The 139,563-nt window shown below is 31.1% G+C and overlaps 20 protein-coding genes and 1 long non-coding RNA gene across 25 annotated transcripts; 10 read left to right on the forward strand and 11 right to left on the reverse strand.

Moving 5' to 3' along the window:
• Window positions 1–18,835: 18,835 nt before the first annotated feature.
• Window positions 18,836–21,651, reverse strand: LOC133037403 (uncharacterized). The gene is made up of 7 exons (XM_061114620.1): window positions 20,986–21,651; window positions 20,817–20,901; window positions 20,606–20,701; window positions 20,393–20,491; window positions 20,160–20,303; window positions 19,900–20,076; window positions 18,836–19,741 (listed from the first exon to the last, which is right to left on the reverse strand). Exons 1-7 carry the CDS (start codon window positions 21,462–21,464, stop codon window positions 19,457–19,459), a joined length of 1,365 nt encoding a protein of 454 aa, XP_060970603.1. The 5' UTR covers window positions 21,465–21,651; the 3' UTR covers window positions 18,836–19,456.
• Window positions 21,632–25,505, reverse strand: LOC115710447 (uncharacterized). 2 transcript variants are annotated; one of them, XM_061114621.1, is made up of 5 exons: window positions 24,864–25,505; window positions 22,976–23,079; window positions 22,830–22,884; window positions 21,962–22,741; window positions 21,632–21,872 (listed from the first exon to the last, which is right to left on the reverse strand). In XM_061114621.1, exons 2-5 carry the CDS (start codon window positions 23,068–23,070, stop codon window positions 21,648–21,650), a joined length of 1,155 nt encoding a protein of 384 aa, XP_060970604.1. In that variant the 5' UTR covers window positions 23,071–23,079; window positions 24,864–25,505; the 3' UTR covers window positions 21,632–21,647. The 2 variants fall into 2 exon arrangements, with proteins under 2 accessions (XP_060970604.1, XP_060970605.1); XM_061114622.1 differs by lacking the exon at window positions 24,864–25,505 and having other exon boundaries at window positions 22,976–23,881.
• A 2,914-nt stretch (window positions 25,506–28,419) lies between these two features.
• Window positions 28,420–29,615, forward strand: LOC133036570 (uncharacterized). The gene is made up of 3 exons (XM_061113085.1): window positions 28,420–28,566; window positions 28,705–28,978; window positions 29,472–29,615. The coding sequence occupies exons 1-3, from the start codon at window positions 28,420–28,422 to the stop codon at window positions 29,552–29,554; spliced, it is 504 nt and encodes a 167-aa protein (XP_060969068.1). The 3' UTR covers window positions 29,555–29,615.
• Window positions 29,616–41,069: 11,454 nt separating this feature from the next.
• LOC133037179 (uncharacterized) lies at window positions 41,070–41,960 on the reverse strand. Its single transcript, XM_061114033.1, has 3 exons — window positions 41,846–41,960; window positions 41,506–41,751; window positions 41,070–41,417 (listed from the first exon to the last, which is right to left on the reverse strand). Exons 1-3 carry the CDS (start codon window positions 41,900–41,902, stop codon window positions 41,070–41,072), a joined length of 651 nt encoding a protein of 216 aa, XP_060970016.1. The 5' UTR covers window positions 41,903–41,960.
• Window positions 41,961–52,791: 10,831 nt separating this feature from the next.
• Window positions 52,792–54,493, forward strand: LOC115710967 (uncharacterized). The gene is made up of 4 exons (XM_061114034.1): window positions 52,792–52,936; window positions 53,054–53,624; window positions 53,757–53,952; window positions 54,068–54,493. Exons 1-4 carry the CDS (start codon window positions 52,792–52,794, stop codon window positions 54,491–54,493), a joined length of 1,338 nt encoding a protein of 445 aa, XP_060970017.1.
• A 351-nt stretch (window positions 54,494–54,844) lies between these two features.
• LOC133037404 (uncharacterized) lies at window positions 54,845–56,083 on the reverse strand. The gene is made up of 3 exons (XM_061114623.1): window positions 55,923–56,083; window positions 55,289–55,779; window positions 54,845–55,188 (listed from the first exon to the last, which is right to left on the reverse strand). Exons 1-3 carry the CDS (start codon window positions 55,968–55,970, stop codon window positions 54,993–54,995), a joined length of 735 nt encoding a protein of 244 aa, XP_060970606.1. The 5' UTR covers window positions 55,971–56,083; the 3' UTR covers window positions 54,845–54,992.
• Window positions 56,084–56,956: 873 nt separating this feature from the next.
• LOC133037180 (uncharacterized) lies at window positions 56,957–58,653 on the reverse strand. The gene is made up of 4 exons (XM_061114035.1): window positions 57,907–58,653; window positions 57,746–57,799; window positions 57,462–57,689; window positions 56,957–57,382 (listed from the first exon to the last, which is right to left on the reverse strand). The coding sequence occupies exons 1-4, from the start codon at window positions 58,651–58,653 to the stop codon at window positions 57,140–57,142; spliced, it is 1,272 nt and encodes a 423-aa protein (XP_060970018.1). The 3' UTR covers window positions 56,957–57,139.
• A 6,892-nt stretch (window positions 58,654–65,545) lies between these two features.
• LOC115712822 (uncharacterized) lies at window positions 65,546–73,955 on the reverse strand. Its single transcript, XR_004010949.2, has 4 exons — window positions 73,670–73,955; window positions 71,194–71,865; window positions 70,737–70,843; window positions 65,546–65,738 (listed from the first exon to the last, which is right to left on the reverse strand). It is a non-coding gene; the product is annotated as an uncharacterized LOC115712822 (long non-coding RNA).
• LOC115712821 (uncharacterized) lies at window positions 66,523–69,296 on the forward strand. Its single transcript, XM_030641207.2, has one exon. The coding sequence runs from the start codon at window positions 67,183–67,185 to the stop codon at window positions 69,142–69,144; it is 1,962 nt and encodes a 653-aa protein (XP_030497067.1). The 5' UTR covers window positions 66,523–67,182; the 3' UTR covers window positions 69,145–69,296.
• Window positions 73,956–78,922: 4,967 nt separating the features above from the next.
• LOC115715191 (uncharacterized) lies at window positions 78,923–80,891 on the forward strand. The gene is made up of 4 exons (XM_030644020.2): window positions 78,923–79,130; window positions 79,360–79,467; window positions 80,297–80,464; window positions 80,583–80,891. Exons 1-4 carry the CDS (start codon window positions 79,029–79,031, stop codon window positions 80,703–80,705), a joined length of 501 nt encoding a protein of 166 aa, XP_030499880.1. The 5' UTR covers window positions 78,923–79,028; the 3' UTR covers window positions 80,706–80,891.
• A 717-nt stretch (window positions 80,892–81,608) lies between these two features.
• On the reverse strand, window positions 81,609–84,064 carry LOC115712196 (uncharacterized). Its single transcript, XM_030640446.2, has 6 exons — window positions 83,942–84,064; window positions 83,594–83,836; window positions 83,313–83,514; window positions 83,075–83,143; window positions 82,858–82,990; window positions 81,609–82,657 (listed from the first exon to the last, which is right to left on the reverse strand). Exons 2-6 carry the CDS (start codon window positions 83,793–83,795, stop codon window positions 81,989–81,991), a joined length of 1,275 nt encoding a protein of 424 aa, XP_030496306.2. The 5' UTR covers window positions 83,796–83,836; window positions 83,942–84,064; the 3' UTR covers window positions 81,609–81,988.
• A 6,504-nt stretch (window positions 84,065–90,568) lies between these two features.
• Window positions 90,569–93,950, forward strand: LOC115712319 (uncharacterized). Of its 4 annotated transcripts, XM_030640579.2 has the most exons (3): window positions 90,755–90,894; window positions 91,641–91,686; window positions 93,277–93,950. In XM_030640579.2, the coding sequence occupies exons 2-3, from the start codon at window positions 91,648–91,650 to the stop codon at window positions 93,847–93,849; spliced, it is 612 nt and encodes a 203-aa protein (XP_030496439.2). In that variant the 5' UTR covers window positions 90,755–90,894; window positions 91,641–91,647; the 3' UTR covers window positions 93,850–93,950. The 4 variants fall into 4 exon arrangements, with proteins under 4 accessions (XP_030496440.2, XP_060970609.1, XP_030496439.2 ...); XM_030640580.2 differs by lacking the exon at window positions 91,641–91,686 and having other exon boundaries at window positions 90,569–90,894; XM_061114626.1 differs by lacking the exon at window positions 91,641–91,686 and having other exon boundaries at window positions 90,571–90,894; window positions 93,307–93,950.
• Window positions 93,951–94,369: 419 nt separating this feature from the next.
• On the reverse strand, window positions 94,370–95,079 carry LOC115715159 (uncharacterized). Its single transcript, XM_030643980.2, has one exon. It carries the CDS (start codon window positions 94,835–94,837, stop codon window positions 94,490–94,492), a length of 348 nt encoding a protein of 115 aa, XP_030499840.2. The 5' UTR covers window positions 94,838–95,079; the 3' UTR covers window positions 94,370–94,489.
• Window positions 95,080–95,495: 416 nt separating this feature from the next.
• On the forward strand, window positions 95,496–99,407 carry LOC133037406 (uncharacterized). The gene is made up of 2 exons (XM_061114627.1): window positions 95,496–96,755; window positions 96,878–99,407. The coding sequence occupies exon 1, from the start codon at window positions 95,672–95,674 to the stop codon at window positions 96,716–96,718; it is 1,047 nt and encodes a 348-aa protein (XP_060970610.1). The 5' UTR covers window positions 95,496–95,671; the 3' UTR covers window positions 96,719–96,755; window positions 96,878–99,407.
• An 8,738-nt stretch (window positions 99,408–108,145) lies between these two features.
• LOC133037405 (uncharacterized) lies at window positions 108,146–111,361 on the reverse strand. The gene is made up of 2 exons (XM_061114624.1): window positions 111,255–111,361; window positions 108,146–110,691 (listed from the first exon to the last, which is right to left on the reverse strand). The coding sequence occupies exon 2, from the start codon at window positions 110,596–110,598 to the stop codon at window positions 109,603–109,605; it is 996 nt and encodes a 331-aa protein (XP_060970607.1). The 5' UTR covers window positions 110,599–110,691; window positions 111,255–111,361; the 3' UTR covers window positions 108,146–109,602.
• An 821-nt stretch (window positions 111,362–112,182) lies between these two features.
• On the forward strand, window positions 112,183–115,831 carry LOC115712072 (TPR repeat-containing protein ZIP4). Its single transcript, XM_030640294.2, has 5 exons — window positions 112,183–113,660; window positions 113,879–114,068; window positions 114,184–114,216; window positions 114,298–114,921; window positions 115,094–115,831. The coding sequence occupies exons 1-5, from the start codon at window positions 112,303–112,305 to the stop codon at window positions 115,760–115,762; spliced, it is 2,874 nt and encodes a 957-aa protein (XP_030496154.2). The 5' UTR covers window positions 112,183–112,302; the 3' UTR covers window positions 115,763–115,831.
• Window positions 115,832–125,649: 9,818 nt separating this feature from the next.
• Window positions 125,650–127,402, forward strand: LOC115712595 (rhodanese-like domain-containing protein 4A, chloroplastic). Its single transcript, XM_030640896.2, has 4 exons — window positions 125,650–126,502; window positions 126,634–126,736; window positions 126,872–127,105; window positions 127,205–127,402. Exons 1-4 carry the CDS (start codon window positions 125,754–125,756, stop codon window positions 127,256–127,258), a joined length of 1,140 nt encoding a protein of 379 aa, XP_030496756.2. The 5' UTR covers window positions 125,650–125,753; the 3' UTR covers window positions 127,259–127,402.
• A 132-nt stretch (window positions 127,403–127,534) lies between these two features.
• On the forward strand, window positions 127,535–129,136 carry LOC115712598 (ubiquitin-like-conjugating enzyme ATG10). The gene is made up of 6 exons (XM_030640899.2): window positions 127,535–127,708; window positions 127,789–127,866; window positions 128,331–128,399; window positions 128,473–128,575; window positions 128,660–128,757; window positions 128,826–129,136. The coding sequence occupies exons 1-6, from the start codon at window positions 127,535–127,537 to the stop codon at window positions 129,030–129,032; spliced, it is 729 nt and encodes a 242-aa protein (XP_030496759.2). The 3' UTR covers window positions 129,033–129,136.
• LOC115712596 (uncharacterized) lies at window positions 129,054–131,783 on the reverse strand. Its single transcript, XM_030640897.2, has 9 exons — window positions 131,559–131,783; window positions 131,303–131,375; window positions 130,949–131,028; window positions 130,632–130,734; window positions 130,357–130,513; window positions 130,076–130,204; window positions 129,850–129,936; window positions 129,591–129,635; window positions 129,054–129,334 (listed from the first exon to the last, which is right to left on the reverse strand). Exons 1-9 carry the CDS (start codon window positions 131,653–131,655, stop codon window positions 129,194–129,196), a joined length of 912 nt encoding a protein of 303 aa, XP_030496757.1. The 5' UTR covers window positions 131,656–131,783; the 3' UTR covers window positions 129,054–129,193.
• Window positions 131,784–133,252: 1,469 nt separating this feature from the next.
• On the forward strand, window positions 133,253–135,863 carry LOC115712594 (uncharacterized hydrolase YNR064C). Its single transcript, XM_030640895.2, has 11 exons — window positions 133,253–133,611; window positions 133,696–133,852; window positions 134,019–134,088; window positions 134,267–134,336; window positions 134,435–134,491; window positions 134,576–134,643; window positions 134,723–134,803; window positions 134,999–135,076; window positions 135,167–135,322; window positions 135,399–135,551; window positions 135,640–135,863. The coding sequence occupies exons 1-11, from the start codon at window positions 133,413–133,415 to the stop codon at window positions 135,724–135,726; spliced, it is 1,176 nt and encodes a 391-aa protein (XP_030496755.2). The 5' UTR covers window positions 133,253–133,412; the 3' UTR covers window positions 135,727–135,863.
• On the reverse strand, window positions 135,739–139,352 carry LOC115712597 (uncharacterized). Its single transcript, XM_061114625.1, has 15 exons — window positions 138,664–139,352; window positions 138,410–138,553; window positions 138,243–138,302; window positions 138,078–138,146; window positions 137,841–137,930; window positions 137,664–137,744; window positions 137,457–137,575; window positions 137,266–137,367; window positions 136,988–137,107; window positions 136,825–136,890; window positions 136,665–136,731; window positions 136,527–136,580; window positions 136,243–136,335; window positions 136,098–136,151; window positions 135,739–136,003 (listed from the first exon to the last, which is right to left on the reverse strand). Exons 1-15 carry the CDS (start codon window positions 138,679–138,681, stop codon window positions 135,881–135,883), a joined length of 1,260 nt encoding a protein of 419 aa, XP_060970608.1. The 5' UTR covers window positions 138,682–139,352; the 3' UTR covers window positions 135,739–135,880.
• Between the last annotated feature and the right edge of the window lie 211 nt (window positions 139,353–139,563).

Here is a 139,563-nt window from a genome sequence, read left to right on the forward strand (position 1 = left end):
TATTATTATTAATGAAGAATTATCATTAATCACCAAATAATTTACAAGTCAAATTACGAATTGCTACCAGTTCCACTCTCGGCTACGACACAAGTACTCAAATAACTATACGTAGTTATATGACTATATGAGTACAAATTGCTACAATTTACTAAGCTGGGCTATCCAACCATTACAATTGATCAAAGAGCCTTTTTGCCACCAAATTCGTTTACATATAAATGAATTTAAAATAATTTGTGTTGTGTCCAGTCGAGTTGCAGCATTATCTTGTTGGCTTACTGTGATGAAGAAGAATGCAACAACATCTGTGTGCGAATTTGTTCATTATACACTTGCAAAAAAGAAAAAAAAATGATTTATACGAACTTGAGTAGCAGTCGAACTCTGATTGTGAACAAAAAAAACTAACGCTTAATTACGGTGGTAGAGAATCAATAGGGAGGGAGCAAATGATAATTAGGGTTACCAAATTAAAAACATGAGTTATTTTTTTTTCAACCGTATAAATTTAGGAAGAATATTCTGTAAAATAATGGAATATTCTGTTAAAACTTAACAGAAAAAAAGATTAACAGCGTTAAACCAAGAAATGCCGTTAGATAGCCACTTTTAATATATAAAGATATAATAGGTCATTCCAAAATTCATGTGACTTGGCCCAATAGAATGATGGTCATAGCAAATTGAATTGACATTTTGGACAAAATGAGATTTTTGGGCCTTTTTTGAGTCCATAAACTACAAGATATTCACCACATAATAAGTCCAAATGTCAATTTCAACATTTTACAAAAATACACAACATTGAGATTAACACTTATAAAATGGGAAACTAAATAAAATTGATAAAATATTACAAAATTTATTAAAAATTAATCTAAAAATACTAAAATTAATATTTATGCAAAACTAAATAAAAATTACTAAAATAAACTAAAAATATTTAGGAACAAAGCTAATTTAATGCCAAAAAAATATTAATAACTCTATTTTCATAGAATTATCAATAATAAAAGTATATTTATACATATATAGATCAAAATAAAACTCAATGATATATGATCACCTAAAGTGAATCTTGAGCGAGATTGGATATACTATTATTGCACTTTTTCGAGATTAGAGACTTATTTGTATCAAATTTATTTTTTTGGGGACTTGTATCACAATTTAATATCAGCACGTAATATTTTTGAGAGCAACTAATTTGTTAAAAATAAGGACCAACGAACTTAAGAAAATCTTGAACTTAATAACTATTATTGCTATTTTTTAAAATTAAAAACTTATGTGCATAAATATTACACTCTCACTCCATCCCTAAACTCTAATTAGTTGTCATATATAACTAATAACTAAATGAGTAATTCTCATAATATAAATCCACGTGAACCACAAGTTAAAATTTTCCTCTCTCTTTCTATAAACACGAGTACATATATACAATTATTTCATAAAAAGCACGTGCGGGCTTTTTCTCTTTTTCTTTTTATGGGAATATTTTTAACCAATCTTTGGGAAAAAGTTAAACAGAGAAACTGTATGTATGGTCACAATAACATATGTCTTTATACATATTATGGCCCTTCCTATGTCACTATCATGTCTTTGCCCTAATTTTTGGAAGCATATAGTACTTTTCTGCATTCTGCATTGCCTAATAATAAGATTCCTTTATACCAAATTATGGTCCAACTTATTTTACTTAAAAATAATAACTGAAAAAGAATCTAGAAAGCTTTCTCTCTCATTTCTTATTGCATATATATGCTGTGTTAGTAGTACTAATTAATCATTAATTATAATATCATACCATATTAGGATGGGTAGAGGTGAGGAAGGAAGACTACTAGCTAGCTATCTAATTAATAAAATAAAATAGTTAAGAGTAATTTATGAAGTAAATATTTAAGTTTAATTTTTTGACAGTAATAATACTTAAGTTATATTTCTGCAATATCCGTAAGTACCATGTACTAGCCACATTGTGGTTTGAGGAATATAAACACTTTGCCTTATTACTTTTGACAATCTTTTACTTGGCAAAAGATGAGGAGACCCAAGAAAATGCAATATGCGCTGGTAGTTCTGCGATCATCAAGTTATGAAGTTCAATCAACATCCGTATAATAGCGGAGATGAATGTGAGAATCAAGTTGCAAGAGTAGACCAAGATGGCAATCCCTTTAAAGTCACGTAAAATGCGTTTGGTAGCTTGGAGATGAGTGTCATTTAACAAAACAGAAAATTTAATTAGTAACTTTTATATAATATGATCCAAAATGATATTTATCCTTTAAATAAAGTATTATAGATTATATTATGCCGTGTACTATCGTATATATAAAAGAATATATATATATATATAATTTCTATATGAAGTGACGAAGTACAAATGCTATAAAATTTGTAGGCAGCCGATTTTGTGCCCATATATGCAAAACACGGATTGGAATCCGTTGTACGGCAGGGGGGCCCCACCGTACTTTTAAATGTTTTTTAATTTTTGAAATGTAAGTGGTAACCGGTTGTTGTAGGTGTGGTTACCGGTTGGGAGTTTATTTTTTTAATTATAAAATAATTAGGTACGGAAAAAGTACAAAATTGTACTGTTTGTGTTAGTTAGAGTACAAAAAGGTACATCAGTCTTCACTGTTCCTGGCAGTTGATGGTACGAAAACACTGTAGGCAGTGGGTCCATGTTGTCGGATTAAGGCTATTTTGGTATTTTCCTTCATTCATAAGATCATATGTATTTGTGGGATGGTAATTAAGTACATTATATAGAGTATTGTGTACATTACTTATTTCTGCGTGATGTTTAGTAAAATTAGTGTACATAATATCACGTACCGAGTACAAAATTTCACGTACCGAGTACGTTCATTTACGTTTCGTAGTATATTGTTTAGAAATTTTTTTTTTAGTGATGAAATTATTTGTTGTTATACATTGAGTTTTTAGTTGGTGTAATTTTGTAATTGTAAATATTTCGTATATTAAAAATTACCAGAAAAATATATTTTTTCACCTTATAAGATTCAGTTTTTTTTCCTAGGCATAATTTAGTTGTTCGTCAATAATAATTTTGAGGTTTGGTGAAGATGAGAGAATTACCTTAAACACAGCAAACATAACAAGAAGTATATAAATGTAGAATTTTTGAAGCAATAAGTAGAGTCATAAACGTTAAAACAACAATGGCTATAAGTAGCTAGTTATAAGAATGACCATAGTAAGACTCTTGTGTGGAGGAAGGCGGTTCCGGGAAATACGCGTTGGAGTGGTCATTGAATGAGTCAGATGCTGGTTGATTGTTTGGAGGTTGTTGCCCCTGAGATCCAGTGTTATGTTGACGATTTGGGCACCGTCGATAATCATGGTCTGATGAGCGACAAATGCGACAATGTCTTGAGTTTCTTGGGATCTGCTCCCCGTTTGGTCCTTCCCTTGTATTTCCCGTACCCTTTGTTCTCACAACTTCGGGGTCTTTAATAATGTTGGGGTTGCTACGATATCTTCCAGGTTGTGGCGTCTCTCCTTCCGGATTGGAATTCAAGTCAAATTCTTCCTTGAACATTAGAGTTAGCCGTTCAAGCTCTTCCTTTGCACGGTTGTACGAGTCCTCTGATTTCGCTGCATAGAAAGTGAAGTTATAAGTCAGTGAACTGAGAGATCCAAACCTAGCCATCTCGTAAATGTGCTGTTGTGGTTGTGCTGGCGGGTTAAAATGTAGGTGGAGATTTATCTTTGCGGATTTGCTCCATCGCTTCATGAGAAGAGAATTAGGTATTCTTCTCATGTTTAATCGTTTCATTGTAGCCCATAAATGTCTACAAGGGTACCCTTGACTTTCATAGAGCAAGCAACTACAGTGCAGTGCTCGTCGGCCTTCACAAGAATGAACTCGGTATTGGACGTCGGATGCCGGAACTTTCCAATGGTGAATATCTCGCCACTCTCCTTCTTGCTTCGAGTTAGGACAAAATAGTTATTCTCTAAATCAAGTCGCTCGGCAACCTTGTGGTACATAGTTCTTGTGTAGAATTCGGCACATTGGTTGTAGTAAGTGGTCAAGCATGTAGGATTAGGTGGGTGAGGTCGAGTGCATCTACTTTTGAAGTCATTTGCAGTCTCGTTGTGTCTGAGCTTTGAGATCGTCATATCTATGGTTGTTACAAATTCACGCAAGCAATAATTCTTCTCTAAAAATTTTTTTAGAGCGGAGTTGATGGATTCGCAACGTTGTGTGGTTCTCATTCCTGCAACGAATGAACCCCTTAAATACGTTTTTGCCCATTGTTGTCTTGACTCGAATGTTGTTTGACACCATTCATTATCTGTTAGTTGTTGGGTTTGGATGACGTCTAACCATCTTGCTTCAAATTCTTCCTCCTCGTAGTAGTTGTACATGAGATCCTTAAATGTTTTTAAGAAGATCGGATCTTTAACCTTTTTCGAAGCATTTGTATTGAGATGCCAAGCGCGAGAGACGGTGCGTAACATCGGGCATGTGTTCAACGATAGCTTTGTTTCATGGCCGCATCTTGGTCGGTAGCTACAACACTTGGCTTCTTATCTCCATGGCATTCTAGAAATTTTTGAAGTAGCCAAGAATATGATGGAAGCTTCTCGTGGAGGAGGAGAGCAAATCCGAAGATGCATGTGTTGAAATGGTGGTTGACGCCAATGAGAACAGTGAGGGGCTTATTGTACTCATTCGTCATGTAGGTTGTGTCAAATCCTAGTACATCCCCAAAAGCTACATAGTCCACGCGTGAGTTTCCATCTCGCCCCGAATAAGTTAGCCAAGCGATTCTCGTCGTCAACCCGATAGACAACGAAGAAATTAGGATCCTTCTCTCGCGAGACAATCAAGAAATCCCGCAGCCCCTTCGAGTCCGTCTCTATCTTCTCTTCTCGCTTCGCACCAAAGAACCCCGTTGTACACATCTCGAAGTTGACATGGCATTTTCTCGTAACCTCCACTTTGCAAAGCAACATGAGACATTATGTTGGCAGTTTTAATTCCTACGGAGTTCATCGACCTGACTTGGGCAAGCAACCCATTGGAGACAACTCTATATGATCTCAAAAATTGTACCTCACTTGATGAAGCCAACTCGTGATTGTGCATTGTGCTGAACTCTTTGCATTTCCAAGTGTTAGACGGTTGTGTGAGTAAAATACGCAATGCTGCCTGACATCCGGTTCTAGTGACATCATGAGGTCTTTTTTTTCTTGGTGTGTCCGGTGATGCGATTTTTCGAACCCTCTCGAACAACAAACCCACCTCCGCATTACAATGACCCCATGAGAACGTCGTACATCGTCTTTCCTTGTGCCGAAACCTATCCGTTTCGCATACATTTCGTAGAATGCTTCCCATTTTTCCAGTTTGTCGAGACTCTTGCCTAGCACGTCCTGTATCTCAATCTCATTCTTGGTTTTATGATGTTTAGCTCTCGCCGTGATGGTTTCCCATTCATAAGTGTGTTCGTCATTCATGTTGGCTTGTTATTGATTTGTAAGAATTGTAGATGAGGAGTAAGGTGTAGAGGGTGGTGAGGGGATTGAAATTAGATTTTGTGAGTATAGAAGGCTGAGATAATAGGGTTGTGTGGAGTTGGTGATCACATTTAAAGTTTGTTGGGCTGATATTAATGGGCCTCTTCAATATTACAATCTGAACTCAACTCCTCTCGTACGTCATAACAGTATAATAGTACAAATTGTTTTAATTTCATTCCACATGTAATTGTGAAATAAGGTTATTTGACGAAAAATTTGAAGGGTTGATGTTATTGAGTTGAAAGGTTTGGTGGTGGGATTTAAATAGATTGGGGTTATGTTAATGGGCCTTCACCTAAGTTTTTCAATGAGTTGAACCATATTCGTACGTCCGAAATAAAACATTGTACTTTTATTGTTTTTGGAAAAAAATATGTTAAGAAAAGAAGAAAATTTTAATAAATGGTTAGTTGTTCACATTTAAATCCATTGGGCTTATATTAATGGGCCTATACCAACATCTTTTAATGAATTCAACCATTCCTGTACTTTACAAAGATAACGCAGTACTATTATGAAAACCCCATGCGTGTACACGTGTATTAAAGTGATGTCTTATTTTAGTAGAATGGGTAGTTTTACTGATTTATATATGTTGGGGATTTATTTATGTTGGGCTGATATTAATGGGCCCTTCACCTACATCTTCTTATAAGTTAAACCATCGTCGTACGTTAGAACAGTACCGTAGGACATTAGGTTTTTTGGAAAAACGGCATTGATGAATAATGTTGACATTTGACCATACTACGTACGCCTACACGTGTATTTAATTGTGTAATTCAGAGATTTAAGCACCCCTCTTTTGACACATCACATTTGCCCAATGGAGTACATCCCAATGGAGTACAGCTAACTAAAAAACGTACTATAGGGTTACTCTCCACGACTTATATAAGACACTTGAGACGTTTTCCAATCCAGCATCAAGTTTATAGAGAAATTAATTTGTAACTTAGTTATTAGCATTACAATATATCAAGTATGAGTTCAGGTCCACACTGGGTTATTTTCAATGGACCAAATGAAGGTATCTATAGTACGTACGAAGATGCTGTAAGCAAAAACACTACTTCTGATGCGTCCATAAAAATAATTCGTTATGAATCTTTCATAGAAGCTTTTTCGCTTTATGTCTACATGGAGAGACGGGAGAATGCTTCCTTTGGGCGAAAAGTTAGAGAACTTTGCTTTGTGTTAATGAGTTTCCCCGCATGTGGGATTCGATGATGATAATGATGAAGAGGCTATCCTTAATTCCGTTTGCTCACTGTTTGATGAGGGTGAATGTTCTGGTGCAATTAAATCACCCGAACAGGACAATGTGAAAGATTCGACTGAGAAAGGTGAGGACCGAAATGGAGATGATATAGAAGTTGGAGACAAAGGAGGAGTGGATACTTCTCCCAAAAACAAGTATAAATGATGCACTGTGTTAGTGTCCAAGTTATGTTATTTTATATTTTAAGCTATAATGTTGTACGATCAGTATTTGTTATGAAATATGTACTTTGGTTTATTTTGGAGTATTAATGTCACTTTCCTCATTAATTAATTGTGGAAGTAAAAGTGAAGTGAATCATTGTGAAATCACATATTTACCAAGCAGAGAAAGCAAAAAAACTTAAAATAATATAGTAAAGTTACAAACAAGTAGATATATAATAGAAGTGCTTCAATCTCATTAAATGGCCTAACAAAAAGTTGATTCAATGCCATATGAGATGAGTTGTAACAAAAGTACGATATATATATATATGAAAAATACCACGATCGAAACCGAACGGATGTTCAATCAAGTTCTATAACTTGAGGGAACTTCCTTTGAGACGGAGGGCTATTGTCTCTGAACGGGGACTTTGGTCGTGAAGGGCTTTCTCTTGGAGTAGTGCTTGGTGATTCTTGTTTCACATGAAGTAGGTAGTGGGGAATGGACACCTCGGTGTAGTCGAGAATGTCATCCATGATACCCTCTAATTTTTCTCTTGAACCGTTGGCTTCTTGCATGGCGTGGGGCCGAATGGTACGGATGTTCCGCGAGTTTGTATGACTCTTGCTTGGCCTCCGTGGCTCGTAAATGAGCCTTCTTTATAATTTTTTCGTGTTCGTGGAGAACGTACTCGAGCCTTGCACAGCTTAGGACATCCCGAGATGGACGCCGAACGAGTCTTGGACTCCGTGACGCGTGTACCTACGTGTCTTGTGGAAGAAAAAGGATGCGGTGGGGATTTTTGAGGACTTGTTTCAAAAGGGTTGAAGTTTTGGTAAGGGTCCATTTGATGTAGGTAACAGTAAAACGGGGTTTGATAAAAATGCTTAGTGAATAGACATAACCTTTACTTATATAGTGGGTTGGTGGGTTGATGTACACGTGATTGGGTTGATGTAATAATGTTGGTTTTCTTTTTCCGAATTTAACCATTTCATAGTTAATAAATTTTGACAATGGTAATATTTACCCATTTATTAGTTAACCAATTTTAATAGAAGGAGAAGGTGAATCAAATCCCACAAACAAAATCTAAGCAATATCGGGAAAGTACTAAGTGATGTGACATGTTTATATTAAAAACAAAATTACGTACGTTTTTATGATTTAATTAATAATTTCCAGAATTAAAGTAAAAATAAAATGCTTTTAAGTATTAGTACAGATGGAAGACATAATGAATGATGTGAATTGATTTATTACAGCCGTATAAAAATGTCACATCACCATCTTTAAGTAATAAGTACACGGTTTGAAACATGAAAAATAGTGTTTTTATTTTTCAATCTAAAATTGAAAATAATACCCAGATTTTGTTTTTGAAAATATTTAACTAAATCAAGAATTTGTATGTAGACCCACCTTTTGAGTTTATAAAAACATAAAATTGTTTTCAAATCTTAAATAATAAGAGGAGTCACTCTGAATTTTTCTGGTTTTGTTTTTATTTTTTTTTTAAATTGTTTAAAATAATGATAATATAAAACATACTTTGAAGTTTTAAAAAATTAAAAAATATTTGTTTGATGTAATTTTGTAAAAACAGAAATTATTTATTTATTCTTTCTTTTTTTATTAGAAAATAAACTTCAATAAAAAAATTAATAAATATATTCATAAAAAAGAAATGCATTTTAAAAGTTTTTTCAATAATAATGAGATAAAGTAATTTGGAAAAAAAAAAAATTGATGAAATTAAACTCCGACAAATAACTTTTTGGTGTTCTCAAAATTTTATATTTTTTTTATATTTTTTTTTAAAAAAAAATCTTCTGCAAAATATTGTCAAACACTTATAATTGTAGGCATTATTAAAAAAAAATTCAGTTGTTAAGAATAAAATTTATTTTTTAATTATAGTGCCAAAACACCATCTAAATAATTTGTCAAAATGAGTATTTGCCTTCTTTTTTGTTAAATGTTGTATTAATTTAAATTTACTAGGCTAAATTTAAATAAGAACACAAAATGTTTCTAAATAAAATATTATATATAAAAAAAAAATCAATATTAATTGAACATAAAGATCAAATGTGAGGTCCCATGCACCATATGCATTAAAATTTAGAATTATAAAATTAATTTTCAGAAAAAGAAAAAAAAAATGAAACTGTATTATATGTATTAACATAAAATGTTATAATATATTGATATAAAATCATGGTGCTCTTAATTGTATTAATCCTAATTATTTTATTAGAAATAAAGTAACTATATGTAGGATGTTTGTCTATTTATAGAGATCAAAATATAAGGTACATAGAATAGAACATTCCCTACAATTATAATAAATAATAAAAACAAGTTTTTTTTTATAATATTTGGCACAATACTCGAAGAATTCACGTGACATGTATGACTTGTTTTTTTAATATTTTGGTCGGATCCCACAGAAGGAGTAATTATTTAATGAATACTTTGTCACCTAAATATTTAAATGTTATGGTAATAATAAGTACATGGTTTAAATGGTGAAATTTAAAAAGGTGATGTGACATCTACTCATTTCAGTCGTGAATAATTTATTAAAATTTGACATCATAATCGTTGTTGGTACTACTATCATAATTTATTAAATCTGACCTAATTGATTTGTCCAAATTTTAATAAGAAAAATGTCATATTAGTATATTAGAGGCCAACAAATATTAAATCTCCTTAAGTAATTACTGGTAGGTTTCGTGTTTTGAAATAGTATATTAATTAACTCAAATCAGGGAATCCCATGAGATCTGCATGTCAGAATGTAGTCAGTTTGATTTGATGTTACACTGTGAAATCGCTGACGTACGTTATTTAAAGTGTAGGAAATACTCCATTTAACGTCAGTGAGTACAGTGTGGGACGTACACAGAAAATTAAATATTGATAAGACAACTATTGATTTTTTTAGTTAGTATCTACAAATTAAAGAGGAAATAGTCCATACTTGGTTAAGAAGATTACAATATTTGGACAATTTTTAAATAATTCCCAACAACTTTAAAACGTGGTCCTAAATAGGAAATGGTTCAAAATGTATTAAAATAAGTAATGTACGAATAAATATGTTCGAAATTATAGTTTACATTTGAAAAAAAATCTTATTATCTCATTAAATTCAAATATTGAGTAAACATAATTGCGGCATCGTATTTCCGATTCAAGGTACTCTGCACGTATATTGATGTACGTTATTTTCAAACTTGAACTTATTGAGATATTGGAGATCCACCTTCTGACGTACATTGAAATACGTTCCAAACATATTTTCATATAATTTATTTCGTGATCGTTGAAAATTGATTTTAGGGTTGGAAAGACATACGTAGAAATACGTTATTAGAATAAAGAAATCTTTTATATATGCTAATTAATTTGTAGTAACCACATTACAATTTCTCACTTCTTGATTACAATAAAGTATTAAACATTACAATTTTCAAATAATAAAAGTGAACAACCAACTAATGGATTAACATTTGGATTAACCCAACAAAATGGATTAATTTTTGTCTTTTGTTAATAAAAACTCCTACAGTACATATGATGTGACATATATATTTAAAACTCACCCAAGTACGGTTTTATAATAAAATAATAATTTTACCAAAAAATGTAAAAACGCTGACATTTGCCTCCCGCGTATCATTTTGTTCCAGAGTATGGCGCACCGTAGTGTCAAATATGATAGATAACACTCATCCCTCGGTGGCCTTATTGGAGGTTTAGGTTCGGTTGGATGGCATATTTGGGTGCCATGATTGGAAGTTGTTCGTGCCACCCTACTCCACCCATCCGAAACCTTCGTCAACGTTTCCTGAATATACATATACCACATACATAAAATTTTTAAGAAACAATTCGTAATAATATAATTTTTAAAAAAATAGACGTAAATAGTGGAGATATTACCGAAATTTCTAATGAGATGATTGATTGAATTGCTGAAATTCCCTTGATGCACCTACAACAAACGGTTGTAGTGCATACCAATCCTTTTGTTTACACATCTTCACTTCGGTGCAACAACAATACATAATTTACTATTTTTTTTTATATATATTATCCCTATACATACGTCTACAGATAGGGAGTGAGTTTTCTAGGAAAGAAAACAATACTAAATTGAGAGGTGAAGGAGTAAGGAGAGGTAGAGGGGTATATATAGTACTTGTGGATGTGATTGTTGAGTGTAGTCTTCTCAAATATTACGAAATAATAATTAATATAACCCTAGGTACGGCTGAAGGTGGTATAACCCCAAGACAAATTTGATTTTGTCAATCCCTTGAAAAACGTAATTTGAACAAACCCAACCCCCTATTAACTTTTCCTTGGAAGACGTAATTCCAACCAACGAAATTATCGACTTTGTTGTGGTTTGGTTGATTGTGGTTAGAAAAAATTTCTCCTTCATTAATATTATTATTAAAAAAATGAAATAATGAGCTACTCACATATTCTCACTTTAATAATTTTCAAATATATTAATTCAGCGGTTGTACGTTTTCTTTTTTTTTTTTGCCAATCACTTTTTTAGGCATCCCTACTTTTTTATTTATTATTTGTATATGACTCATGACACATATAGTAAAAATATATTTTTTGTAATAATAATAATAAACTTGTCAAACATTCTCTTTTTTTTAAAAAATATTTTAGTCTTTTTCTTTTTTTATTTTATATAAGAATATTTAAATTTAAATAATATTTAATGTATGGAAACAAGTTACTACTTTTAAATTTTTTATATTTGAAATTAGAAAATTAAATTAAAAATAAACTTATTTTTATAAAACTATTTTATCAGACACATTTAAAACATTATAAGAGTTACATTTAAAAAAAAAAAAAGTTACTTCAGGGTATCTTAAATAATATAATAACATAATATAGCTTAAAAATATAAAAAACTAACAAAAAAATACTTTTAATATTATTCTTCATTTTATGTTTCTCACATATTAAAATGAGTACATACTGTTACGAATACAATAGTAGTTTGAGAGAACAAGTGAGTGTAGTAATAAAGTCTGGAGAATAGTGACTCTGGTACGCTTCATGATTAAATGAGTACATATTGTGTGTCACCGGGCCCGTAAACACCGCAAGTCACAATGTCAGTAGTAGGAATGGTTGAGTGTCACTCAGTACAACCCCAGGTCGAACTGGATTCGGTTAGTTCTTTGGGAGAGTAGTGATTCCGGTACCGCAGAGCGAACTTGAGTACATATTGTGTGTCACCGGGCCCGTAAACACCGCAAGTCACAATGTCGCAGTAGGAATGGTTGAGTGTCACTCGCACAACCCTGGGTCGAACCGGATTCGGTTAGTTCTTTGGGAGGTAGTGATTCGGTACCCCTGTGTCGAACTTGAGTACATATTGTGTGTCACCGGCCCGTAAACACCGCAAGTCACAATGTCGTAGTAGGAATGGTTGAGTTGTCACTCGGTATAACCCTGTGTCGAACTGGATTCGGTTAGTTCTTTGGGAGAGTAGTGATTCCGGTACCCCAGGTCGAACTTGAGTACATATTGTGTGTCACCGGGCCCGTAAACACCGCAAGTCACAATGTCAGTAGTAGGAATGGTTGAGTGTCACTCAGTACAACCCCAGGTCGAACTGGATTCGGTTAGTTCTTTGGGAGAGTAGTGATTCCGGTACCCCAGGTCGAACTTGAGTACATATTGTGTGTCACCGGGCCCGTAAACACCGCAAGTCACAATGTCAGTAGTAGGAATGGTTGAGTGTCACTCGGTACAACCCTGTGTCGAACCGGATTCGGTTAGTTCTTTGGGAGAGTAGTGATTCCGGTACCCTGTGTCGAACTTGAGTACATATTGTGTGTCACCGGGCCCGTAAACACCGCAAGTCACAATGTCAGTAGTAGGAATGGTTGAGTGTCACTCAGTACAACCCCAGGTCGAACTGGATTCGGTTAGTTCTTTGGGAGAGTAGTGATTCCGGTACCGCAGAGCGAACTTGAGTACATATTGTGTGTCACCGGGCCCGTAAACACCGCAAGTCACAATGTCAGTAGTAGGAATGGTTGAGTGTCACTCAGTACAACCCCAGGTCGAACTGGATTCGGTTAGTTCTTTGGGAGAGTAGTGATTCGGTACCCTGTGTCGAACTTGAGTACATATTGTGTGTCACCGGCCCGTAAACACCGCAAGTCACAATGTCAGTAGTAGGAATGGTTGAGTGTCACTCAGTACAACCCCAGGTCGAACTGTATTCGGTTAGTTCTTTGGGAGAGTAGTGATTCCGGTACCCCAGGTCGAACTTGAATACATATTGTGTGTCACCGGGCCCGTAAACACCGCAAGTCACAATGTCAGTAGTAGGAATGGTTGAGTGTCACTCAGTACAACCCCAGGTCGAATCGGATTCGGTTAGTTCTTTGGGAGAGTAGTGATTCGGTACCCAGTGTCGAACTTGAGTACATATTGTGTGTCACCGGGCCCGTAAACACCGCAAGTCACAATGTCAGTAGGAATGGTTGAGTGTCACTCGGTACAACCCTGTGTCGAATCGGATTCGGTTAGTTCTTTGGGAGAGTAGTGATTCGGTACCCTGTGTCGAACTTGAGTACATATTGTGTGTCACCGGCCCGTAAACACCGCAAGTCACAATGTCAGTAGTAGGAATGGTTGAGTGTCACTCAGTACAACCCCAGGTCGAACTGGATTCGGTTAGTTCTTTGGGAGAGTAGTGATTCCGGTACCCCAGGTCGAACTTGAGTACATATTGTGTGTCACCGGGCCCGTAAACACCGCAAGTCACAATGTCAGTAGTAGGAATGGTTGAGTTGTCACTCGGTACAACCCTGTGTCGAACTGGATTCGGTTAGTTCTTTGGGAGAGTAGTGATTCCGGTACCCCAGGTCGAACTTGAGTACATATTGTGTGTCACCGGGCCCGTAAACACCGCAAGTCACAATGTCAGTAGTAGGAATGGTTGAGTGTCACTCAGTACAACCCCAGGTCGAACTGGATTCGGTTAGTTCTTTGGGAGAGTAGTGATTCCGGTACCCCAGGTCGAACTTGAGTACATATTGTGTGTCACCGGGCCCGTAAACACCGCAAGTCACAATGTCAGTAGTAGGAATGGTTGAGTGTCACTCAGTACAACCCCAGGTCGAACTGGATTCGGTTAGTTCTTTGGGAGAGTAGTGATTCCGGTACCGCAGAGCGAACTTGAGTACATATTGTGTGTCACCGGCCCGTAAACACCGCAAGTCACAATGTCAGTAGTAGGAATGGTTGAGTGTCACTCAGTACAACCCTGTGTCGAATCTGGATTCGGTTAGTTCTTTGGGAGAGTAGTGATTCCGGTACTCTGTGTCGAACTTGAGTACATATTGTGTGTCACCGGCCCGTAAACACCGCAAGTCACAATGTCGTAGTAGGAATGGTTGAGTGTCACTCGGTACAACCCTGTGTCGAATCGTATTCGGTTAGTTCTTTGGGAGAGTAGTGATTCCGGTACCCAGTGTCGAACTTGAATACATATTGTGTGTCACCGGCCCGTAAACACCGCAAGTCACAATGTCAGTAGTAGGAATGGTTGAGTGTCACTCAGTACAACCCCAGGTCGAACTGGATTCGGTTAGTTCTTTGGGAGAGTAGTGATTCCGGTACCCCAGGTCGAACTTGAGTACATATTGTGTGTCACCGGGCCCGTAAACACCGCAAGTCACAATGTCAGTAGTAGGAATGGTTGAGTGTCACTCAGTACAACCCCAGGTCGAACTGGATTCGGTTAGTTCTTTGGGAGAGTAGTGATTCCGGTACCCCAGGTCGAACTTGAATACATATTGTGTGTCACCGGGCCCGTAAACACCGCAAGTCACAATGTCAGTAGTAGGAATGGTTGAGTGTCACTCAGTACAACCCCAGGTCGAACTGTATTCGGTTAGTTCTTTGGGAGAGTAGTGATTCCGGTACCCCAGGTCGAACTTGAATACATATTGTGTGTCACCGGGCCCGTAAACACCGCAAGTCACAATGTCAGTAGTAGGAATGGTTGAGTGTCACTCAGTACAACCCTGTGTCGAACTGGATTCGGTTAGTTCTTTGGGAGAGTAGTGATTCCGGTACCCCAGGTCGAACTTGAGTACATATTGTGTGTCACCGGGCCCGTAAACACCGCAAGTCACAATGTCAGTAGTAGGAATGGTTGAGTGTCACTCAGTACAACCCCAGGTCGAACTGTATTCGGTTAGTTCTTTGGGAGAGTAGTGATTCCGGTACCCCAGGTCGAACTGGATTCGGTGTTTTTTGGTTAAGGTGACACACAGTATGTAGTCAAGTTAGCTTTGGTGTACCGGAGTCACTATCCTCCTAAAAAACTCGATGAATCTAGTTCGAGCTAGGGTTGTACGATGCGACAGTCAACCATTCGTAGTACTGACGTTGTCACTCGCGGTGTTTACATGCGCGGTGACACAGTATGTAGTGAAGTTTGCTGTTGGGTACCGGAGTCACTCCTCTTCTAACGAACTCACCGAATCAAGTTTGACCTAGGGTTGTACAGAGTGACACCGATGCAGTATGGGAGAAGTCGCACTATGAATTTAGGTTGTTTGGGCTGAGTGTGTACTCAGTTCATCATGACGCGTACCAGATTCACTATTCTCCTGATTTTATTACTAGAGTCACTTCTTGTCTTAAACTACTATTGTATTCATAATATTAAACAATTTTGTTATTAAATATCTATAATTATATAGTATTCAAAAAATTATTGTAATCTTGATTCCAACGAGTGATACGTTAATGTAATCTTACAAAAATTATTGCAATATTTACTCCAACGAATAATATTTTAATGAAATATTAAAATCGTATTTAAATAAATATTGAGTTTTCATTATTAGTAAACATCCTAATTTAATTTCTTATTCATTTGGCCACACATGTTTATTTGGACATAATATTAGGATATTTGTTGCTACATGTGATAACAATGGGAGCAACATTTACCTTATTTAAATACATAATTTTTGTTTAGCACAGTGAACCAATTCAATGTTGTCACCGAGCATGCATATTGGTTCCAATTACGTCTTCCAAGGAAAAGTTAGTAGGGGGTTGGGTTTGTTGATACTACGTTTTTCAAGGGATTGAAAAAGTCAAATAAATAGCTTTAGGTTATTTGTAGCCGTACCTAGGGTTATATTATTAATTATTATTTTTAAATTTTTGTGAAGACTACACTCAACAATCACATCCACAAGTACTATATATACCCCTCTACCTCTCCTTACTCCTTCACAATTTCGTATTAAACCCTATCCTAGAGAACTCACTCCCTCACTCCCTATATGTAGACGTGTGTATAATATATTAAAAAAATAAATTATGTATTGTTGTTGCACCAAAGTGAAGATGTGTAAACAGAAGGATTGGTATGCACTGCAACCGTGTGTTGTAGGTGCATCAAGGGAATTTCAGCAATTCAATAAATCATCTCATAACAAATTTTGGTAATAACTCAACTCTTTATGTCTATTTATTTCAATATTATATTATTACAAATTGTTTCTTAAAAATTTTATGTATGTGGTACATGTGTATTCAGGAAATGTTGACGAAGGTTTGGGATGGGTGGACTAGGGTGGCGGGAACTACTTCCAAAACGGCCACCCAAATATGTCATCCTACCGAACCTTAACCTCCCGAGTGGACAAGGCGACCGAGGAATGAGTGTTATAATATTTGACACAACGGTGCGCCAGACTCTTGAAGAAAAGATATGCGGGAGGCGAATGTCAGCGTTTTTTACAGTCCTATGTCAAATTGCTTCCTCATGTACAACCTACTGATTTGACCGTATATGGATTGATGGGAAAATATTATTAAAATGTTTATTATTTTAAAATACAAAAAAGGTCTTCCTCATTTATTTAAAATTGTTTTTTAGGGTTTTGAATGATTTGTTGTTTACTTTAAGTGTTGAAATTATTATTTTATTGTAAAAACGTACTTGGCTGAGTTTTACATAGTTATATGTCACATCATATGTACTGTAGCAGATTCTATTAACATAAGACAAAAATTAAGTTTCATTGATATTAACCCACTCAAAATTCAAAATGTATATTTAAATGACACACATTATTTTCATTCATATTGACTTCAAAGGTTTGTATATTTAAATAAGTATTTTTTATTTTATTAAAGAAGGTAATACATCCTACACATGTCAACTGATTATTGGAAATTAGAATTCCAATACATCCTACATAAAATTAAAATATAAGAAAGTTCATACAATTCCATTAAACCAAACTAAACCACATTTGTATATGTGGTTTATTCATGTGGGGAGAAATATTTATGTGTTGTACTTTTAACTGTTCATAGAGTTAACATAAAATATTATTTTAATTTGATTGGACTGCTTGTGATTGATTGACACTACTTTTTTGTATATAAGTATAGTGCACCAAAGACTTTGAAGCAAATCTTTGAGAGGAAGCACGAAATATGCTCCCCAATTTTAATATACTTTCTAACGTTTTGAAAGAAATTCGGTTTCCCCCCTAAATTTATTTGCACAACCTATTTCCACCATAAGGTCAACGGAAACACTCCTTTTCAAGCCTCACTAACACCCTAATTTGGTTTGTTAAAAAAAAAAAAAACATGGTGGTCGGTTCGGGAGAGGACCCCTACGGGTTCGAGAGGGATTTCCCTTCATGGAAAAATTCACTTGGGGGACACCCCCATTGCTACTGTGGTGATCTAGCTTATGTTTGGACTTCTAGCAGTAGAGCAAATCCGGGTCGTCGCTTCTTTGGATGTCCGCACTATGTAAGACTTCGAACGCCTTAATAATATTTTAAACTAGGCTTTGTAAATATGGTGATGTACTTATTTTAAATTCAGGAGAACAACGAAAGTCGAGGATGTGATTACTTTTGTTGGATCGATCAAGCTCATCCTAAAAAACCTGGAGACACTACTCTCGGTTTGCGAAATCAAGTAAGGAGTTTGGAGAAAGAGAAGATGCACCATGAAAACATTATTAAAAAATTATATTTCATTATATTTATTTGCCTCTTCATCATTTGCCAACTTTTATTTCGTTAGAGATATTGTATGTGGTATGATGTTTATTTTATGTTTTTTAAGGACGTAATTCAAAGGAAAGGTAGGCATTTAAGTTGGTTCTATTAAAAATTTCTTAATTACTATTTCGTCATTGATTGTGAATGTCAATATGTGCGTAGTACAGTAATTAATCTAGTGTGAAATACTAGGATTTAAAGATAAATATCGGTAATTTTCACAATATAATCCAAAAAGTGTCATAATAACTTAGTCAACATTGTTGTGTTTCACTAATTTGCATTTTAAAAATACTTCAACTTTTTTTTTCAAAGTTTAATGTTTAATAGATTGCTACCATTTTCAAACGTTGATGTTAAATACATTGCATTTTTTAAAAACACTAACCTTTATTTTTTTTGGTAGCTTTTAATTGCATTATTTAGAAATGGTGAAATTCAGAGTTATTATGTCTCATCACTGTACAGTACTTTAACTATGTGTTTAATGTTGAATAGATTGGTACCATTGTTTTTAATTTTTAATATGTTGGAGGTATCCATATAATTGTTGTAAAGGTTGATGTTCAATACACTGCATTTTTGGAAAACAGTTCTTTTTTATAGCCTTTAATTACATTATTTAGAAGTGGTAAAATTGTTACAAAGGAAATTGTGTGACAGAGTTATTATTATTGCTCATAACTGTACTGTACTTACTCTTTTTGATCCAAATTTATGTCCAAGGCCAGAATTAATGCCTTCGTTGTTGATTGTAGGTATTTTTATTATTTTGGACATAATTGGAGTAAACAATTTCATTTTGAAAATAATGTACTTCACTATCCAAAACCTAATAGTACTGGCAAAATATAACAACAGTAATAATATTCACAATAGTAATGGGAAAGTACATAAGTATAAGTATTATTATTATTTTGGCTATGGACATCATTGGACTAAAACAGATAGTGCGAAAAGGAATGTAAAATTGGTTAGTTTCATTTTCAGAATAATGTACTTGACATATTGTTATGGTAAAAAAAGATCCAAAACCTAATAGTAATGGCAAAGTATAACAACCTAAATAATATTCACAATAATAGTAATAATGACCATACAATAATAATAATCAGTTCCACCAAATTCTAAAAACTACCACAAGTCTCACCCTATAGTAAATTATAAAATCACCAACATTAGTGCAATTCCAAATCACCTAACAGTAGTATGATGCAAGTATATAACATGACTGAGTAAATATAATTTACGACCTAAAACCTAACTTTTGTAACCATTGTACTGAACATAGTAAATATATAAATAAAGTAACTTTTCGAACCATTGTAATATACTACTTGTTACTTATGGCCAGCCTTTTAGAATGACGTGTTTTCGGGGACTTGCTCTTGCCAGTCCACATGTTTTCGGACCTGGCCTTCGCTGTGCTGAATCGGGGGTCTCGAGGAGACCTTGATGGACTACGTAATGCTATAGTTGTAGATGTTGATGGAAGAACTTTGGTTTTGCTCAATCCAAATTGCTTCTTAACTCCCTCCATCACAGCATGTTTAGCCTTGTTACTCTCGTGGGTGACAATTTTCCCAACACAATCCAGTCTCGCTTCAATAGGATCAAACTGCAGTGTACATTAGGAAACCAATTCAGTAATACACATGACAACCAAATCCATAGAAACAAATCCATCAAAAAATAGATTGACAACTCAATTTTCACAATATAAACAGTTAGTTAACAGGATGAAAACTTAAACTAAAGAAATCAACATTACATTACCTCTTCCAATATTTCATTTTCCTCGAACAGTGATTCCATGTACTTCATTACAAACATTCCACAATCGTGGCCATTTTGTTGTTGTGGGTAGTCCTTGCTTGAAGAAATAATTACAAACTCGCTGAAATTCAGGTCTGCTGGCTTGACAGGGGCAAACAATTGGTCCAAAGTCTGGAGCTGCAAAAAAATTAAAACAATCATGAGTTGAGATTAGTGCAATTACACTAATAAAACGGCAAACCGTGTACACACGTGCATACCATCTCTACGCAGGTGCTCCGACGTGACCTCTTATGCATTGCAGAAGACAACGAGTCCCTAATTTCCACTGTTGTATTAACCATGCTCACATTCGCCGCAAACCAGTGCGGAGCACTCTCGGTATCCAGTAGGGGTACCACCATCTGCGACAAAGTAAAACAAACAACGTCATCGGAAAATTGAACTACACACATTTGATTCAACACAAAAGTTTCAAGAAAATGCAAATTACAGTGTGACATAAACTCAAATCTGCATCGTAATAAAGAGTGGACCACTCTTGCTGCTTCGCCATCCTCTCCACAGTCATCGATCTTCCAAGTAACTTGCTCTGCACAATAAGCACACATAATAGATTACATTTTAAATAAAAACATAGATTTAACAGAGTTTACAGCACAAATACAAAAGATTCATGTCCACTTTTAAATATCAAATTTCATACCGAAATTCTGGTGGGCATAAACCAAGTTCTCTTACTTCCAATGCCGTTGCGCTTCTTCTCTCGAAAATTCATGATTTGAGCAAAGCAATCAATGAGCTGACATTTACACAAACAATATCCGTTATGTTGTCATTCATACAATTTGTAAATGGCATTAACTAAAGTAATGAACTAAAAATTTCAAAGCACCCAAAAGCCAACTTCTACGTACACTGTGTGATATATCGGTCTCCGGTTTCATGCATTTGAAATACATCCGCTCGACCTCAACCTTCCCAAAATGGGCTAACACTTCACTGAAATACCAAACAAATAATCAACAACGAAACGAATGTACTAATATCAACTACGTACACAGTAATCATGACACATGAGATTACCTCGGATCATTGGCGCTAGAGAAAATGTAACGGAACAACTCGTACTGTTGATTTGAGTAACCCTTCTTCACAGTGAACGGACCAATCACCTTCCCTCCAGATTCTTTGAATCTTTCGAACGCAGCATCATCAAAATCATCCTTCACTGCCTGCTCAACTTCCTCTTTTACAATAGCGGGGAGATCTTCTCCCCAAAAGTTCATAACCTCAAACGAATCATCAGAAACAACCACCTTAGTTGGAACAACGACCTTCTCTTCTGATAGATTAAGTGAAGGGACACTCTCTACATCATCAACATCCTCTTCCAATTGATCCTTCGTCCCTTCACCATCCTTTTCCTCGACAACCACGTCATCCTTCGTCCCTTCACCATCCTTTTCCTCGACACAGACGTCATCCTTCTTCTCGGTCTCCCCGTTGAACGAAAGCGAGCGCTGAACTTTGCTCGTCTCAGGTATCTCCAACACTTCTTTCATAGTCCCCTTCCCAAGGGAAGTGGAGAGTACCTTCAATAACAGCTCTTTTGCGCTGCTCACCTTCAAATCAAGCCGGAAGACCTCATCTTTCAACTCACACACAGCTTTGTATATTGCGTCATTTGTGGGTTGCCCAAGCTACGGATTCAAAACTTGGCAATAACACATACGTGTTAGTCAACTTCACCTGCTTAGTACACCAAAAAAACTAGTTAGCATATCTCTCAAATAAAATTCTAACGCATTAGAAAATTGAAGTACTAAATGTACCTTTCCACTTGTGTGACCACCCTGGTCTCGAATCCACTTGTACACTGACTTGCAGTGTTTTGTGGTCCAAAAGTCAATTGGAGCCACAGTTCGGTCCACGTGAGTAGCAGTCCAGTCTACGTGCGTCAAATATACAAGCTGCCACCAAACAAAAGTGCATACATATATTACCACACCAGTACAAGAGAGAATAAAATTACTACCATCACAATAATTCGAAAACTTACCTGTAAAAATATCGTGCAACCGGAGACATTTTTGGTGTTCTTCGTCTTGTACCGGTGTAGAGAGCTCATTAGATATCGATATCCGGCAGTCGCCCAATTCTTCTTCTTAATTGACCTTATGTCAACTAAAGAATGCATGTAGCTAGTGCTGACCTCGGTACCATTCTTCGGCAGCAACACAGTTCCAATACAGACAAGGAGAAACTTAATGAGAAACAGGTAGTCACTGTCGCTGGTTTCCCTGAGCTCATTCTCCAGCAAAGTCAGGGAATACCTATAGTCCTTGGCCTTGAAGAGGACGTCAAACTCAACCAGGTCACGCTCACTTTCGGTTGCCACGGGTTCTCCGCCATCCCGGATTCCCATGACATCCTCAAACAGCTTGGCGGATAGTTGGATTGTTCTTCCAAATATCTCCAGCCGAGAAGTGGTTGGATCCACGTGATCGATCAGCCAACTAACTATCTTAGCGTCTATGTACGGGGCATCCTCCCTTAAAAATGTTGAGAAACCGGCATTTCTCACCATTTCCTTTTGAGCCTCGTTCAGCAGTGGGACTATTCTCCCCAAACGCTCGAATGAGCAACGACCAGAAACTTGAACGTCCCCCACACCTTCGTTGTTGTCAATCCCTGGCTCAGCAGATAATGTCTCCTTCACCTTCTTCCCTTTCCCTCTACCACCAACCTTGGAGGGGGAAGCCTCGACTTCGTATGCAGCCCAATTCTCAATCTCTTCATCGGTAAGAAGCTTGAATTGCTCCTTAAAACTACGAAGCACCTGCAATATTAAGACTCGATTATTAACAAAAGTACGCTAAATCAAAGATAAAAAATAAAAGATCCATAACACAGTCCAAGTCACTCACATCTGCTTTAGGTTTCTCTTTGTGTGCATCAGCATAAGCATAGAAATTGGCTTGGCTGCATCAATTAAAGGTTCACATGGAATTATAAATATTATTTTCAAAACCAAAAAATATTACCACTAAAATAACTGCCACAAATAACTCACTAGTACTTCGGCCAAGCTTCCTTCGGATCCTTCTTCTTTATCTCTGCTGCATCCTTTTTGTCTGCAGCAGCCCCCCTCTTCCGTTTAAATACCATTTTATAAACCTATTACACAAGACAAAATAACTTAAATTAACAAACATTCAAAACACTAAAATATTGGAAGACAAAGACTTTGAATAATTCATGCAATCGTCTAACATTTCAGTGTATTCATGACATCCCGACACTTAATTTCCTATATGTGTACAATAACAGGTAAGCATCTCTTCCTATATAACATACTATCATTATATGTACTATAGTCTATTTCTTAAATGTACTACATGGAAACTGTTAAGTACAATGTACCAATATGCCTAAATAATGGATTCTGTAACTTGTTAGTCTCCCTTCGCAACAAGTAAGCATATTTTCCTTACATACTATACTATTACAATAACATCACAGTAAAGTCAGTTATACAGTATTCACTTTTAACATACAATGATGCCAACATATGTAACATAAAATTTATAAAAAATTATTGACCTTCTCAATTAAATCTTGGAACTCTAGATCTTGAGGTTCTTAGGGCCTCAATTAAGCATGAAGTTTGCCAATGGTCAAAAACATTACAACAATTTCTAATTTTTTGGAAAAGAGACAAAAAGGTTCACATGTCCACGGGTCACCTCCTCCCAAATATATTGAGACCTCTCACTCATGGTGGAGGAAATCCGTGGACACAAAACACCAACAAAGTACAGTACCAAACTTATGCAAAATGCAGTAAAGGCACAAAAAAAAGAAGAAGCATAATTAGTACAGAAAACTTCCCCATTCTCTACAAAGATCTAAGAAAGAAAGTTGTCAAAGTATTTTGTTTTATAAATACAAGTAGCAACCTAGAATTTGATCCTCTCAAGCCACTAAACCGAGATTCGAATCACATCTTTCTTACAAGTTGTAAAATATAGTTTCTTGTATGGCCAAAGGATTATACAAAATTTGTAATTGAAAAAGGACAAGCATTTACTAAGGATTTTTGTATGGCCCAAAAGATTATACAAAATTTGTGTTTATAGGCAATGCGAAGGTCAATTGAAGGTGTTTAGGAGTTTGATACGTACACTCATGAAAAAAGAAAAAAATAATTGACAAGGAACTGTAAGACCAGGAACTGGATTACAATACCCTCAAGTATGCACATTAAGCTTTGATGGGGTTGCAAAAATTTTAAACAGATATTTTTTTCAGTTATTGTTATCCGAATTTTTAATAGTATTCCTAATTTATGTGTGTTAAGTTTTTAGTTCAATACACAACTTGTTTTGTTTGATACAAATTGTTTGGTTTCATAATATCTCCTATTTATATTAATCTCCTACTTCTATTACGATCTTTAAATTGTATGAGTATAGTGCCTCTAAAATCGGGTACCATACTTACCAATATTTGATGATTTCATATTTTATCCCAAAAACAACAAATAAAGCCAAATCATTTCCTCAATCAGACCATCCAGCCTAATATTATAGAACTCATGCATTATTTTTTTGTCATATTGCTCAAAAAATCTCCATTTATCATATTCCCAAATATTTAAAGTCCAACCGAATCAACTAACACATTCCAAAAATACATACATCAAAATACCCAAATCAAAACCCCTAAATTATAGTACAGTGCAACTAATTCAATTTAAACAATGCAACTCTTTATTCCAACAAACTCAATCAAAATACCAAATCACATATTCATAAATAACTAAAACAAAAAACTCATAACACACAGTACATTCCACACTAAGAACCACAACACATGCACGGGGGGAGACACAGAAAGAAATGCAAACTCCCTTAAACACAGAACCAGAGACAGAGAGAGAGAGAGAGACAAAGAAATACCTCGACAAAAATATGCAAACTCCCTTCACCACCTCAACCTCCACACCTGAGACAAAATGAAACTATTAAGTACACGAAAATGGAAAAACACCACATTCCCTTCAAAAATATATTTTTTTTTCTGTCAATAAGAAAATGTATGTAAAGTATAACGGAGTAATGTATAACTCACCGTCGACACCCCCCTCTAACAACTCCAACAATGGCACTTCGAGTAATGTACACCACAGTCACCACAATGTACAATATGGTTTTTACTACCTCAAACGAAAATAGAAAATGGAAAAACAAAATGGAAAATGAGAAGAAAATGGAAGAGGAAGAACTTTGCCCTAGCAGAGACGAAAATGGAAAAACGAATGATAAATAGAACAATGAAAGAAAATGAAAGTGAAGAAGTGGAGGAGTGGAGGAGTACGACGGTTGATTGGACAAGATTGATGGATAGATGTCACTTTTCACTTTTCCATTTTTAATAAATTTAAATTTCAAAAAAAGTAACCGGTAGCCATTTTTTGATACCTAATTACCCCTACATAAACCCCTACATGAACCCCAACCGTTGGATCAAATTAACTACCCATCCAACGGTTACAGTACATCACGGATTGAAATCCGTGTCCGTACAGTAACGGGACGAAATCCGGTCCCAAAATTTGTATATATGAAGTGAGTATAATTATTAGAAGCAAAAATGGTGTTCATATTATAAATTTTTCTATAATTTTATGAGGGAATTATTGAAAATTATTTAATAAATTAAATCATGCCAAATTATAAATATTACTCAAAATTAATGGAGAAATGTTAAAAGGGTACAATGGTATCCGCCCCCAATATTGAATTTTCCATTTTTATTATAAAATATAGGAGAATTACCTTATATACTATTTTTTTAATTTTTTTTTTTTCAAATTTACGGTTTTGGGTTTTTAAAGTAGTTGCAGCACTAATTGCAATAAAGTTTCTGTACGAGTTTTTGTTGCAATAGGGGCTTTCTATGTAGAATTCTATAAAAATGTAAAAAAAAAAAAAAATTATTTTAAAGTGTAAAAATAAAAAAGTCCTTAAAATATAATAATAATAATAATAATAATAATAATAATAATAATAATAATAATAATAATAATAATAATAATCGTTTATGAAAACTTCATGATAATATTAAGCAATTCTCATAATTAGAGGTATATGTGCCATATAGCTTTGAGTTTGAGCCGACATTGAACGTAAAAATTTAAGGATAGATTTACAAATACACAAAAATAACAAAAAAATTATAAAAATACGATTTTACGGAATTTTAAACATTTTTACGGTTTTAATTTAATTTACAAAAAATACGGTCTTTTTATATTGTTATCTTGTTAATTTGCGTTGTTGATTTTTTGTTATATGTATGTTATTTTTTGTTATTATTTTGATATTATTTAAATGTTATTTTCATGTTACTTTTATGTAGTTTTCATGTTATTTCTATGAAAAACTGTAAAATTGTAAAAAAAAAAAATTCGTTAAACGTAAAATGTAATTGTTTTTTTACAAAAAATAGTACCTTGTATAATTATCCCAAAAACTTAAGTGGCGTTTAGTTGCAAGAAATGAAAATATAATGAGAATTGAAATTATAATAGGAGTTGAATGGAATAAAATTTAAAATGCAAAAAAAAATTATTAAATTTTTTCAAATCTTGCATTAGAATAGTATTTCATTCTATTTCAAAATAAAATAGTCAGTCTATTAAAATGGTAAGAATATCATTCTATTAAATTGCAACTAAATAAAAAAAATAAAATAAAAATTATTTACTTTCCATTCCATTTCATTTCATTACCTCCAACTAAATGCTACCTAAAATTTAAAATAGGAATGTGGAATCTTCTCTTGTGGCCTTTATATAATATTTATATATATCTGTATATAAATTTATAAATATATATACATATATGTTCACGTTAATTATTATGGTATACATTTATTTTTGGCACCAAAAATTATGATATTGATATATCATATAAATATCTATTCTATATAAAGTGTGCCTATATAACTAAAATTCTTGTTTTATGAGAAATTCATGGGTGACTTTTTAATTTTATTTAATAAAATAATAAAATATTATTTATATATAATAAAATAATAATAAAACAAATTACATTAATATTTGAATTGATATTTGAACTGATATTAAATATTCGAGAATCATAACCCATTTAAAAAGAAAACACAAAGGTTAATTCATTGTTTTTTTTACTTCTTTAAAAAACCTCATGATCTTTGAGATTGATTATTGTCTCAACTCAATCGTACCTCTTTAAAGGTCAATTCATATTATGGTGACAGTGAAGATTTTATTCGGATATATATACAATTAATATAAGGGCAACTCAAATAGTCAAATTAAAATATAGTATCAAAATAATACTAAAAAAAATAAAATTTTAACATTAATTTTTTCTTATATTCTAATCACAATACTAAAATTTACAATAAAAAATATTCTTTATTATTATACTAATTTATTAAATTATCTCACATTATAATATTTATATAAATATAAAAATTTAATCATAAACACAATATTTTATTATTAAAAACTAAAAAAAAATAGTCTATAGTATCTCACTATTCAAATATCATAAAATATTTCACTTATTCAAATCACATTAAAAAAAAAAAAAACTAATATGAATTTTAAATTTTTAAAAAATTCAAGATATTTTCACACTTAATATTTTTCAAATATTTAACCCAAAAAAAAAAATAAAGAACAAAACAATAAAAAAATCTTAATATGCCATAGAATAGAAAGATCAGGTATATATATCAAAACTAACAGCTCGGTTCATATTACGACTTCTATAGATACACGTATAAAAAAAATAAATAAATGGAAGGAAAATCATTAATTTGCTTCTTCTTCTTCGTATTGTTTTCGAAGAGAAAAAGAAAAGGTTATCTAATTTGTATAAATTGTATTGGTATTACAAATATACAATACTTTAAATTGTATTGGTTCTACAAAAATACATTACTTTTTTTTTTTGAAGAAATACATTACCTATAAAACAAAAACTAAATATAACAATACCTTAAATTGTGTTTGCACATTTATTTAGTCTGAGTTCACATTTATTGATTCACTACATATTTTGTTTTATAATTAATTAATTGTCAATCAATTTTTTTTTTTTTTATGTATCTCTATAATTTCTGTTTCTTTTATGAATGTGAAACTTTAGCCTTAATTAGTTTCCTTCTAGCCTAATAAAATTAAGCCAAATCTACTTCTCACTTCCCTTTCATTATATTTTAATTGATGTTTCATTACATGATTCTTTATATATTCTCTATATATTTTTCTAGATATTTAGTCATTGTTATTATTAATGATTTAAAATTGAATTATTGATGTTAGATATTAATTGATAATCAGCATTATTATAATTAATAAGATATTGATTACATTTTATAATTCTTTTTATTGATTACGTAGTCATTACTATATTTTTTTATTTTGTCTATAGATTGTTTTATTTGAAAGCAGGTGAATAAATGGCTGCAATATACACAACAATTAAGGACATCACTCCAACTACAGAAAGTTGGAAGATTGAAATGAGAGTGTTAGAAAAATCTGGAAAGCGGACAAGCAAGAGTTCACCACTCAAATATCAAAAGCTTATGTTAGCAGATAAAAAGGTATACAATTAGTTTATTTACCGTTAAAATTGTCTATACTTTACTAATAAATGCTATATTTTTCGAATTCTGACTATAAACACGCTGCAACAGATTATTATTTCATAAATATATTTTTTTCCTTAAAAATGAACACAGGGTAATGATGTTGAAGCAGTAATATTTGGCACTGAAATTGATGCTAGAGAAAACACTTTGGAAGTGTTCCACACTTACTACATCAGCAACGCCTATGTAAAAAAAACAGCCCCACCTTTCGATAAAAAGCAAGACTACAAATATTCTTGGATAGTGAACTCAAGAACAGAAATCGAAGAAATCCAAACAGAAGACAACCAGGTATCAACACCAAACTATGATTTCATTCCGTTTAGCAACCTACATATACCTAAAGAATTCAGCAAACCAATAGGTATTTACAATTTGATTTTCATAAATATATATTTCTCATTGACTAACTATTTAATATTTCAATTTATTAGATATTTTGGCTATTGCTCTCAAAATGAACCCACCAAAAGAAGTCAACACTCCCTATGAACTACATACAATTCAAGAGATATATTTAATTGATGAAAGGTAAACTATACATTTAATCTACCACTATAAAGACACCCTTGTGTTCATTTTTATTGCGATATATTAAATACTATTTAACAAAATTTATGCTAATACATTTCTTTTTTTCTTTACAAAGTTGTAGCTTCAAACCAGTATGTTTGACGATGTGGGGGCATAAAGTCCACGATGAATGCTTACAAATAGCAGAAGTAATCGAAGACAGACCCATAATATTGGGATCAAAACTAATTGTTCAAACCAAGAGAGATTATTGCATGAATTAAACTACTGATATTTAAAAGCAAAAATTCAAAAATTCAATTAACACATACATTTTGATTTAGGGCTGTCTCTATCGTCATGCGGCACGAGTACCTTCAAAATCAATCCTCAACTCCCAGAGGCAGAAGCACTGAAGGAATGGTAATACTCATAAAATCAAATACACATACTATTATAGCTACACATTTTACAAAAAAATTAAATTTTTGTATACTATATTTATAATAATACTTACTCTATTTTAAGGGCGTAGAGTAACGAAACAGAAATTAAAAACGCAATAGCAAACTGCTTGACATATGAATCTTCTCCAAAATCGTTTGTTGGATTACACGAAATAGTGACTAACATCCAAATTTCAGAGTTGACGAAAAATATGCAACTGAATGAGGTAAAAACTACTATAATATTTACTTTATAAAACTTTCGTTTCAATATCTTACTATTATTAACACCATATGATTTGGATGTAGAAAAAATATTTTTAGATTGAGGCGGCAATAAAAATAACTGATATTCTCCAGAATTTTTATTACATGTCATGTGACGCATGTCATAAAAAAATATATTTATACAATTGCGATGAAAAAATCATATGTGACAAGCCAACATGCGGCCAAGAAGGATTTCCTACACCAGATATATTACAAAAAACATATGATGTTATTGAAATTAAGTTAAAATAAAAAAAATATACTAACAATCTTATTATGCATTTTACAATGCTATAGCATATGTTGAACTTGATGACAATACAAAGAGCCTATCTGCTGTCATGTTCGCAGATATTGTGGAAAAAATATTTTCGTGTAATGATGCTCAACTAATGAAATATACTAATATATTGCAAACACTAAGCTTTCTTAAACACTATAATATTTTTAGTTTATTTTTGGATTAACTTAAGAACATATTTAAATCATTAAACTTTCTTAAACACTCATATATTGCATTCAGTATTTAATAATAATCTCACTTTCAAATAACATAGAAAAAATCTAACATAAAATTTAGTATACGTGCCTCGCGCGTAATTTTTTGCTAGTAAATATATATGTGTGGCTATTATATTCTTTTGTGGCCTGATTTTATCTTATTCCTTTTTAATTTAAGAAATGTTAAAAGATACATTAAGTGTGTATTATTATCTAATATATATATTACTATTAATATAATTAAATATTAAATCTCATATAATTTAATATAATAATTTTTATTAAATATAACTAACCTTCCTCTTTTAATTTTTTGCCGACCTCCCTTATAGTATATAGTATAATGAGAAATTACCTTATATACTATTTTTTTAACTTTTTTTTTTCTTTTAAATTTACAGTTTGAGTTTCTAAAGTGGTTGCAATGCTAGTTACAATATAGGAGTTTCTGTACAATTTTCTGTTACAATTTAAGTTGCAGCGTTAGTTGCAATAAGAATTTCTATGAAGAATTCCATAAAAATACAAAAAAAAAAAAAATTGTTTTAAAATATAAAAATTAAAAAGTCTCTAATATAATTACCACACATGATTTCCATTAATATAGAACGAATATCAAAACTTTTTTTAAATTACAACACACATATAACACTATATATTATATATAATGTAGAATAATAAAGAATATTATACAATATTATATAATATATATAACATGAAGAAAAAGAAGATTATTCAGTACTCACAACCTTGAGTATAAATTAGTAGAGATCATACACTATATGAATTGAAAAATGCATTAATATCACATTAGTCTAAAAGATTATTTCGCCTTCTTCAAAAAAAAAAAAAGATTATTTCGCCTTATCTATAAGCACTTAGAGAATTTTTTAAGAAATATTTTTTCTTTGAGAGAACTAAAAAAATTCTTATGTGAACACATGTGAAATGTACATCTTGAATCCAAGATCCAATCTTTTCTTGATTCTATTTCAGCATGCAACAAGAACATTTGTAGATTTAAATACATCCAGCATCACTTCAATTTCCCTTATCGTTCTAATTCTTGTCCTTGTCCTTGTTGTTCTTGTTTTTCAAGATGTAGCATTCATCATTAAGATGACCTTCATTCTAATAGGTGAACAATTTAAGAGACTTGAACTTAGACTTAGATTTATTTGAGCTATTATTCTTGTTGTTGTGATTCCTATGTTGATTTCTATTGGAGCTATATTTTACCTTTATTCTCTCTCTTATCAGATCAACCTCGAGCCACTAATCCTTTACCATTTGTACCATTCTTATCATTAGATTTCCTTTGAGTTTCCTTAGAATTCAAATTGCTACCTTTACCTCAGATTGTCAAAGTCTCCTTACCATATACCATGGTGTCGACAAAATGTTCATCATAGGATCTTGGCAAAGAACTCAACATAACAATCCCTTGATCCTCTTCTTCAATCTTAACACCAATGTTATTGAGTTCGAGAATGATCTTATTGGACTCATCTAGATGCTTTCTAAGTTCACTAGCTTCATCCATTCTCAAGGTGTACAAACGTTTCTTCAAGTATAACTTGTTTGTCGAGGTTTTCTTCAAAAAAGATTGAAGCTAATTCATTCCATAAATCAATGGTAGTTTCTTCATTAGAGACTTCTCTGAGTACTTCTTCTTCAAGACTCAAGAGTATGGCACCGTGAGCCTTGGTTTGAAGTTTTTTAATCTTTTCTTATCCTCTTTGATGTCTTTAAAATCATCTGGTTCAACAACTTCTGAGGGTCATTTCGATTCATAGGCTGAAATCCTTTTCTCCAGTAAATTTATCAATCTCAAACTTTGTTGAACTCATATTGATTGAGTCTTCATTGACAATTAATCCTTGAAGCATGGGCTTCGATATCACTTCTTGGGTCCCATTCTTCTACCTTATTGAGTTGTCAACTCATCTTAACTCCCATATGATATTGTTTGCGGGCCTAACCCCACTACAAGAAATGTCACTTTTGTCAGCACATTTTTGTGCTGGCAAAAGTTGATATTGCACTGGTAAAATAGAATTTACTTGTGAAGTGTTTGGAAAAGGGGGTTGACAAATCAATGTTGGTATTAGAACTTTTGCCAGCATAAAATAAAAAGCGCTGGCAAAAGTGACTTTTTCCAGCGCGTAAATGCGCTGGTAAAAGTTAGATTTTAGCCACTGCAAATGTACGCTGGTAAAACTTTGACCTCTTTGCCAACGCAGTTTGCAAAATGACTTTTACCAGCGCAGTAGCGAGTTGTGCTGGTAAAAGTGACATTTGTTGTAGTGCCCTTCATAATTTTATTTTTGGCGAAAGGCCTCATACTAATGGAGTATGTGGAACACTTATATTCAAGACAACTCTTACCTATTCTTTCGACATGGGACTTGGATTGATACCCTAACAATCCTCTCCTTAAACTAAGGATCGCATACTCGTGGCCTCTCCTCTAGTGAAACTGCCTTGTAATGCTGCTATCACCAAACAGAACTCATCATCTAACCTTCAACATTGTCAGGAAGACTTTCAATACATGGTACCAAACACAGATCTCCATCTTGTACTGCCGTAATCTCTACCAGGACATGTTGTCTGACCATCACAATATTAGATAGACTTTGCAAGGCACCGTATAGATCTTCTATAACAAGGTCATCACATTGAGGGCTTCTTCTACACATTCTAAATGCAACCCACTATCACAAATTTTGAACTTTTGGCTCTGATACCACTTGTGGTAATTATTACCCCAAAAGACACAAGAATAAAGATGGATTAATGCAATACCAAGATCAAAATAATCAAAGAAACATTAAACATAAATTCAGACAAAGAAACAACCAAGATATTACAAGATTCGATCAATTACTGGCAGTGACAATTGTCTACTCTCCGGAGGAAGAGCCTTTGGCTTTAATTTTTATTAATCAAATTCTTGGAGTTACAATGGTGTAGAAAACCTAGGAACTTACATTGAGGATCGAGTTCTTTGAGAGGCGAATTAGGATTAGTAATTAATGAGATCAACTAGCTAGTTAGTATTGTATATATAAACTTGTACAAGGTTGTTGGAATGACATTATTGTCATAATTAACTTTTTTTAACTGCCTAAGACCAAGCCAAAGCTAGCTGACTAGCTCAGAAGAATAAAAGTTAACTAATTACTTTAACTAACACTATATATGCCTTTTTTTTTCTTTGGCAAACACTAAAAGTAAAATGTTAAAAGAGATTATTAGTATCTAACACTTCTAACATATACCATATTGTTATACAACTAAATATCGGATATGATATAAATATAGATAACCAATTACAAAATATCACCAGTGCCTTATAGCATGCTGACACCAAAACTAATATATATTCATTTTTTTCAGTGGTCTTCGATCCTTATTAATTTTGTGCTCGCAAATATAAGAAAATTTAATTATAACACATAATATATATACATCACACACAAACAAACAGATAACAAATAGCTAGCCCTAAAGCCCCAGAACCATCTATGGTTTGTTCTCCAATCCCCACTAAATATATATATAGGTATGATTTTGTCCCGTGATTGTACTTTCACGGAATGCATTCCGTGATGTACGGCAGCCGTCAAATGAGGGACTTATTTAATCTGACGGCTGAGATTGATCTAAGGATAATTAGGGTTAAAAATTAGAAACGTACCCTGACACTTATTTAATGTACCCCGAGACTCATCTACTCACATAACAAAATCGTATCCATATATACAATACTACAGAATTAAATTAATGCACATTATCATTATATGTCTGCATGCTGGGGTTGTCAACGTCCTTTTTATCTATATATATATATATATATAAAAACAAATATCACATCATATAAAGTAAACAATTTACAAAGAGTGGTCCATTTTCATTGAAGCTTTAAGGTACTAGATCACGTGTATATGTCTACATATAATATAATTCAAGCACAATTCTAGTTTATACTCTTGTGTGGTAAGCAAATCATTAACAATATGAGTACGTACGACAGGGTTTTTATATATATATATATGTTGTCATACACACACACATAATATTTGATATATATATATATATATATATATATATATTGTAAAATTACCATTGGCGTACGTCAAGGGAAACAGCCCAGGCCCCTCAGTTATTTTATATATAGATATTTATATGTATAGATATATAAGAATCTACCTAGCTAATACTTTAAAATTTATACATATTTATATATACCACTTATTATTTTTCGATGATGAATTAATAAATAACTAATATAATTATTTTTTTTATACATTTCTGTTACTACTATAACTAGCTAGTACGTCAAATATAATAGTGATTGACTCATGTACTGCGTGTCACTCTGTTACATTTCACATACTGATAGCAATGCATAAAAAGTAACGTTAGGGTATTTAATCTGTTAAAAATTAAGTGATATAAAACTAAAAATATTAGTTATTTACTGTAATAACCCTAAAAGAATTAATCTTATTGAAATATATAGAAAATAAGTGACCCGTTAAGAATGTTGAAGCGTGTGGTGGCGAGTAAAGTGAGGTGTATAATAAAATATAAGGGTTTTTTTACTTTTACATTTCAACACAGTTTTTTTTTACATTTTTATGGAATTTTACATAAAAACTCCTATTGCAACTAGCGCTGCAATCTAAATTATAACAAAAAAATCGTATAAAAACCCTATTGCAACTAGCGCTGCAACCACTTTAGAAACCCTAACCGTAAATTTAAAAAAAAAAAGGTTAAAAAAATAGTATATGGGGTAATTCCCCTAAAATATATAAGAAGTTATATTAACATTAGTTTAAGAGATAATTACATAAAATATTTTTTTAATTTTTTTTTTATATTTTGACGTTTAAAAATTTTTAGTTACATTTTTACTGTATTTTATAAAAACAATACGAAAATAAAAAGAAACTACCTAAAAATAACATACAGATAATAAAAATAAAGAATAAATTAACAAGAGTACAACATATAAATACATCAAAAGATCATATTTTTTGTAAATAAAATTATAAAAATTGAAAGAAAAAAAAAACTATACTGCATTTTTTTCATATTATATTTTTATATATGTGTATAAAAAACTTAGAAATTGGTTTATTTTCTGTTAAATAATATTTTAATAAAAAATTATTATTTTTGATATAATTTTTAGTGTTGTGATTAAAATGAAAACAAAATATATTATATTTGATGTTGGTGCAAGACTATATTTGTGGTTGGAGATGGTGCGCTTAATAATTTTCTTTTTCTTTTTTACATAGTACGTATGGTGTAACTATAATTTTGAAGATAGTAAATTTTGATAAAATATGTGTGATATTGGTTGAAAAGGTTGTTAGGGTTTTGGATTGTATTATTAATGGTACTTGATGTTTCACTATCAACTATTAACGTTTAGTGTATAAAAATCCATAAGAAGGTTGCTTCGAGGAAACATGTACTCATCCCACTCACTAATAAAAAGCTAATATGTGCACTAAATACACAAACTACTTGCACTTTATATATATATTTATATATATATACATGTATATGTATATATGGTACAACGAAGAACTATAGTAGTACTCATAAAGGGACACCTTGTTAATTATTACTTTTAGTCTTTAGTCTTAATTGTAAATATATACCTATAATTATGTCCCCAATGTGTCATATAGGAACTTTTCATTAAGGATATTAATAAATAAAAAACTAACAAACAAAAAACCGTAAGCAACAAGTTTAATTTACTCAATTATAATATAATGAAGGTCATGATGAAAGAAACATTAATAGTAAAATTAGTATGGGAAAATGTACTATTGTAAATTATGGAAAACAAAATACAAAAAGGGAAGGATATCTATTATATAAAATGTGGTTATGTAATACAATTTTTAGTTTAACGGTATTTTTTTTTATTTTCTACATAATTTTAAGAGAATATTTTTTTTATTAATTTTATAATATTATATTATATATTTAAAAATAAAAATTATGTAGATATTTTATATAAAAAAATTAATTTAATTATATATATTTAAAAATAAAAATTACATCTATATATAATCACATTTATATATAAATCCACGGCAACTTTTTGTTTTAAAAATAATTAAGAATATATATATGTTTCTAATAATTTGTATACTTTATTATAACCACACTCGATCTCTTAATTGAGAATATTATATCTATTAATATTATTATTTTTTTAAAATATATGTTTAATTAAATATAATATATAAAATGTATTTTAAAAGTATTTAATTCTCTAATCAAATTCAAATTTTATCAAAATATTTTCTAATATAATCCTCATATATATCCTATATATAATGCCTTTCTTATTACGTCCAGCTTAAAACAGACTTTAATTACAATCCTATTTTATTTACTTAGCACGATATTATTTTGCACTTGACGTCACAACATCCAAATACAATGCAAAATCTTTTGAAGCTAAAACTAATATTATTTTTCATATTATATTTAGTATGACCAAAGTTAAAAGAGTTATTAATTTGTTAGTAGAATTAAGAAATTACACCATTCTTAAATTAATATGATAGTTTCTATTTTTTTTTTTTTAAGAATCACAAAGTAAAATATTGGTTTTGGCAATGTTAAATTGAGCTACTAATACTTTAAAGTATAGGTAGGATATCTAATTACAACTGAATTGGATGTTAAATGTTATATTCTAATTTGATTGAATTATAGTTATTGAATGTATATCCCAAAATTTAATTAAAAACATCTAATAATTATATTAGATTAGATTTTGAGGTTTAATTAGATTGGATGGATAATATATAATTTTTCAAATTCAATTACTACTCATTTATTTTCTATTTATTAATTATTTGATTCATATTTTCTAAAATATTTTAAAAAATTATTTATAAAAATTATAAATTAATAGCTATGATATTTTCTTCAATGGACATATACTACCCCAAAATAAATTTCAATCACTAAGATTTGTACTTATGTATATGTTACTCAATTAATATTGATCCCCCTACTATCTATAATTTTAACTCTGCCTTTTTTGTAAGATTTTTGAAGATTTTAATATTATGAAATAAAATTATAAATTGCTAAATGTATATTATTATTTTTTATAGTTCATGAAAAAAAAAAAAGAAAAAACCAATCTGATTATATTGTAAAATTATTAATTTCATGTAGATTTTAAGTGAATTGCCCGTGTTCTCTCTTACTAGTTTTTCATAAAGTTATTGTATTATTTCAAATTCTAACATACATAAATTTACATTAAAATAACATTTTAATCGGTTCAAAAAAACATTTTAGCTAATAATTTGTACGTACGTGCAGCCCTAACTAGTAGAAAAAAGAAAGAATAAAAAGAAATGTAATAGAAATAAAAAAGAAAGACAAAAAAATAGATAGTATTGTAAATAACAAATAAGTAACTTTGTCATTTTAATTTCAATTCTATATATAAATCTTATATCACGAGAGGCTTATGCCAAATTAATTGGCGATTTGTCCATATATTGAAATTAGGAAACTCCACACACACACACGTGTATATATACATATCACACAGTAATCATTTCTCTATACAATCCAATAGTGGTCCTTTATTAACTACTTTAATAGTGACTACTCGTGATCAAATGCTTAATTCATTATGAAAGAAGCCAAATATATAGCAACGTACAACACATATGTATATATCAATTAGGTCAAATTAATATATAGATATAATGTTTTGCCACCAAATTTGCTTGGCACTAAATATCATCGTATGTATATATATATATTGATGCACCCATATTTTTTATCAGTTTCAGTATTTGAGAGAATTTTTTAGTTTAATTTATTTTTATAGTTGTTTACGGTATAGTATATTTAGGATATATTGTAAAATTTTGAAAAAATTTAAAAATTTGACATACTGGAAATATGATTTTCAAATAGTGTATTTCACACACGAGTCTCACATGCAACAGTTTATTTGAACTATATTTATAACGTGTTAAATTTTTTTAAATCTCTTAAAATTTTACACGATGTCTTGAAAAATTAAAATAGACTAAAAAATTCTATAAAATACCAAAATAAATAGGAGAGCATACATGTGGATCCCTTTTATTAAAGGGTGCATGGTAAAAGTATCTTTATCTTTTTTATAATTATATATTCATATAATTGATAGCTTGAATAATAACTCGTACACAATCTCAAATTCAACTTGCAAAGCTCTAAAGCTATATAGATTCTATGTATAATTAAGTACGTATCTAATGTATGTGTGTATTTATAGTTTCTGCATGCACATGCAACGTGAGGCTCCAAACTAGAAGATTCGAGAGAATCTCACCAAAACGATCATATATAATATTACCAAACTCAATTATATATATGATTATTTTGTAGGCAATTTATGTATATCCAAATTTTGTGGCTTTCTTTTTCTCTATGGATGATCAAGTACCACTTTCTCATTACTACGTGTATAGCTATAATCTATAATCTATAATCTATAACTATAATAAAAGTGTCAAAAAATTTAGTCCTCTAACAAGTAATAATTTACAAAATAGCCCCTCAACTATTTTGAGAGATCGTTAATGTCTTTCTCTCTCATCATATATATTATTAAAGAGTTTTTTTCTAAATAACATATTTATAAAAAAAAAACACATAATACATAATTCATTTTAACAGCATAAAACAAGTTTATTATATGATTACTTTTTTACTATAATAAATAATTATTACTTAAATAAAAAAATATAATCTTATATTCTCATTCTAATAAATTTATAATAAAAACTAAAAAGTAAACTTATCAAAAAATAAATAAACACAACCCAAAAAATTATGAAAATTAAATATAGATAATCAAAAATAATAATAAAACAACATTATAATTGATTTAGAGAAATTCTATGTTCCATTTCCTAAAATTAAGTGTACCAAACATTCCTTTTGTATTTTTAATATCTAGATAGTTTTAATCTTAATTTTTTTTTATGACAATGTACATTGTAGTTTTTTAAAACATCTTGTAAATTTTTAATAAATTCAGAATAACTTAACACACTACAACATTAAGGACCAATAGCGGCGGGCCCCTCGGTCGCTATTGGTCTAGATTCTGGCCGCTAAAGGGCAATAGCGGCGGACCTCGGCCGCTATTGGTCCGCCGCTATTGCTTGGCCGCTATTAATAGTATTAGCGGCCAAAAACAGGCTCCGCCGCTAATACTATTAATAGCGGCGGAGCAATAGCGGCGGGACCCCGCCGCTATTGCCCTGTGTCAGTTTCGTGTTTCGAGACTGACACAGGGCAATAGCGGCGGGGTCCCGCCGCTATTGCTCCGCCGCTATTACCCATCAGAATAAAAAAAAATTATAAATATTTATAAATAATAAATAATAATAAATATATATTAATCTTATATATAAATAAATAATTAATTAATATACGAATATTTAATAAATAAATCTAATTAATATAATTAAAACAATTTAATAAAATTTATTAATAATTTAAAATTGTCTCAAAGTAATTAACTTTAACATAATAATCCTAATAAAATATTGTCTCAAAATTAAACTAAATTATTACAAAACATAAATAAATTATTCATTAACATCTTCATTCAGGTCTCTAATTATGAAATCTTGATCTGGATTATTTTCGGTACGAGTCCCCGAAGCCCGTGGTGGAGAAGGCACATACGCTTGGTCTGATGATAAACCCAGCGTTAAATTACCGAGCTCAGCTTGGTTGAAAATGGGAGTTGAAAAAAATTGGTTCTCCTGCGATGAACTCCCAAATAATCCAAAATTAGCAAAGTTTGAGCCGAGCGAAGGAGACTCTGACGGTGTTCGGTATAAGAACTGATTTCCCATTGGCGGAGCAGACTGTTGTTGCTGCTGAGGAAACTGCTGAGGAAAAGATTGGGGTTGCTGCTGCAAAAAAATTTCAAATTGCTGCTGTGACAAATTTTGGAATTGTTGTTGCGAGGAAGGCTGAAATTGTGGTTGCGAAGGAGGTTGTTGTTGCTGTTCCGGAGGAGCGGCATGACTCTGAGAAGACGAACCACCAGGCGACTGCGACTGACTATACGTTTGAATGAAATTGTCAAAGCGTGGGTTAAATATTTGGGCACGTTATTCAGGCGTCAAATTACCCCCCCAAGTGGCACGCATAGCTGAGAATATATCTGCCACAGTGCCCATCATTTCAGTAGTTGGTTGGGGAGGCACCGTTGATTGAGTTTGAGGGATTGGTTTCTTTCCTTTGCCCTTGAGCCTTTTACCCACGCCTCTTTGATAGTCAGATCTTTGGCCTAGAACTGTTTCCATAACGTCAAACTGATAACCAGTATCAGATTCAGATTCAGTCCCAGTATCGCTCTGGGATTGTCGTTCCAGTCGCTTCCTATCAAGCTCCTTGATCAGTTCCTCCTATTTAAATCAAAATTATTAGAATATGTAATTAATATAAAATATAAATTTTAATAATAAATCATTTTAATCACTTACATAATCTTTTGCAGCTAATTCATTAACGAAAGTTCCAGACGGTTTTTTCACATGGATCTCCTTCCATGCGTCTACTACATGCTCTCCAGGAGAACCCCCCTATACAAATATAAATAATTAAATTAGTTTATTATAAGAAAAAAAATATTATTAACTATTAAAGAATTAAAGAATTAATACATACCATTCCGTGGCGTATGGACGCCAACGATTTTGTGCCTTGCGTTGTTGGATATTTCATTAGTTGCCGATTCGATTTATTTTTAGTTGAACGATTCAAAAATGCCTCGCTAACGAACAATTCGCAAACCGGTTTCCAAGTCTCGGTATTCAAGTAGTCAGGGGGGAATTTGAGAACTGTGTCCCAATCTTCTGGTTTTTTGTAATGTTGTTTGAAATGCTTGTGTCTGAGTGTCTTTCGCTCACTATACCGCTCCGCCATCACCGAATATAAAGTCCCCATAAGTAGGTCTCGATGGGGATTCCCATCGATATCAAAGTAGTACTATGTAATAAAAGTAATTTAAAGTTATGTTAATTTATAAATGAGGACATAAAATTATTACAACTTTTAATAATTCAAAATCACTCACTCTAATTCGATTGAGCACTTGATCCTTGTATTGTTGGGGTACATCAGAAAAATTAAGATGACCACCCGGGCACAACATGCTTACTTGTTGGCCAAGAAATCGAACATAATTGCTTGCTTCAGCGCCAACAACTTTGCCTGTTTCAAGATCTACCTCCACCGGCAAGGGCTTACCAGCATCTCTCCTTTTTTTTTTCGAGATTAGCGTTTGCGGCAACCCCACGACCCTTTCTGACCGGAGGTGGAACTATATATATTCGAGGGAAAAATAATTTTATTAGTAAATCATACATTCACTATTTATATTCAGAACAATTGTAGATTTGAAAAAATATGAAAACCTGCTTCGCAAGACGACGGTACCCTAGAAGGATCAGGGGGATCCCTGCCATCACCATCCCCACCGTGGTATGTCGCTAACGTAGCTGACATTTTACTTTACTTTGAAGACGGAAAAAAATGTAAGAATTCACAAATGTGAAACACATAATTGAAATATCACACAAATGTTAGAGCGAAAGAAATTAAATAGTCCTTTAATTGTAAAAAATTTTAGTAACAAATGTTTACAAAATAAAAGTTACACTGAAGAATCACTATCATTTCCATCATTCACTATGTTTACATTTTCATCCTCGACATGTTCAACTAGTAAATCATCTACTTCTTCAGCAACATAATTTTCATCAAGGTCATTGTTCTCTATCTCAGAATCCACTAACTGATCGGACGATTCAACAATTACTGGAGGTTCATTCGATTGCATAATCAACTCTCCAAGATCAACCGTCAACACAAAATTGGCAGAGTTAGAATCACTAACAACATCTACATCAGTCTCATCTTCGTTGTCAGTAATGTCCCAAATTTGTCGATGGCTAATATCTTCAACAACCTTCCAATCGCGACCTCTGAGTGGATCGTCAAGATAGAAAACTTGCTTCGCCTGGTTAGCAAGGATGTACGGTTCATCTTGATACCAATATCCACGAGTATTTATACTAGTTATATTATTTTCAGTGATTGTCTTCTTTCTTAATGGATTAGTGTTATACCATTTACATTCAAACAATGACACTGTATATGCACCAGTATAAGATATAGTGATTACATCTTCAAGTGTGCCGTAATAATTAAACCCTTCAGTTCCAGCAACAGTAACACCACTATTTTGTGTCTTCCGCTTTTGGTCCCGCCGCTAATGCTATTCAAAAAAAAAAAGATTGGCCAACTATTAACGGCGGACCCCACCCTCCGCCGCTAATACCCCTCTTATTAGCGGCGGAGAGGGCCCGCCGCTAATAACTCCGCCGCTATTGGGATTATTTGTTGTAGTGACATGCTAAAAATAAGGTTCAAACATGCCTATTTTAATCATTTTTTAAAAAATTAATTTTGTATTATTTATTATTTATTATTAGTAGTATTGAAAATCCAAAAATATTTATAAGAACATTTAAGTTTTTCTTAAAATTTTATGTTTACTTAAACAAAATAGATTCAAACTTCTTCATATTTACAAAATCATCATATCCATGTATTGCTTATCAAATTTCTTTACTTAAGTATAAAAAAACAAAGATACAAGTTGTAACGTCCTGATTTCTCGAGACGTCACACTTGCTAGTCTGTTTAAAACATTTATAATAAAGACAATAAACTAATTTATTGAAAATATCCAAAGCATGAAATCTCATTATTTAATCATTTATAAATTTTTAAACATTAACTTTTACAAAAGTAATCGAGTCATAATCTTAAACAAAATATTTTTTAACCAAAATATTGTGACAATCCCCTAACATGTAATCCATGTCTCGAGCTCGCCATCCTCACTGTTTAGTTTTGCCGAACTTTACCTGCATACAAAGTACCCGTGAGCTAACGCCCAGTAAGAAGAGCAATGTAGGACATAACCCCCCCCCCCCCCCCCCCCCCCCGCGCAACTAGATAACACAGTCATAAACATAATAATATCTGAACATCAAATCAACTCATACCTTGTTTGTATACCCATATCACATATAACATTACACATTATTCCCACATAGGATAAGAAAGAAAATATCAAGCAGTTAATTACCCATACTAAAGAAGATAGCAGGGAGTTAAAATGATACTTCCCTATAAACTGCTTGGAGAGGTCCCCCTCAAATCTTACATCTGGAATCAAAACTCTTAAGGAATAATCATTCTAGACGGTTAAGATTGGGAACAATGAGAGCCAAACGAAAGGAAGATAAAAGCATCGTCCTGAACCATAAGGGTTTAGGACAAAGGAATAAAAATTTTGCCAACATTTCTACTGCGAAGTTAACTTTTTCCAAAGAAGGAAAATGAAAAATCTAGTTTTCACTAGACGCAAAACTTGTTTAATACAATATCCAGAATATCCTAACTCTATCAGAATCCAGTCACATGCATAATTTCTACTCATCAAATGACAAATAAAGCACATGTAATTTCAGAATGAGATATTATACTTCAAATATTAATCAAGACTCAAGAAGTTAAAAAGAGAAAAATCACATGTTGAAGAACTGGGTGAAGATTTTGGACATGCAAAGAAATATGGCCTCGAGGAATAGATGTTGACGCCAAATGATGGTGTCAAACTGAATTCTTCTATAGACGGACACTCGAGACAATCAAGTCTTTCTTGAATAGCATAAGCTTGATCGATTAAAGAATTTATTTCAAAGTTAAGATCCAACGCAAAGGGTTACCTCAAAGATGTGCAAATAATCACTATGAATGCAATAGTCGATATCGTGCACCAGAATTGCTTAATTCATATTAGATATCTTCTCTATAAACTTGAAAGAAGTTTTAAATTTTGGTAAAAGTGGTAAATGGTGGTTTTTCAAGATATTTTTGCTTTAAAGAAGCGATCCACGTGATACCCAGATCAAGGATTCAGATCTAATCTTAAGGAAAAATAAAACAAATCTAATGATCCAGAATGCCATCAGTCAAGCATTAAATGCTATATCTAGAATTGAGAAAATATGATTATATTCCCCTCGAGACTTGCACCAAAGTAAATAGCTGCCGGTTTAATGATTTTGCTCCAAGAACTTCCTCAGAAAACATTTGCTCCATGAACCAATTAATAAAGCGATGTCACATACCGCTTAAATTCGAAAAATAGAAATTTTTCTTCCATTCACATAAGTATCTGGAAACTATAAAGGTTTCACCTTTAGCCTCCACCTGTCTATCATATGCAGCTTGAAGCAAGCTCCTGCAACTCACAGCATTCTAGAATCTTGGGGGTAAATGTTATCAGTATTTTTGACAGGAGACGTGTGGAATCCAAATAATAAATATAGCTCAAATACTTCAGGCCCAATAACAAGCCCATGATTGGCATTGCTGGGCCAAATCCATAAACTGGTTGTCCTTCCCAGTAAATAACTAACAACTCATCCAGGCGAGGTTCTAATCTAGCATGGTCAACATCCGGAAGGCACACAATAGCTAGCATAGCTCAGAGCCAGCCCAAGCATTGGGCAGCTTGGGCCATTGCACAAGGCTCCCATTTTTTTAAGGCCCAATTATTATTTTTTTTAAGAAAAGGCCTATTTTTTTTTCTTTGTTTCTTCCTATTATATATACATAAATAAAAAATTTATAATTGAAAATTTATGAACAAATCTTAAAAAAAAAGCTAGTAATAGAATTGTAGTTTTGATGTACACGATTTTTTTTTAAAAAAAAGTCCAATTTTAAAATTTTGCACAAGGCCCCCAAAATACTTAGGCCGGCCCTGGCATAGCTAGAAGAAGCCTTCAACGTGTACACGGAGTCCAATATAGTTTCATATTTTCTACCTAATCACATAAGATTAGGGATTGACTCCCTAGAATCTCAGACAAAAAATAATATCTTACTAAATAAGGAAACATAATAATTAACAATCAAAGTAATTAATATTTCATTAATTACCACAAAGATAAGATGTAGTTTTGACAACTAGCATTATAATGTGGCATTCACATCACCATATATACACAAGGCGCTCATGAGTGAGTTTCACCATATTAGCCCAAAATTAGTATGTTATTTGAAAACTCTCCATTAGAGAGGAAAAAGTAATTGGTATGACATCTACAAACTATAAATACTACTAAAACCTTACATACAAAGGGTTAAAATTTGTGGCTCCACTGCCCATGCAAAAATAGAGTGCTCATACTTTATTGTATGGCCTTTAGGCTTTTCTAGCCACTGACAATAATATTGGCTCGTGGACTAATATTTATTAATGCTCCAATCACGTAAAATCTTTGAGTGTTCTTATTTTAGTTTCTTTTAATTATTTATTCATTTATTTATTTATTTTAAATTATTTTAAAGTAAAATTATGAGTTGGGCCAATAAGATATCAACATATGGTATTTTTTTAATGCAATTAATGAAATATTGAGTATATACGGCTTAACGAGAATCTTGAGCTTGAGGTCGTTACCACAATTTTTTAAAATTAAGAACTTATCTGCTTCAAAGTAATTTTTTGGAAAACTTATGTCGAAATTTAATATTAATATGTATTTTAGAGCAACTAACAGATTTGTTAAAATGAGTACTAACGGACTTACAAGAATCTCGAATTTAGACACTATTACTGTTATTTTTCGATGTTGGAGACTTATCTGCATCAAAATAAATTTTTTAGAGATATTTACAGCAATTTTCTCTTAATAGGTATAAAGCTGAGTTGATTGCCAAAAAGTTTCATCAACAATGTGGTTTTACTTTATTGAGACTTTCAATCCAATAATCAAACCTCTATATTATTTATTTGAGCACTTAAAAGGTAAGAAAATTGAATTTAACAAAATGATTATATATAGTGATATTTGTTGCTAAAAGATGAACTACATAGATATTTCTGTTGCCAAAAAAAATTATATAGATATTTAAGTGAAATATAATGAGCAATATATAAATTCTTGCCACCAAAAAAATTACATAAAAATTTAAGTGCAATAAGAAAGTGAACAATATACGTGTTTATACCGTGAATATCCCATAATTATATAAGTATCTAATTGTAATGTATGTAATAGTAATATGATGATTAAATTAATTGTAAAAACATTAAAATATTTTCAAAACCAATCAAACAATAAAGTTTTTGTAATAGATCAAATTGTAATGAATTATATTATGGTAAAACAAAAAAATTAAATGACCTAAATTGCCCTACCTTTTATATATATCTAATTGTACATATATGAAAAAAGAAATATGAATGTAAAAGCAATTTAAATGTAAATAATGACCATTCATATAGCTTTATGTCACGTTCTTTGATGTGAAACCTATAATGCAACAATAATATGTTGTTTTTTGTTGTTGTATATATATATATATGTATGTATATAACTGGATTAATGATAGATGTGTATATAAATTGGGGACCATATATATAGAATATGCACTTGTGATACTTAATAAATAGCATTGTTGGAAGATAGCTAGCATTAGCCTTTTTCATTTTTATGATTTTATAATTATAACTCCCTTACTAGCTCTCCATACGTATATAGTGTCACAATTATGTGATCGATTTTGGACTCGTTTGGCACAATTTTTGAAAAAGCTAAAAGCTGTTTTTTGAAAAAGCTGTTATAGAAATGTGTTTGGTAAACAGTCAAAAAACAGCTTTTGGAAGAATTTTTAGAGAAGCTGCAGCTAAAAGCTGAAGCTGCTCCAACCCAACTTTCAAAAAAAGTTATTTTGATTAAAAGACTATAATAATTTTTTTGTACTAAAATCATATTTTCTTATTTATTACATATTAAAAAAAATTAAAAATTAAAATAAACTAATTATAATAAAATAAATAATTATTAAATCTCTTATTTTCTTAAAAAAAAATAATTTATATTTTATTTTAATATTAACAAACAACATCAACTTAGAATTTTTCTTATATACTTGAGTTTATATTTTTTTTTTTACACTTGATAAAACATAATAAACAAATACTATAAATTATTTTTATCAAATGCATATAAATTTATATTTTAAAAAATATAAATATAAAAAAAAATAAAATATTACATAAAATAAGTTTTTACATATTTGTGATTATAATAAACTAAATTATAACATTATCATTATCATATTAATAGATCTTAACAACTCACAGTACTTTAAAATTTATAATTTACCAAACATTCAGCTCAGCTTTTTTCCACAGTTTTGTTACAGCTGCTTTTTCTCACAGCACAGCTACAGCTGCTTTTTCCCACAGCACAGCTGCACATAAACTTTTGTGTAATGCTAGTTTATGTAAGAGCATTGTTAGTTAAAATTTAGGATGTCAAATACTATATTAATATAACCCATTATAAGTAGTTAATAACTTTCAAAGCTATTAATAACAACAAAATACAATCCAAACAATATATAAAACAATCACAGCAATATTTAGGAATATAAAAATTTGGCACCCATCTAACCGCAGTACATGTATTCGCAGAACCTACTTTACTATAGATAAATATTTAAGATAGGCCTTTAAGATATTCAAATTTATCTAATTAACAAGCATATTATTCTACTCATCCGACCGTAGTACAATATATCGCAGACTTACTTCACTATTGAATGAATATTTAAAATATTCAAACTCTTTTAAGTATTCATAATTAATTATCTCGAGCTAGCTAGATTTCGATCAACACTAAATAAGCCAGATCCTTACAAATTGACCTCAGAACCTACAACATAAAGAAATACTGCAAAATTAAAAATGTAATTATTTAACTACTTACTAGTTATATAATTTATGAGTACCTAGTTACTAATGAGTAACTAGTTAGTAATAACACATGAATAGGAATAAAAAATCAGTAACTAGTTACTAATAGTAACTAACTAGTAAAAAAAATACATGAATAGGAATGAAAAAAAAAATAAAAGAGTTAATAATTAATGTTAACTCAAATTTTTATTACCAATAAATGAAGCCTTGTAAATAAAAGTTAACTTTTTATACTTAATAAATATATATATATATGAAACATCATGAGTTTACGTGATTTTGTAGTTAAAATCTACATACTCCACAAGTCACTATTATTTCTGAGTACTTCTTAGTAATGTACTTATATTACAAAAGAATAACTATGAGTATTCACTCAATCTCACAGGATTTTTCCTTCCCAGAATGATCGATCTATTTTTTTTTAGGTTTTGTCCCTATTTATAGGTGTTTTAACTATGACAGTTATTCTTTTCGATCTTATCTATTCATAAAACGTGAACAATTCTCACGTTTCATGCAGAGCCGGGCCTAAGAGATGCAAGCTAGGTGTGTGCCTTGGGCCCCTGACCGCTCAGGACCTCGAAATTGTGAAGAAAAAAAATTATTATTAATATAGATAAAATATTAAATAAGAAGAAAATATAATAAATATTATTTGGTGTAGTGGTAAATAATTTCATTTAAGCGAAGAGTTCAGGATCAATTCCCAATCTCTACTTTTCTATTTTTTAAAAAATTATTTAATATGTAGCTATGAAGGATTGAACTTTCGAGCTCTTAAGAATTTTTAAAAACTTTACCATTACACTAAAGCCTTAGAACTATAATTTTAATAATTATTAATTAAACTATATATAATTTTACCTTAAACCCCATATACCTTAAGATCGACCTTAGTTTCATGTTTACAACATGTGGATAAAATAAAATAACCGTTGATAACTATTTTTTGATCTTATCTGGAAGTATTCTTTTATTGTCAAGGTAAAATATTTCAACAGTGCTCAAGAATAATTGGTCGCATTCTGCGAAATGCTAGTTAAGATATTTGTCCTTCCTATAGCCTTTCACAGAAACTCTTGGACTATGTCTTTTGAGATAATTAGAGAAGTTTTACTTTGATTATTTCTCTTAATCTTTCAACATACTCACAAGTATGTGGGTTAATGAGTTGCAAAGCTCTTAAAGAGCTCATTATCTACTCTTTCTAGCGACACAGTTTCGACCTGTTATATCCGAGAAGACTTCTATCATTATTATCTCGCCATACGTTGCTTATCTCGCTATCTTATTACCAATACATAATGCGAGACCGATATTGCTCGTTCTTAATTATTTCTCTGAGATAATTCATTTATTATCCTGAGTTTTCCATAATTTTTGTGTCCAATTATTCACGTATTATGCCTATATTTATGGCTCGAAATATGGACATAACAGTTAAAATATACAACATTTAACATATTTAATATAAAAAATAATATACCCTATAACTAGAACACCCAATAACTAATATTTACCTCTCTCACCCAAAACCAACCACACCAAATACTATCTGTTTATACCCATTTATATGTGCTTATATGTATGCATATATATACATACCCAAACTTATCCAATTATATATATAAATATAGGTGAGTGTTATTACCATTTCAATATCAAATCTAAAAAAATTATAACAAAACTATTAAAGTTTAGACTTTTATCTTATTATAGAAATTCGGCCACCACACACAATCATAAGAACACAATCTTAACAATCTAGAAAAATCCTAAAAAAAATTACAAAATCAAAAATAAAGCAATTTACATTAATAAAATTATTAGAGATTAAATTTATACATTGATAAGCGTTAATGGTTTTTCCCCCAAAAGCGACGATCGGAGCTACAACCACCACAACCACCATCTCTAAGCTCAATTTATCCTAAAAAAAATAAAACAAAATACGATCAAACTCTGGGAATACATTTTTGGGTATGAAAAATACAAGATAAAAAAAAAGTAAAATCAGATGAAAAATGAAGAAATAGGCGAGGTTTTTGCGAGTTTTGAGGAAGAAAGGGCTCTGGTTTGCGATTTGAGGGAGATGAAATGACAAAGACGAAAGCTGAGATGAGAGTTATATAAACCCTACGGCGTCAGTTATTACAAAATAACTGACGCCATATGTGTTTTTCGTTAAAATTCCTCACTTTATTATGATGTTGGTTATTATGAAATAATTGATGCCATGTATTTTCATTCTAGCCTCACTCTAGGGCATCAGTTAGTTTCCTTTTAAATTAGCTTGTCTGTTTCTAGTAGGTAATTTTTGTTTCAACTCTAACCAAGTTATCAAACTCGTTAGATTTTTTTTTGTTTTTTGTTGTTGCTTTTAGTTTATAATTGAAGTTAATTGGTTAGAAAATAAAATAAGATGATGAAGTGTATGATAAGAAGAATAATTCACAATAATCTTACAAATGGTATTAAAATTTTCACACGTATATTGATGTGCAACTCTTTGACAAATTATTAAATAACAAATAATGCTCACTCCCAATTATTAAAGAGATTTTTTCTATTATAGACTAAAAATAGATGAAATTTACATTTATGATCCCAAAAAAGGAAATAAACAAAAATGGAAATTAAAAAGTTGTTAATTACAAAAATGCCGGCTGAGAAAACGGAAAGGGAAACTCCATCTTCTTCGTGACCAGCCGATCCTTCTTCGTGACCCAGCCGTCCAACCCCAACAACCCAATCTCAACCATTTTTCTTCCAAAAACCAGCAAAATCAAATTCAATTCAAAATGTAGAACTCCTAGGAAACCAGCTGAATCCCGAAAATCCAAAATCAAAAACGAAAAGGAAAAAAAAAACCAGGAAACCTCCATTGATGTACAAAAAAAACTCAAAAACAACAATCATTGAACAAAGAAATCGCGATCAGAGGAGAAGAACCGAGTAGAAGGAGAGCTGGAAATCAAAGAAACTCACCCATGATTGAATCAGAAGGAGAATTGAAGGTAAACAAATTTTTTAATGAACGTGAAAAAAAATTTTAGTGTAGATGAATAGAAATTTGATATTAATTGATGAAAACCGGATTAAATTGAAATAATAATGAAATATTGATGAATCTGAGAAAAAAACAACGACGGTTTGCATGAAAATAAACATTAAGGCATATAAATAGTTGCTACAGTGTTTTATTCTGAAACTGTTGTTTACAAGTTGTTTTACAGTGGAATAATAGTTGTTTGGGATCTACAAACTGGAAAATATGAATCTACTGTTATTAATTAGTGATCAGTTTTGAAATAGTTGTTTGATAGTTGATTTAACCTATATAAATAGTCGGTCAGATGAAAGTGTTAGATGCATAAGTTATTGTTGGAAAGAGTTGTTTATTGGTTGTTTTGACAGATTAAAATAGTTGTTTGCAACTACAAAATCGAACCAAGTAAATAATTTACATTATTTCAGGAAACGGAACCATTACAAATATTGGTGCAGAGCAATGGGCATTGGGATGACAACAAAAACTATGTTGATTATGAATCAAGTGGAGAATTAATTTCGACCAAGTGCACTTTTGAGGAACTAATAAGAATAATGATGGAAGAACTCCAATGCAACCATGAATCAACACAACTACAACTGAAATATCAACTGAAGGAAGGAGGCCAACCACTACAAATCAAGGATGACAAAAGTCTGTTGTTCTACATAAAGCTATTAACGAAGGAGGTTGATTTCACAAGGTACCCATTGTGTGTGAACAAAACCAGTAACACGGCACCACCTAACCAAACAATGGTGTGGAACAATATGATCATGGAATCGTATGAGAACAACGCAGTACAGGAAGACTTGCAGCAACCTGGAAACAACACGGCAACAACTTCCAAGCAACAACTATCTGCGCAGACGATGGGATCTGGTGAAGTTGATGCATTTTTCCTAGAAACAGGTGCAGTGTCATCAGAATCAACCATACAACAACCAGACAACAACAGAGAAAAAACTACAGCAGTAGATGAAGATTTCGACTTCACCGACTATGCAAAGCTTGTGGCTGCAGAAATGGTACAGCAACTAGAAAACAACCAGGAAGAAGAAGAGGAAGTGGACAACACAGAAATGATGATCATCAATGACAAACGACATGAAACAATAGAGAAGGGGCAAATTTACAAGGACAAAGAAACATTGATAAGTACACTATGCTACTTTGCAATCAAGAAGACATTTCAATACAAAGTAGTGAAATCTTGCACAAAAGAATACAACATAGTGTGTTTGGACACAAACTGCAAATGGAGTTTAAAGGCTACAAAAAATGGAAACACAGAAACATTCATAATAAGGAGCTACGAAGAAGAACACACATGTGCAGTTACAATAAGATTTGGAGATCAACGACAAGCTACATCAAAGTTGATAGCAGACTTTGTAAAACCAAAATTCTTGAACCCGAAAACAAAGTGCAAATTTCGTACATAAAGACAAAAAATGAAAGACAAATACGGAATAAAGATGAATTACATGAAAGCATGGCGTAGTAAAGAGCGAGCACAAACCCAGCTACCTGGAAATGCTAAAGAGTCGTACAATCTCTTGCCAAGATACCTGTACATGCTACAGAAAACAAATCCAGGTAAAAAAAAATTTAAAAATTTTACTTTGAAAATATTTGTGAAAAAACAGTTGTTTTTGAGTTGTTATTTCGTTGAGTACATGTTGTTTGACAAAATCCTGTTTGATTAAAATTCAGGAACATTAATAGACATAGAGAAAGATGATGATGACAGTTTCAAATATGCATTTGTTGCATTGAATGCTGCTATAAAAGGTTGGCCAAACTGCAAACCAATCATCGTGGTAGACGGTACATTCCTAAAGGCCGCGTATGGAGGCACGTTGCTCACTGCCAACACACAAGATGCAGAATCTAAAATTTTTCCACTAGCATACTGCATAGTTGATTCTGAGAACGATAAATCGTGGGAGTGGTTCTTAAAAAAAATAAGAGAAGCATTCGGGGTTCGAGAATGTCAATGCCTAATATCAGACAGACATGAAAGCATCATCAAAGCAACTAGGAAAGTGTTCCCTGAAATAACACATGGCTACTGCATCTTCCACCTCTTGTCGAACCTCAAAACAAAATTCAAGAAAAATGCAAAGCATTTCAGAGTGCCATTCTTTGCAGCTGCAAAAGCTTACACAGAAATGGAGTTTGAATTCCATATGAGGGAGCTAGACAACTTGGATAAGCGCATAAGACCGTACCTGGAGAAAATTGGCCATGAAAAATGGTCAAGGTATCATTCAGAAAACAACAGGTGAAAACTAATAAGAAGGATAAAATTAATGATATGTTCACCTATTTATAGCGTTGTATTTGCGTTGTTTTTGCGTTGCGTTTGAGTTTTTTTCCAAAAGTAGAACTATGACAGAAACTGTCCAAATTGTAGGTACTCTACCATGACATCAAACATAGCTGAGGCACTGAACTCAGCAAATTTAGCAACAATGGAAACACCAGTGACAACATTAATGGAGTGCTTGAGGGCACAAATGCAAGAGTGGACATACAATAATAGAAAGGAGGCACAAAAATGCACAACAAGGCTGACACCATCATCTGAGAAAAAACTCATAGGGAACTATGTACAAATTACCGCGACTAACGGTAAGTTCAGATTATCGTTCGCATAAAGTAAAATAAAAACAGTTGTTTTTGAATAGTTTTTTGGTTGTTTTAAAGTTGGTTTAAAACATGCAGGTGAAACCAGCAAACCAGAACCTGTTTGAGGTGATAGATGAAGACAGAACAAGAATAGTAAACTTGAAGGAGAAGACGTGCACATGCAATAGATTTCAAAAAGATGAAATGCCATGTAACCATGCAGTCGCCGTCATGAAGGACTTGAACATAAACACATACAACTACTGTGCACAATACTACACATCAAAAGCATGGCTGCAAACATATGAAGAAACAGTATACCCAGTTGGAAACGTAAGAGAATGGGAACTTCCAGATTTTTTTGAAGAAATCATAGTGTTGCCTCCAAAGGAGAGAATCAAGTCTGGAAGGCCGAGGAAAAGCAGAATGGCAGCAGCTTGGGAAACAAAGAAACAAAACAAGTGTGGCAAGTGTGGACAAAAGGGACATAACAAAAAGACCTGCAGAAGAATTACAGCATAGAAGTGGAAACAACTACACATCAACCAAAAAACAACTATATTAAAACATTTAGAAAACACATACTGCATATTACGATTGGTTGTTACATACATTTTTTTATTGTGATTTTTTATGTGGAGAGATATTGATAATAGGGAATTGGTATTATTATCATTAATATACAAAAGAACATCAAATATTATAGTTAAATAATTAAATGAGTGGAAGAAGGTTGAAATTAATAAGAAGGAAAAATAAACTACATAAAGTGATTACAAATGCAATTTAGTTGTTTGTCAGATGGTTGTAATAAGGTTGTTAATAGTATGCTGTCATGACTAAGAGTAAATATAAAGATTAAAAATCCAAAAATATGAACAAATTAAAAACCAATTCCAATTAAGAAAAAAACATGATAGAAACAACAACTTGTCTATGATTATGAACATAATCTGGTAATAGAAAAAAAAAAAAAGCTACATAAAAAAAAGTAGTATTTCCAACAACAACCAATAGATAACTAAGACAAATTCTTCTTTGGACCCTTTGGAGGAGCCTCATCTTCACTATCAATAAATTCCACTTCTTTCATGCGAGCATACTTATAGAACAACACAGCAAGCCTATCACGGTGTTTCTCAACATCAAATATGGGAGGAATCGGTTTCATATCAATAAAGTATTCGGCGAACGATGCAACGAAACAACCACAGTCACTGCAAAACAACCAAAAAACAACAGCAGAAAAACTTAAAAAAGGAAAATAACATTACAAATTTTAAAAACATTTGAAAATAAAAAATAAAAAATACTTACTTCGAGGTTTGTTGAGGCAAACCATCAACCTTAACAACTTCGAAAGGGTCTAAACAAACCGGTTTGTTTTCCTTTTTGAACTCATCAAACAAAGCAAAAAAGTGGGGCAACAACACCGCAAATGGCTGACAAGCTTTGATAGCAGCACTATCTTTCATAGCAGTCGACAAGGAGTTGTACATGTACACACGCCTTTCCTCAATATTCAATCGACCAAGAATCCAATGTGATTCAGTCTCCATATGGATGATAAAGAAAACATGATCGCACAAATGCCAAGGGGAACCACATAACATTTTTCTACCTCTTATATAATCAGCAATGGCATGCTGGGCAGTTATCAAAGAAAGATTTTTTTTCTGTGCAATAAATTTTTCATACAAAGCATGAATGGTTTTGAAGAATAAGCAATCGGTGGTTGTGAACTTAACCTTTGGCTCCTTTGCATACTTTCCTTTTTTACGTAGATAGTAAAAAATGATGTCCAGATGCTGAACAATAAAAAATGAGAAATGTTCGAAAATCAGAAAATGAATTATATTTCAACAACTAACAAACAACCAACAAACAACATGAAGAAAACTATAGACTGAAATTTTTGAAAAAAATCAAAAGAAAAAATAAATTAACTTACAGAATTAGTCAAACATTGGCCAGGATATGCAAGCTTGTGGAACCACATCTTGGTTGCAACATCTTCCACGCCAAAACGAAAAGGGGGAACAATCTTATCCTTACCCTTCAAGTAAACCTTCTCCTTATCATGCCTAACATTTTAAAAAAATGAAACATAAATAGTAAAGTAAAAAACAAAAAATACAAAAACACAACAAAAATGCCGAAAATAAACACTTACGGATCTTTCTTCGATCTAAGGCCGTCTTCACCAAGCCACAAGTCAAAATCAATCTCGTCTTTATGTTCTACATCTTCACCAATCTTATCATCGAGAGGACACAACCCAGCCACATACTTAACAACTCCATAACCAGAACCATCTTTAGAACTAGAAATGGAAGAGTCATACTCCATAAACGGAGACGTCAGCGCTATGGGTTTCTTAGATTTCCTCTTGTCAACAAGAGGAGTTTCTTCAACGGGAATTGGGTCATCTTCAAGTTCAATGTTAGAATCAACATTGAGACTCGTTGCACCCATCTAATATATTTTTTCCACAAAAATGAAAGAAAATAGACAGTGTTAAACACAAAAAGTATGAAGAAACTAAAAAACAACCAAAAAAAAATATACCTCAAAACAAACAAGACGACGATCCGTAACCTCAACATTTTCAGAAACTGAAATCTGTTTACAAGGATCACCACCAATTCCATCTGAAGACATCTGTTTATATATGGTATTAAAAAGGAATTAGATCATGGTTAAAAAATAACAACCTTTACACAACCAAAAAACAACACAAAAGCAACATTACCATAAGCTCAACTGCTTTTACCCCGGACTGAACAGTAGCCTCAACATCTATTTGAGTAGGGCCGTCATTGAAATCAACGAAATTCTTGATACAGAAAATAAAGGAAAAAGAAAATGGAAAAAAGTGAAGTTATTTTTTGTGAAAGACTTCAACAACTAAAAAAAAACTACATAACAAAATAAAAACAACAAGTAAAATAAGAAGACCAACAATAAATTGCGAACAACATAATCTACAAACACAGCCATATAAATAACATAATAAATACAAATAAATAGTCTGAAAATAGTTGCAAATTTCTGAAAAATAAAACATAACAAGAGACATAACAATAACATAGAATTACAAGAGCACTACCTAAAACGGACTTACAACAAAATAAACCACACAAAGTAACTAAAACCTAGTTACATTGTCTACTTATCTACCTTCTCCTCACTATCAGTGGCATCATCATCACTGCCATTATCATTTTTTTCTTTTGAGTCAGAATCTTCATCGGCTTGACCATCCTTCTCTTCACCTTCACTACCCTCCCCTTCCTCATCACCCATAACATTCTCTTCTTCATTTTCATCAGTTTCTTCAGATTCATTTAAATCAAAATCTGCTTCATCACCACCTCCATCATCATCATTGGAAGAGTCACTGCCTTTTTCCTATATTGAAATTACAAATTAAATTAGTATAAAACAACTTAAAAAAAACCGAAAAACAACTATTGAAAAACTAAAATACCTTGGCATAGGAATCGGCAAAAACAGTAGAAAACTGTGTCTGCATTGAAGCCATCTGAGCACCAAAAGAAACAAACTGTGCAGACACAAACTCTTTCAACTCAACCGAATCAGATGAAATCTTCTGTTGGGAAGTATGCAACGAATCGATCTTGACCTCCAACCCATGAAATTTCTCAGAAAAGGCATCAAGCTTGACAGAAATGTCACTGCGAGCAACAGCTTGGCTCTTCGGGAACAGAAGACTCTTGTAAGAGTTGTAGTCGGTGTCGAACTTGAAATCGCTTTCGCCAAAGCTTTGAACTCACCAGCCGTGGGCCTCATATTTGAAAGTTGCAGCTGATCAAAAAACACCAAAATTAAAATTTCAATTATGAAGATTAATAATAATGAAAAACAACACAAAAACAACTACTGAAAAACCAAATTACAACAAACAGATATACCTTATCTTTGGAAACATCAAAGATAGTAGTCTTCAAAACTTTGAAAGTAGGTTGACTATTGCATGTCCACTGAGTGATCCTTGGAATACGAGAGCTTTCCTTTTGGCAGTACTTACCTTTCATGTACTTACAACACTCGTAGAACCAAACTTGAAGAACATGAGGACAACCAATCAAAGTGTAAAAAACACTCGGCCTCTTTCCCGAACTCCTTGCCTTCCTAACCCCCTCAACCCAACTATCAAGCTTACCCTTCAATGAGGAAATAGTCAATTCAAAAGAACTCCGGCCCCAAGCAAATTCATTGTACCTCCCACTATCTACAACATCTAAAATAGACTTGGGTACATTTTTATGCTTAGTGCCACTAAGCAAGAACCACTCCACGAAATACAAAACTGCCAACTTCACAGCATCCTCATCAGAATCACCCCACCTCTTGGTGGTAAAACATTCCCTAACAGATTCCTTAGTGATAGAGGACGAAGTTGGCCAATATCTTTCACAAAGACTATTAACCTCTTGCTTAAAATCTAAGACACTACAGTCACCTTCACAGTCTAACCCAGTAATCAATGCAAATTCCTCAATGCTAAACCTAAGCCTAACACCGCGTATCATTACCCACAACTCAGCATCATTAGGTTGCTGAACCTCCCGGAGCAACAACCCATGAAACACTTGGGGTTGAACTTTAAAATCGGGAAGGTTAAGGAAATGACCAAAACAAAGAGTTTTTGAAAACATTTCAAGCCGTACATCCGAAAGACAAGACTTAATGTTCTCTATCACCCGGAAAGTAGCAAGGGAAAAGGCTTTAGCAATGAATAGATTCTTCTGGTCATAAATATAATCCCATTCCTGTATCAATATAAACAAAATAAATCAGGACAAAAACAAAAAAAACTAAAAAAAAATAGAAAACAAATAATAAAAATAATATTTTTTTTAAAAAAAAAAGACACCTTAGGGGGATTTTTCTTTGGTAGGTCAAATCCTTCAACCTTCACTGAGGTCCTAGCATGGACCTGCAACAAAAAAGAAAAACAAAAGCAACAAATCTTAGATACAATAACAATGAATATATAAAAATGTAGTAACCAAATTACAGCCAATAAAAAACCTAAAAACAACGTTTATGAAACCCTTACAGTATGATAAATGTAAGAGATAAACAACTTTCAAAAAAATACAGTAACAACACTGTCACAACTTAAAAAAAAACAACTAAAATATTAACAACACTGTACAAACTCGTTGTTATGAAATTTCGAAAATGGTAGTCGATAATAGTAGTGTGACAAACAACCGAGAAAAAACTGACAATAAACATATACAAAACTAAAGAATAAACAACACTGAAAGATCTTGTTGCAATTGAAATTAGTAAAATGCTTCTCAATACCAATAGTGTGTAAAACAACCGAAAACAAATTCACAATAAACATATAACCAACCAATGGGGAAAAGCAATTCAAAACTGTGACAAAATACGAATTGAACTGGGTTTTTTTTCAACAACCAAACAACAACTGAATAAAAACAACAAAACAACATCAACCACAATACATGACAGAAATACATAAAGAACACCAAAAAAACATAAAAACATCCTAATAAACACCTAAACCAGTGACCTAAAAAGCTCATGTAAAAATTAACACAATAAAATGAAACCAAGCAAATTTAAATTACCTTTGATTCAACTTTGGGCTTTTGGTCCTCACCATGCACTTCATCCTCAAAATCAGAATCTGAGGAAACCTAGAACAAAAAATGGGGAAAACTTTAAATCATCAAATGTAACACCAGAAATAAAACAACCAGAAAAAAACTAAAGAAAAATTTAAAAACAACAAAGAGAAACTTACATCGCGTGCAGACTTGGAAATTTTTGCTCTCTTAGTCTTGGGAGCATCTACTTTAACAGGAGGGGCTCTTTTCTTAGTGCCCGATGTCTCTGGAACATCAGCCACTAAATTTTTAGCAATTTTTTTAACCCCATCTTAGGTTCGACTTTGGAAGTAACAGTTGGAGCCTTCTTCGATTTTTTAGAAACTTTCTTCGCCGGAGATGGTGATTTCGAACCACTTCTAGTGGTTGCCATTTATATAGAGAAAATATAGAGGAGGATGACAATGTAGGTTGAGGAAAACGTGGGTGAGGGCTTGGAGAAGGTGATCGTGGGAAGAAGAAATTGGTTAGGGCTTGATAATGGTGATCGTGGGAAGCTCGGTTTGAAGAGTGGAAGAATCAGGTAAATGAAAAATTCAAAAAAAAAAAAAAAAAAGAAAGGATTTATGAGGTGGCGTGCGTGTACGTGTGTAAGGAAGAAAGGAAAAGGTAAAATTGTAATTATTAAACTTTTTGAAAAGTAAAATTGAAAAATGTAAAAGTTAAAAAAGTTTAAAAAACCGTGTAAGGATAAAAATGTAAAAAAGGTGTCAATTTTGACATGAGGTGTAAAAATCTCATTATTAAATGGGTTAATTTTACAATGAGATGTTTAATTGTGTTATCAAATCTATTTCTTTACCCATAATATTATATATATATAATATTTTTTTTAAATAAGTATTACTCATTAGTTATTAAATAAATTTAATTATAAATATTATTTTTAAAAACATTAAATTATTAGATTTTGATCCAATAACAAATAACAAAAAAAATTAATTTTTTATGTTTAATTTAGTTTCTTAATTAAAAAATATCTCTTTACACTAAATTAAAAATATATATATTTAAATATAAAATATTTAAATCAAACTAATTTTTTTTTTTTTTTGCCGAAAAATATTTTTATTTTTCTAATTAGATAAAAAATTAACATAAAAATATAATTTTTTTAATACTATGTACCCATTCATGAACAATATTCATTCAAAGTGCACTAGATGATCAGTTTGATCGATGAGACCATGATAGTAGGAATTAATATTCGGAAAAATACATACAGAAGGTCACAAAACAATGAATTAATTTTATTTGGAACTTTGTGAATGCCAATCGAAAGATAAGAACAATTGATTCATGAGTATTTTAAGTACGTCGTTTCTGAGCACAAATTAATATGGAACAATTACATCTTTAAAAAAAAAAAAAAAAAAAAAAAAAAAAAACAGAGACAAGATGTGTATACATACCATACAAGCATGCATTAATTAATCTCAGTTAGTCATTATTATAAAATTATATATATGTACAAGTTTCAAATAAGATATTTTTATCTAATAAATTTAAAGTAATAAAACAATATCAAAAGCATGCATGCACATATAAATGTTTAATTATATAAAAGACAATAGACAATAACCTTTATTTTAGCAAATTAAAGTGACTTTAATTATTTATGAATTGAGAAATATTAAAATTTGGCTAATTAATAATTTTTCCCCTTGAATTTTGACATGTACTAAATTGTACCCTGTTAAAAATTGCTCCCGAACTATATTGAGATTGTTAAATTTAAAGACTTTTGTCTAATTTCATTTAATTTTACTGTTTCAGTGATTGTTTATGTACTAAACCATACTCCCCAGACTTTGATATCTACCAAATCATGTCCCTCAAAGTTTGATATGTACTCAATCATGTCTCTTAAACTTTCATCTATGTTAGAATTTTTTTACTAAAATTAGACAAAAATCTTTAAATTTAACAATCTTAATAGTTCATGGATAATTTTTAACGACCAAAAATGTTCTGAGGGCATAATTTGATACATGTCATAATTCGAGGAGGAAAATTACTAATTAACTTTAAAATTTTGTATTAGTTTAAAGAATAGATTATATTTATATCTCTCAAACCTATAAATATAAACAAAGTGAGCTCAATGTTCGAGTCAAAAAAACATATTTTTATTAGTTAGGATTGATGGTAAAATTAAGTAGAATAATATATAGTATAAATATTGTTGTAATTAAAATGATAGGTTATATAAACTTGGATGTGGATTTCTTTTTAACTCACAATTATAATGGTCTATTTACTAATTACAATTTACAAGTCTGAAAATTAGTCAACACCACACATCTCCAATTTTAGGGTTTAAGCTTTAAAGAACGTGATCTCCTTCAAAACTATATATTTTTCGAAAGAATATTGATTTGGTCACATATATTATTGGATAATATTATATTATTACATAACAACTATAAAAAAATTTATTTTTAATAATAATAAAATTTGTAACTAAAAGTAAAATTAAAGTTGTAACTAAAATTAAATTAGTCATAATTTATATTTAAGTACTATATATGTTTTAGTCATAAAATTAATAACTTTTTGTTATGATTAAAAATTACATTTAATTACAAAATTATATGTTGCAACTAAAAAAATTATCACTAAAAATAATCAAATAGGATAATAATCAGAAAAATATTGTTAATTAAGCTGAAAACTATAATAATATATATATAAAAAAATTAATATGTCTCTAGCTACAAGAACAAAATAATATCCAATTTGGTTTTGCACTCTCATCTAGAAACTTCAAAAGTAAAAGATCCAAATACAGCATTTATTTATTTATTTTTATTTTACTTTTTTTGGTTTGGGTTAACTTGGCTGCTTTGAGAAACTTCTCAAGAGACGTACAAACTTTGTAACGATATATAATGAATTATAAATATATCACCCTTATATGAATATAATACAATTAACGAAAATCTCCAAAATACTATATATAAATAACCCATCAAAACACCAATATATAGTGCTTAGTGTTTTCAGCAAAATACACAAATAATTAAATAATTTGGATTAATAATCTTTACCAAGAAGAAAAGGAAACACTACGTACGTACTCTCATGTATTATTTATTGCATTAATAAAAGAAATTTATTAATTCTCTAATAAAGAAAAAAAATAAAAATAAAAAGGTTCGTGGTTAGCACCCAGCTTAATTTGCCAGCTAAAATTGTGTTGGTTTTATCATTTTTACATATATAATAACATTCAAAGACAAGATTCCTAATATACCTCAACTAACAATTAATTATTTGGATTTGCCAGCTCTCTCTCAACTACATCAATTCAAAATTTTATTTTATTTTTAATATGATTATTTTCTTTTTATATTTTTGAACAATGTTTGATTTGGAGAAAAACATAAAAAAAAAAAAAAAAAAAAAATGGAAAAGAATCCATATTATTTATTCTATTTTTTACTATTTTGCTAGTATAATGCTTATTCATCTCAAAAATGAAAAGAATAATGCATTATTAAATTTTATTTAGTTATATTTCTATGTTTATAATATAATGATTTCCTCATTATATATGCATTACATCAGAGTCCATTGTTGCTAAGTTATATTATGCTTTTGGTTTTATTATTGTAGATTGTAATAAGACTTTGATGGAGTCTTTGCATTTTGTTAAACAATCTGCTAATCGAATCACACATTTTCTTTGTAGAAATTTTCAATTATTGTGTTTTAGGGGAAACTACGATTTCTTTTGCGATTAATTTATAAATATGATTATTATTTGAAAAAAAAAATATGGGAATTAAATAATTAATGGAAAATGAATTTTTTTTATTGTATAGCACTAAGCAAGCAATTAACTTTGAATTGCTTTCCCTAAAAAAAAGTAAAAGCAATAAGGAAAAATGTGTAGGATCTAGTTTATTGAATTAAACTAGACACTTTAATTATATTCTAATGTCCCAAAAGTTCATTTCTTTTAACTTCAATTGATACTAACTATTCTTTTAACTTTGATTGATACTACTTAATATTTGAGTGCAGTAGTGTAGTGTAGTCACTTCTATTCTTTTAGGGAGGAAATCCAAAATAAGAATTTCTTTGGACCCTGTATCTCTGTAATCAGACATATCTTTTCATAAAGAAAGATAACCCTACAATTCAGTTCTAGTTCATACTAACAATAATTAAATCAATGAACAACGTTAAACACGTTTTAATGTTTTTCTTTATGAAAGGGCACCACTAATTTAAAGTTCATGTCTAATACATTATAATCATATTGGATTTTGGAAGCATTTTGAGTACAAAAAAAGAAAATCATACTTTTCAAATAAAGAGCAAAAGGGACAATATTCCTCTTTGGAATATTATATATAATATCGACTCTTTCTAGTTACCTTTCCAATTTGTATTGGATTATTTTCAAGGGTAAAAGTAATTACATATAATATAACCAGCTTCACTAATCAAGATCAAACACATTAACATTATTACAATAGCACGCAAATAATAAGATAAAATATAATCATGTTCAACTTTTTTTATGATTTCTTCATTAACAAGTTTCTAGATTTTTGGTAATCAAATATTAATATTATAAGAGGCTTAATTACGGTTTTATCCTTTATGGTGGTTTACCTTTAAATTGACTCTTAATTATTCAAAAGAAAGTAATAGACCATTTGGACTTAGAAATAGCAAACAAACATGTGGTAAGGAGTAATAAAGAATTTTCTTTCTTAAGAGAGGGTTCAATTTTCCAAACATGATTATTGGTATTACTACCATTATTTTAAAAGTACGAAATTGACATTCTTATAAAACTATATGAATAGGATATAGATACAAATTAATGCAAACAATAGAAACATAATTAACTCTTCTGCTTTAAAAAAAAGTCAAAAAAGATAATGTCACCATGAGACTTTGATTGCTAGACACTCAAGATAATTAAAAATAAAGCAATCTCTAATCTTTCAGAATAAGTCAAAATTAAAGGATTGAGAAAATAAAAATAGAAAGATTAAAAATAAGAAAATATTATTATCTCATTTAGGGCTTAATTGGTACAGTGTGTTGTATTATATTATATAATATTGTGTTATATTATATTGCATTGTATTAGTATTATTTATTACAAGACTACGTTTAGTATTAATTTGTATTAATAGGTTGTTTACAATTATGCTATCTTTACCATAAACTCGATGCCAACCTCAACCACGACCTAGTCTCGAACCCTGACCCCAACTCTGGACCTAAACCTGGGTTCACGCCCGAGTTTGGGTTTAGGGCTAGAATAGATACATGTTCGGGTTTAAAGTTTGGGTCTCGGGTCGAGTTCAAGATCCGAGGTCAGGTCAGAGGTACGAGGTTAGGTCATGGAACTCAACCCAAAACTTTTCTAAATATTATAATACAAGTCAATTTGAATTATTTGTTATGTATTTAAATAATTCAATTTGCATTGTATTAAAATTTATAGTCGTAATAATTAATATAATACAAAGTTTTATCTAAATATATGTTACTTATTATTTGATAAATAATTGTTATACGGCTCTTACTTTATTATATATTATAGCCCTATTTCCTAATTCGAATTATAAAACCAACTAATTTGAAAATAGTAGAAATTAATACAAAATCTTGTTATTCCTTAATTTACTTTACTATAAAAGTAAGTAGTCAACATTAATGGAGCTCTAAATCATCAAATACTAATCATTAAATATGGCCTATATGAATATATACCACATACGTACACCACATCCTACAACATCAACAATTTCACAAGCTTATATTATGTACTATTTCTATTACCGTCTTTATCTATAAATCCATGAATAAACTGGATTTGGAAGCTATATTTTATGAACACATTATTTTGAAAATGATAAGTAGGTACGGTAGGATCTTTAGACGTATTTATATTATTGATATAATTAATTTTAACAGCAAATTCCAGCCAAAAATAAAACTCCTGCATAAGAGGAAAAAAGAACTTTAATAGAAAAAGATACAAACTTGAATAGTGAACTTACTAGCCAATAAGTAAAGCTTCTGCAACGTAAGCCGATTTCTCAACGTGGGTGGACCACCCATCAAGGCTGGTGGTTAAGAAGTGACACCAATGGGTTAATTTTAACATTATTTTTAAATTTGGGTAAACAAAACTATTTCTTTTCTTTTTTACATCTTAGTAAATTAATTTTACAGAAAAATTTATAGTACATCCACTAAAATGGTTAATATATCAACCAAAGTTCTTTTGGTCAATTCTTTTTATTTATGTTGTAGTTATATAAAATTATAAATTTTCTAAATAATTTACAGTATAAAAATAAAATTCCTATAAACAATAAAATATTTAAACTTTATTTTGAACAAAATAATTGCTTAAAAAATTTAAAATAGACAAGGTAAAATAAACTAAAATCTCTCCTAAATATTGAAATCAAGGGTAATTTATCTTAAAGCACTCCCTTCAGTGTTTTTATAATAGTTAAAAGCAAAAAAAAAAAAATAGCTAAAAAGTTATATTAGTCTTTCCATAGGTGTTTATAACTTAGCTTAAAAATAATTAGGAATTTTTTTATTTTTATATTTAAAAGCAATTTTTCTTTTTTTTTTCCTTTTTTTTTTTTTCCATTTATACAAAAATATATGGAGTAACCTAAATTTAATATGACAACCTACACATCAACCACTAAAGCAACCTAAACTGTATATGAAATAATTCCCTAATTTTTTATTAGCTTTATTACTATGGTTTTAATAACTTTTTATAATTAATTATAATGTATAATATAATATTTTATGAACATATATTATTATTATTATTATTAATGTATTAAAAATATATCATTTTAATGATACAGATACAAATATAAAAAAAATGGTGTATAATATAATATAAAAGTGTGAAGTTAAAGAAAATAAAATTGTAATGAGATATTTTAAAAAATAAAATAGAAAAACTAATGTGGGTAAGAGTCGTGAATTGGAACTTATACTCCTCCCTTTTTCCCATCTTTTCTTTAGCTCAGTGGCTTAGGTACCGAAACAAACCTTATTTGTACTAAAATTACCCATTAATTTTTTTATTTAAGGAGAAATATCAGATATGTGAAAACTGGACGAGAGAGAGTTATATAAATAAACTTATAAAAGGTTGTGTGTTGGAACGCGTTTGACCTTGTAAAACCCGTCGACCCTGACCCTTCTTTTCTTTCTACACACATATTGTTCTCGCTCGCCAGACTGAGTCGCAATTAAAGCACTCAATATCCCACAAAAGAGACCTAAATCCACAATATGACTCTTTTGTATGTATAAATGCCATTACCCAAATTCACATAATAATAATATCCAGCTCACCTCTCTCAACAGACCCACCTGCCTCCATCATCATCTCCGTCTATCACGACCCTAAAAAGATTCCCCCAAAATTCACTTTACTCTTCTCTTCTCTTGATCTGAGACCCCCCCAAAAGAAAAGAAAAAACTCTCTAAACACCAGAACTTGGATTACCTTAGTCCGCCGTGGTAGCCATGGCGGACATAGTGAAACAGATCCTAGCAAAGCCGATCCAATTGGCTGACCAAGTGATTAAATCAGCAGATGAAGCTAGTTCTTTTAAGCAGGAGTGTACGGAGCTCAAGTCTAAGACGGAAAAGCTAGCTGGTCTCTTACGCCAGGCGGCTCGAGCCAGTTCTGACCTGTATGAACGACCCACACGACGGATCATCGATGATACTGAACAAGTCCTCGACAAGGCTCTCTCTTTAGCCATCAAATGTCGAGCCAACGGACTCATGAAGCGAGTTTTCACCATTATTCCAGCTGCGGCATTCCGAAAAATGTCGTCCCAGTTGGAGAACTCTATAGGGGATGTGTCTTGGCTCCTTCGTGTCTCGGCCCCTGCCGATGCTCGAGACGATGGGTATTTAGGATTGCCTCCCATCGCGGCTAACGAGCCAATTCTATGCTTCATATGGGAACAGATAGCAATTCTTTACACGGGTTCGCTTGAAGGCCGATCCGATGCTGCGGCTTCACTGGTTTCGCTTGCTCGGGATAATGATCGGTATGGGAAGCTGATCATAGAGGAAGGTGGGGTTGGACCCTTGTTGAAATTGATCAAAGATGGTCAAGCTGAGGGCCAAGAGAACGCTGCTAGAGCAATTGGACTGCTTGGTCGTGACCCTGAAAGTGTGGAGCATATGATTCATGCTGGTGTTTGTTCTGTGTTTGCGAAAATCCTTAAAGACGGTCCGATGAAGGTTCAGGCCATGGTAGCATGGGCTGTATCTGAGCTAGCCGCTAACTACCCGAAATGCCAAGATCTTTTTGCCCAGAACAATATTATTCGCTTGCTTGTTAGCCATCTAGCTTTCGAAACTGTTCAAGAACATATCAAGTACACCGTTGCTGTTAACAAAACAACATCCATTCATGCCATTGTGGTAGCCAGCAATAATTCCAACACCAACAACGGTAGCAAGGCTAATGGTGGGGATGACAAGCAGAATCAGAATCAAATTGCTCATCCTTTGGGTAATCGAAGCCCGAGTCAGATGTATAATGTTGTTACCAATACCATTGCCTTGAAGACAGGGTCCAAACCTCTCCAACAGATTAATAATAGTGCAAACCAGAACAATCAGGTGAAGAACAACAATGGCAACACAAAGCAAAATCATCAGCAGAATCTATCACTTTCAGGTACTAGCATTAAGGGAAGAGAACTGGAAGACCCTGCAACTAAGGCCAACATGAAAGCTATGGCAGCAAGAGCACTTTTGCATCTTGCCAAGGGGAACTCGCCTATATGTCGGAGTATTACAGAGTCCAGAGCTTTGTTATGTTTTGCAGTTCTACTGGAGAAAGGTCCTGAAGATGTTAAATACACTTCGGCCATGGCGTTGATGGAGATCACAGCAGTGGCAGAGAAGGATCCAGAGTTGAGAAGATCAGCATTCAAGCCAAGTTCTCCCGCTTGCAAAGCTGTAGTTGATCAGTTACTAAACATCATTGAGAAGGAAGAATCAGAACTCCTGATTCCTTGTATCAAAGCTATAGGGAATTTGGCTAGGACATTTCGAGCAACGGAGACAAGAATGATTGGCCCACTGGTGACTTTGCTTGATGAAAGAGAAGCTGAAGTTTCAAGGGAAGCTTCAATTGCTCTAACAAAATTTGCAGCAACCATAAACTACCTCCACCTTGATCATTGCAAAGCCATAATTAATGCTGGAGGGACAAAGCACTTGATTCAGCTTGTGTATTTTGGTGAACAAATTGTTCAAACATCTGCATTGGTTTTACTATGCTACATTGCACTACATGTACCGGATAGCGAAGAACTTGCTCAGGCTGAGGTGCTCACTGTTCTTGAATGGGCAACAAAACAATCTTATGTGACCCAAGATGAAGCAATTGAAACATTGTTACAAGAGGCCAAGAGTAGGTTGGAGCTTTATCAGTCCAGAGGCTCAAGGGGATTCCATTGATTCAAAGCCAAAAAAAAAGGCTTAGTAGTTTCTTGTAATTGGTAAAAAGAAATTTCATTTTTATCTTATGTTTTTTTCATTATCATGGAGTGTAAATACATTAATTTGCCTTCTGTAAGTGTTTAGAAGATTTTCTGCATTTTGAGAAGCTATTTCTTTCTGTGTTCTATTTCTCCCCCAACACATTATTAGCCTCTCAGTTTATCCAAAACTAGGTATAATACTGAAAATTTCATATGCAAAGTACACCACAGATTACTGATAACAAATTTCAGGCTTCCGGTTCTTGATTTTTTTTTCTTTCTAAAATGCTTAATTTGGCTTCTGTTAATAATTGACAAGGGACAACATAACTGGAAAAAGAGATGAGGTGGGGAAACTATGTCGGCAAGAATTATACTATAATGAAGGACATAGTAGAGTGTGTGGAACAAGTACATGAACTTTGTCCCATTACTAATAACTGTAATGAGTTGTTAACATAAAAACATAATCAACTTAATATATCATCAATGTCTTATCAAGAAAAACTTAATATATCAATGACTCTCAGTGAAGAACCCACATTTGGGTGCCTAAAACCTTTGCTCTTGTACTCCACAAGTCCACACCATACCTAATCTAAGCCTGACTGTATTCCATAGTTAGTACCTAAATGCAAACCACTCACGTGTGGCTATACTGACCTAATCTATCAAGAATATGCAACCTATTCTGTTCTAATCAGATAAAAGAAATATCAGTTTTACTGAAAATACTAAAAGTTCTTAGACAACAAAACTCTTACATCCATCTTAGCACTTACTCCAATTAATTATTGAAATTGTTCAACTGTCACCAGGACATCCACCGTCAAGATTCTTATGCAAGTAATAGCTCTGTTTTGGGTAAAGAGACAAGCACTAGCAGACAAGTATTCTTTTGGTCATTACATTAGAACCACCAAATGATCCCCTAATTTTTTAATACAGACAAAATATCATGACGAATAAATAAAGAATTTATGTTCTTAAACTAAAAGGTAGGCACCATACAAATTTTTAAGCAAATGAACTAGTGTAGTGTTACAAAGGATTTTCTCAAATTCGTGCCGCCAACTGAACAAAGTCAATGTCAACTAGATGCCTATCAAGATGTTTTTCTAAGAGAATATAAAATTATAATACCAACCTCAGCATCTACTACAAATATATATTTTAATGAGTCAAAGATATTATAAAACGTTCAATAATAATAATAATATTAAATGTAAAAAAGACAGGCAATAACTCATATATGGAATATAGATGCATGCTCAACATGTCACTCTATCATGCTTGAGCTAGACATTCAGGATTGCAATATACAGTACTTGCTCTAGGAGAATTTAATTGTGAAATAACGATCAAATAAAGAGAAGCCTCAAAAAAAATATTGAAAAAGTTATAAATGTTTGAAAAGTTAACCAAGAAATTAAATATTGATAAGAACTCAACCACTGGATGGATAGGTATTGGACAAGATGTGAGTAGACCATGTAGAAGAGGTCAAGATGCATATAATAACGTGCTTAAAAAAGCTAATCAAGAAATTAAATATTGATAAGAACTCACCCACTGGATGGACAGGTACTGGGAAAGATGTACAAAGACAATGTATAAGAGGTCAAGACGCCCATAATTGATTATACTGTAAAGAAAAGTCCTTTTAGAAGACCCACCTAAGAAAATAAACACTTCATTTAGAGGAAGTCAGCTTAAAAATTATTGTAAGTTCTATAGTTTTATTAGAAGAAAAGTACACAAACCTATAATACAATATGACAAATTGTAATGGCAAGTGGTAAGATTCATGCCAAATTGTAAGTTTAGAAGTATTGACATTAAATCACGGCAAAAATTATTTGAGCACAATAATTTTTATATCATTATATGCATTAGACCACCAGTTGCAGCGATAGCAATTGCAACAGCATAGGCTGCTGCGAGACGATTATAAATTAATACTTAAAAAAAATGTCTTTACATATCTAATATTTAAACTAGAAATTAAATAATGGTCAAAACTCACCAACTGAATGGCTAGGTACTGGATAAGATGTACAAAGACAGCTCAAAGACATCGCACTTCATATAAGTAACTTTGAAACACAATATTGGTTATTGTATAACCAAGTCAATGTCCAAGTAAAGAGGCCAAAGCCACCTGAGAAAACAAACTCTTAACTGAGATAAACTCAATTTTTCACCCTCAGTTATAATCCAAACTAATCAATAAAACTGAAAGCCGAAGTACAAAATAATACCAACTAAAATCAATAACCAATGCAGAAAAGTTAAAGACAAATGGTAATTTTGAGTAGATTGACATAAATACCAACTAAAATCACTAAAAAACTCATTAAATGCAAGCTGATTACTTAATAATTAATATAATGAGTTAAGAATTTGCACTATATAATGGTCTTGCTTCCTGCAATCCACTCCTCCAAGTTATGTAATAGATCACCGAGTGCACTAATGGCACTGCGCTGCATTAAAAGCTGGGATCCATATACAAAACACAAGTAAGACAGAACAACATCACCACATGATCCACCCAATTTGGAATAGATGTACATATCTGTGCGTTTCTTCGGCCAACTCAATAAAGACAGAAATGGGCGCTGCTTTAATCCTCTAAAACTACATGTAGATGTAATAAGATAAGCAAGCAGAGGCTTCCTCTATTTTATCCACTTTTCTGTAAGCAATTGAAAAAAAAATCAATTAAGTAAAAGAAAACAAAAATATTAATAACACTTGTTGGGGGCTCTATACTAACACCGATAAAGTATAAATCTTGAAAGGTAACCCCCAGCGCAATAATGTTACAAACAAGGTAACCCATAATTTGAATATGATTACTACATCTTCTACTACTAAAATATCTTAGGGTCCAGGGAGCCTTGAGTTATTCATTTATAAACAAATGTATTAAATCAAAGTCAGTATAGAACTTTTAAATAACACATTGTATAATGTAAACGTCATCTGGAAGTTGATCAATTTGTTTATGTGCTGCATACCTCCTTTGCATATTGAGCGGATTATAAGGGACAAACGCTGTGTGTCACTGTGACACAGGACTCTGTGTTGACTGAAGTCAAAACTGTGTGAACTACTATATAAAGTATGAAAAGTATGACTAAAAACTTGCATGGGACAATTTGAAATGTCCACAAGTAGTTGCAGACTGCAGTAAAGTGACTACGTAAACTACAAATCCTATTCTTCTTCACTAAAAAATTGATGCAACTACAATTTTTACCTACTGCTGTGCTAGCTATAATAAATTATAAACATAGAAGCTTAAAAGGTAGTGTTAATATATTTTTGTAGTTCTGAACTTCTGAATGTGATTTTGTACATGAATTACATATAAGTAGTGCAATTGCATAGTATACAATTACATGTGAAGCTAGACATAACTTACTGATGGCGTAACATCTTACTTACATTATGCAAATTAGACTATAATTCTGAAATGAGACTAACATATCTGATATCCCAAAGAATTGTATAAGAATAAAACTATAAGTTAGAAAACAAAATAACGACTATTCTATTCTACACACTAGTTTTATTGAAATCACAATCACGTGTAAGCAAAAAAACCAAGTTAGCTTGAAAATTACAGTGAGCCACTTTAGACAACAACAAGAAGACCAGCGAGAACATTATTCATTCCAATTTGTGATTAAAGAAACTTTTAAGAATCAAAAAATCAGACTGAGAGAGTGAACAAATCCTTTTTGAATAACACTAGCAAATTTGACCTATAGCAATCTTATTAAAATAAATTAAACTAACAGGTATTACCATAATCATCTAGATCCATCATTAAATGCCATTGGCATAATCATTTAGATCCATCATTAAATGCCCTTGCCATAATCATCCAATGCATACAAAAAAAAAAAAGAAAACCAAATAAAGTAACAAACACTATTACCATGAACATTTACAAACATACAAAACACAAATTGCTCAATCTATCTTAGCTCATTGACCACACTAACAACAACCAGTATAGATAACATTACAAAATTTATCTTCAAATTTCACATACCATAACACTACTTCTGACATTCTCCATACCAATAATAGTATTCCATATCATTGTGAAACATAAAGATTAAACCTCCACTACTATCCCATTGCAAAATAAATAAAATCGCGCGGGAATTGCAGTAAACACAAATCGCTTAATCTATAATAGCTCATTAACCACACTAACATCCAGTAAAGATACATTACAAAACTGATCTTCAAATTTCACATACCAAAACAAAAACAACTTCTGATACAAACACGCAACAAAACTTCTGACATTCTCCATACTAAGTCGTATTCCAATATCATTGTAAAACATAAACAATAAACCTCCATTACTATTCAATTGCAAAAAAAAAAAATTAAAAAATCGCGCGAGAAATGCATAATCGATAGATAGAACAGTAGATCGAATTGAAATAAGAACAAAAAACGAGGTTTTGAGAACTCACCGAGTGATGAAGAGATGAATGAACCTGATCTGAAACTCCATGAATATGTTTTTGAGTATGGGATTGAAGATAGAAAGATGAGAGTGAAAAATGGAGGGAGAGGGAATTTTGTTTGTGAAAGATAATATTTTAAAAAATAAATAAAAATAAGATGAGTATTTATATTTTATAGAGTGCCGTTTTGAATTTCGACCCAAATAAAGCCGAGTTGTTTGTATTTTTCTTCTATTTTTATGAGGAAGCCAAGCCAAGATTAGGACGAGAGCCACGCTGCCTCACGCGCCGCTTGTGGATCGGTTTTGACCTGTTTAGGAATTAAGCGTGGAATAGCTCTTTTTTTTTTCTTTTTTTTTTTTAATATAATAACTAATTTTATTACTGAGAATTAAACAATACATTAGTTATTAAATAACTCTGTTTTTTATTAATTAACTAAAAATAGTTTCAGAGAAAATTGATTAAATATGTATCTATTCGAATAAAATTAATCGCTTAAACTAATATTGATGTGAACAGATTTTGTGTGACAATTTTTTAGTATACTTTCAAAATATCTTTTTCATTTCAAAAAGTCCAACAAAGAAACTTTCTTTCTATTTTTTCTTTCTTTCTTGCTATTAGGGGTGTTCACAAAGTATCCGATCCAATCCAATCCGCACGATCCAATCCAATCCAATCCGCAAAATGCGGATATCCGCACTTGTGCGGATTGGATTGGATTGAAAAATCTAAAATCCGCACTTGTGCGGATTGGATGTTGTTTGACCTCAAAAAGTAACCGATCCAATCCAATCCGCACTTAATTATATATATTTTTAAAAAATTATAATATGTAATATATATTAATTAAAAAAAGACACAAACTTCTAATTTCTTAATCTTTTTTAGTAATATATTGAGTTGGTGCATTTTATTTATTTTGTAATAAAAAACACAAGAAAAATAATTCTTATTCACATAGACACATACACATAAAGTTTAAATATATATATACTAGCTTATTTATTTTAGTAATTAGATACATATATATTTTAGTGTAAATCTAAAGATAAGTATATACATTGATATATATGTATATTGGTTTAATTTGTATATAAATAGAGATGGAAATAGATTAGTATTGGAGATTAAGAAACAATAGTCTTTTTTTAATTTTTTTTTCTATGAAATATTAAATAATTTATTATTAAAAAAGTAACCGATCCAAAATAACCGATCCAATCCGCACTATTGCGGATTGGATTGGATTGGATTTAAACTCTTATGCGGATCGGATTGGATCTAAAATATGAAATCCGCACCTAGTGCGGATTGGATGTTGTTTGACCAAAAAAGTGCGGATTGGATCGGATGAACACCCCTACTTGCTATGTTAGTTTCCCTCTCATCCAAATATTCACCCATTAAACCACCGCATCACCACCCACGACCCTTCCTCTCTCTAGTTCTCTCTGGTGCGTGGTTGACGACCCACGACTCTCCCTCTCTCTCTTTAGTTCTATTTGGTGAGTGGTCAATAACCCACGACCCATGACCACCATCGTCAAATGGACAGACGAACAATCTGTAGTTTCTTCGTATTTTTTGTTTATTTTTTAGTAAAAAAATTGAGTATGAAATTTGCGTTTTCTGTGATTTTTTTTATATAGTTTGATAGTGGTCTGATAGGATAGGATAGTGGGTACGATAGTAGTGTAATCTAAAAGTTAAAAATAAAGGTTCGATGGTTGATAAAGACACGATATGGTCTGATGGTGCTCCAAGAATAGTCTGATAGGTGCTTAGAATTTATGTCATAGAAGAAAGAGAGAGTGGGTGAGGTTTTTGATATACGATAATTTGAGGAGATATGAAAAATATACCTACATTGCCAATGGTATTTTTATTAGTTTAGATTGTTATTTTTTGCCTAATATAAGTATTAATCCATATTTTCGTTAACCAATAAATGAGCCTTAAAGTAATAGATAAACTCTAGAATTAAATACATAAATAAATAAATAATGGCAAGAGAGCTTTTAACGTGATTTTGAAGTTAATTTCTTATACTTCACGAGTCAATTGAGATTTAATAAATCGTATACAGAATACAATATTGGTATAATTATCTCTTTTCTCAAATTGGTCGCCCTTAGTTCTCTAAATTCCGTCTCTATTTATAGGAGTTTTAGGATGACAATTAATCCCTTGATAACTTATTCTTGTAACCGTTTGAGAAATATGAATATTCCCCACGTTTTATATTTACATCACATGGGATAATTATATATAATTGATATAGCTGCTCTTATCTTTATCTGTAAGTAGTTATACTAATTATACTATTTTCATCTCACAATATAAACAATCCTACTAATAACTTTATTCTGAAAGTGACTTTTTGCGCCAAAGTATATTCTGGATAATCCTTGCATCCTTCTGTGATATCGCAAGAGGCAAATACGAGGCACTATCATAGTGTGACAACGATATAAGTTATAATGTGTGCAGTTCCCTTAGTCTTTCAACATACTCATGAGTATGTAGATCAATAAGCTGCAAGCTCTTAAAGAATTTGTTATCTACTTGTCATTATGCTGTGTATTTTGTGTATCCTTAGATGGATCTTCTTCGTTGGTTATGTACCTCGTTGGTCTCATAAAGTGGTAGTTATTATTCATGGCTTGCCCTTATTCAAGACTTTAATAATGCACTTTTGATAGTGGTCTTCATGATATAAATCTTGAGGGCTATCCATTTACATGGGAGTGTGGTAGGGGGTCTGATCGTTTAGTGGAAGTGCGTATTGATCGTGCAATGAACAATCAAGAATGATTATCACGTTTCTCTATGGCTAAACTTTATAACTTTGAGGTGAGCACTTTTGATCATTGTTCTATTCTTTTAATTCAAGCCCTCCAATTTTTTCTACTTCAAAATGCAAGTGTAGATTTGAAAATTCTTGGTTAAAGGACTCAATGTGTTTCAAAACAGTTCAAGATTGCTGGGAGGTTCAGGATGGTCAAAATTTTAAAGAGAAATTGAGTTTTTGTGATGAGAAATTAGATAATTGGGGTTATGAAATAACTAAAAATTTAAAAAGTCAAATTGATTTGTGTAAAAAAGAAATTAAAAATATAAAGGGAAGAAAGATGCTAATTCTTGCCAGTTGTTTAAAGAGGCTAACGAGAATTTGTCTAAGTTTCTTAGCATGAAAAAGATTTACTGGCGGCAAATATCGAAACAACTTTAGTTGAAATAAGGAGATTAAAATAGCAAGTATTTCCATGCTTCAGCAAGTGCTAGGAGACGTATCATTACAAGCCTTTGTAATAATAATGGGGATCTAGTTAATTGGAATAATAGTTTATTGGAGGTCATGGCTGATTATTTTCACGATCTATTCTCATCTTCAAACGTGGATTGGAAAAGTGTGGTTAAGAGTGTCCATTGCTCGGTCACTAATGTGCAAAATAATTAACTTTTTTTGGAATTCAAAGTTTGCTAAGAAGAGAGGTATTTTTTGGATGATGTGAGATTGAATGGCTAAGAGTAAATTTGTGGGAGGTATGGGTTTTAAGAGGCTGCATGAATTTATTATCGTCATGCTTGGCAAACAAGGATGGAGATTGTTAATGGTACTGACGACTTAATTTATTGTGTATTTAAATCCAGATACTTTCCCATGATAATTTTCTTAATGCTGAGTTAGGAAATAATCCTAGCTTTGTATGGTGGAGCATTTTAAATTTGGTTATCTGCTGGTGTATTAGCTCAGGGTCTCAAGTTAATGTTCTTTCTCAACCTTGGCTTCCTAACATTGCAAATTCTTATATTATTTCACAACATCCTAGTTTGGAAGAAATTACTGTGAACTAGCTTATGATTTGTGGAGAGAGTGCTGGGGATAGAGCTATTTTGGAAGATTATTTTGTGGCAAGAGATATTAATCTTATTTTGTAAGTTTGAGAGATATCCAAATAAATGGTTTTGAAATCGTAAAAAATAAGGGAGATATTATGTCAAAATAACATACTTTGCTGCAGCTTGAGCTTTTTGGTGCTTCTTATAATAATCATAACTATGGATTTTAGAGAAAACTCTAGAATTTGAAGATTCTTCCAAAGTGCAAGAATTTATTATAGTGTGCTTTAGTCAATTGTCTCCCCACAAATTTCATGCTTATCACCAAAAAAAAAAAAGTAAGGGTGGATTTTCTGTCCACTTTGCAAAAAAGCTCCAGAAATAATTTCTCATGTGTTGGTGGATTGTGTTATTGTTCGAAACTGCTGGAATTATCTCAATGAGGGTGTAATACATTGGCAACTTTGGAAAGCATAAAATGAGATAGTTTGGAATCTTTCTACTCTTGTTGCTTTTAACATTGTAAGGTCTTCTGCTACTTTTTTTGATGTTGAATATTGCTCATGAAAATAATAAATCTGCTCCTCAAAGTTATGTTGGTTCAGTTAGGGAGGTTGAGCACGCGATGAAACCATTGGCTAATATGATCAAAATTAACACAGATGTTGTAATTTTTGACAGTGCAAGAAAGTTTGATTTTTCCATAATCATTCGTGATTCTGCTGGTGTGATGGTGGAGGCCCGTGTGTGCTGTGTGGAGGGTGTTGTGCGTACGTATATGGTTGAGGCTCTTGGTGTAAAGAAAGCTCTTTAATTGGTTAAAGAATAACTCAACGGTTCATGCTCAAGTAAAAACCGACTGCATCAACATTGTTACTACTATTTATAATTCTATTGAAATATTTTTTAAGTTCAGTATTATTATTCATGATTGTAAGAACTCTTTGCTTCTCTTAGCAATGTTTTCATTTGTTATGTTAAACTGAATTTATATCTCCTTGACCATATTATTATAGATGATAATTGTCCCTTTGATTTGTTGCCTTTGTTGATTGTCCACTATCTCTATTAATAAAGTTCTAATATTTCCTTTCTAAAAAAAAAAAGTTTATAGAAGCTAAGCTATATGTGTGCTTATTCTTTGAGTATTCTATTAATAAAGTTCTAATATTTCCTTTCTAAAAACAAAGTTTATGGAAGCTAAGCTATATGTGTGCTTATTCTTTGAGTATTATTATGAGACATATATTAAAACGAGGTTACACTTTATAATTTTTTGTTAAGATTTTTTTTAATTTTTATTAAAATAAAATAAATAAAACTTAATATTAAATTATATCAATAGTAATATTACACTAAAAAAAAATAGAGTACATTTTCTTTTTTCAAATATTGGAAAATGATATTCTCAAAAAAAAAAAAAAAAAAAAAAAATATTGGAAAATGATGATAAAAGCTTAAAATAAAATAAAAGTTGTGAGAAAGAGAAGCGTTGGATTGACGCCAAAACCCAAAAATGGTGAACTATATGCTTCAGATCACCGCTGAGCTCGAGAACCTCACCGATCTTCAGCCTCAAGGTGGCTGCGATGACCCCAATTTCTCCTATCTCTTCAAGGTCACTCTCTCTCCAACACTCCAATTTCTCTGTTCTTATGCCATTGCCTCGTATAATGAACTACTATTCTGTTCAAATTAGGGATTCTGCTTACTTCCATCATTCATGTATAATCGTAGTTGTAATCCATTATCATATCTTAACTATTTCCATAAATTTAATTTAGTGTTTATACTGTTATAAATTTAATCTTTAATCTGGGTAATATTTGTCTTTTTGATTGTTGTAGTTGAAATGTGGAAGATGTGGAGAAGAGACACAGAAAGAAACTTCTTTGACATTGAGTGAGACTGTTCCTCTCGCTGTAGGCAAGGGCACAGTTCATCTTTCTCAGAAGGTAATTTCTATGCCTTTCCTTTCCTTTCAAGTAATCCAATTTTTCATGCTTGCTTTATATAGGGATTGGTTTGATGGTAATACATTTATAAACATGTTAGATCAATTTGGTTTCCCATTGAATTGTTTATCTCGGTGTAAAACTTTATGCCATTGAATCTGGTGATTCTGGTCTACAGGTTTGTTTTCGTTTATACTGCAATTTAGTAGCTTATTTGTATAATCACAATGGGATTAGAACCCCTTTCCCTTTTACACACACACACACTCACACAACCAACATTCTATGATGCTTCAGCATTTATGTATAACAAATCAGTAGTTGTATTTTATCAACATTCTATCTGTATCTTTTTAGGGTGGAAAAAAAGATTGTATCTCTTTTTTCTTCAACCTATGCTGCTGTACTGAATTGTGATTGGGTCGACCTTTAAGGTATAGGGATATAAATCTTTTAAGATCAATCAACAAAACTGGCTGAATTTGTCTTAGACTCTTAGTTGTGTGAATAAGTATTGAGTTTCTATGATGCTAGCATAGTCTTAAAGACAAAATTCTGTGATTTGCCGAGTTCTTGCTTGTAACTATAATGCTCGTGCAGTTCATTTGATAAAACATGGCCTTTATTAGATTGAGTTTGTGGAGGCTAAGTAATTGTTTTCAAAGTCTAATTCTCTTGTTCCCATTTCCTTTGTTTTGGTGGCATGGCTCTTCTTCGTCTTGGTTTTTTCAACACAATTTTAATTTCATTTATGGTTTGATAGTGGGGAACTGCACCACTTATAATTGGCATTACTTTACCAAAGTTAGTACTAATATTTGTGTTTCAGTGCAAGTTTTGCGGGAGGGATGGAACAATCACAATGATCCCGGGTCGCGGTAAACCACTGAGCCATGGAGATAGTGAGGCAGGGAAATTCAGCCCATTGATGATGTTTGAATGCAGGGGTTATGAACCTTTGAACTACCTTTTCGTTGATGGGTGGAAGGCTGTATCTGTAAGTTTTTCTTTCTGGATTCGCCTTTTTCGTTATAAGCCAGTTTTTGTTTTCAGTCTTTGTTACTTACGATGATGATGACAATGACAATGACAACGACTTGTGTTATGCTGTGTAGCTTGAGGGTACAAAATTTGATGAGATAGACTTGTCAGATGGAGAGTTTGCTGAGTATGACGAGAAGGGAGAGTGTCCGGTTATGATTTCCAATCTTCGCTCTACTTTTGTTGTGGTCAAGTAAAAGTAAAACTACCATTTGTGTTGGGGGAGTAAATCAAGCACAAAAATTCTCTGTGAAACATACATTTGAGATCTGGTTATAATAATATAGAAATGTTAAAAGGGCACCTTAGTCTTACTATTATATCATACATTACTCATTTTGATTTAATCAATTATTATGAAAAAGCCTTAACTATTCACAAAATATAATACCACGCCCAATAAGCTCATAATTAGGATTATTAGCATAAATGACTTAATTTTTATAAGTTCATTTGGTATGAGCAACTTAAAATAATCCGATTAATTAGAATATTACAGTGGAGAATATGATTGCATAGTTTTTTTTACTCTAGATTTACTTTTGATTGAATCATATTTAAGAATTTGATAAATTGTTGTGAAAAATAAATTTAAAATTATTTATATATAAGTTTATTGTATTAAGATTGAAGAGGATATTTAGAGTTCAAGTTTTTGAAAGGATTGAGAACACCCTATAAGGGTAATGGTATTAATATTTTCAGACTTAAAAACGAAAAAACCTCATAACAAACATTAGAAAAAACAATAATAATCAAGTTATTTTAGCTTAAAAAGAAAAATTATATAACATTCTAAGTTTTTTATGAATAATTTTGATATTTTTCTAAATATAATAGATTTACAAATATACTTTCACATATTGTTAAAAAAAAATACTCAAAAGAACTTTGTTATGTAGAACTCAAAAATTTGATTGTCAGTTTTTTTTCTCGATAACAGTTTGTTATTTCAAGCATTGAATTACCATACAAAGTGGAACTCATGGATATATGCGCTAAAAATCCTAATAACAATAAGAGAAAATTGCAACCAAAGTACCAAACTTTCACTTTAATAGCAGGTGAATACCAAAATTTTGATAACAAAGATAAAAATACAATAATGACTCATATCATAACTCAGGCTCCTCTAGCTTTCAAAAATCCCTGTATGGTACTATTCAATAAAATTATAACACACAACAAAATTGATCAGTTGTACTATCTGCTAGTTTCATGTTTTGTTTTGTCTACATAATATATTATATTAGCACAGCTCCTTCATTTTCTAGGGACAAAATTGTTGAACCTTCAAAGTTAGTAACAGCAAAATTACAAGAGAAGGCAATCAAAGAGTTCTCTCATATCCATTTCTTTGATCTGAAGGATTTCATCTATTGCCTCAGAAAAGCACTCAAGTGACAGATTTGATGAATTTGGTGATGTTTCTCAAACCAATGATTCATTTCTAACTTCTATCTTCTTCCATTGGACTAATTCATTCTGCAATCTCTCCTTCCTCTAATTCTAATTCATCCTCTGCACCTGTCTCTTCCTTGTTAAGTATACCTTCCAAACCGAAAAAATCGCCACTTAAGTTTTTTAAGTCATCAGTCTCTTCTTCTTCCTTGTTAAGTAGACCTTCCAAATCAAGAAAATCGTCCGGATTAATTTCTGCAATCAAATCTGAGTATGCGTCTATTAACCCCTGATCAAAATCAAAATCCAACTCATCAAATTGCTCTCCTTTATTGGTAGGAGATTGGAAGGCACTTCCTGCTGCAGCTCCTGCAGACAAAGCTCCCCTTGATGTGCTATTTGGTACTTTCCCAGACTTACTTTGATTGGTGAACTGTTGTGGGGATGTTGAGTTCACCGAGCTCTCATTTTTCATAAGATCAAAGACTTGAGGAGCCAATGAGCTGTCAGTTTCGGCTATTTCTTCCTCTTTAAAAGGAACACCTCCCATCTTTAATCGATTATTGCTTCCAAAATTTCTGAAGTCCGGTTTGTGAGAAGAGGGATAAACATCTTTAATGACTTCAAAATCAATATTGTGTGAAGGGGTAAACACATATATGGCAGGGTACTCCAAAATCACCCTATTTGTTAATTGTTGTCTCAGAGGAACCTTAACATCTAACTCATAGAAAGGTGAAGTTGACCCCTGAAAATACCCCCAATTCAAGATTGTCTCAATCAAACATACTTATTATGCAAAAAGAATGACTGATAAAATAACAATCAAGTAACACAAGACTATGCACAAAGACAATGCAAACAAACACTTGGTTACATTTACCTTGATCAAGCTCATATATTCTAAAACTATCAAAGTAATCAGTTCTAAGACAAACAATAGCAAACCTTTTGATATTTCCTGATGAAGAACCTAAGATTTTCCAGGTCTTCATCACAAAATCGCTTCAATTGATGATTCCAAGGACCGGGCTTTAAATGGTTCCCAACAATGGAGGAGATATTCAGGTTTTCATCAATTCTGTATCAGCATCAAACTCATTAACCACTAAGAAAGTAAAGACCTTAACACATAACTCAAAATGCTAGAAATCACCAAGCTCACTCATTATCAAGTAACACAACATCTGTTGAATGAAACCGCCACTCGATCGTCCAGTAAATGCATTTCTTCCTAAAGCATATCAATCAAAGAAACTTTAAAAACCAATAAGCAAACTAACATCAAAGCATTATACTAAGTTCTAACTAAACAAGTAAATTCAACCAAGAATACTGAACATTAAAAACTTATGATCCTTCCCATCCATGAATTCGAAAGGAACCATTTAAAAGCCAACTACCTTTGATCATAGTGAGTTTGATTCTTCTCTCTTTTTGCCATGCCACTTGGAAGAAACAAAATTTTTGTTCTCCTACTTGCAGCAGCACTTCTAACACTCCTAAGGTGAAACGGTAGCTTATAATGATTATATCTGCATAGCTTATTTCTCATTCTTTGAGCAGATTCAGAAACCCTTTTCACCTCCTCAAGCAAATTATAATCTACACCCAAAAAAACAACCCAATTCAAATCAAGAAAAGAAAATAAATTTCAAGAAGTCAATAGATTAAAAAAAAGTACCAGAGATGAGTTGATTATCGTCGAACTGAGAAATAGGGACAAAGTGAGTCCGGCTCCTCTTGCCAGTACAACCAGTTCGTTGCTTGTGAGATTTAACGCAGGGAAGGCTACAAGAGCGAAAAGAGCAACCTGGGCATTTGTATTTTGAATGCTTGAATTTGCACTCTTCACATAAATTTAAGTCTTTTCGTTCTTCCTCCATTTTTAGTGTCTGGGGTTTAACCAAGGTTTATACTTTATACACTGTACATAAAAACAAATAGTAATAAACTAATTGTGATGAACTTTATTTGGTGAAAAGATTGTATAGTAACTTGTATATATATGCATAAAAAAAAAAAGAAAGACCTAGTGATGAAGTGTTGGGATTCCTCCAAATGATTATTAATTATGGCAGAGATGAAGGAAACGAGAGCTGATGATGAGGACAAGGAGGAACAGTTCGGCGGCGTTTCAAAATCTTTTCTTTTAGAGAAAATTACACTCAAACACGTAAATTATATTTTATTTATAAGGATACCCATATTAATTTAAATAGATAAAAGTAACGAAAGTCATATACATATATATTCGGCATTCTCTCTCGTCACTAGTGCATTATTCACGATTTTTTTTTTTTCGGATAAAATTCATCATTCTTTCTTTCTTTCATAAACTTTCATTTAAACTTTACACATATATAATTTTTTTATTATTTTTTAAAAATAACTCTCATTTTTTTATTCAACTATCAATCTAACTTCATTTATTTATTTATCTTTTTTCTCTTAGTACATAGCATCTAAATATCTCTTCTTTTTTTTTTTTGAGTGTCATCTAAATATCTCTTTCATTTTATTATTTTTTTAAAAAAACTTTATAATAAATTTCCAACTTCATGTATCTCTCTTTTTTTCTTTTGCAATTTTTTAAAAAAAATTATTTTTTACTACCCAAATAGAGTTAAGAGTTATATCATTGTAATTTTTTTTATGATGATCATTTTAATATGTGAGAAGTATATATCTTTCTCCTTCACCAAAGAAGATTTATAAGATCAAATGAAGCATTTTAGTTTCTTTTATATTTTTTTAACAAATAAATAATTAATCTTTAAACTTAAACAAAATTTAATGTATCAACAACTTAATAGGGTTACTAAAAAGGTTTTTTTTTTATTTATTTTATCAGTTACAAGATTAAATTATAAATAAACATATGTTATAAAACTATTTTCATAGATGTATAAAATAACTTGTAAATAAACCAAATAGTATCTTAAACATCATATAAGTTACACTAAGTCAAACATTAAATTTAATTAGACAAAATTAAATATACTAACCAATTCCATAAGTTACTAAAAAAATTATTTTTTTTAATTACTGAAAGTAACTAAATTGTATTTTTTATATACTTATTTTTATAGAACAATTTTAATAAATTTTAAAATTAATTATAAAAAAAATCATATAGTATCTTAAATTTATATTTTAAAAAATATAAAATAAAAATAAGTTATATTATAATTTATTAATTCTAAATATGTTTGGAGGCACATAAAGTAGCTATATAATATATATATATATATAACATAAATGTATCTTGATCAATAATATAATTTAGTAATAAAATTATAGTTTTAAAAGTAACTAACTAGTAAAAAATATGATTTAAAAGTAATTTATTGGTAGGTAACGAAGATGCATATGAGATACTAAGTATAATTTATTAAAAAAAATTAATTAGTATTGTAGTACCTTATTTTTTGATAACATCTAGTAACTCTTAAATAATATAAAATAAATATTCTCTGGATTAGTCACAATAAAAAGAAAATACTTTTAGTATGGTACATATTTGATTTTATTTGAGTTTAAAAATTTTGTTATTTTATTTGAATAATTTATAAAAGAAACTAAATGATTTTTTTTTTATTTTAAATATCTTATTTGGTGATGGTAAAAATTATACACTATTCACGTATCAAAATGATCAACTTAATAAGTAAATTGTAATAATATTATATTTTAATCAATATGATAAATGATGTAGTTGTTTTTTTTTAATTGTAAAAAATAGAAATGGAGATTGATTCAAAAAATAAAATAAATAAATAAAAAGAAAGATTAATCAGCATAAAGAAAAGTGAAAATGATAAAAAAAAAAAGAAAAACAATGTGCCATTTGAGTTTGACAATAACGACAAAAAATATAGCATATATTTATTTACATATGTAGTACATTATTAGCGCTCAATGTAATATTTATTAATTATTTTATATTTAAGTATATAATTAAAAAATTTCCTTCAAAGTAACCTAATAGTTTCTTTTATATTTTTTTAATAAAAAAAAGTAACCAATTAATTAAACAAAATTCAATATGTCAACTAATTTTATATTACTAAAAATTATTTGTAATTTTATATATAAAAGTTACTGTATGGTATATATTCTTTATAAACTTATTTTATAGAATTATTTCAATAAATATTATACAATGAGTATATATATATATTTTAAAAAATTACGCTTATTTTACTAAGAGAAGCTATTTAGTAATTTTTTGTATTTTATTGTATTTTATTAAATTTTAAATATATTAAAAGGTAACGTGAAAGTTGCTATAAAAATAACAAACAAAAAAATAACATAATGATCAACAATATATAAGTTAATGAAAATAAAATTATAATTTTTAAAGTTAACCAACTAGAATAAGTAACAAAAATATGTATATGAAATATTATTTCACAAACTATTTAGTATTTAATGTCTTATTTTTTTTTTTCATTAATAATATCTCATAATTTTAAATATTTTTTTTTTGATTAACAACATTTAATAAATTAAAAAATTGCTTTGAATTTTAAATATATTTTTCCACTTGTTGAAATGGTTAGATTAAAAAACATATTACAATGGTATTATTCCCAAACCATTAAAGTAATTGGAAAATAAATGATACTTGGAAAAAAAAAAAATTGATGTTAAAAGAAAAAAAAAAAGTACACCAAAAAAAAAACCAAGTCAGCAATAGTGGCGCTGACAACATAATAATAAGAATATAAATAATTAAGTACATAATTTCGGTAGAACCAACCTATTTTTAACAATTAAAATTAATTTCGCTTTTTCCATAAATAGTTATCTTATAACGTATATATATAAAAAATCCCCTTTCTTTTATGTACTCTCCTGTAAAGACAGGGCCCATTGAACCCGAAAAGCACTGACTCGGGCCGACCCGAAAAATTATTCTATTTTTCATTTGATAAAGAAGATTTTCTTTTGTTGCTTTGTTTGCTGTAAATGAAATGAGAATAATTAACGAGAATAAATAGATTTAAAATAAAAAATAATTAAAAATAATATTTTATTTTGTTGTTTACTAAATTGATTAGAAATAAAATCCAAATTATTTTATTTTATTTACATCACTAGAAAAAATAATTAAAACAGTTTAATTTGACTAAATTATTATTGTAAAGGTATTTCTTATAAAAATGAGGAGAGAATTTTTCTTTTTATTTCTTCCTTAATTTGTGAGTGCCCTATTAGTTTTTCTCATGGGATAATTACGTAAGGTATTATTTTTTTTGTAAAAAAAAATTATATTTTTACATTTAAATAATTTTTTTTTATATATTTTTACAGTTTTTCATAAAAATAACACGAAAACTACAAAACAAACTACATAAAAATAACATCTAAATAACACCAAAATAACAACAAAAATAACATACACATAACAAAAACTCAACAACAAATTAACAAGCGTACAACATAAAAATATCATATTTTCTGTAAATAAAATAAAAAAATTGTAAAAATATTTAAAATTCTGTGAAATTGTATTTTTGTAATTTTTTTGTTATTTTTGTGTATTTGTGAAATAATCCCTTTTCCCATTCTAAAATTTAGTAAACAAATTAATGGGAATCAGTCTTATATAATTGATTCTCATTCCCCTTTAGTAAACATGTATCTGAACATGCATTCTAATTGTGCAATTATTTTTAGCGGTGTGGATAAATAGATCCAATCCACTTATAACCGACCAATCTAATTATAACCAATCACTAAATATTAGATATTCAATTGTAATTGGATCAGATAGATTGTTATTTTTGAATATACAATTGGATTCGATCAGATGTTTGATGAGACGTTAAAAAATCCAATACATTCAATATCCAATCGAATTAATTAATATTTTTGTTAGATTGTATGAATCCAATTCAATCCAATTAATATTAAATTTAATACATTAGATATATCTCATTCGATCCAAAAAAAAAATTATATGCTTAAAATATTTGATAAATTTAAACTAATTCAATAAATATACTAATATATATAGGGAAACTTACAAAAATACTGATTTTTAGCTTAATCTTTACAAAAATACTGTTATACGCCAGAAATTACTTTTATACTGGATTGGGCTTTTGTTTTTCTTTTATACTGTAGACACAGAAAATCAATACTAATGACTTCATCTTCGTCCCTCACGCATAGAACCTGCCCAGCAACACCAAAATACCCGGAAGATACCCATTAATTCTGGTGAAATAATAAATGAAACAAAAAATTTAGACACTAAAAACCCACCAGATTATTTTAAAAACGAAAAATAAAAAAAATTAACAAACTTATATCTGAAATTCATAAATCAAAAACAGTCACTAGCATCTAAAATTGTATTAGAATACATCCTATATTGAGAAAAATACAAATTAATATACTTTATTGCACAAGTATTAAAACAAACAATCGATTATTAATTCACGTTGAAGTATTCAACGTTGTTCTAGAGTCGTTCTTGCTTAGTAACCTACATTTTATTGTAAATTGGGGATATGAATAATATGTAGGCAACCAAATCATAACAGGACCACAAAAAACAAAAGAACAAACGACTGGTTGTTTTCTACTATTTTTTTGATGTTGTTGTATGTTAATTAAAATGTTCAATTACTGATATTCTGTAAAAATATTTCAAACAACTGTACTTCGGAGTCCAATCCTATAGAAGAAACATCAAAACTACTAAAAACAACACTAAAACAACACGAAAACAACCCAAAAACAAATGAAGCATAAATAACCAGTAACACAAAAATTAAAAAACAACACACCTCTACAACCTTTTTTACAGTGACATTGTCAAAAATATCATCTGATTCAACATTTTTAACTGGGATTTACCCTTCCTCTACATATAAACAAAACAATAATAAACAACACAAAAACAACTGTTAAACAACAAAATACTACATTCAAGCAAAATAAGCACACAAAGACAAGATAAAAAGAAGAAAAAAGACATATTACATATGAAAGTAATACATCCCATAGAAATATAGGAGTAAGTAAGATAAATTACAAGAAAACCCCTAAAACAACACAAAAACAACTAAAAAATACCTTATCAAGCTTGGACATATGTAAAAATTCATTGTCCAACTCAAAATTTGAGTCTGAATTTCAACCACAAGACAAGGACGTTTGGACATCCTCCTCTTCGAAGTTTCACCAAGAAATTTGCGTTTGCTTGGAACTGGTGAGGTAAGGCTTGGGGTGTTCCTTAAAATTCCTCTTACCCATTGAGGATCGACACAAGTTTTTCTGAGGCATTTTTGGGAGATTTTTTACAACTGGAGAAGAAGACGTTGATAGAGTAATAGCCATAGATAATAAACAAGCAAAGTAGTTAGATAAAAAACCAACAAATAAATAGGAAAAAATATAGAGAGAACATTATAATTTGAAAACAACAACAAAAAAAAAAAATTGTAAAATTTGCCCCTAAGACAATAACTGGATGTGTTTTTTTTTTTTTTTTTTTAAAAAAAGAACATAAGAAGATGATGATGAATAGTTAAATGAGATAGTGGGTATAACTATAAACCACCAAAACGTGGTGCGAAAGAGAGAGTAATTGTATTGAAATGATGATTAAATTGAATTAAAAGAAAAGGAAAAAAAAAAAAGCTGCCACAAATGTGACAATACCCAGTCACATTAACTTTTTATCACTTAAAATACAAAAAACAAATAAATAAATAATAAGTAAATACATGCAAAACTCTAGGCTGACACAAAGAATAGTTTTATTTTTAATCAAATAATATTAGAATACACAAAATAGGAAGACAGTATAAAAATGTACAGTAAAAAAGAAATTACGGCCGTATCACAGTATAATTGAAATAAATGAGGAAAATATAGTATGGGGTGTAAATTTTCGTATATATAATACATAGAACCAATCCAACCTAATATATTAGATGATTGAAATTAATTAGGTCTGATTAGATGATAAAATATAATATTTAATATATAATTGGATTAAATTTAAATAGATCTACAAATGTTGAATATGGTCCAATAAATACTATATTTTCCAAAAAAAAAAAACAATTACCTATAATTACACCAAATTCAATTCTGCCAGTCTTGCAAAGGCGCCTATTGTATATAATTACCTATAATAAAAATATATTGGAAGTGTTTTGTATTTTTTATGTCAGACTAATTTGCCAGCTTCAGAAGCATTTATTTTAGGAAAATTTATATAAAACACTTCCAATTATAATTCTATTCACATTGTTACTGATTTTTTTTTCTTTTCATTTTTATAGACAGTTGTTTTTGTATAGTGAAAACAACATCATATTTACTACGTTTCCACAACATCAAAACAATGTTTTTTAAGAACAAACAAAAAAACAACGATTCTGTAAATTTGTAAAATGTATTTTTGGTATTTTTACGTATAGATGAAACAATTATCCCGGGATCCCTTCAATATTGGTTGGGCTTTAGATTCAGTTTAGGCCCAGCCCCCTAATGCTTTATCAATATTTGGGCTTTGTCGATTTATAAGGCCCAAATCCACTAGGTAGCTTTCAAATGTTCTAACACGACATCGTTTTACTACTTCCGAGTTTCCCTCCCTAACTTCCCTTTCTCTTTCTTTCTTTTTTTTATTGCAGAGAAACAAAAAAAGGAAACAAATGGCGAAAAATCTTAGCCGAATCTTTTCATCAATCTCGAATCTATCGACTCCAAAATTGATTTCCTCTTTCGCCAGATCCGATCCTCCGAACCCGGCGAGTAGACTCATCTGCTCCTCAGCTCAAAAAAGCGTCAATAATGAAAAGAAAGACCTGGAAAACGACGCGAAGAACGAAGTCGATAAAGATAGTGATGAAGAGGATGATGGAGATGAAGTTGACCTGAACACGGAGACTGGTGAGATCGGTGGCCCCAGAGGACCCGAACCAACCCGATATGGAGACTGGGAGAAAAATGGTCGGTGCTATGATTTTTGAACTTTAATTTTTCTTTTATATCAAAAATTCCTCTACAGTAAAATGTGTGCTCCTATGAAAAATTCATGCAATTGATTCTCAGTTGCCATTTTCTTTGGCTCTATCGAAGTGGTTTTTTATTTTTATTTTTATTTTTCTTGAAAAATGGGTTAAGATAGACGGTAATTTCTTTTGTTTTTACTTGTTTATTTATTTATTATTATTATTTTAATGGTATTGATATTTATTGATAGTTTTTTACTATAAGGATTCCTTATTTTTTTTTACGTAATATTACATTGTATAGTGATACTAAGCCATAGGATTTTGGTAATGGATATTTGCTGTAATTTTATAAAAAGAAAATATTATATGATTATATTAAAGTTTAATATTATATAAAAATATGACATATAACTTAATCCAATACCACTTAAATACTAATTAATAACACAATTATTTTTAAATACCCAAATTAAAAACATTTCTAAAATTAGCACCTGTATGGTGTTTTGTATTGGTTAATGAAAATTTTCTTTTCTTTGATAAAAAAAAAAAATAAAATTATCCAGGGAAATAAAATTCAATTTAGGAAAAAAAAATTATTTTGGAAATTTTTATTTAAACTTCTCTGTACCATTGTTTTCACTTTTGTTAAGTGTATAAATAAATGACTTTCAATTCACTTCATTTCAAATCCCTTACCACCAAATATTTTTCTGTAATTTCCTCTGTTTTTCTTGAAAGCATTATCATGGAGGAATTGGGTTCAGCCTTGTCCTTTTATCAAGAGGTGAGTCATTTTCATTTCTTCTTTTCTATATTTGATCATTAAAGCTGTCACTTTTCTTATTTATATCTTTTGTTTTCTCTTCTGGGTATTGTTTTTTTTTTTCTGTACGAAATATTTTGAGTTCTTTCCACTGTTATTAGAATTCTTAACTTTTGCAATTATATATGTATTTTGCAATTATTTGAGGTATATGATAGTCTTGTCAAATATTATTATTAATTAATATTGTTTGGTGTAGTAGTAAATTATCAAAACTTCATACAATTTTAATATTGTTCTAACTTGAAACTACTAACTAATGTAAAATGGAATTAAATTAAAAGTTATTTTATCATAATTATGTAATATTTTATATTTTATCATAGAAAATTCTATAATTTTTATTAAAATTTTGAAGTCCACTGAGTATTAAAATGAGCATGATTATTAGAGTATCTCCAAAATTGGAGTATTAAATAGGAGGTGTATTGTTATTTTTTAGTACTTTTCAATAAAAAGTTTCTCTAATGGTGTGCATTTATTGTTGGCCGACAATAAATGTTATTTTTTAATTATACTTTTACCATTAATTATTAATAATATACTTTAATACATACATTTTATGGGATATGATTTTGTCCCGTTGTTGTACTTTTACGGATTGTAATCCGTGATGTACGACAACCGTCAGATGAAAGAGTTATTTGATCTGATGGCTGAGATTGATTTAGAGGTAATTAGGTTTCAAAAGTAGAAACGTACCCTGACACTCATTTAATGTACCTTGAGATCCATTTAATGTATCACGGAATACATTCTGTGAAAGCACATCACGGGACAAAATCATATCCCTTACATTTTATTTATAATATTACTATTAGTAATTTTTTAAATGTTTAATTTATTATTTGTTATTAATGATATTTTATTTTTTTTAGACCAATTTACTTCTTAAAATGTTATTGTGTCATAACATTTTTTTATTTTTGTGCTAAATTTAGTACAATATTTACATTTTATATTGGAGATGATTTTAGTCATCATAGTGACTAGTGTCACAATGAGGTGTCGCCCTTTGTTAGCGATTTTTTATAATCATTAGGACTTAATATTAAATTGCACTAATAACAATATAATATTATGAATGTACTTTATTTATTTCTAGCTTCATCCCTTTATTTATATATGAGTATTATTATTAGGCAATAATTTCAACACTTTCTATAGTTAACAAAATTTCTTAAAAACTATTCACACCTAAAAGAATGTTAGGCAAGGGTAGTCACTTTTATCATTTCTCTATATATATATAAATAAAATTTATTTATAATTTCTCCATCTACCAAAAAACAAAAGTGATGTTCCAATTTTTGTTAATAGGGTAGGTTTAATGGCGACTATATATGTATATATTTATCAACTTTTATCAATTTCTCTTTTTAATTTTTTTTGTTCATAAAAAAAGAAAAATGGAATATGCATGGCCCCTTGTTGATATTTTATTTGTTATGTTCTTCTTCCTATCCTAACTGATTTTATTTTGATTTTTATTTATGAGTTTATTATTGCTTTTTCTTAACAAAATGTCCTTTTTTTTTGTTCTCATCTCAGCAAAACATAGAGTTAAATTATAAGCTGCAGGTCATTCAAGCTGAGCTAGAATCAACAAAAATGGAAATGGTTAAGAAAGAGGAGTACCTGAAAGACTTACTCGAACTCTTAAAATCAACAATGAAGGAAAGAGATGAAACAATGTATGAGTTGCACTACTTAGAGTCTATGATGCTGAAATGTATTAATGATCAACCTCCTCAACCTCAAAATAACAGTCCTATCTCAACAATGCCTGATGCCAAAACCAACTCAGACTCAAGCATTATATCAGAATCACCAAATCATTTTTCTGCTGATGAGACTTACCTAAATTATTCTCATCAGGGCTCTTATTCTCCACAACTCTCCAACAACATGGCTGAATATTCAAGCCAGATTGATTTGGGTTCTGATGTGATTGAGAATCTTTCCCAAGGAAAACCTCTGCCTCTGCAAGGAAAACTATTGCAGGCTGTTTCGGATGCTGGTACAGTACTTCCTCAAAATCTTCTTCCAACTCGGCGGAACCGCCCGCCTCCCTCGCAGCCCTTCCAAATTCTGCCTGAAGGTGCCGGTGCCGGTGAAGGTTAGTCATAGTATAATAATTAGAGGAATAATGATTGTGAGTTGTGACACACACTGAACAATGAAGTGTAATGTTATTAATTATTATTATTATTTTTCCTTGATTATATTGGTTAGTGGCTTAAAAATGGTCTCAGAATGTATGTTCTTATGCTTCAACAACCAAAAAAAAAAGAGATTTTTTTTTCATTTATACACTCCTAAACATTTTTTTTTTACATTTTTATGGAATTATATATAGAAATCCCTATTGCAACTAGCGCTGCAACTTAAATCGTAACAAAAAATCTTATAAAAATTCCTATTGCAATTAGCGCTGCAATCACTTCAGAAGCCCAAATCGTAAATTTGAAAAAAAAATAAAAAAAAAATAGTATATAGGATAATTCAAAAAAAAAAAAATTATTACAAAACTGATCATACATTTTTATTCAAGAATATTGACTACAGTGATCATTTTAATAGCATTTTCATTTTGGAAAAATGACCAAATACTCATCAAAAGAGAATAATGCTTACATCACTCAACTCAATTAAGTAACCTCGTTTTCTATCTATAAAGCTAAAACTAATAAAAACTGGATATAACAAGTATTTAAAAACTTCAATTCAATTTCTCCTTGAAAACATATCATAATATCAATCTTTAACTACCATATAAGGCGAAAGATCGAACAAAGCAAGCAGAAGCGGTGACAACTAGAGCGGCAAAGACTGTAGGGACAATGAGATCTATTTTGGATCTCTTTACCATATGGGATGGGAAGCATATGACCTCCGTTAATGGATCGCTAAATGGTATTCTTACCGACCCCTTTGAATTACAAGACTTGGAAAACGACGACGATGGTGATATGGCCATAACGAATGCAAACTCCGGTGCAAATGAGGCCACCGCCACCGTTACCGTTAACATAATCGTCCACGTTGTTGCGTAAAGAAGGATTATCCGCCGAGTTATGATTCCTTCCAATACTGATCGTAATGGAGTCATGAAGAATTATTTTTGTTTAGTTTTGAGAATTTAATTTTTGTTTGGTTGGAAAACAGGTAGTGTTTATAAAACAGGGGAAGTTTAAAACAGGGCAAGTGAAATTACGAAAATGCCCCTCTCTATTCTCTTGCTATGATTCAATAATGATTATTGGACACACTTTGTCTGCTGACTCAGTCTATCGTTTAATCCTGAGACTCAGTCTTCAAAAGAAATATATTCTACTTCTTTTCCTAAAAAAAAAAAAAAGAAACATATTCTACTTGGACCAAAAAACATATGGGGATATATAAAATTTTGCAATAGACTGGGTATTTAATATGAGGATCAATAAATGAATGTATGTGTCGTAATTGATTCAATTCACACAAATAAGAGAAAGAGAAATGGTAAAGGACACTAGTGGCACCTAACACATTTTTATGTGTTAATATCGTTATTGGTCCTACTAAATATTGGGTTCCATATAATTTAATAAAATAATTTTTAAGAAATATTGCTAAACAATCACAATGCAAGAAGGTGTCAGACACCACTAGTATTTAATAGCAATACTAAGAAATATCATACAACAAAAATACAAGTGGATATGAAAAGTGAGGATTTATTGAGTAAAAAAGCAATTATAGATTAAATAAACGACAGGTCGTTTTACCTTGATCACTGTAAGAGATAAAAAACGATATGTCGTTTACTAAATGATTCAAATTCTCAAAAATAACCGAAATAACTTCCTTTTCTTTCTCCTTATACTTTCCTTGCCTCTTAAACTCATCCTTCCCTCTCTCTCTCTCTAGAAAGAACGAACCAGTAAAGATTATTCATCTTGTTGCAATGGATGTAGTTGAAGCATGGCTTGTTGTCTCATCAAACATTTCCAAGGCACTAACATATTACTCACAAGAAATTGAAAGCAGCGCCCCGGATTTACAAAAAGAATTCAGCTCTCTAGGTGAGGCTGTACTAACAATTTTTAAGAGTAAAGATCTTAATGCGTTCGAGAAACAATTGAAATTCGTAGAATTGATCAAACAAGCTCTTTCTCTTAAGAAGCGCGTGGATGAATTCGATGACAAATGCTTAAACTACAACCTTCCATTATTTCTTGGTGATGGTGAGCATGAAGATGATCAATCTTTCAAGAATTACTTGAGATATTTACACAAGTTTATGAAGTATTGGAAGAGAGAAGCCGAAAAGAGAAGAGAGAATGGAGGAAAAAGCTTGATTGAAAGGCTTGATGAATCTGAAAAAAAGAATGCATTTGAGTACATAAAGATGTCGTTGATTTTTGTTGGTTCATATTTGTCTGATCTCATCAGTGAATTTATTCTGGTGATTGTGATTTTGGGTGATAGGAATGAAATAATGAAGAATCTTGAAGATTTCAAAGCTATGATAAAACTACTAAGTTTGGATAATGATGAGAAAAATTCAAATTCCATTGTGATCAAGAGTTTGGTATCTGTGATCCAATTGACAAAAACAATGGTGAAAAAGAATAAGCGTTTGGTTTTGCCAAAACCGGGGAAGTTATTAAGTGATGATGGCGACATAGAGTTCGAGTTGCTTCGAATGATACTTAAAGAAGTTTTGTGTGTTGAAGTTGTTTTTTGTTGTCCTAAGATGACTGAGGTTTTGACAGATAATCCATACATATTACATGGATCTTCTCTTCATAAATACTTTACGGACAGATTGATGGCTTTGGATTTGAAGATGAATGAGCTGAGGGCGCAAACATATTTGCTGCCTCCTATAAATGAAGAAACCAAAAAGAAATTGAAAGTTCTTATACAAACAATAGATGATGGGTACCAAAACATATGGAAGAAACTTGATCTTAACTCAACATCAGCAGCAGCAGCATCATCATCCTAATAATTTGTTTTGTGTTCGAGTTTCAAGTATTCTAAGGGTATTCAAAGGATTTGTGTTGTTTTAGTACTTGAAATTATGAGACTCTTCATTTCTAATATTGAGTTTGTCTTTCATTTCTTTTAAATATTGAGTTTGTTTTGTTAATGCCCTTGTTCCCAGATTCTGTTTTGGGGTTGAAATGATCTGCACCAAAGGCCAAGTTACATGGCTGCTGTTAAGTCTATCAAAAGTAATCACTTTTAACAGAAGAAAAAAAAAAACAAAAGTATATACGAAAAATTTAAAGCACAAATTAATGTCATATGGACATAAAAGAAGCTAGCTACAAGTTTTTTATGGAATAAACTTTACTTGACTGCCTTCACTGCTCAATGCTCATTTTTCTGCTCTCTATTAGAATAGATTAGTGTTGTTTAATGAGGATTATTGGTTTGAGAATTATAAACCAAATTTGCACACAGTGTAAGCCATTTCAAAAGCTATATGGGCAGCTCACTAATGATGTCTTTTCACCAATCTTGAATTCTTACATAAAACTCTCTATTTCATGGCTTTCATACTAATAATTAATGTCCTTATTGGTAAAAGAGACACTGATCAAATTGGAAAGAATCTGATATGAAATTTGATGATCAATATTGCTCAGGGATGAAGTTCATGACAATAAGAAATGGCTCTTTGTAAGCCAAATGTTCTTTCTTTTATGCTAAAGTTTCATCACCAATGTATAACAACATGACGGTGTAAGTCTTAATTTGTTAGCTAATGATAAATCTCTAGTTAGTTTTTTTCGAAAATGATCTCACCTGATAGCACATCGCATTCCCAGCCTTACAAGTAAAGGATAATTGCTCTGTAAAAATCGCAACTAAAATGCCTGTGAAAGCAGTTCCTCAACATGCATTTGGAAGTAACAGCCTAACTAAGTGTTAATTTGTTAATTTAAGTGTTAATTTGTTAATTTATAAAGCTCGATCATAGGCTTTTAGTCATCGCATACAGACATCACTTCTCAACTCGATCATAGGCTTTTAGTCATCGCATACAGACATCACTTCTCAACTCGATCATAGGCTTTTAGTCATCATACTATTACTACTGACATCATCTCCATCATTCTCAATAAGATTTGCTTGTGTTTTAGTTTCATTTGAGAGTACCAATGGGGTGAATAATGTTGATGAATACTTATTTCTTGAACTGTCATCAAAAGTTTTGTATCTTTGTGATTGAAAAAGTGCAAACTCTTGTTACTATTAAGACAAAGAAATTGAAAAATCTCCATTGACTCAATGAAATGTTACCACACTAATTTTAGGGCATCAAAAATATAATAAAATATTCTTGAATTAAACAAAAATAATCAAAATTAAGTACCTCACATAAACTCAAAATCATACTAAAGTTTCATAAATAACTCTGGTAATCAACACTAATCTAAAGTCATTAACATATAGGATCTTGTTGAGTCCATAACCCATGAACCCCATCTCCCAAAACTTTTCTCAAACACTTCAACTCCTTAGAAAGATGATCATACTCGAATTGAATAACATACTTGCGCACAACAGTAATTACATCTTCAACTTTCTTCAATTTCTCCTCAAAAACATTATCAACTAGATGCCTTGACATAGAGAATAACACATCATTTGTAAGCATCATAGGAAAATCAGGACTACAAAAGCTCACCTCCAAACGAAGAACTTCAATAATGATATGATGAACTACATAGTCTTCTATTTCATCACTAAGATAAAACACTCTATCACCGCCTTTGTCAACGCTCTTTTCGCTATTCAACAAGGGTCCTTCAAGGTCCAAAGCCTTGATAAAAAATTCCACCATTAATACAACATGACTCATAGCAAGAGAGCTACAAATTTTTCCTTCCAAAGATAAGCATTCGATGACAGTTTTAAGCTCTGAAAGACTAAGGGAAACAATTCTGTGACTTGCATTGGAAGCAACAACGAGTAAAAAGACATAATCAATGAGGAAGGTAGAGATTTTAGTGCCAAGTTTAAAAAGAGAATTCTTTAAAGAAGTGAAAGCAAAAAGACCATCTTTATTACTTGGATTTTTCAAGTCAATCATTCTCATCAATTCAATCAAATTGAAATACCCTTTTGCTCTGTTCATCTTGGTTTGTTTTCTCCAAGTTGATTCAATAAACTCATTCAATCTTTGAACATAGATGTTTAGAGGTTGCTTTGTCTTGTTTTGGTGCCTTTTTGGTATGTTGTACTTTTGAAACCTCTCTTCACACTTATCCAAATACTCAATTTGTCTCTTCATATCAATCTTCAAAGATTCAATATCAGCCACAACACGATTGAGTTGTTTCACATTTGTTATTTTCTTCTTAGAATGAGGTTTGAGACATTCTTCATTCAATTTCGAAAGATTTTCAAACAATCCGCCTTGTAAACGTAAACCCTTCTCTTGAAGTTTCTCAATCTCACCTTCTTTCACTGAACCGCTGCGTTTGTAATTATCAAATTCTTTTAGTCTTGTAATGAGCTTCTTCCATAAATCATGGACCTCCAAATCATCCATAATTTGACAAAAAAGAAAAAAAGAAATCTTAATTTGTTGATCTCATACAAAAGTGTTTAGATTGATGAAAAATAAGTCTACATAGTAATAATATGCTCACGGAACTAAAACTATATTAATCTCATAAAAATACATTAAACTGATAAATATCTATAGATATTAACTTATTTCAAACTAAAATTACTATTTTAAAATACTTTAAATTATTTCAAAATATAAAGTTTTCAAAATATCTACATATATTATTATTGTTATTGTTATTATTGTTTTGTTAGTCATTTTTTTAGGCTAGTCATCGTAACTTATAAGTTGTTTGTAGTATATAATATTCCAATCGTTAGAAAAAAAAAATAAAAATAAAATTATATGAACATTTTTGATGATAGAAGCAGTATGAAGAGTTAATAAATTTCCGTTTAAAAAAATTAAATAAATAAAGAGAAATTAATTAAATGACATGTCATTTTACTTAGTGATTATAAAAGATAAAAACGACATGTCGTTTTATTAAATGATTCAATTAACACAAATAACAGAAAAAACTTCCTTTCCTTTCTATTTTCTGAGTCATTCACTCTTTCTCTCTCTCTCTGTAAAGAAAGAATTATTAGAATATTTTATTTATGGAAATTATTTTCTAATTAAGGAAATGATTTTCTATTTAAGGAAATAAATAAATAATTGATTTTCTGTTAAATGAATATTTTATATTCATTGAATCTGGACAAAATCAATTATGTAATATTCTATATATGGTCAGATTTCTATATTCATTACCTGATTTGATTTCCTGAATTAATTGTCAAAATATTCTGACAATTAATGTGGCGCAGATACTGATGGAGTATCTCACCTATAAATATAAGGTCTCGGTCCCCGAGCTCCTCACTCATTCTGTTCATAACAGCAAAATCCATCTAAAGAGAGTTGAGAGAGCGAGGAAGCCCGATTACCCACATCAACCGAGCTTCCTTGCAGATCAAAGCTTATGTGGGTTTGAAGCTCAAGAATCAATGGCTGGAGGTATTTCGATCCTTAAATTATAGTGCATATATGATTTATTAATTCCGCACTTTATTCATAATCATGTATGTTTTAGTCTATATAAATGTCTAACAGTTGGTATCAGAGCGGTTTTATCTCTGTCTTGATTGTATTTGAGTTTCATATATATATATATACACACGTATATACACTCGATATTCATATATATGTTATATATTTGTTCTTCGTATATACATTCATATATATATATATTCATATTATATATATACATTTTCATACGTATATACTTATATACATTCAGTTTATATATATATTCATATACATTCAGTTTATATATATATATTCATATTCAGTTCATATATATATATTTTCATATACATACATATATATCCATATACATAAAAGTTATTCATATATATACATCTTTCATATATATTTATATATTTATGTATGATTATATATATTTCATATTGAATTGATAATTTTATGTGATATATATTATATATACATAAAGTTTTAAGTTTCGTTCTTCGTTAAGAAAAAAAAAAAATATATATATATACATTTATATATATATTTTGGGTGTATATTTTAAATCTTTATTGCAATATCACATTAATATAAAATTATAGAGTGATTTCGTGCATGAAAAAGATTTGAATAAACATCAAAATCTGGAAATTTTTTTTTTGAAGAACACCTTTGGACCCAACTCATCTTCATTGGAATTAAAATCGACTTTTACGTGTTTTAGATGCATAAAATCCACATAGATCTCTTTATTTTTTCATTTGGATCATTTCGGGATTAAAAACACGTAATTTGGTCGTCAAAATTCTCTTCACCGATCGGGTTTGGGTCGGGTCCGTCGGACCCACGTGCAGAAAAACGGGTCAAAATGACCCGGGTTGGCTGAAGAAGACGACCCAAACGACGTGTCGTTTCTCGAAAACGACATGTCGTTTTTAAGTTTTTTGGCTGCTGTCGTTTACTAAAACGACATGTCGTTTTTCCCTTGTGAAAAACGACGTGTCGTTTTTTCAAGTATTGTTGCTGCTGTCGTTTGTTTAAACGACATGTCGTTTTTCGTCTTCTGAAGCAGTCTTCAGATTCATAAAATGACATGTCGTTTTCCTTCTTGTGGAAAACGACGTGTCGTTTTTTCGTGTGAGCAGCCAGCCTTCATTTTAGTAAAAACGACGTGTCGTTTTTCATATAGCTAAAAACGACGTGTCGTTTTTCAGGGCAGATTTTTCAAAAAAAAAAAAAAGGAAATTAAGAAAAATTTAAGAAAATTCCGAAATTTTATTATTTTGATTTATTTTTGGAATTTTATTTTATTTCCTTATTTTTATTGATTTAGTCAATTAAATTACATTTGTTTAAACTTTCCATTCTTATTTAACATATATCTTCATATATTATATGTTATTTAGTAATAAGTTATTATGGAAAGTTTTTAACTTGGTAAATTAATTACATGCTTTATTTTTACATGTAATTACAATAATTGTGATATTTTAAGAATGTGAATAATTAATTATTTTACAATTAAGTGCGCAATTATTATATTTATTTACCAATTAAGTAATTTATTGATTAAATTAATTGATAATCTGCCATTAAGTATATTTTTTAATTTTGCATTTAATTCATTTCATATAATTAATTGTACTAATTTGTATATTTACCTTATTTATACAAATTAATTATTAGTGCAAATATTTAAGATATTATATGGTCATAAATGCATAATTAATTATATATTATGGAATTAAGCATTTAATTTATTATCATACAATAATTGTATTAATTTGTATTTATTTGGCAAACTTTTTTTTTAATACAATTAATTTTGATTTGTATGATTTAAATGTTATACATAAATTCCTTTTATAGTGCTAGATATATTTAGAAACATTCAAACATTAAGATATGTTGAATATTTTATATAGCACATTAAGTTTCATAAAACTTCATAAAATTATTCATAAAATATTCATAAAACTTCCTAAAATGAATAAAATATGAATAAAATGTAAGTAATTTTGTGGTTTGACATAAGAAAACATGAATTTGGGACAAATGCTCATATCTAGAACGGTTTTTAATGATCTTCGGACGACCACACTAGGAGCATTAATCTCAGTGATTGTCTACTATGTTAATAACGAAATTACTTTTAGGTAGAGCCCAATACCTAATGTCAAAGTGAAAATATAATTTTATATAATTAAGGAGTAGCCACAGCATCCTTATTTGTATAAAATTATATATTAATTAAAATTCACCTTAATGGATACATAACTTGTAATTAATTATATAGGTATAATAATTTTACCCCACAGGGATTTTATTATATTTGTATAATTAATTAGGATAATATGTTAAATTAAGTTCTCTTAATTTACCCCACAGGGAGTTATGGGGATTTAATTTAATAGTGTTATCACAAATTTAATAAAGATAGATAATAAACTTCATTTTCCTAAACTAATTGTTTAATTAAATCTATCATAAAGTTCATATAATTTTTATTAAATTTAAAATTTAGCTCACAGGCAATTTTGGATTTAATAAAATTTTAATCTTCAGTTTATACTTTGGTGTCAAGTGAACCACATAATTTTAAATAATTAGGGAGTAGCCACAGCATCCTTAATTATATAAAATTATATACATTAAGTGGATTAAGATCACATAATGGACATGAATTATGTGAACATAATAATCTTACCCTACAGGGATTTTATTATATTTACATAATTAATATATTAAATTAAATTCTCTTAATTTATCCCACATGGAATTATGTAGATTTAATTTAATAATTTTATAATAAAGTATAAAATTTTGAAACATTTATAAATAATTAAGTGTTTCATACATTTCATTGAGATAGAAATATTAAACTTTAAGTTTTTCATAAATTGTGTAAATCTATCATAATCTACATCTAAATCTAATCTTATTAAATTAAAAATTTAGCCCACAGGCAATTTTTGTTTAATAAGATTTCATATGTAAGCATGTTTATTCATTGGTAAAAACATGATTTATTTAAACTTCAAAACTATATATGTAATTTTATTACATCACTATTCATAAATTTCTTCCATACCAGTAGAAATTTCCAAAAAAAAAAAAAATTTATTCTGATAACTTAATCTAAAATGTACAGTTTTTACTGTATAATTAAGAAAAATAAATCACACTTTATTATCACCAATAAATTTTAAGTTATTGTGTATGAATTCATTCTAATATAGTTAATGTGATTATTAACACATAGTGGATTATTTTAGATTGTTATTCCACATTCATAAATTTCTTGCAAGGTTTACAAATAAACCTAAGAAAGTCAGTAACTGTGAGCAAATCTTATCCACAGACAAGATAAGTTCTCACATTTAGAAGTTTAAGGAACAAGTAATATAGTAGTGGCTTTGTTTTAAAATTGGCAAAGACCTTTATGTTCCAAGATTCTATTGAAACTTGATTTAGACACATTAAAAGGTCTTTACTACAAATGATGTCACTCATAAAGATATGCAAGTTCAATCTGACAATAAGAAATGTGTTATTAATAAAGAATTCTTCTACATTATAGCACCAAAAATTATGGAACATATCTCCATAAATAGAATAAATGTTAGTAAATGGTGGGGATCTTCATTACACTAGATTTTACTAACTTTATTTAGAACTTGTGTGAATTTCATTAAGAATATGTATTCCAACAAGTCAAAATCGGTGCATACTAGAATTCTATCATATTAGAAATCATACAAGTCAATTAATTTTGAAGACATGGACTCAAATTTTGCATCTCTTTTTTAACGATTACTCACATAAATAATTTTTCTACAAAAGTATAGATTTATATGTTTCAAAGACATTTAAATCTTAAGTAGAGAAATGGTGCATTTTGCATATTAAGATAGTGAGATCAAATATAAAATGGAGAATTCTACATTAAAATTCGTGAGTATGGATAAACTCTCAGTCTATTTGCAAAGTTTCTTTAAAAGCATGGGTTCATTGCCCGATACATATGCTTGGTACACCTAAATTATAGTGTGTAACAGATTTAAGAAACTAAGCATTTTTTTGGACATGGGGTGGAGCCTACATAGCAAACTCCAATCTTTCCTAAATCTTTGTCTATTGATACTCAACAATGGGGTGTACATATCGAATCGTGTTCTAACCAAAGTTGTTTCTCAAACTTATTTTGAGTTGTGATAAGGTTGAAAACCGACTTGATGACATGTACACATTTTATAAATACCCATATATAGTTAGAGTACAATTGTCAAAGAAAAGATCTGAATACTAAACCATAAATGAGCATATTTCATTTGAAAAGCTATAAGGTTTAAGTGGTTACATATTTTATTATCCATCTCACAACACTAGAATTGTGGAATTAAGAATTGACTTGATCGGGGAGTGATCAATCTAGGAACCTAGTTTCCGAGAAAGATCATTCATATTTTCTCAAACTTCCACCTCAAGTGTTAGATTAATTATGATTCACAACAACCCTTAAGATTACTGGTTATTGAGAATTCATAACTAATCATTAATAATATACAAGTCATTGGTAAAATTCTAATAAGTTATGTTATTTAGTAATTGCTTACAATTTCTAAAATAACATGCTATTGAACCATTTGCTCTTTTAAGAGTTTGTTGGTCCATCCTTAAGATGACTTATTAGAACAGTAAGATCAATGTATTCTAGTGATCACATTTTGTACAATAAGAGTTCAACTACAATATTAATTTGAGACACAAATTAAATTATAGAATGATAAAGAATTGAAGTTGTAGTACAATATGTCATGAATGAAGAAATGAATATCTTAAATAGCAATAAAGTTTATCTTTAGTAAAGTTGCCTAATGGGGTGGAGAACATTAATTAAGCATAGATTTTTTCACCAATAATATTCATTAGGCAACATTGAGAAACATAAAGATATAAAAGAATATTCATTGCTAAGAAGTTCATTTTGAACTAAGAATCAATAACAAAGGAGATTTACATTCTCAATTGTTTTTATAAAAGATTCTATTATAGACCTTGGCATTTGTTGTTTGTTTTAATTCATTAATCAATTCCAAATAGTGAACTAGAGGAGAAGGTATATAGACTGCCATAAAGATTTTCCTCTAATAGTGGTGAACATATGCAAGCTTAAAGTGTCTACCTATAGATTAAAACAAACATCTCACAAATTGGTATTATATCATCTTTTCCTTTAGGTTTGAAAAGAGAATTATGGAAATAATTATATACCAGAAGGTTAGTGGGAGTAATATTTGTTTTATACGTAGACAATATGTTACTTGCAAATGATGATAAAAGTTTTCTATATAAGTTAAAATAATTCATATCTCAAATTATTATTTTGAGATAAGGAATATAAATAATATATATAATTTTAATTAATTAGAGAGTAGCCACAGCATCTCTGATTAAATAAAATTATGTATTATTCATCTGATATAACTTTTATCTTTAAGTGTGATAAATATAACTCGAACTAGCATCTGAAAAATGATGTGGAGTGAGAATAAATTAAGAACATTCATTGGCTTCTATTTTAGAAGCCTAATGTATGCCTAAGAGTCTGAATAAGACTTTGCATTACATTTGTTTCAGGATCGTTAAGTAGTATCAGAATAACTAAAGTTAAGACCACTTTATTTTTCATACAAAGTGATGAGGTATCTTTAAAATACTAAAAATTATATTCATACATATTTTAAGATGAATTGACCATCTGGAAATATAGTTAACCAATTAGATTCTAACATACTTCACTGGTTGTATTTATTCACGTAAATCAATATTTTATTACGTCCTTAAGATTACCAGTAAGTTATATTGTAGAGAATCTTGATTGTTATTTCCACTATAGAAGTCAGATTCATTTATTGTTTTGAGGATACATCTCGTATGATGTATTATAGAGTTTCATAGTAGGCCTAGAGTTCAGAATTACAGTTTCATTAGGCCATTAAGAAAATTTTGCAATAAATTCAGCTACAATATTTATGGCTAATAACTCTAAGAGTACTGGTCGAAGCTAGCATATCGACATTAAGTATTTAGCCATAAAAAAGGCGTGATAAGTGGTCATTAATCACGCAAACTGAATTGGGTGATCGCATAGATCCTTGACTAAAGGCATGCCGCAACACAAATTCAAGGATCATAAAGTAAATATGGGATTCAGTTAATCCATGTGCAGTTTTTTTTTATTTGTACAACCAAAAATTATTTAATGAAACTCTAATTTCGATATTTTCTCATATTTATGTGCACCTTAATTTCATCTGAGAAATTTATCGTAAGAGGACCTGAATAAACATAAGGGTTAGGGTTTATTCGCTTAAGTACATTGCCACATAAAGTACATTGTTATATAGTAAATGTATTGTAATACATGGAAGATAATACTCGATTCATAATGAGGACATGTCGCTATGATTCGTATGTTTATTATATAATGAGGAACGTTGGGTTTGAATATTTTAGTTTAAATGCTGACCAAGTGGGAGAATATTAGAATATTTTATTTATGGAAATTATTTTCTAATTAAGGAAATGATTTTCTATTTAAGGAAATAAATAAATAATTGATTTTCTGTTAAATGAATATTTTATATTCATTGAATCTGGACAAAATCAATTATGTAATATTCTATATATGGTCAGATTTCTATATTCATTACCTGATTTGATTTCCTGAATTAATTGTCAAAATATTCTGACAATTAATGTGGCGCAGATACTGATGGAGTATCTCACCTATAAATATAAGGTCTCGGTCCCCGAGCTCCTCACTCATTCTGTTCATAACAGCAAAATCCATCTAAAGAGAGTTGAGAGAGCGAGGAAGCCCGATTACCCACATCAACCAGTTTCCCTTGCAGATCAAAGCTTATGTGGGTTTGAAGCTCAAGAATCAATGGCTGGAGGTATTTCGATCCTTAAATTATAGTGCATATATGATTTATTAATTCCGCACTTTATTCATAATCATGTATGTTTTAGTCTATATAAATGTCTAACAAGAATTACAAAAGAAAAGTAAAAGATATCATCTTGTTCCAACACGTATAGAGAGTAAAGATGTTAATGCATTTAAAAAACAATTGAAATTCATAGAATTGATCAAATAAGCTCTGTCTCTTAACAAGCGTGTGGATGAATTCAATAACATATGTTTATTCTTCAAGAAAATGGTACTAAGCTTTTTGAAAGTGAAGATAGTTCGAATTCAAAATTCGAGTAAGAACAACAATGCAATAGAACTCAACACTACAAGGAATCACATAAAGACAGAGAATGAGTTTTTGGACAATAACCCAAAACATTATCAAAATGGTCACAAACAACCCCTTTAAAAAGGCTTATGTAGTGAGATTACAAGAGTTGATCATGAATCCAATTACTGGTTTTCATTTAGTAGAAAGAACAATCAATTATGTCCAAACTTGACTACCTTCACTACTCTTTTTCTGCTCTCTATTAAGTGTCCTTTGATCATGATTATTGGTTAGTACCTAAACTTAAACTGGAATGGTAACAAAATTTAACTTCTTGTACTTTTACTTGCACTTTATTTTAGATTTGATATTTGATGAATTTTGCTTTATATAGTTTGATTGTACTCTTAATTACCAAACTATGAATCAAAAGAGGAACTAGCCTTAGCTCTAAATTGAATTACAAAACAACATTTTTGTGGATGAGTTGGGATTAGCAAAGTTGATTGATTTTTCATACTCCAAATGAATCTGTCTATGTCAGCTGTTGCAGGCTCATATCATATGGCTATATTAATACTTTTTGTGTTCATTCATTAAATCCATTTGCATTAATTAACTACTTTAGCAAGAAAATGACAGTTTTGAGATCATTATTTGCTCTAAAGTCTGACACATGCAACAAAATTATCATGCTTGAACTTTCACTTCTCATTCCATCATTACTAAAGATCACTAATCAAAAAAAAGACAATAGTTTGATTTGATACAGTCATAATCTTAATTAGCATGATTAACCAAAGCTCAAGTTTTTTCCATATCTTTTGAATCCCAAGAGCTATTGTTTCCTTAACAAAATTCACTTTCTTTTCCTCTTTATGGCTTCAGACAACAGGCAACAAGGCAGCTTCCATCCTCAGCTCATTCATCTTCAAGCTCACATCACTCAATTTGGTCTCAAAGAAATTTCTGAGATGAGTTCCCATGGATAAGTACACCTCATCTGTCAACGCCATAGGCAAGTCGGGACAACAAAGAGCGACTTCAAGGCGCAAGACTTCCTTGAGGATCATTCGAAGGAGCTCTAATTCTGTGTCATTATTATCATTCTTTGCTGCTCTGTTCACAATCAAACTCTGCTTGTTTTTTTTCATTTTTCTTTCTACTAATTGAATCACACATAAGAAAGTCTTGATCATAATGGAAACATCATTACTTTTCTCAACACTCAGTAGCTTTATCATAGCCTTGAAATGATCAAGGTTCTTCATTATAAGTTTCCTATCACCCAAAATCACCACCAAAAAATCCAAGACATATTTGTGCCAAGATCAATCACAACTGTCTTCATGGCCTCAAAAGTACTCTTTCTCCGAGATTGATGATCAAGGTGTTGCACTCAATCAAACTCTTTTTGCCTTCTCTTCTTCCCTTTTCGGTTTCTTTAGTCCAAATTGTCATGAACTTTTGCAAATCTTTCAAGTAATCCTTGAAACAGTGATGATCAAGATATGGAATGTTGTACTTGAAGTGTTTGTCTTAAAACTCATCGGCGTGTTTGCTAAGACACTCGGCTTGATTCGTCATGTCTATGAATTCGAGTGTGAATTTCTCATGACCATCTTCATTATTCCCCAAAAGGGCTGATGCAGCAACAAGCAAGGACCTGTATTCATGTGCTATTTCCAAGAAGTATTGAAAATCTTCTGAGTTTTCCAGTTCTTTGAACTTCATGGAAATGTTTTTGTTGACATATCTCCATGCTAAGAGATGTGTGTGAATTGGATCATCAGTTACTACACGACATGTCGTTTATTTCTTACGACACAAAATTTGTCACTTCATGAAATGGTTTGGAAATGATCTGAATATCAAGGATTTGTTGAGGAAAAATATAATTAATTAGTCATTTCAGGAATTACGTGCAACTCTAAAATTCAAGAATAAACATTATGAAAGGATTCAGAGCAAAGATCAAACTCAAAGACAATCTTCATTAAAATTCATACAAACAAACTCTTAATTGCATGATTAGTACTAAAGGTCAAGTTTGTTCCATATGTTCTGAACTTCTATAGCCATTGTTTCCTTAACAAATTCAACTTCATTTTCATCTTTATGACTTTGGACAAAAGACAACAAAGCAACTTCCATCCTCAGCGCATTCATCTTCATATTCACATCATTCAATTTGGTCCCAAAGAAATTTCTGAGATGAATTCCCATAGATAAGTACACCTCATCTGTTAACACCATAACCAAATCAGGACAACAAAGAGCAACTTCAAGTCTCAAAATTTCTTTAAGAATCATTCTCATGATCTCGAGTTCTATCTTGCCCGCAATCTCAGTCTCTTCTCCTCTGTTCCCATTCAAGCCCTTTCTCTTTCCCATTGTTGTTTCTACTAATTGGATCACACCTAAGAAAGCCTTGATCACAATAGAATTGTCCTTATTCTTCTCAACACTTAGTAGTTTTATCATAGCCTTGAAATCATCAAGATTCTTGATTATGTGTTTCCTATCACCCAAAATCACCACCAATAACAGAAAATCAGTGATGATTTTAGAGACATTAATGCCAAGATCAATCACCACATTCTTCATGGCCTCAAAAGTAATCTTTCTCTGAGATTGATCAAGCTCTTGCAGCCACTCAATCAAACTCTTTTCGCCTTTTCTTCTTCCTTTTTCGGTTTCTTCCTTCCACATTGTCATAAACTCTTGTAAATCTTTCAAGTAATCCTTGAAAGATTCAGTCTCACCAAAATGTGGAATGTTGTAGTTTTGGTGTAATTTGTCATGAAAATCATCCACACGCTTGTTGAGACAGTGAGCTTGTTTTATCAACACAATCATTTTCGATTGAATCTCGTCTTTACACCCCAAAATTGTTGATGCAGCCTTGAGAAGAGAGCGATAATCTTTTGCTAATTCCATAATGCTTTTAGGATCTTTTGATTTTTTGACCAGTTCATGTAAATTCTTGAAAATGTTTGCTGACATTTGATTCCATGCTAACTCCAAATCCATTCTTTCACAATTTCTCAAGTTGCAGCTTTTTTTTTTCTTTGAGATGAGAGAGTGATAATAAGACTTGATTAGTGGAAAGAAATACAGTTTTTTCTGTTATTTGTAAATCGGTCGGTTTGGGCGGTTTATCCTATATATTTTCTAACCCAATCTAAAGTTCGGGTTGCTAAAATTTAAGTGCAACCCGCCCAATTTAAAAAAAATATCTATAAACCGACCAACGGTTTGGGCGGTTTGGTCGGGTTAACCCGCCTAAACCGGCCAAACTTTTTTTTTTTTTTTTTAGTTTTAAAGTCAAAATCAACCAAAATTAAAAAAATAAATTAAAAATATCACATTACACTAAAGTACAATACCATATATATGACTTTAAAACTAATAATTAAGTATATAACTTTATATTATTATATATTTACTCATTTATATTATATATAATAAAAAATAAAAAGTTTTTTTTAAAAAAATAAAAGTGCAAAATCGGGTTAGTCGGGTTGGTCGGTTTAATTGGGCGGGTTGGACCTATTTCAACCCGCCCAATTAACAGATTGGGCGGTTTGTAATTTTTTCGAGTTATTTCGGTTTGTAATTTTTATCAGTTTTTTCGGTTCGGTTTGGGCGGGTTATTCGGTTTAGCCGGTTTACAAATTTTTTTGTACAACCCTAATTTATATATAATATGAGAAATGCTAAATCATTTTATATTAATATTGTTACAACTCAATATTAAATCTTAATTGTTTTACTTTAATAAATATTATAATAAATCGTTAACTAATTATAAAGTCACACTTTATTGTGGTATTATAGAAATGTTATATACATGTCTTATAATTGAAGCTTTGAAACCAAAATTAAATTTATATATGTTTTGTTTTATATTTTTACGTTTAAATAATTTTTTTTACATTTTTATAATTTTTAATAAAAACAATACGAAAACAAAAAAATTTATATTAAAGTAACATTTAAATAACATACAAATAATAAAAAATTAACAACAAATTAACGTATAACATAAAAGACTGTATTTTCTGTAAATAAAACTAAAAAAATCGTAAAAATATTTAAAATTCCTTAAAACTATATTTTTGTAATTTTTTTTTGTTTGTTTTGTGTATGGGAAATTTTATTTACACCCCAAAAATTTCTAAGTCCACACCATTTTAATAATTTTAATTTATATAAAATTTATATCTTTAATTTTACTAAGTATTTTTAACTTTTTTCTTTCAATTTATATTCTTAAAAAATATACCTATCAAACAAAATTAAATTACATTTTAAAAATTATGACAAAAAAATTAAAAATAAAAAATTATATGAAATTTTTTTAGAAAAAAATTAAAAAATATATATATACATGAGTTAGAAAAAATTATAAAAATAAAATCAAAATAAGTATTGAAATTAACATAAAGGAAAAAAAATTTTAAAAAAAAAATATTAAGATTAATTTTTAAAAATTATTTAAGTTTATATTTTTTTTAATAATGAAGTGTATTTATAATTTTATGGGGTGCAAATATAACTCTGTATTTGTGAAATAATTCTTTTTGAAAATATCTTTTGTTATAACGACAAAATCAGAAACGTCGTTTAAGCATTTGTTACTTTCCTTCCATGGACGAACACGTTATATAAAGCCTAATCACATTCAAAACGCTTCTCCATTTTCTGTTGTGATTTCCCGCTAAACCGTACGAAATGAGAATCGATGAGATATCCACCCAAGAATTAGGGCAAAATCACTGTGAATCACCATCTCCATCTCCATCATTATCTCAACATCAGATTGTTCTTTCCCAAATCGAAGCCTCAATCAATCAAGCGGAGAATCTCTCGCCGGAGAAGCCATTGTCGATCACAATATCTGACGATCTCAGACGTTTCCTGAATCAGTTGAATCACTCCGCGCCTTTCCCCAACTCCGTAAAGCTCCGGATTTGGAAACTAAGCTTTCGCCTCTGGAACGCTTGCGTTGATCTTTACAATGCTGCTTCAATTCGCTTTCGCTCCACCACTTCGGGGACCGTCCTCGAAGAAGAGCATGCCAAACTTCGTCATATCGCCGCTGATCTTCTCTCTATTGCTTCAGGAGTCGTGGGCGTTCCTTCTCCGGAGATTAAGACCGCTTCCTTTTACCACAAGACCGGCATCATTTGGCATGATCTTCGGAGTTTCGAACTTGCTTCGACCTGTTTTGAGAGAGCTACGGATATTGTATCAAAGGTTGATACCAATTTGATAACGAATGCAGGAGAGAGAAAGCTATTGTTGGATCTTAGTATCGCGAGGTCTAGAACTGCATGGGAAGTCTCGGATCGAAATGTTGCGATTGCGTTGCTAAATCGGGCCAAGACATTGTTGTTCGGATCGCCTGAGCATCACAAAGCTCTTGCGAATCAGTACTCGGAGTTCGGAAAGAGCGTGCTATCTAAGAATGAAACCGGTGCTTTGAACGAAGCCTTGAGGCTTATGAACGAGGCTCTGGATTTGTATGAGAAGGGACTACACGCAGCGAGAACTCGAGAATGCATGCTCGAGCTAAAGGAATTGAAATCGAAGACGCTCCGATTCATCTCAGCTGTTCATCTACAGATGGGTGAGTTTGAGAGTGTTATTAAGTGTGTGAAGGTGTTGAGAGAAGGTGACAATGAGGACCGTCATCCTAGCTTGCCTGTGCTTGCCTTGAAGGCGTGGTTGGGTTTGCGAAGGTTTGCTGAGGCAGAGAAAGAGCTGAGGGGAATGGTGGTGAATAAGGGAATTCCGGAGAGCGTTTGGGTATCTTCTGTGGAGGCTTACTTTCAGGCTGCGGGTACAGCTGGAGCAGAGACGGCAAAGGAAGTGTTCTTGGGACTGTTGGGTAGGTGCAGCATCAGTGCCGGTGCGGCTGTTAGGGTGGCTCATAGAGTGGTTGGAAAGGACGGAAGCAGCGGCGAGGGGTCAAAGGTGAGGGCAAAAGTGGTTTCAGAGCTAGTGTCAGATGAAAGGGTCATAGCACTCTTCTCAGGTGAAGAAGCTGCGAAGCAGAGAACGGCGATGCATGCGGTGCTATGGAATTGGTGAGTTTCTATGTTCATTCACTTAATTCTTTGAAATGGTTCTAAGTTATAACCTTGTAGTTTAGTTGGCATGGAATTCCTTGAATAATGTAAAGAAGTATATTAATTTAGTGTTGGAGTCGAATGTGAACAAAGATAAGATGAAGATTAATATGTTAACATACAAGTGCTTTTAAGCCGATTGATGATTTCCAATTATTTATAATTTGTTTTCGCAGTGGTGCGGATAATTTTCGTTCCAAAGATTATGTAACGAGTGCGGAAATGTTTGAAAAATCAATGCTTTACGTTCCGTATGATATAGAGAATAGAACACTTCGAGCCAAGTGCTATAGAGTTTTGGGCCTCTGCCACCTTGGTCTCTCTCGGCTTGACCAAGCTTTAGAATACATCAACGAATCTGATAAGGTATTTTTAACTAAGCTGCACGTAAGGTCTTGAAGGCTGGCTGTTTCTTGTTAGCAAATGCGGCAATCTAAGTCAGATTATGTTCATTTTCTAATGCTTTTTGGCATTTCTGCAGCTTGAACCCAACGTAGCTTCTGCTTTCCTGAAGGTACACTTTGTCAATGTCTTTTATTTAACAGTTAAACTTGTTTACATTTCAGATCTTTGACATTTCTTCAACCTCATGCAGTTCAAAATCTTTCTGCAAAAGAATGACCAGGCTGGTTCACTAAATCAGATTCAAGTAATGACTACCTGCGTTGATTTTAGTCCAGACTTTCTTTCCCTCGCAGCCCACGAAGCCATTGCTTGCCATGTTTTTCCCGTGGCTGTTGCTGCTTTGTCAAATCTCCTTAACTTCTATGTCTCTGGAAAATCCATGCCAACAACAGAAGTTGTAGTTCTACGCACGCTGGTATCTATTTTAAGTCAAGAATCTAACAACGAGCAGGAAATTCTAAAGTTTGTAAAATGGGCTTGTAATAGGGCATCTGAACTTGGGCCAGATTGCTTCTTTGGAAAAGGGGAAGTTGGAAGACGAGAATGGAATTGGTTTACTGTGAGTTCTTGGAACTTTGGGATAAAAAGTGGAAAGGAGATGAAATTTCAATTATGTGCTGATTTCTTGAGATTAGCATCAGAACTTTTTGGTCTTAAGGTTGATGATGGGAAAGTAGATGAAAATAATACTATGATCTGCAAGTCAATAGTACTGTCTGTATCTGCCATGATAGCTTCGGAGGATCAGAGGAAGATTGCATTGACTGATACAGAAGTCAAACAAATCATGGAGCTGCTAGATAGAGCAGGCAAGGTATCGAACAACAAATTTCTTATTAGATATATGTTTGATTTATCAATACATATATTACATGCAGTAAAACAAGTAGAATTTAAGCTTGTGCTACTATATTTAATTAGTAATTACTCTATTTATGTGGAACATCTCCTTACTCTTTATTATGGTATTCTTACCGTGGCTGCAGTTACTCAAGTCAATTTCATCGGGTCCTCGGCTTATTGATGACCAAGTTAACAGCTTCGAGGTCGACCTTTTCTTCGTATACACTCTCTGTGCCTACGATATACAAGGAAGGCTGAATGATTTAGGATCACAACTACTTGTTGTGAAAAATTTAGCTAATTCAAAGGCTTGCGAACCCAAATACCTCCTTCAGATTGGCCTTAATGCTATGCAGGGTCCCCGGCCTAATCTCGAAGTAGCTGCCTTTGCTCTAAATGAGTGCCTTACGACTTTCCTTTCTTCTCCTTTGCCAGAATATCAAAGTGTGGCTCTTATTGTCCGAAAGCTCATTGCAGTAGCTAATGTTCGCAGAGGAGATGCAGATGATGATGATGCTGTGTATGGCATGTATAAGCAAGCTTATCGAATAATGGTGGGTTTAAAGGACGGCGAGTATCCCATTGAAGAGGGAAAATGGCTGGCTACAACCGCTTGGAACCGAGCAGCATTGCCTGTGAAGCTTGGCCAGATTGATGTGGCCAAAAAATGGATGAGTATTGGTTTGGAACTTGCAATGCATGTCCCAGGAATGGAGAGTTACAAGGCATCCATGGAGGATTTTGTTAGTAGTTTCGAGAGGGAACTTCATGTGGAAAATACTGGTAAGAACATGGCTCAACTCACTGTATAACATAGAATACTCACTAATGATTCATGTTTCATGTATATAAATATATGTTTTTGCCTATACAATACTTAACTTGTGTAGTTGTAGGTAGCCCCCAGCCCAAAACCATATGTTAATTTGTAGTTCCCTGCTGATGCTTCATCTTTTGTCAGGTAGGATATTGCAATTATAAATGTGTTACACTAATACTTCTTTACTCTATCTTTTAAAATACCTTATTAAAATTTCACACCACAGAAAACTTCTCCATATCTTCTTTTACTTTATTTAAATATTGCATTTATAAAGAATATTTATCAATGAAAATTAAAGAAAAAAAATAAAAATAATTTTAAACAAATGCTATTGAGAGAGTGAGACACATAAAGAAAAAATAATAATATTAAAATATAAATAAAGAAGCTTTAAAAGCTTAAGATATAAAGTACTTGATGGAGATGGATTTTAAATTTTTTAGCTATTTTTTTTTTTCTGTATCTTTTAGCTATTATAAAAGAGCTAATGAGAGTGTTGGATTGAATATCTATATTTTAGTGCTTAAAATTGAGTAAGATTTTGTACATCACAAATGATTTTGATCACCTAGAGATCAAAATGGAATGAAAATTTTAATTGAAATCACCTTTCAATATTGCAATGAGTATGAAATAATATTATTTAGATTATACAATAGGATAATACTTAAATAAAAATATTTAAAACAAATTTATGTAGAATTATTTTTTTTAATATGTGTGATTATTTTATTTTATGTCTATATTTAATGTTATTTTTTTATTTATTTATTTTATGTATAATTTTTGTCAAAACTACTATATTCTTCTATCACTTCTCTCTTCTCCTCTCTCTCTCTCTCTCTAAAAATTTTTAAAAGTTGCTCCTCAAAATACCCAAAATTATAACCAAAACTAAAGGCTTGATATTTTTTTTTAAAACAAAAACAAAAATAGAGGCTCAAAAATTCTCAAATGGCAAAGTCAAAGAAAAATGCAAAAACTTTTTTTGGTGGATATGATTTGAGAGGAGACAGATATACAAAAACTTTTTTGCATTGTTCTTTGATTTCACTATTAGAGAACTTTTGAGTCTTAATCTCTATTTTTCTTTTAAAAGAAAATATCAAAACCTTTAGTTTTGATTACAATTTTGGGTCCTAATTTGAGAAGCAACTTTTAAAGAGATAAAGAGAAAAGAAGACAGAAGTGACGAGGAGAAAAATGATAGTGTTTTTGATAAATAATTATATATAAAAAATAAATAAGAAAATAATATTAATATGAAAAAAAAAGTAATGACACATATTAAAAAAAAATAACTCTACATAAAGTTATTTTTAATACTTCTAAGTATTATCCAATACAATAATATCAAAATATAGTATTGTAAGTTTGTATTACTCTTGTTTCCCACATCTCTTAATATTCCATAACAAAGACTTAGGGCCCATTTGGTACAACTTTTGAAAAAATTTAAAGTTATTTTTCAAAAAAAAATTGTGATAAAAATATATTTGGTAAGCAGTTAAAAAACAACTTATTGAAAAATTTATGGAGAAATTACAGTTAAAAGCTAAAACTGGTACAACCAAGCTTTTAGAAAAAGTTGTTTGGTACTAACTTGTATTAATAAATTGTGTAAAGTTATAATATATTTTCAATACACTCAACCCTAATACCAACTACGGGCTCGGGTCTAGGTCCGAGTCCCAGCTCCAAGTTCGGATCGAGATCCCCGGGTCTAGGTTCAGATCTCGGGTCCGAGTTCGGGTCCTGGGTCCGGGGTTCAGGTTCGAGTAGGGTTCAGGTTCAGGTCCGGGCCCTGGTTCCAATCCTGGTCCTGGTCTGGGTCCGGGTTCGGGTTGGAGATTGGTGTTGACCGCGAATCTTTTGTAAATATTATAATACAAGTTAATACGGACCATTTGTTATGTATTAAATAATACAATATACATTGTATTAAAAATTTTGATCGTAATAATTAATACAATATTTTTATTCAAACATAGTGTTATTTATTATTTAATACAATACATTCTTATACGGTGTACCAAAAGAGCCTTTACATTTATTTTATACACCAATTTACTAGTAGCTAGCTGGTATGTCTTCACGTTGCGGGAGCATTGATTCATGAGTTTTACACCTAAAGATATTGTGAAAGTTTTGTAAAAAATTACCTAGGGCCTTAGGCATTTAATATCACATCAGAAAGTTAATGAACTATGAAGGATAAGGAAATAAATTAAAAAAAGTCTTCGATTTGTGTAAATTTGTCAATCTAAATAATGATAGACATTATACTTTTTTTACACTATTTTTCAAATAAAATTTTATATTGTATTAAATAATACGATTATAAATTTTAATACGAATAATTTATAACGGACTTACCCTATTGTATATTTTTTTTAAAACCAAACATAATAGATATGTTGTCCTTGTTACAAAACAATCTGTTTGATAATTAAACGTGTTAATCTGATTAAAATAAACTAATTTTATATATTGTGTGTAGTGGTATTCATCCAATTGAATTCGCATTATTTTACTTATGGTATATCTCAAGGCCGGTTTAAGTATTTTGGGGACCTCGTGCAAAATTTTAAAATTCGTCTTCTTTTTTTTTTTTTAAAAAAAAAACTGTGTACATTAAAACTATAATTTTATTACTAGCTTTTTTTTTTTTAAGATTTATTCATAAATTTTCAATTATAAATTTTTTATTTATGTGTATATAATAGGAAGAAAAATAGGCATTTTCTTTAAAAAAAAAAAAAAAAATTGGGCCTTAAAAAATAGGGGTCTTGTGCAATGGCCCAAGCTGTCCAATGCTTGGGCCGGCCCTGGTATATCTGATCCCCATTAAGTGCGAATTTTATTTTTTTTGGATCCAATCCAATATGCTTAATAGTTCAAATCCAATCCAATCCGCAAAAGTGCGGATTAGATCGGTTATTTTTGATTTGTTACTTTTTAATATTTAATTTAATATTTATGAAAAAAAAATATTTTTTTAAATAACTAGCAACAAAATAAAATAAGTTATTATTATTTTATGTCTTCAACAACATATTAAAACAAATAAAATAAAAAATAACATATTCAAAGGGAAAAAAAATTTATGCATAAAAAAATGTTTAATTTTATTTTAAATTGTATGTAGAAAAAAAATTATATATAAGAATATATATTTAATCTATTAAGTTTGAAATATAATTGTATTATATGTATTAGACTTTTATATTACTATTTTCTTTACATTAAAATTTTATTTGTATATGTATTTTTTAATTTCTTTTTATAAATATGTGTGAATTGGATTGGATCGGTTAATTTTACATGTCAATCAACTTCCAATTCGCATAAGTGCGAATATCTGCACTTTATGAATTAGATTGGAGATCGTGCGGATTGGATTGAATCGACTATTTTATAAACACTCCTAATTGTGTGTGAATTTATTAGTGGTGTTATCATACTCTTACACTATGTTTGGTAAGAGAGAGAAATGGAGGGATGGAGAGGAGAGGAGGTAGAGGTAGGAGGAGATAACAAATCTCTTTGTTTCACAAGAGAAAGTGAAGGAGAGAAAGGAGAGGTGACAAGATAGCGAATCCACTCAAATCTCTAATTTATAATCCCTCCAATAATAGAAAGATTAGAACTCTCTCTCTTCAATTATTGTAAAGTACATAAATGCTCTTAACAAATATTATTAAAAATAATAATATAAGGATAAAATAGTAATTTTATAAATTAATAATTATCTATCCTCCGATCACTCTATCCTTCTTACCAAACAATATAAAAAAGATCATTAATCTCCTTTTTCTCTCTTATATTCTCCATCCTTTATCATCTCTCTGTTCATCTAATTCTCTCTAACCGAGAAGACTCTTGTAACTTATGACTTATGAGCTCATTATTAGAGGGCAAAAGATGTTAACCACTAAAAGTGAATATTTATATTATTAGTCCCACATCACATAAAAAATGAAACTCACACAAGTTGAAGTTTCATAAGTAACTAGTGTTACAAAATTAAGGATATCTTAGGAGCAAAAAGAAAGTGTTGAGGTGATATCCAATTCAAAAACTTTATTTTGTAATGTATAAATAAGAGTTGTCTTTTGTTTGCAACGATTTTCAAACAACAAGAGAAAGGAAAAATGGAAAAGGTCATAGCTGCCACAATGGCAGCTGTATATCACACTACTACCTATGCAATTTCTCTTTCAAAATAATAAATAAAAATCTCTTTTTTACATTTCTTTTTATATAACGAGACACATGTATAAAATTGATGCAAAAACTTAGCTAATACTGTTTTTTGCTAGATTAGCGAAATAAGAGATAAGCAATATAAGTAAAGAGATATAATATATATAGTTGTTCTGTAACGTCCTTGATAATTAGGCACGCTACCCAAGATATTTACGAAACCCTAATCCCCTAAACGGGATTACTAATCAAAATAGCGCAGAATTTAAACTTTTGCAATAAACGGAATGAAAATAAAACTTGTAATAATTTAAACTTTACAACAGTTGGGATCCCAAAAAAATATTTACAAATTTTATTACAAGTCTCTTTCAATTAGCCGGCCTAAGCGGAAAAATAGAGTTTCAAAAAATTCAACACTAGTAGACCCCAACCCGCTTGGTCTAGTGTGGCCCAAACATATACATTCCTCGTCCAGCTCCTACAGTCATGGCTGATCAAACACAGCTTTACCCTTTCCTGCACAGTAGAGCACCCGTGAGCCAAGCCCAGCAAGACAGTATAAATCATAATAAATATAATATACTTATCATGTTATTTAAACAGTAATGCCATTCATATATGTCTGTGTGTCACAGACCTGCATGTCACACTCACATGCCTATTTATGTCTACGTGGCGTAGGCCTATGTGTTGCGCTCACACATCTATTTATATCTACGTGGCGTAGACCTACGAGTTGCTCTCACACGTCTAATTACAATAAGGCCTTAGAATAGTTCATCTCAGTTCTGGTTACCGAGTCCAACTTGATTATGCATTGACGCATAACCCTTAATCTCAATATGTAACACATAATTATTGGTGCCACTGCACTATTTGTCTATTTGCTATAGACTTGCATGTTACGCTCACATGCCTATTTATGTCTACGTGGCGTAGACCTACGTGTTGCTCTCACACGTCTACATACAATAAGGCCTCAGTAGGGTTTACCTCGGTTCTGGTTACCGAGCCTAACCTGGTTATGCCTTGCTTGCATAACCCTATTCATGTATATACGTAATCCATGTATTACGTTCTTTCGGTGGTTTATCAAAGTGATATATACCAGGTCTAACCCAGTTATGCCTTATACACATAACTCTTAACATACATGGGTGTGTTCAGTATTTACTACAGCATATATAATCTTAGGGTAATAACCCTAACTTGCACACTATGTAATCACTCTTATAATACATTTCTATATACTCAGATAACATTTACTAAGAGTGCTAACCCTAACTCATGCTTTCACTGGATTCATAATATTCTAGGGTAATAACCCTAGACCGCATTAAAATTAAACTCAAGGTACTAGCTTACCGAGTCTAGTCTAATTATGCCTTAAGCGCATAATTCATAATCTCAATATATACATATATCCGACATGGCATAGTATTTACACAACATATATCACTAGGGTAATAACCCTAGGCTATTAACCGCTCATATTAGGGTAATAACCCTAATCCCGGTTACAATTACTCACATATATCATATTCAACATAAGCGCCACCGCGCATACTCTACGTGCAAACTACTGTCTTACTTGTTGTCCCGAAATAATAGAGATTCCAAACCCCTGGGTGCTCCTGATCGGGTGCCGGTAGTCCTAGTCACACAACTCGGGATTTCACAAATAGGGTTAATCCCTAATTTCACTTTCACAAAAATATAAAGTTGGCATTCAAAATGCAGATAATCATAAAGAGCTCGGAACGAGCTTTCCAAAGATATAAAGAACGTCCAAAACGGAGTCCCGAGTCAAAAGTTATGGCCAAAACAAAATCGGGAAAAGATGGCTCTCTACTGGGTTTTATGGCCGCGACGACCATAGATCTGGCCGCGGCCACTGGGTTCAAAAAACTCGGAAAACCAGATTTTAAGGTCTAAACATGCCCACTTTACCATATATTCTAACCTTAATCAAATCATACCCAAAATTAACTTCTTACAGATAAAAATCATCACAATAGAGAGCTAACAACATCAATTCCAACATTAATCAACAACATCCAACCAAAGCTCCAAAGCTTAAGCTACATCTCAAGCAAATTTCCATTAACAAGAACTTGAACTCCAACTTCAAACAATAAATTTCAGAGCTCAACAACAGAAAATTACACTAATCAAATCCTCTAATTTCTGTCCAAACCTAACTCATACAAACTTATGAATTTAAAGCTTAAAGCATGCTCAAGACAACCCCAACAACCAAGAACATGCATCACAAATTCAATACCACAGCCACAAAATATTTTCATACTCTTCAACAATTAATTTCAGCAATAAATCTCAGATTAAAACCAGAGAAAATTACCTCAAACTCAATCCAAGAACAAGCTTAAAAATCTACAAACTCAAAGCTTCAATTCAAGGCCAATTCCAAGCAATTTCTTCAAAAAATCAAAATTGAAAAAGAAAAGGGTTTGAGAGAGAGAGAGGGGTCGGCCAAGAGAGAAACACAACCAGAATTTCCTTTTCATTTATCCAAAAATTCAATCTTTTATCATATGTAATTTAAAGGTCAAAAGACCAAATTACCCCTAGGGCCAAATAAAGCCTAAGCATAAACCAAGGGCAAAAATGTCCTCTCACACCCATTAAAACTCAAATAATTTTCAGATTTCTCATTATCAAATAAATTACCAAATATTTCAATCCAATTTGCATTTTGGGCCCGAACCCGGTTCGGCCCGAAATACCCGATTGTGACTATACCGCGCCAACCTGTCAGAACACACCTGAAAAGACAACACAGGCATACTATATAATAATATAGTTCTATTAAGCACGTAATTAAATTAATTTCATCATTTTACCCTTCTCGGGTCAAAATTACTAAAATGCCCCTGGCTCACCAACGGGGTCTTAACATAGTATAAATCAAATAAATTATCATATATTGAACTATATAATAATATAATTCCTAAATTATTCATAATTATCTAATTAGGGTTTTGCTAATCCATTTCTTATTTCTAGGGTATTACATGTTCACTCTCCGTGACTTGACAGTAATGGAGCTACGTCTATTTTGAGTTTTTATTGCTCACGAGAATTATAAGAGAATTGATTAAGGCAAGATTTCAAATTTTTAAAGAGAGAAACTAGAGATGCTTTAACCTTATAAAAACTTAATTAAATGTCAAAAATGAGCTAGTGGAACTCTCCTTTTATAGACAAGGAGGTCCATCAAAATAATGATAAAAAATATTACAAAAAATATAAAAAAAATATTATGAGCTGATCTTAACCATTGATGATGATGATCTAATAGTTGTCAATTTTCGAAGCTTGAATCGCGTTTGTTGAATCGTTTTTAGGTAAGTTGTAGACAAAAATTGCACTTGATGGGGATGAATTTTCAATTTGAAATCTTCAAAATTGGAATGTGAGAGTGAGACATGCATAGAAATATCTTGAAAAGAGATTTTAAATGCACTTGGAATCGCACCAATCGAATTAATATTGAGTGAGTTATGGTCGTTTTACTAAGGATTGTTTAGTAATTGATGCCTAGATTGACATCCAGCGCTCAAGTTAAAAATCTAACGTCAATCTAGATGCTATATGAGTGGAAAAATGTGTCGGGACTGTTTTTTGAAGTCTAATTGATATTACGATATCACTTAGTCAATTTCTTAGCTCTGATGAAGTCGTTCAATAGTTCTCGGAGATGTTACCTTTTTACAAAATTGGGAGACTCGAAACTACCTGATTTGCGGTTAGTTTGTCGATATTTCACTTTACCAAAAAGGTAAAATACCAAAGTGTGAATTTGACTTGTCATAAGTCGTAGCTCTTGTTTACTACAAAAAAAAAAAAATAGTCAGATGCTCGAGACGGAACTTGAATCAGATAAGTAGAACCCAGCGCACTGAGCCATACATCAACCTAGGCAATGGGTGCCTGTTCTCGATGATCTTGTCCCTATGTCACAACAATGGTAAACTAATAAGTATTTATCCCAAAACACTGCTTAATATTCACATAAGATAATTTAGAATTTTCTACCAAACCCCACGGTTTAAATACATTAAAATAAAACTTATATTTTGCTCTAAAACATAAACCATTTTGTAGAGCTCGTCGCAAGCTTCGAAATGGTATATTGAACATCCAAAACGAACACTCGAGTCAAAAATTATGACAAAAATACAATTCTTGATCTCCTAGGAATTTCTAAAAATTATAAAACACAAAAATCTCAATTTTCGTAACAGAAATAGTACCAAAACTTATCTAAATCACTCTAAACTTCACAGGGCACATATATACCATAAATATTACCATCCTTACGTAACAGAAATTAAAATCGAGCGCTTAGATTAAAAACGCTATTAACGTTCGGACTAAGCTTTAAAAAGTTCCAAGCTCGATTTCTAGCCCAAAATCACTTCAATTTCAGCAAGAAAATATTAGAACTAGTCCCATTCTAATTCACAAAAACCTTATGTGAAACCAATTGTTTTTAAACTTAAAAAAAAATTAAATCATACCTTAAGCTTTCCCTCTTCAAGAATTTGCTATCCTGCTACTACCGGATCTTAGATCGCTAGGTTTCAGGTAAAAAATCAAAGAAAATGAATATAAAGGGAGACGATTTTGTCGAAAGAGAGAGAATAAGGGTTCGTTTGTTCGTTTATTTTTATGATTACGGTAACTTATATAATATATATAAACGTTTTTTATATATATATAAATAATATAATAATAGGGATTAATATTAATAATAATATTAATAAAAACTTTATTATTAATAGTTATCTTATTATTTTTTAGTCATTAAGAAATTTTTATTTTTAGGGTATTTAGTGAACTTCGAGTACCCTAAAATACCACAGTATTTCTAAAATCAACTTATTCCAATAATCTCATCAATATTTTTAACTAAAACCGTTGTGATATTTTTGATATCCAATCGGATCACCAAGGTCGCCAAACTTGATAATATTTTTATTTCAGAAATAACTCATATTATATCCACGTATTTCATATAAAGCTTCGTAATTAACAAATTACGCTTATATATTCCTGATCCCCAAACCTGAAAATATTTTTATTCCACATATAGCTCATATTACATTTACAGATACTATATAAATCTCCGTAATTAACAAATTACGCTTATTTACTCACTTATAGCAAAATTTAATTTTATGCTGAAATAAATTAGTAGGATCATAATCTCATTTATTACCTTATTAACTCATAATATAAATATAAACCCTAATTATTTATCAGGATATTACAACCATCCCCTCCTTATAGAAATTTCGTTCTCAAAATTTATTTAAATAATTCGGCATATTACCTTCATATTTATGATTCTAACTCTCAAATTGTTGTTTTTTTTACAACACTTTCTTAACTAGTAGAATTGTATTATGAAATTTGATAGTACCTCCTCTTTCTATTCTAAAACTTAGACAACTCGTTTTTCTCATATAATAAATTTGTCTAAAATTTAACATAATCACAACTCAAAATATGAGTTGATATATATTTTCTCACAGACATGAAACACATTATATACTTTAAACAAGGCAAGAGTTAAACTAGCTAATAAGCTACCTAAGCCTATTTAATTTAGTGAACAGGTATCTAATATTTAATCATTTATTTATTTAGTATTGCAAGAGGTCGTGTTGTTTTCCTATTGGTTGGGGAAGAGAGCCCAACCCACCATTGTCATTCTTTATCCTCTTCCTCTCTCATTGTCATCCATGGAGTCTCTTTCCACTGTGTTCTTCGGTTCTCCTCCTCTCCAAAACCATTCCAAACCCCACAATTCACTTAACTCTAAACCACCCTTATTTCTCCCAACACTCACTCCTTCTTCCTCATCTTCTTCCTCTCACCTTCATCTATCCAATTCTCTTCAAACCCATTTCCCTTCTTCCTCTATTAAAATCCATCAACCAAACACAGACCCCCTTTCAAATCATCTTCAAACCAATCACTCTCTTCTCAAAAGGTCTCCACTTTCTCAAACCTTAGCAAAACCCCACCTCTATTTCGTGCTCACAGAGCTTATTACAACTTACTACACATCTCCATGTTTTGCCTCTGAATCTATAGTCTCCTCCTCAACAGATCAAGTTTCACCAAACAAAATCGACTTGGAAGCAGTCTTGGTCTCAATTGATAATTTTTTTAACAGATACCCTTTTTTTGTTGCTGGGTGTACTTTCATTTGGTTGGTTGTTATACCTTTAACACAAGAATATTTCAGGAAGTACAAGTTCATATACGCCATTGATGCTTTTAGAAAACTGAGAGATGACCCAAATGTGCAACTTTTGGATATTAGAGACCAGAAGAGTTTGAGGTATCTCAAATCCCCAAATTTGAAGATCATAAATAAGAGTGTAGTCCAAGTTCAATTTTCAGAGGATGATACAGTTGGGTTTGTAAATAAGGTTTTGGAAAACTTCAAAGACCCTGAAAATACTGTTATCTGTATTTTGGACAAGTAAGTCTAAACTAAATATATTGCTTTCCTCATTTTATTCTTTATCCTTAGATAAAAATAAAAATTGGTTCTTTTTCTATTATCGTTCTTTTTTATTGGATTGATATGAGAGGTTTTGTTGTGTAAATTAGTCTTGATGGGAATTCCCTGAAAGTGGCTGAATTATTATTCAAGAATGGATTCAAAGCAGCTTATGCAATCAAAGATGGAATTGCAGGCAAAAAGGGCTGGATAGTAAGCTTCCTTTTCAAATTTCATCCTCAGCTTAGGATAGGATTGTCACAAATTTAAGGCCATAAATATATTTACATGTATTCACACAATGCTTTTTGAAAGAATGAATAAGATTTACACTTTGTTGTTATTCAGGAAATACAAGAAACACTTTTGCCACCTTCTACTCATATTTATCCCAAAAAGAGGAAGATTAAACAGTCAGAAGAAGAACCTTTAACCAATGGTGCTGTTGGAAAAAATGAAGATGAAAATAAGGTTACCACTACCAGACCTAGCTCCACAGCTGAGAATCAAGTAGCTAAGATCACAGAATCAATTTTAACAACCAAAAATGGTGCCAAATCATCCTCCTCTCCTTACCCCAATGTATGTTATTCTCTCTCTCTTTCTTTCTCAATCTGTTTGTATATATACATATTTATCTCATTTGTAAATGATTTTTTTTGTCTTGTTGTTTTGGAACAGTATCCAGATTTGAAACCTCCTTCCTCTCCAACTCCATCAAAGCCCTCAAAATGAAATCTTGAAAGACCTTTCAATTTTGACAATACCATTCAGTAGTAGTACTAGTAGAGTCTGTGTAATATTTGTCATCACTGCAGTGACACTCTCTTGTAAATTGCTTTATTTATTTATTTAATCTTAAAATATTTCATCACAAAACGACATGTCGTTTCAACCCTTTAACAGAGGACTATACTACATACAAATACACAAAACGACACGAAAATCCAGACTCATATAAAAAGTAAAGCTTTCCTTTTTTTTTCCTCTCAAACAATCACAATTACGATTATGGATGGAGTAATCTCGTGGAGTGAATTCTACAGAGCTGGTGGTGCTTTTATGGAGAGATGGAATAGATTGAATTCGAGTTTGCCACCATGGTCATGGGTGTCTTCTTCTTCTTCTTCGAAACAACACTTGAATCTGGGTGTTGCTTCGTCCCAGTCTCATCATCAAAATCAAGTTAGTCCTGTCCAGAAACTGGATCAGCCATGGAGATTGGTCCCTTCCCTTGGTTTAAATTGTTTTTTCTTTTGTCTCAGATGAATGGATACTTAGTCCAAGAAAAGCTATGCCTTCCTGTTCATAACTCAACAACACAAAGAGATGGCACTTTTCAGGTAGACATGGATTTTTACTTGAAAACCTATCAACAATTTTGTCTCTCTTGGTAGGATCAAAACGTTCCTACCCATAAAAACAAAACTAGTGATAATAGTCTCGTCTTATAACTAAATATCCAAATATATAATAATTTCCTCACAAAAAATAAAATATTGCTAGAAATATATCTAAATATTAAGTAAGTTGTGCAATTATACAATAAATTGATTAGTATTGCTTATATTAATAAGTTGCAATCCATTAGGAGAAAATTTTACATTAAATAATTAATTTGGGGTAATTTTAAAATAGGTGTCTTAGAGAGAGTGAAGACAAAACATGCTGAGAACACTCATATTTTTTGTAGGGAGCGTTACAAATTATTAAACAAAAAAAGTTATCTTCTTCATTTTTTTTTCCTATTTTAAACACTTGGCAATTTGATTTGATAATTTTGATTTTGTTGCAATTCATAATATAGGAAGACCTTGATATGGAAGAGGAGATCACCTTCACTGAGGAAGAAGAACCTGTTGATAGTGCGACATTGGTACACAAATCTAAAAAAGTATATTTGTTTAAAGCCTAAGGTCTTGAATATAATATAATTTTTATTTTCCAAGGTTGAAAGCAATAATGGTGTTGGAGTACATTACTATGATTTCCATATAGTCTACAGTGCTTCATATCGAGTTCCAGTGTTATACTTTCGTGCTTACTGTATTGGTAATGTTAGAATTTCATCTTTATTTATTGGAAAAGAAAAACTAAGAATCCATTGCTCGAGTTATAATGTGTTAGAATTTTCAGATGGGCAACCTTTGAAACTGGAAGAGATTGAAAAAGACTTACCTTCATCCTCATCCAAGGTTTTGGTGGAATCAAAGTGGACCTTCATAACTCAGGAGGTAACATTTTTTACTCATCAAATTCTATTTTGGGTTTGCTATTGTTCTAATATTTGAATCAAATATAGGAGCATCCATACTTGAACAGACCATGGTACAAGTTACATCCATGTGGGACGAGTGAGTGGATGAAGTTGCTTTTTCAAAGTGACACGTGTGTAGCTAAACATGGTTTATCAATTGAACTATATCTGTTTTCATGGCTATCGGTAGTTGGCCAAGTATTTGGTCTTAGAATCCCACCTGAACTGTTCAATCATCAACATCAATTGTGATTAAAACATTAGAGTGAAATAACCTAAAAATGAATCTATTCTTTCTCATGCTTGTATTGAAGTATCTATTTCTTTAGTGAATTCCAAGATATAATTGCATTGCATTCATATTTTGTAAATAATGTTAAAAACTAAATGTGAAAATACAGTTGTGTTAGAAATCATTCTGCATTTTGCTGAGTTGTTCTAATAAAATGAACCAGAAACTCTGTATTGCCCTCTGCACCTTTAAGAGGAGACTCGATCCACCCTTTGCTGGAAAATCCATTGTTTTCTACTCCTTTGATAATCTTATCAAGAACCTATACAACAATACCCCAAATTTGAGTCAAAATCCATCTGTTTCAACATTTAAAAATAGATAATGAAACAAGAGAAATGTTCCCACCAACAACAAAGTGAGTCCTTAACATGAATTAAATGGGGAAGAAAGAATCTAAGAATAGGTTACAAATTTGAAAATGGCGACGATTTTTATATCTCAAATGCATATAAATAAATGTTACTCTTAAAAAAATATATATAAAAATAGATGCACAATATATAAGAAGTGCATACCTCTTGATGAACAAGTGGATCTTTTACAATCCCACCTTTTCCTACCTACAAAATGTATAGAAATAGTTTGGAATTCAATTAAAATAGAAGTAGTTTTCTCTTTTAGGAGAAGAAACATATTTCTCTTATTCATAAATAACTCATTGCCCTTAAACTTCTTAGTTTTCTTTTTGAAAAAAAATTACAAGCAAAAGAAAAGTGTAAATATTTTGCAGAATAGTTGTAAATTGAAAAGTGGAGTCACAATAAAGTCTCTTGCCTGTGATCTATTGGCTTCAAATTGAGGTTTTACCAAAGTCACTAAACTCGCCTCTTCCTTCATCACATTAAGTACAGCAGGCATAACCTGATTCCAAAATATGAGAAAAAAAAACTCAGACAAGTATAAAAAAGTAATCACAACACAGTTTCAGTGAAAAAAAAAAGTGAGACTTAAATCTACCAACATAAAGAAATCAGACCTTCATCAGTATTTGAAATCTTACCAGGAGAATAGAGATGAATGAGAGGTCTAGAGTCACCAAATCAACCTTCTGGGGAAGTTCAGAAAGGTATCGTAAATTTGTTCTTTCTATTACACAAACACGTTCATCTTTTCGAATTTTATCTGCTACCTAAGGATTTAAGGAAAAGATCATCTGTTTATAAACAACTTGGAAACACTAAATGTAAATAAAGCCATAGTAGATATGTGGATAAACACCATCACTATGTGATGATATCCACAAAATTTATTTTATAAGAGTCAATATCTATACCATATTACCTGTCCATAACCAACATCAACCCCATAGACAAATGACGCACCATACTGAAGTAAACAGTCGGTAAATCCCCCAGTGGACAACCCAGAATCAAGAGCTACTTTACCAGAAACATCAACACCCAGATTTTCAATGGCAGCTTCTAACTTGTGTCCTGCTCTGTAAAATATAAAGACAATAAATTAACATTATTAGATTTGCTGCCAGTCTTGTGTAATTGCAGAAATGGGATTTCAGGTAGCAAAACTATGAGAAGGACGTTACAAGAAGTAATCACCTACATACATATTTGGGCACTTCAGCCTTTATCTCAACAACAGCCTTATCAGGAATAGGTGTTCCAGCTTTATTGACTACCTTCCCATCCACAAATACTTTACCTGCATCACTACAAGTGTCAGCCACAAAGACCCTAAATGCAGAGGAAACTTTCAACTTAATAAAACTAATACTTCTTTACTCATGGATGCAACATAGAAATCCCAAAACGGTGCCAAAAGAGAGATAACAAACTAACAAAGTATCAAAACATAAGGAATTGTGTGTGTGTGTGTGTGGTCTGACTGCATATTTTTGTATACTTTTACGGCTTACCTTGTAATATCCAAGACTGTATGAAGGTTCGGCTGTATTGTTGAAACCTTTCAACACATATCTCATCAAGCCTTTTCCTCCTGAAAAATTTCATTAGCCCACCCAAACTTAGTTATGATAAAAAAGAGTGAGTACAAAGCAATATTATACATAGGCTTAGATGGGTTCACTACCTAATTGCAACATAGGAGACTCAGTAGTCAAAACCAACTTCCCAAAACTCACAAAATATCCAAAACCTTTTAAGAAAGTTACTAATTGTCCATGTTCAACTTCATTATTACCATATTATAACACCCAGAAAAATGCTCTTCACAGTATGAACGAGTTGGACAGAAGAATAAAAAAACTTACTTTTTTGGCGGTTGAATCTTCGCAACAGCAAAGCTTCTTACTGGAATATGCATTTGAGCTCCGACCCATCTCACTGAAAAAAAAAAATCAATCTAATTAATGCAAAAAATAAGAAAACTTACCATACACGACTCCAAAAATCCAAGTTGAAATCAGCTAGAACACAAGGTGTTTGTGAAAATGCTTAAGAGAATATTAGTAAGTAAAAGAGTGTCAACACCAACAACAAGTCATCATTGAAAGGGAGATAATTTACCGGAAAGCTTATGAAGATGGGATTTGGATAGAGAAAAGAAGGTTGAGTTGGGAGTGGTGGTGATGTGACTGGGAAGCTTCAGAAACCGCAGCGCCATATGTGGGCTAAGGCAGAGGATACCTTGATACACAAACTCACAGTAACGTTTCCTGAGTTCCTGGTTTCAAACACAAAATTAGCATGAGCTTGTTGGGTTGGGTTGGGATAAGAATTGGGCTCCTAGTCATCATGGCCCAACCCAATTTACTTATGGAGTTATTTATTGGAAAAGTATCATATAATCCTATAGGGATTATGTCACAAATACACAAACATAAAAAAAAAAAAATAAAATTACAAAGATACGGTTTCACAAAATTTTAAATGTTTTTACGATTTTTTTAAATTTATTATAAAAAAATACGATCTTTTTATATTGTACTCTTGTTAATTTTTTGTTATTTGTATGTTATTTTTTGTTGTTGTTTTGATATTTTTTCCATATTACTTTTATGTAATTTTCTTGTTGTTTTCGTGTTATTTTTATCAAAAATTGTAAAAATGTAAAAAAAAAAATCTTTAAAAGAACAAATGTAATTTTTTTACAAAAATTAATGCGTTATGTAATTATTTCGAAGATATATCCTTTTTTTTCTATTTTATTTTAGAGTTTTTATAAAAATACTAAATCTTAAGTAAAATTTACAATTTTACTGTCACACAAATTTTTTTTATAAAAATACTAAAAAATACTATTTTTAATAAAATAACATTAAAATAACAAAACAAAACAATTAAAATAACAGTGGGACAACTAATAAATAATTATGAAATAATCGTGAAAACTTAACACAATACACAGTATAAAACTTACGCAATATTTTTGAAAAAAAATTCCGCATTCAAAAATGGGTTAATTTCACAAATGCACAAAAACAACAAAAATATGGTTTCACGGAATTTTAAACATTTTTACGATTTTTTTGATTTTATATACATAAAATACGGTCTTTTTATGTTGAAATTTTGTTCATTTGTTGTTAATTTTTTGTTATATGTATGTTATTTTTTGTTGTTTTTTTTTTGTTGTTGTTTTGATGTTATTTTCATGTTACTTTTATGTTGTTTTCTTGTTGATTTTATCCTGTTTTCGTGTTATTTTTTAGAAAACCGTAAAAATTAAAAAAAATATTCTTTGAACGTAATAATATAAATATTTTACAAAAAATACTGTCTTATCTTATGTAATTATTCCTTCAAAACAAAAACCTAACAAATCAGACCAAATAAAAGTGAAATTAAAAAAAAAAAAAAGTGAACCAAAACTAACAACAAATAAAAATCAATTTCATCAGCATATATTCAAAAACGAAGAAGCCGGAACCTAAGGCTGAACAGAGATGCACGCTCGGCCTGAGATGAGAGTAGTTGCCGAAGAAGCCTTTAATCACATTATCTAAGTTATCTCATTAAATATCATCCTAAGATATATATATCATTCATTCAAAAATATATATAATATTATATTTTATTTATATTTAACATATATATAACACCCAATACTCAATATCAACTTTGGCCTCATAATCCCATGCAAAAAAAATAAATAATAAATAAATATAAAACAACCTTTTAAGCCCTTTCTTCTTTATGTTTTACAGTACAAATGTTTGTATACATATTTTACTGGAGGAGAAGAACATGTACAAGAAAAAAAAAAATGGTTCTTTTTTTGGTGGGGCGGATTAAGGACCATAAAATTTCTATCCGAAGCACTAAGAAAGCTGACCCACAAGCTGTTAATCAAGTATAAATAACCACAAGTTAAAAATTGCCTATTTGGCTTGCTTTGTTTTCCTTTCTCCAGGTCCAGTTATGGCAATGACTATTCCTTCTTCTCATCACTACAATCTTCTTCTTCCAACTCCCATTCCAGCTTTCTTGTCAACATCTCGAAAGACCATCAAATACCCTCTAAAATTTAGTTGCAGAGCTTCAAATAGCAAAGATGATCAGCAAGATTATCTGATAGATGCTCCTGTATCAGTAGGTGATGGTTTCTCTTTCAGTGGAGGTACTTCAATTCTACTCACTTCTCATACAAACAAAAATCGACCCTTTGCTTTATTTTTTGTGAAAAAATGTAAGCTTTTGACAGGAAAATATTCGGATGGACAAAGCCCTTCAGATGAATGGTTCAAGCAAGGCAAAATAGTGAAAGCTCACCCTGTTGGTGGCTCTGGTGGGAAGGCTAAAGATCCAATTTTTGGACTTGAAATGAGTTCCACTTCTCAAGTTTCAGCTGATGTTTTCAGGTTATGATTAATTATTACAAGTTTAGATTTAGAATGTAGAGTTGGGCATTGAAAATTTTGAGGTTTAGAGGCTTAGAGTGGTCTATAAATATGTGGCATCAAATGCAGGGCTTATCGATTGAAACATCCTCTCTGTCTCTCTCTATCTATGATTTTGTTCCAATAGATGGTTTTGCGTTGAATCTGGAAGTGCTGATAATCCTTCGGTTATATTAGTTCACGGTTTCCCTTCTCAGGTTAGTCTTCATTATCTAGTTTATGGGAATCAAATCCGTTGAAAAAATGAGTACAAAATTTGCTACTCAAATCCATTTTCTTAGTACCATATTTTATTTAAGATTCACTTAAAATTTTGATTTGGATTTCAATCTAGTATTGAATTGATTAGTTAATATACTTGAAATTGTTTAACAGGCCTACTCTTATAGAAAAGTTCTTCCCATACTTTCTAAAGACTTTCATCCAATTGCTTTTGATTGGCTTGGTGAGATAGTAATCTCAACCTCTTATATTGAATTTGGATATTCATTGCTTGCATTATATACATAATATCTCTTGTCATTCTTTACATTTCCCTTTCAGGATTTGGATTTTCTGATAAGCCTCAACGTGGATATGGATTTGACTACACTCTTGATGGTAATATTTTTTACTGGTCTTGATTTTCTTTTCATTTAGTGTTGCTTAATACAAATTTCTGTTGAAACTTGTAATGAATTGCAGAATATGTATCATCCTTGGAATCTTTTATCAATGAAGTTGCAGATAATAAAGTGTCCATAGTTGTTCAGGTATATGCCTTGTTATCTTTATTTATTTTTCCATTTTGCTTATCATATTTAACCATATTGTTCTTTGTGTGCTTCACAGGGATACTTTGCACCAGTAGTTGTGAAGTATGCTAGAAATCATCAAGAAAAAATCAATGACATAATACTTCTCAATCCGCCGGTATGATTTCTCTGAGAATATTTTGTTTATTAGTCACTTATAAATACCATTATGGACCCGTATTTTGTAAAAGTTACCGATTAAGCTCAAGGATACTATTTTGTACCTTTTTGGAAAATATAAGGTCCTAAATCGTATTTAGCCTTTATTTTATTAGAATGATAAGTTATATGGTTTTTGTTCTGTTTTATGTAGCTAACAGAAAAGCATGCCAATCTTCCATCAACATTGTCCATATTCAGCAATTTTTTATTAGGAGAAATATTTTCTCAGGTATGTTTGTCTAAATTTTTATCATGTATTTATACACTTTCTGCCTGGTTATTCAATCATTTCATAGACATGATAATTTGTTGTTACTAGGATCCTTTACGGGCTAGTGACAAAGCCTTGAAAAGCAGTGGTCCATACAAAATTAAAGAAGATGATCTTATGGTTTATAGAGGACCTTACCTCACATCTGGTTCCTCAGGCTTTGCATTAAATGCAATTAGCAGGACCATGAAGAAAGAACTGAAGGTAAATAAAGATGGCTGTTAATCTTAATTAGAACTGTGAAAGAATTCCTTATCTTATATAGCTTTATACTTTGCAGAAAAATGTTGAAGAAATGAGGAAAATACTACTTGACAAGAGTTGGAAAGTTCAAACAACTGTATGCTGGGGAGAAAGAGATCGTTGGTTAAACTTCGATGGAGTTGAAGATTTCTGCAAAGAGTCACAACAGAAGCTTATCCAGATTCCAAATGTGACAACTCTATCATCTCATATACAAAATGGATTGATTTGTTTTGTTCTTCATTGTAATTCAGTGTATACATTTTCGGGTTTTGCAGGCAGGACACCATGTACAGGAAGATTGTGGGGAAGAACTCGGGAAAATCATTTCAGGGATTATTCGGAAAAAGAGCTCAATCTTATAATTTTTCATGTAATGATAAACTCATTAGCTATAAATTATTATTGCATTGCCAGAAAGAATGTATCAAAGAATTACAAGTTTGTATGTGTGTATCTGCAGTTTTTGCTTGTCATTTTCATTTCAATGTTTTTCTAAAAAGTACTCTTAAAAGTTATCTACTTTCTATGTGATGTTTGTGGTGGATCCTGATGTGCTCTATTCCAAGCCTCATCCTCAGCAACTGCCTTTCTCCATCTGTTTTTGAATATATCCAATTCAGCAAATGAGAGCTTTCTCACCTGTCCAACAATGAATTCGTCACTATGGTTGCTACCCCAAATTCGAAAAACAAGTAATTACTTTCATTGGCAGAATAACTTCATAGAGGCTTACCTCATATCGAATATCATGCTGTTCTGGAGATGGTGCTTTTGCTTTTGCTTCCACCTGAAAACTCGAAGAATTTACGAGCTCAGCTCGTAGACAGAACAAGGATTTGATAAAGCTAATGTTTCGGTTTTCTTAAAGACTAACTAACCTTGTGTGGTGCTGCTGCGTCCCCTAGTGTAGGGAGACCATAATGAATCAAGTACTCAGAATCTATAACTCCTACCTTTTTGGTTCGATCACCCTGTCAAAAAACTTGCGTTTTGGTTGGAGGAAATGAAATAAAATGAAACGAAAAAAGAATCAAATTTCGCTAGAATAGCTATATTCAATACAAGCTGTTAAATTTTATTCATATTCTCATTCTTATTCGTATATTTTTATTATCGACTAGAGAGTGATAGACGGAGAAAAAGTAATGAATGAAATTCTTGCCTGTGCGCAGTTACCAAGCTCAAAGTCCATTCCCCATCCATAAATCAAGTCATTCTTTCAAATCATAACAAGTAAAATTAAAAATTAGTAACTAAACTCATTCAAAACTTAAGAACATTTTAACAGATTTAAACATACCTGAATTAAATGCCAAACACAACGCCAAGAGGCAATTGTGAAAACAGGAGCCATCATCTCTACCCACCTATCATAGAATCATATATTTTAATTAAACTATTGTAATTAAAATTCAGAAAAAAAAAACAACAATTCATAATTTTGTATTTAAAAAAATTACCCTGTACATGGAGGCTTTGTACTATTTTCGTCACACTTCCATTGTCCAATTGTTTTATACACTTTTCTGTAAAAACATAATATCAAAAATACATAATTTACTATTTAATCTTACACACATTTTTTTTTGTTTTTTTGATAAAAATTCAAAAGAAAGAACATACCTGTGTACTCTTTGTTCCTTGACTCTTTCTGTGATTTGATGATGAATTTCAGTAGATTTTGTAGGATCAAGGGCTGGTTGTGATATTTCCAATCCTTCTTCTCTAACTATTGACAAATATCTAAATCCATACAAAAATACCAAACATCTCACTAAATTATTTATACATAATCAAAGTCAAAAGTAAATTCTCATACCTAATTTTTGTAAATAGTGTCACATATTAATACAGATGAACTCAAATATTAAGTGAATGGATACTAATAACTAATAAGTTACCTTTTAACATTGAAATGTTTAACTCCAAGATCTTCATCCCAAAGAAATATATAAGCATAGTCTGAAAGAATGTCTGGATGCATGAAACGTTTTGCAAACCACCTAATAAAAACAATATCAAACTATTATATAACACAATTTTAATTTCTATTATATGTATATCTATACATATATATAATTAATTAATATACCATTTAGTTTGATGTAAAGCAGAGACATGTATAGCTTGATCACACCATTCAAAGTTTCTCCATTGATTTACATTTCCATCATAATGAAATAGCATCACAACAAAATTACTCTTCAAAAACTGTAAAACAACGAGTAAGAAAAATAACATTATTAATTATTTAAAAAATTTATTAAAAAATGAATTTTGAACAAGAAAGAACGCTTACCTTATTCACAATTGTATTAACATTTTTCTTTAATTTAATCCCCACAGCCATTGCCAGCAAGTTTTTTTGCACTTTGGGGTTCTGTACATATTAACAAAAATTCACTGTAATTTCAATATTTCACTATATTATGTAGAAATATACACAAAAATGAAAAAGAAACTAAAGAAATGTAACCTTTTTAATTCTTGGACCCCACAATGGTTGCATTTGCAAGTCAGAAGTCTTGCTGACTATTCCTCTAGGCAAATCAACTTCATTTCTTTTCTAAAATACATATAATATTTAAACAATACCATAAGTCTTGATTTGAATAAAAATCACATTATAATTTATATATATACATATAGATACAGATATTCATTTCATTCTTGAGTAATATACACATTACTAATAGATGAATTAGGGACAAACCTCATAAGAATTGGGAATTGTTGTAGCATTGAGATTGCACTCTGAAAGGTTCTGTTTAAGATTGTAAACCTGAAAATAATATTGTATTAATTATTTATAAACAAAAAAAATTATAATGTGAAATTTATTTATAGGGAGAGACAATAGATAGAATAGGGAACAAACCTGAGAAGAATTGTGATAACTTGTAATTGTAGCATTGAGATTATTCAACTCTAAAAGACTCTGTTTAAAGATTGTAAACATAAAAAATATATTGTATTAATTATTTATAAACAAAAAATTATAATATGAAATTTATAAACATAAAAAATGTTTATATATATACTGACCAATTTACAATCAGAGGCAGATTTTGCATTCCAAACTAGAAGAAGGGAAGAAATCACCGCAGCCAAAATGATAACATAATAATAAAATGGTCTATATCGTTTATTGTTATAATTATTATTATGAATATCCATTCTTCTAGATTTCTTTGGGAAAATCAAACAACAATGGTGTTATTAGTATATATCAAAACCCAGAGAAATAAAGAACAAGAAGAAAAGAAAATAATAATAATAAAAAAAAAAGAGTGACTTACAAAAGTTGACTTGTTCATATCTTTCAAGAAAATATATATATGTACACTTTGTTTCTTTCTTCTTCTGTTTCCTGTTTTTGATTGTCTGATTGAAAAAAAGAAAATAAATATAGAAAGAGATGTGTAATATATATATAGTTATATATATATATATGTGTGTATATTGGGGTGGTGGACTATATAGATATATAGGGCAAGAAATAAAGCATTAAAAAGCAGAGCACGTGAAGAAGCAAAGGTTAAGTTGAGTAAGAGCTAGAAAAGGTAGAAGTACCAAGATTACGTCTTAAATATTTTAGGAGAAAAAAAAAGAGATTGGAGGAAAATATATAGTCAATTATAAGTAAGAAAAAATGTCTTAATTTGTTATCAATCAATATTTATTATTACCAATTATACATAGTTATTATATGAAAATATATCAAGAAGATACGAAAATGGGAGAGAAAGAGAATGTTAAGGAATGTATAGTACCTAATAACAAAATCAAATACCATAGAATTAAAATGGAAAGATATATATGATTCATGAATCAACATTAAAGTTTTATTTTCATATTTGAATTGCCATTTACCATTACAATGTTATAGTAGATATGGTTTCTTTCATTTAGGCAGTGAAGCATTGTGCTCTTTTCAAGACAAAAAAAAACTATATCAATATAATTAGGCATAATGTTTACAGCCTACTTTTTTTTCATTTATTTATTTATCTAATTAATTTTATTTTTTTTTGAGTATATTAATTAAATTTATTGGTGAGAGTTAAATAATACATTGGACATTAAATTTGGTCATTAAATAAGGAGGATTTTATTTGGTATTTAACAATAAAAAACTAAGGGAACCTTAAAAAGCAAAACAAAATTAAAAGTTGGTGGATTTTGCCTAAAAAAATTGT

This window comes from Cannabis sativa, chromosome 4 (genome assembly GCF_029168945.1).
Source record: "Cannabis sativa cultivar Pink pepper isolate KNU-18-1 chromosome 4, ASM2916894v1, whole genome shotgun sequence".
NCBI lineage: Eukaryota > Viridiplantae > Streptophyta > Magnoliopsida > Rosales > Cannabaceae > Cannabis > Cannabis sativa.

Excerpts from the sequence above, each read along its gene's own strand:
- LOC133037403 (XM_061114620.1), bottom strand. The coding sequence starts at position 21,464 with ATGAAAGAAGTGTTGGAGATACCTGAGACGAGCAAAGTTCAGCGCTCG. Across the intron at positions 20,492-20,605 it reads TTATGCCCACCAGAATTTCG|AGCAAGTTACTTGGAAGATC; the intron begins GTATGAAATTTG and ends CTTATTGTGCAG. Across the intron at positions 19,742-19,899 it reads AAAATGAAATATTGGAAGAG|TTTGATCCTATTGAAGCGAG; the intron begins GTAATGTAATGT and ends TGTACACTGCAG.
- LOC115710447 (XM_061114621.1), bottom strand. The coding sequence starts at position 23,070 with ATGGTATTTAAACGGAAGAGGGGGGCTGCTGCAGACAAAAAGGATGCA. Across the intron at positions 22,885-22,975 it reads GAAGCTTGGCCGAAGTACTA|CCAAGCCAATTTCTATGCTT; the intron begins GTGAGTTATTTG and ends TAATTGATGCAG. Across the intron at positions 22,742-22,829 it reads AAGAGAAACCTAAAGCAGAT|GTGCTTCGTAGTTTTAAGGA; the intron begins GTGAGTGACTTG and ends TTAATATTGCAG.
- LOC133036570 (XM_061113085.1), top strand. The coding sequence starts at position 28,420 with ATGGCTGCAATATACACAACAATTAAGGACATCACTCCAACTACAGAA. Across the intron at positions 28,567-28,704 it reads TTATGTTAGCAGATAAAAAG|GGTAATGATGTTGAAGCAGT; the intron begins GTATACAATTAG and ends AAATGAACACAG. Across the intron at positions 28,979-29,471 it reads AGAATTCAGCAAACCAATAG|GGCTGTCTCTATCGTCATGC; the intron begins GTATTTACAATT and ends ATTTTGATTTAG.
- LOC133037179 (XM_061114033.1), bottom strand. The coding sequence starts at position 41,902 with ATGGTGATGGCAGGGATCCCCCTGATCCTTCTAGGGTACCGTCGTCTT. Across the intron at positions 41,752-41,845 it reads ACCGTCGTCTTGCGAAGCAG|TTCCACCTCCGGTCAGAAAG; the intron begins GTTTTCATATTT and ends GAATATATATAG. Across the intron at positions 41,418-41,505 it reads AAGTGCTCAATCGAATTAGA|TACTACTTTGATATCGATGG; the intron begins GTGAGTGATTTT and ends TTTATTACATAG.
- LOC115710967 (XM_061114034.1), top strand. The coding sequence starts at position 52,792 with ATGAAAGACAAATACGGAATAAAGATGAATTACATGAAAGCATGGCGT. Across the intron at positions 53,625-53,756 it reads TATCATTCAGAAAACAACAG|GTACTCTACCATGACATCAA; the intron begins GTGAAAACTAAT and ends TCCAAATTGTAG. Across the intron at positions 53,953-54,067 it reads AAAAACTCATAGGGAACTAT|GTGAAACCAGCAAACCAGAA; the intron begins GTACAAATTACC and ends TAAAACATGCAG.
- LOC133037404 (XM_061114623.1), bottom strand. The coding sequence starts at position 55,970 with ATGTGGTTCCACAAGCTTGCATATCCTGGCCAATGTTTGACTAATTCT. Across the intron at positions 55,780-55,922 it reads GCCAATGTTTGACTAATTCT|CATCTGGACATCATTTTTTA; the intron begins GTAAGTTAATTT and ends TTTATTGTTCAG. Across the intron at positions 55,189-55,288 it reads TTGCCTCAACAAACCTCGAA|TGACTGTGGTTGTTTCGTTG; the intron begins GTAAGTATTTTT and ends GTTGTTTTGCAG.
- LOC133037180 (XM_061114035.1), bottom strand. The coding sequence starts at position 58,653 with ATGTTTTCAAAAACTCTTTGTTTTGGTCATTTCCTTAACCTTCCCGAT. Across the intron at positions 57,800-57,906 it reads TTGATGTTTCCAAAGATAAG|CTGCAACTTTCAAATATGAG; the intron begins GTATATCTGTTT and ends TTTTTTGATCAG. Across the intron at positions 57,690-57,745 it reads AGTTCAAAGCTTTGGCGAAA|AGCCAAGCTGTTGCTCGCAG; the intron begins GCGATTTCAAGT and ends CTGTTCCCGAAG.
- LOC115712821 (XM_030641207.2), top strand. The coding sequence starts at position 67,183 with ATGGCGGACATAGTGAAACAGATCCTAGCAAAGCCGATCCAATTGGCT.
- LOC115715191 (XM_030644020.2), top strand. The coding sequence starts at position 79,029 with ATGGTGAACTATATGCTTCAGATCACCGCTGAGCTCGAGAACCTCACC. Across the intron at positions 79,468-80,296 it reads CAGTTCATCTTTCTCAGAAG|TGCAAGTTTTGCGGGAGGGA; the intron begins GTAATTTCTATG and ends TTTGTGTTTCAG. Across the intron at positions 80,465-80,582 it reads ATGGGTGGAAGGCTGTATCT|CTTGAGGGTACAAAATTTGA; the intron begins GTAAGTTTTTCT and ends TATGCTGTGTAG.
- LOC115712196 (XM_030640446.2), bottom strand. The coding sequence starts at position 83,795 with ATGGAGGAAGAACGAAAAGACTTAAATTTATGTGAAGAGTGCAAATTC. Across the intron at positions 82,991-83,074 it reads GTTGTGTTACTTGATAATGA|AATTGATGAAAACCTGAATA; the intron begins GTGAGCTTGGTG and ends ATGCTGATACAG. Across the intron at positions 82,658-82,857 it reads TCATCAGGAAATATCAAAAG|GGGTCAACTTCACCTTTCTA; the intron begins GTTTGCTATTGT and ends GGGTATTTTCAG.
- LOC115712319 (XM_030640578.2), top strand. The coding sequence starts at position 91,564 with ATGACTTTCAATTCACTTCATTTCAAATCCCTTACCACCAAATATTTT. Across the intron at positions 91,687-93,276 it reads CCTTGTCCTTTTATCAAGAG|CAAAACATAGAGTTAAATTA; the intron begins GTGAGTCATTTT and ends TTCTCATCTCAG.
- LOC115715159 (XM_030643980.2), bottom strand. The coding sequence starts at position 94,837 with ATGACTCCATTACGATCAGTATTGGAAGGAATCATAACTCGGCGGATA.
- LOC133037406 (XM_061114627.1), top strand. The coding sequence starts at position 95,672 with ATGGATGTAGTTGAAGCATGGCTTGTTGTCTCATCAAACATTTCCAAG.
- LOC133037405 (XM_061114624.1), bottom strand. The coding sequence starts at position 110,598 with ATGGATTTGGAGTTAGCATGGAATCAAATGTCAGCAAACATTTTCAAG.
- LOC115712072 (XM_030640294.2), top strand. The coding sequence starts at position 112,303 with ATGAGAATCGATGAGATATCCACCCAAGAATTAGGGCAAAATCACTGT. Across the intron at positions 113,661-113,878 it reads CATGCGGTGCTATGGAATTG|TGGTGCGGATAATTTTCGTT; the intron begins GTGAGTTTCTAT and ends TTGTTTTCGCAG. Across the intron at positions 114,922-115,093 it reads TGCTAGATAGAGCAGGCAAG|TTACTCAAGTCAATTTCATC; the intron begins GTATCGAACAAC and ends CCGTGGCTGCAG.
- LOC115712595 (XM_030640896.2), top strand. The coding sequence starts at position 125,754 with ATGGAGTCTCTTTCCACTGTGTTCTTCGGTTCTCCTCCTCTCCAAAAC. Across the intron at positions 126,737-126,871 it reads CAGGCAAAAAGGGCTGGATA|GAAATACAAGAAACACTTTT; the intron begins GTAAGCTTCCTT and ends GTTGTTATTCAG. Across the intron at positions 127,106-127,204 it reads CCTCCTCTCCTTACCCCAAT|TATCCAGATTTGAAACCTCC; the intron begins GTATGTTATTCT and ends GTTTTGGAACAG.
- LOC115712598 (XM_030640899.2), top strand. The coding sequence starts at position 127,535 with ATGGATGGAGTAATCTCGTGGAGTGAATTCTACAGAGCTGGTGGTGCT. Across the intron at positions 127,867-128,330 it reads AAAGAGATGGCACTTTTCAG|GAAGACCTTGATATGGAAGA; the intron begins GTAGACATGGAT and ends TTCATAATATAG. Across the intron at positions 128,576-128,659 it reads CTTTCGTGCTTACTGTATTG|ATGGGCAACCTTTGAAACTG; the intron begins GTAATGTTAGAA and ends TAGAATTTTCAG.
- LOC115712596 (XM_030640897.2), bottom strand. The coding sequence starts at position 131,655 with ATGGCGCTGCGGTTTCTGAAGCTTCCCAGTCACATCACCACCACTCCC. Across the intron at positions 130,735-130,948 it reads ACAGTCTTGGATATTACAAG|GTAAAGTATTTGTGGATGGG; the intron begins GTAAGCCGTAAA and ends GTAGTGATGCAG. Across the intron at positions 129,937-130,075 it reads CATTCATCTCTATTCTCCTG|GTTATGCCTGCTGTACTTAA; the intron begins GTAAGATTTCAA and ends TTTTGGAATCAG.
- LOC115712594 (XM_030640895.2), top strand. The coding sequence starts at position 133,413 with ATGGCAATGACTATTCCTTCTTCTCATCACTACAATCTTCTTCTTCCA. Across the intron at positions 134,337-134,434 it reads AATTGCTTTTGATTGGCTTG|GATTTGGATTTTCTGATAAG; the intron begins GTGAGATAGTAA and ends TTTCCCTTTCAG. Across the intron at positions 135,077-135,166 it reads TAGGAGAAATATTTTCTCAG|GATCCTTTACGGGCTAGTGA; the intron begins GTATGTTTGTCT and ends TGTTGTTACTAG.
- LOC115712597 (XM_061114625.1), bottom strand. Across the intron at positions 136,732-136,824 it reads ACAAAGCCTCCATGTACAGG|GTGGGTAGAGATGATGGCTC; the intron begins GTAATTTTTTTA and ends ATTCTATGATAG. Across the intron at positions 136,152-136,242 it reads ACGCAGCAGCACCACACAAG|GTGGAAGCAAAAGCAAAAGC; the intron begins GTTAGTTAGTCT and ends TCGAGTTTTCAG.